The sequence below is a fragment of the Heterocephalus glaber genome, unplaced genomic scaffold (assembly GCF_053883595.1).
Source record: "Heterocephalus glaber isolate CG9 unplaced genomic scaffold, H.glaber_assembly_v1.0 deba00001504, whole genome shotgun sequence".
Taxonomy (NCBI): Eukaryota; Metazoa; Chordata; class Mammalia; order Rodentia; family Bathyergidae; genus Heterocephalus; species Heterocephalus glaber.
This window is the reverse complement of record NW_028258324.1, coordinates 70684724-70805184: the sequence shown is the minus strand read 5'-3', so window position 1 is coordinate 70805184 and position 120461 is coordinate 70684724. Positions and strand designations below refer to the sequence as shown.

The 120461-nt window shown below is 45.8% G+C and overlaps 1 protein-coding gene and 1 pseudogene across 6 annotated transcripts; one reads left to right on the top strand and one right to left on the bottom strand.

Moving 5' to 3' along the window:
• Positions 1-21384: 21384 nt before the first annotated feature.
• On the bottom strand, positions 21385-108343 carry Abcc5 (ATP binding cassette subfamily C member 5). 6 transcript variants are annotated; one of them, XM_004834907.4, is made up of 30 exons: positions 108156-108343; positions 104355-104537; positions 73026-73183; positions 72685-72840; positions 71971-72118; positions 67097-67330; positions 66784-66957; positions 65948-66095; positions 64505-64653; positions 63998-64105; positions 59466-59822; positions 56167-56238; positions 53834-53958; positions 53644-53716; positions 51954-52157; positions 51308-51451; positions 48826-48928; positions 45759-45943; positions 45157-45303; positions 44792-44921; positions 43489-43642; positions 43272-43400; positions 39750-39936; positions 38017-38106; positions 36733-36922; positions 32580-32739; positions 27180-27258; positions 26186-26299; positions 25310-25474; positions 21385-22807 (listed from the first exon to the last, which is right to left on the bottom strand). In XM_004834907.4, exons 2-30 carry the CDS (start codon positions 104481-104483, stop codon positions 22706-22708), a joined length of 4314 nt encoding a protein of 1437 aa, XP_004834964.2. In that variant the 5' UTR covers positions 104484-104537; positions 108156-108343; the 3' UTR covers positions 21385-22705. The 6 variants fall into 6 exon arrangements, with proteins under 6 accessions (XP_004834964.2, XP_087042935.1, XP_021111974.2 ...); XM_087186809.1 differs by lacking the exon at positions 21385-22807 and adding an exon at positions 22827-23587; XM_021256281.2 differs by lacking the exon at positions 21385-22807 and adding an exon at positions 23603-24818.
• Positions 74865-79361, top strand: LOC147825430 (zinc finger CCHC-type and RNA-binding motif-containing protein 1 pseudogene; annotated as a pseudogene).
• Positions 108344-120461: the final 12118 nt, after the last annotated feature.

Below are 120461 nucleotides of genomic sequence, written 5' to 3'. Positions count from 1 at the left end.
TGAATCAGTGGCGCTTTCTCAAAGGCACCATCCTGCGTTCAAACACCGTTCTCATTACCTGAATCACATTTCCCTTCAGACATTCTCAAGCTACCTAACTTGTCCTTCAGATCAGCCTCAATGTCATCTCTCCAAGAGGCCTAGAAGAGGCCTTTCCCACACCTTCACTCAGATCTCTGTGCTTCCTTTCTATGTGTATACAGTTGTATCATATCTCTGCAATAACGCGGCATTCCAGAAATCCTCATTAAACATCTCCACTATGTCAGGCAGTGTGCTACTGGGAATATAGATGTACTACCTCTGACATCACAAAGTCCCTCGGCATTGGAGGAGAAAGGCGCAAGTGAATAAATAGGACATTGTGGGAAGTACGGTGCAAGAGGCATTAAGACTCTGGGATTTAGAGGAGGGGGATATAACTCAGTCAAGGAACGGGGAATGAGAGGCTGGGAGAGATTTCTAGAGATGGTGAGAGGTCACCAAGAGAAAAGAAGGGCTGAGTTGGGTGTGGTGGTGCACATCTGTAATCCCAGCTACTTGGTAGAGGCAGGAAAATTGAAAGTTTAGGCCCAGGTTGGGGCTGGGGATTTAGCTCAGTGGTTTCGCTGCCTGCCCTGCAAGCGCAAGGACCTGAGTTTGATCCCTGGTACCAAAAAAACAAAACAAAACAAAAGAGTAGGAAATATTGAAAGGGAAAGATTGTACCTCCTGAGAGCAGGAGGGGGCCGAGTGGGTTGCCAAGACTTTTCAGGGGAGGTTTTATAATGCACAGCCATGTGGGTACAACGTGGATTAAAGCTATGATCAACCAATAAGGTTACAAGTATAGCCGCGTAGGTAGCAGGGATCCACTGGGGAACCAAGTCAAGTAGCATGTGTGCATGGAAAGAACAAGGAACTTCTCGGGAAGGGATGGGGCAGAGGACTTGGTCACCACAGAGGTGACTGGTGTCTGTCTAGACCTCACTTGGCCCGGTGTTACCGCTTACTTTGTCCCTCGGGGAAGCTGCAGGCCTGGTCATTCATCTTTGTCTGAAGCCTGGTCTCCAACTGATGCCCCTCCAGCCCCAGCTGTGATGTGTTTTCATCTTTTGCCCTGACTCTTGAGGGCCCAGGCCTGTCTATAATATTTCTGCCCCATTTAGCTGTCTATAATATAACCATCGCCACAATCAAGATATAGAACATTAAGTTAGTTCCCTTGTGTCCCTTTATAGTCACCCTGCTTCCAGACCTTGGGAACCATTTATTCCTACGTTTTGATTTTTGAAGAATATCGTAGAAATAGAATCATATAACATGCCTATGTGCAAACATGTATTTTCATTTCTTTGGGTAACAATGCTCAGGACTGGGACGGCTGTGTTGTGTGGAGCAATGGTTGCTTTTACAAGAAATTCCCCTTGTGGTTGTCCCATTTTGCTTTCCCAAGAGCAGTGGATGGGAGTTTCAGTTTCTCTGCGTCTCTTCCAGCTCTTGGGATTGTCAGGGCTTCAGCAACTTTAACGGAACGTGCTATCTCACTTTCATTTCTTTAACCCAAGTCGTTCCCCTTTAATAAATAAGACTTGTCTGGAAGCGATGTTTCAAAGCTTGAGGGGCCTTCTGGGGACAGTAGAGGAGTACCTAGTGGAAGAATTGCTGCGAACAGAACAGCGTTGCTGATGGATTGGGTCATCTTTCCCTGTCCTGTTTGCACTTCTTCCCTCTTGCCAGAAGAGGGCAGGAGGAGAGAGCAGAAAAATAGGCTACTTTTTTTTTTTTGGAGACAGGCTCTCGCTCGAACTTGGAATCCTCCTGCCTCAGCCTCCCACAGTGCTGAAATGACAAGTCTGTACCACCATGCACGACTGCCCCCCTTTTTTAAGCTCATTAGTCCTCAGCATCCAAAGCGCTAGCATGCATTATTATATTTATAGTTTTGCCTGAAAACCTTTCCGCCTGAACCTGCTTAGCTGCTACCTTGTGAGGCTTCATTCAGCAAATGAACCATGCGAATTGATTTATCGTCGACCCCGATGCACGCTGTAACTCCTTCCCTGCCGAACCACTGCCAATCTAACCTGCGAACTGAGCTACCTTTGTAGAATCCTTGCTAAGTCCTCTCGCAACCGTCCTGCCTGGAGCTTGTGTTAGGGAACCCACGAGCCGGGCTGGGGTGAAGCCCTGTCCGTCCTCTTCTCTGACTCTCCAGGGACCGAGGGAGACGGGGAGGACTCAGCCGGCTACAGGCCCACCCCGCTGAAGCCTGGGCTGGGGCCTGGGCTGGGGCCTGGGCGGCAGGATGCCCGGAAGACACAGTCCAGCCTGAGCGCGGGGCGCCCCCTGGCAGCCGGAACCGGAAGTTCCAAAAGAGCTCCATTCGGGCCAGCTGGTACCCCGCACACCTGAGGTCCTGGAAGCAGAAGGTCGGGGTGGCACCCGTCTATGTCTCCCCCATCACTCTCCCAACTACTACCGAGCACCCAGCACAGTGCCGAGTACCCGCAGAGAATGGCAGGAAGGCCACATTCACCACGAAATTGCCTTCCTTGTCCAGGAAGTGGCCAGGGTTGGACTGGGGAGGGGTCTCCCAGTGCTCGGGGTTGCGAGGCCAGGTTGGGCAGGATGACCGTGCCCTGCAAACAGAAGTCGGTACAGCTCAGAGAGCCTCAGAGACCCAGTCCCCCGCCCTGACCCTGGGCCCAAGTGAGCTTGGGGGCACCCAGTGCGCTGGTGGCAGTGGCCAGGGGCAGGGCCTAGACGTCGTCGGAAGGGGGCTCCTCTGTAAGGGAGGGGACTGCGTGGACAGCAGTGAAGAGCTAGGGTCACGCCCCCTGAGCTGATGGCAAGCCACATGTGACAGCGCCACACAAAGAACTGCGTAGTGAGACCCTGTCTCTGAAGAAGTGAGTGACAAGAAGCAGGATCCCACCGATCAGGGAGGGAGCAGGACGCAGGACGGAGCTGGAGGCTGCAGTCATGGTAACCTCTCCTCCTCCCCCTGTGGCCCTGGGCTCACCGAAACAACACAAGGAGGCCGCCGCTGCAGCAAGGAGGGGGCTGGTTATGGCCCCTGGACCTAGGACACCCGGCACCCGAGTTCTGGGGAAGGCCCCCTACTCCGTGGCTCAATTATCAAGGGCCATAGAATTAAACCACGGGACCCACTACAGGATTCTTGGTTTTGACAAAGATAGTTTGGAATTTAAAACAAAAACAAAAACAAACAAAATCTCAACAGCATTTGAAGCCTGCACCCCAAGCAGAAGCCAAGAATGAATGAAGAAGCTGAGGAGATGTAACTACTTCCAGAAGGACTTTCTGCTGTTACTACGGCAGTGCTGTTGGCTCAAGGAAGGGGCCACTGTGGGTTTCACCAGAGGGGCAGAGGCGGCGTGTTTCATGCACGCTTTCCCGTTATAGTCCGGGAACTCCCCTCCTGTTTTCTCCATGTAGAATTAAGTGGCCTCTGCATTGCAACAATACTTTTAGACCCCGCCTCCTTTTTCTTCTAGTTGTGGTGCTGGATATAGAAACCAAGGCCTTACACATGCTAAGTGCGTGCTGTGCCAGTGCACTACACCCCAGCCTGCTCAACAGTCAGTAACCATCACCTCCAGGTGAAGGGGCCCTTGCTGAGAATGCTCTTTCCCTCCAGAATGATCTCCATCCTGCGCTGCCTCCTTGCAAAGTGACTGACTGATCTCACAGAAGGGGTTCAGAACACTGGTTCTCCGCAAAGGAAGGGCAGCTCCCTGTCCCCAGCTAGCAAAGCCAGCTGTCTGTTGGATGCCTCCTGGAGCCTGTGTGCCAGCTTCTCCTCGGTAAATGGAGCTTTGAATTTCACAATCAAATAGACTGAGCAGAGCTGGGCTTCACATGCAGCCACTGTAGCAGGGACCATTGCTGTCGTCGCTGATGAAATGGTTGGGGAGAGTTTAGGGATATCTGTAACATTTAATGATCTACTGTCACACTTTGATTCCTTTCAGCAGATGTCTCTCTCCCAAGATGTAAAAGCTCAGTATTGATTCCAGGTTGTTAATGGACCCCTGGAGTCTTTTGTCACAGAGCAATTCCTAGAATCTAATTGGCAGGAGCAGGGTCTGAATAAGGATATTTCTAATTCCCAGTGGCATAAAACAGAGCCGAGCTCTGATCCCCACCTTTTTAACTTGATGCAGTTTGGCACAGTGTTTAGACCACCTGCTGAGCCAGCAGCACGACAGGCTGATGCCACCCTGGTCATGTTCTCACTTCCTGGGAGACGCATCACACACCTATGAACTTGGTGGCCAATCGCTGTCCAGGACAGTTTGGTGTCCTGGGCTCAGGCCCGCCAACGAACAACACAGACATCCCCACCTGATTCGTTGGCTCATTGGCCTTCCTAGAGAGGCATGTATGGAGCAATCAGTGGTGGAAAGAGCAAGACCTTTGGAGTCACAGAGACATGAATTTGGAACTGAGTTAAGCCACTTATTAGCTGTGTGTTTGGGGCAGTTGCATGAGCTCTCTAGGCTGAAGTCTCCCTGCCTCTACAAAAGCAATCACAGTAACGACTGTCCCATCTAAAGGCTAAGGTTGCCATGAAGGAGAAATAAGGGGAGGCAGGAATCAACAATTTGATCGATTAATGATAAATTAAAGATGGCATCCTGGGAGGCTCCTGGAGCTGAGTCTGCCTTGGACCCCAGTTGTGAGCACTGATGAAGACTGTCATGGTGGTGAAGACTCTTCCCATCGCTTCCCTCATGTGCCATGTTCACCACCACAGCCCTTACCAAGGACAGACAGGCTAGCACATCAGGCCAGAGCTGACCCCCTTTCCAAGGAGAACCTTGGGGCTCCAGCCCCACCTCTGCATACCTGTGCCAGAGGGCCGGATGGATGCGTGTGTGTTTCGTTCTCCTTAAAATGGCAATCTTGCCTCCTACAGCCCACGACAAGTGCCCTATTAAATGCTCCCCAAAGATCCCTGACTCCTCCTGTTCCCAGCCCTGTGGGATCCCCTGCTCTGAGGCCGGGCGGGATCTAGTTACCCACCTCTAGCAGATGGAGCAGGTCTGAGATCAGCTTTCAAAAGCTTCTGCTTGCGGTGCTCGCTCGCTTGCTCTCCCTGACAGAGGTCAGTTGCTGTTTTGAGCTGCCCTATGCCAGAGACCCCTGTGCCAGGGAACTGAGCGTGGCCTCCAACGGACAGCCCAGGAGAAGTGAATCCTGAGAATCTATGCGAGAGAGCCGGAAGCAGAGCCTCCTGGTGGAGCCTGCAGGTGAGGCTGCAGCCTTGCCCGCACTAGAGGGAGCCCTCGTCCAGCTAACCTGCGCCCAGCTTCCTGAGCCTCAGAAGCCGCGAAGTCAAGCGCTGTTTCAGCTTCGCCCTTTAGGGAGAAGAGTAGTCCCGCATCTTTTGTCCAGGCTCTGCCAATGGCACCGAACGCCGTGTAGCTCGTGGTGCTGGAGCGAGGCCTGAAAGGCCCGCCGGGCACAGAGCCTCAGGACACGGCCAGCCTTGGCGAAGGGCAGGAAGTCCAGCGCTGTCCTCATGGGGTTGTGTCAAAACCCTTGATGGAAACCGACCTGGAGAAGGCTCGCTCCAGATCTGCAAGCCTCAAATCTGTTATTTTGGCTTCACACAGAAATGCGCTCAACTTTGTTAAACTTTTATGCAAGAAAATAAACGTCAACTCCAGTGTTCACTGGGACGGTGGAAGATGTCTCGTCTATGTGGAAGGCAGAGAGCAGGCATCCACACAAAATACGGAGCCCTAAAACAAGGAAAGAACCATAATCCTTCATAAGCAGCATCTAATACCCTAGAGGAGCACCGGCTGAGAAGTAAATTTTTTGGTACCGGAGACCCAACCCAGGATCTTGCGCTTGCAAGTCAGGCGAGGTGCCACTGAGCTAAATCCCTGGCCCTGAGAAGTAAATTTTTAAACATTTATATTCTGTTTGCCTTGTAAGTTAACTATTTCTGTGTGTAAGGATATTTTCTTGTGTGAGAGATTTGATCTTGCTGTTGAGTTGGAATTATGCTAAGAAGGGTTTCTCTGTGAAGATATGACCACAGTTAAATTTAAGAGAAGCTCTTTAGAAGTGGGAACATCAAATAGAAAGGCTCTACATGTACAATGTTATTATCTGATAATATTATCTAATAATAATAGCTATCTAATTTTTAAGTCTGTGCATACATCTAGGTGATAGCTAAAAATTTGTAAGACTCAGCTCCAAATATATAACATTACCATATTAATGCTGGACTTCACTGTGTTGATGGACATGAAATGATATAAAATGTTTTTAAAGGAAAAATATTTTTGTAACTGACAGCTGACGCATGTCTATCCCACGACTAGCAGAGACTGTCTTACTTGGCTTTGTGAGAATCATAGCTACTCATACAAACAAAAGCTTGTTGGAAGATCGTTTTGTATGATTTTCTTTATCATTGAAGACTAAAACACTTCCATTTATACTTACAATTTCTTTTTCTGGTACTGGGGATCGAACTCAGGACCTTGCACTTGCAAGGCAGGCGCAGCACCACTGAGCTAAATCCCTGACCCCTAAAGTTATAATTGTTTTTAAAAAAGAATATGCAATATGTTCTGTGTCCCTTCTCAGGAAATTGATGTTTCAGTCAATAAAAATATTTTGAATAATCAAGGTTGAGATTAGAAGCAGCTGCCATTTTTAGGAACATTTCTGCATCTTTAAAAAACATTCTACCGGGGATTTTAGCTCAGTGGTTCCACCGCCTGCCTGGCAAGCTCAAGGTCCTGAGTCCGATCCCCAGTACCAAAACAACAACAAAAACTACAAAAAAGTTTTCTGTGTAAGTCAGTGTACAATATAGTATGTGCTGGGCTTTGCAAGGCTTTTATGAAAGATGATTCTCATAGTAACTTTTCAGAATGTGATAAATCCAAGCTCTCTTAATGTACCCATGCTTCCTTTTGTTATATAAGGAGAAGCATAGCCAACTGGGATTCATTTTGTGCCTGTCTCTAAGGAAGTTCAACCCAAGTTTTATGCAGTTGCTTTTAACCTAAATAATTTGTTTGTGACAGGGTCTCACTATATAGTTCAGGCTGGCCTCGAACTTGGTGGCAATCCTCCTGCCTCAGCCTCCCAAGACCTGGAGTTACAAGCATGCACACTCACATCTGGCTTAAGAGGCTGCTTTTAACCTAAATTTTGTGAGGGATTTGGTACTGGTTATCGAACTTGGGACCTTGAGCTTGTGAGGCAGGCAGCAGAACCACTGAGCTAAATCCCCAGCCCTAACCTAAATATTTTTATGTAACTCTCTTCCTGTATCTCTCATTTGGTAGCTTTTCTTTTACCCTTGTTATAAAATATAATAAGAATTGGGCACCATTGTGGGCACCTCTAATCCCAGCACTCAGGAGGCTGAGGCAAGAGGATCACTGTGAGTTCGAGGCCAGCCTGGACTACACAGTGAGTTCAAGGTCATCCCAAACTACAAAGTGAGACCCTGTCTCAAACAAACAAATCACACCTATGGAAGACAAAAATATACGTGAACAACAAAGACTGGGAAAGGAAACATTAAAGTGTCTGTGAGGGTTTTCTGTGAACAGTAGGAAACTGAAAATATCCACCAGTGAGTGCATCTTGTATAACCCATCGCAGATGCCATAGACAGACAGATGATGCGCAGATGACAGCTGGACAGACAGAGGATGATAGAGAGCTGGCAGGCTGGCAGAAGCTTTAGCGGCGAAGGAGTGTCTCCGACAGGTGCTGGGTCGGGGAGGGCCCCTGGGTGAGGCCCCGCCAGGCCTGGCCTGCCTCACTTCCCTGCTGGTTGTGCCTCCTGGGGCTTGGGGTGCAGGCACCGCCCCAGCACACCCATCACTCTGCTGTGGGTCCTGATCCCATCCTGGGATGCAGGGAGTGCGGATAGCATTGGATCCCACAGAAGGGGCTCCTCTCAGCCAGCTGCTTGCAGTGTGACCTGCAGCACGTCCTTCACCTTCAGCCCCAGTGTGTGGAGCACTGGGCACATATGGGGCTCAAGCATGGGTCCTTCCCCTTCCCATAAAGGTCCCATGCAGGAATAAACCCTCGGAACTCCTGCTTGACCTTGAGTGCAAGTGGCAGGGCAGGGTGTGACTCGAGGTCAGGAGCCTGAGCAGCCACGGGGGACAGGGAGGGTGCAGAGGGGAGGGAGGGAGCCTCCGGGACCCACACCAGTCTCCCGCAGAGGGTGCAGCAGGAGCTGGACGCGGTGCTGGGCACTGCCCGACCGTCTGCTACGAGGATGGCGACGAGCAGCATAGTGAGTTCAAGGCCAGCCTGAACTATGTAGCGAGACCTTGTCTCAAAAAACAAACAAATAAATAAAAAGAAAGAAACCCAGAATTGGGCCTCACAGCCTCTATCTTTCACCCACTCTGCGCCCTCCTTGCCAGGCCCTGGCTGAGGTCCCTGCCTCTGGGCCCTAGCATCCTATGGCCTGCACCGCTGCCTCCCAAATTACCCAGTACCACATAGTGCTGGTGAAGGCCAGGCCCGCGTCGATGGCATGAGTCAGTTCCCGGAAGATGGTGAGGAACGGTGGCCCCGATGACTCTGGCCATGGACTCAACAATGAGGACCTGAGGGTCGAAGGCTCTACCTGAGGACAGAGGGCAGGGCGCAGGGACGGGAGGCACAAGAGCCCTGGCCCAGCCCTCGCCCTCTCCTGAATGTGACTCCCCGTGTGTGTATTCAGCGCTTCCTTCTCGTTCCTCATTTATGCACCCACCAAGTGCTTACTGAGCACCTTCTAGGTGCTGGGTTGTCAGAGAGGTGGCAGGCAGGTCACAGCTGGGAAGAAAGGGGACAGGCGGCCGCAGTGCCTGGGGTCCTGGGCCTCCGTCCACCCACCTTGGAGAAACTCCCAGGCCCCGGACATGGCTTAAATGTTCCCAGCATCACAGACACAGGCTGTCACACGCTGTAGGCTCAGCCTGCTCCACAGGCAGGTGCGTGCCCGTGGGTGCCTGACCAGCCCCTCCTCACCCTGCTCCTGGCGGAAGATTTCAGCCAGGTCTGTCGCCTCGTCCTGCAGCTGCAGCTCCAGCGCCAGCCTGCCCAGGCCCAGCCCGAGGAGTGTCATCAGGCAGAAGCGCCTCTGTTGCCGCCACGTGTGCCCGTTGCTGCAGATGACCCCTGGGCCTTGGGCGGGCAGGGCAGGGATGACAGTCACCAGCCCACCTCCACCTCCCAAGCCCTGGCTCTCTCCAACCTACCCAACCAGTTCTGGGCCGGTGCCCTGAGCACAGAGTGAGGGGCTCTGTGGGGTGCGGGTTGGTGACCCCGTGATCAGCCTGATGTCGGTGTTCGGAGTTCTCACAGGAAACGGAGGGGAGTGTGATGAGGGATGTGGCTCAGTGGCAGAGTGCTTGCGAACCATGCGCAAGGCCCAGTTCATCCCCAACGCTGCAAAATTAATGAATTAAAGATAAAAATTACTTGTGGGCTTGAAAGAAAGCGAATAGGGACACAATAGGGCATTTCACGGTGCTGCAATCACACTACAACCAAATGCTTCACTTTGAAAAAAGAGGAAAAGAAATGGAGGCAGAGGTGGAGAAGGGAAGGGAGGAAGGGCCCTTCCGAGGGGAGAAGGAGGGCCAGGGTGTTTGCCGAGCCCGGTATTGTCTAATCTCCCCGCATCCTGGGGACCTACGGGCACTGAATGGGGAGCACAGAGGGCAGGGGTGAGGCGCGGCTCATTCTCCAAACAGGGCCTGGAAGAGGGGCCTGAGGGGCCTGCCAAGAACTGCTCCAAGTTGCAGACCAGCGATTCCTTCATGGCCCGGGAGCCGCTCAGCACCACCACGGGCGTGGGGCCGACCCATGCTGTGAGCACGCTGGCCACTCCCCAGGACCCTCCTCTGGACATGAGCTCCCCACTTTCTTGCACCCAACACACTTCGGGGACGCCTTCTCGGAGCACCTCCACCCGTCCCAGGCCAGCCAAACCCCAGTCACAGGCTCCCTGGGCACCAGGAGGAGCCCCGGCCCGCCTGTCCTGCAGTGGTTATGTCTGTCCCTTTGCAGACGCAAGCTACAAGCAGCCACCGCTCTGGAGGGCTCAGTGTCTTGGGTGGGCTTCCCGCGTGTCACCTGAGTCCACCCTCAGCCTAAGTGTGCGAGGTGGGCGTCTTCATCTCCACACGGTGGGTTAGGCACCAGAGGCCAAAAGACAGACCCTGGCTCTCCAGACAGTGCTCTTTCCACTGCAGGTGGGGCCTGGGGATCCATGATCGGGACCCTTAATCAGGTATTAAGAAATTACGAAACACCCACAAGTGTCGAACCTCACCTCCTTCCACTGTCCCTGGGCTGAGAGGAGGGGACCCTGTCTGCCTCTACTCGAGGACAGACCCCCTTACCTGGAGCAGCATCTCTGGGTGCAGCCGGAGGTTGAGTTGCCACAGGTTACCAAGGACGGGGAAGGAGAAGCGGCCGGGGGAAGGGGGCGCCCTTCCCAGTAGAAGGTGCCAAGTGTCAGGAGCAGGAAGGAGCCAGCCAGAAAGGCCAGCCCTCAGGCAGAGCGAACATCTCCACGGCCCTCTGCTTCCAGCACGGCCTGCCCTGCCTTTATGCCCTGCTTCCGGGTGGTGCCATGGAGAGATTCAAAGCCCAGGAGTCTCTTCCCAGGAGGGTAACTCCATTTGGTCACATCAGCCACGCCAGGGCCACGCTGCTCGGTAGGGCTGCAGGCTCTGGCAGGGGACATGCTGGGACACCCTCAGTGCCACATCAGCCTCTGGCCTTCGGAGCCCTGCCCTGGGGCAGCTCCTTTCACCCCCACTTGGGTCAGGGGCTCTCAGCAGACTCCCGGGGCAGTTGAGGGGGCTCAGGGCATCATTGGCCATGGCATTGGCTCCTGGGGACACACTGCTCCATCTGGACACAACCACGGCTGCTCTGGTGCCTGCTTCCTCTGCGCATGTGTGCAGCACATCCTAAGGGCTCGTCAGCCTCCGCATCAACGCCGCTCCAGCCTGGTCTGCTCAGGCTCCTCAGCTGCTCCGGAGCCCCATGTTTCCAGTTCTGGAGCCTCTCATGTGTCAGCTCTCTTGGGAGCAGACTGCTGGGGTCTAAATCCCAGCGTCACCCCTTACTAGTTGATCTTGGGCAAGATCTCCCTCTGCCTCAGTTCCTCATTTGTGTGATGAAGACAGGAGAGAGCGTTTTTAGCGACTGTCTTATGCAGCTATGAGGCCAGTGCCCAGCAGCTGAGAGGCCACCCTGAAGTTGGGTAAACGGAGGAGAGTTTAATCCAGAGGTTGGCAGAGGCATGTGAGCAGGGTTCAGGGAACCCACAGGGAGAATATCAGCCACAGTGGGGAGCCCCTTGCACTCAGGCTTACAGAGCGGGAGACCCCGTGTTGAAGGGTACAAAGCGCAGCTGGGGAAGACTACAGACGGGGCTGGCAATGGTGGTTGCACAAGGCGGTTACAATGGTGAGCGGCATGTATGTGGACAGGACCTTACTACTGGGCGGAGAGGGTCTCTCTGCCTCGTGCTCTGCTACGACTCCTCCAGGGGTGCCGGGGATGTCACAGGCTGACAGACCAAGGGATGTGGACATGGTAGGTGCTTGGACTACGCTCGTACAAACAGTGCTGCTGTGCAACTTCCAGGAAACCGCTGCCTTCTGGTTCTATAGGCTGCCTCTCCAACAAGTCATGTTCCTCCCTCCTCAAAACACTGCTTAGGAGCCTAGTGTGGTGGTGCACGTCTGTAATCCCAGCACTCTGGGAGGCTGAGTCAGGGTTGCAAGTTGGAGCCCAGTGTGGGTGATTTAGCAATTTAGAAAGACCCTGTCTCAAAATTAAAACAATAAACATAAACATAATGGTCTGGAACCTTCTGCAGCCAACTCCACCAATCGCTAACCACCCCCAAACACACCCGCTTTCCCACAGTGCTCTCTGATCCGTTTCCTAGCTCTTAACTACTGGGGTTTCCACCCCATCTTTTTCACAGCACAACCAGCTCCATGGTGGGCTCCACACCTCCCTCTCTCTGAGATTCTCTGACAGTATCATTGATAGCTCAGCCCCTAGCTGCCCCTGAAAGCGGTGACTCACTGAGGGAGTCAGTGGCCCCGAGGCCCTGCCTCCCAGCACGCAGCATCCCGTGTGAGCACTGGGTCCCTTGATGTCAGAGCTCCTTCTGAGCCCGGCAGCCTCTGACCTCCTGTCTCCACTGCACTAAGAGCTACTCAAGGCCCTGGACTGTTTGCAGCTGATATGTCTTGCACATCAGTAGGTGTAAGCGACCCCGGGTCCCTGGCTCCACGCTGGGGCGTCATCTGTAGCTGGCTCACCTGGCCAGCCTTGCTCCCAGACCCAGAGCTACTTTGTTCCTCCCTGACCCTGGGCAAACAAGGATGAATAATAAAGAGACACAGAGTCAGCTCAACACACGTGCAGCCCGAGCTCCTACCTCCAGCAGGCAGAGGGGCCTGAGGCTTTGGCTCACCTCACTTCTATTCACCCAAACACAGGCACAAGCAATGAAAGTAACACAAGATCCATCTGGTCTCCAATATCACTAGTGCGGGTATTCTCTGGTAAACAGCCTCAGCGGTCTTAACTTTCCCTAGTATGCACTCGCCCCTGATGAGGCCTTTCTCCCATGCGCTCACAGAGGAGGCCAATTAGGCCTCAATTCTCCACTCATCCTCAACAACTAGGTACGTGGTTCCTCCATTCAATCAGACTCAGGCGGCTCGCACACCCAAAGCTGCCGTTTGTGGGGTGCAGTGAAGGGTGGTGCTGGTGGACGTGGGGGACTCAGTGGAGGCTGAAGCGCGGATGAAGGCAGCGGCAGGGCCAAGATGCCGACCAGGATCTGAGACAGACTCGTCATCTGCCTGTGACGCCCTCCACACTCCGCTTCGGTCCATCTGGCTTCTTAGAGCCTCCCCCAAGTCAGACACAGCTTCTGAAGCTTTTCTCTAAGATGGAGAAATCTGTCACCCTAGTGGAAAACTCGCCCACTCAACATTTCCAAGAGCATCGACCTCTGACAGACTTCCTCCCTCCCCTGCCCCAGGCTCACAGCGTTCTGCCTGTTCTGGGACACACCAACACCTGGGCCAGAGGCAGCTAGATTCTAGGGTGCCAGGGGACAGGGACATGGAGGCCTTTGCTGTTCACCCCGATGTCTGACGAGAGGCCTCCTCAGCGAGATGGCAGAGCCACCAGGTCGCCTGTGGGAGGGAGTCCCCATGCAGCGTGTGGCTGGTCTGGAGCAGCTGCCTAAGAGTCACACCTGCCCAGGCCACAGTCACCTTGTGACTTCATTCACTGCCACTACCTGGGCCAAGGGCTGCAGATGTCCTATTTAGAAATGGGGGCCAAGGATGGGCACAACTCAGACCCCTCTCCTGCGTTCCTCTCAGAATAACTCAATTCCACTCAGGTGTCTTGCCCAAACCCCTTCCCTGTATGCATTACTACCACATCACATTGTAAACTACTTCTCTCCAAAGTACTGTGAAGGAAGGTCATTTGCTTGACCAAATGGGAAGGCTATGGTTCAAAGCCAGGCCTTCTGTCTCTAAGTTTTTTCTCTTCCACAGCTGCCTTCCAGCCGGGACGGGCCAGCACACCCAATGAAAGGCTACTAAGGGCGGAGAGAACACATGTGAGGAACCGAACTCAGCATGTCCCGGAAGTTCTGATCCAGCTGCAGGGACCCCCAGGGACCCCCCCCCCCTTTCGGGGCTTAGACTGCTCCTCCTCTTCCTTCTGTGCTCGAGGTCCCTGGGGAGAGGCCTTTCCATGGCCCCTGGAGAAACTGGTAAAGGCCATACGTCACAGCCTCAGCCTAGGCAGGGGCCATTTCTCTTCACAATGTCCCCTCACAGTAGGGACCATCAGGCCCACCATGGAGGAGAGAAGAGATGGCACGGAGATAGAGACCACTAGAAATGGGAGAGACGAGGAGAGGTGAGGACAGAGAGATTCCCAAACTTATCTCCATGCACCTGAACCAAGAGGAGGTTTTGTTTCTTATGATCATGTTCATTTGCATAATATGCCCAGAGCCTCATGGGAGAGATGGGAACAAATATAAGCAGTCTGGCTGCCTGGAGATTATGTGGTCTCCAAAGGACAGCAGCTCTTTCTGGGGAAGGTTGGGAGACCCAGGGATCCCTCACAGAAGGGGCCTCCTCAGAGCCAAATCCAGGTGGCCAGGGCAGGGGCCAGGCTGGAGGACTTGGCCCTGGTTTGAGTATTTTATTAATAGTGACTTCTTTCACTCCCCAAAGTGACCAGCTTCACTGTGCCTCACGAGCATTCCACACAAACTCTGTGAGCCTCCCGGCTGTGTAGACGGAGAAGCGGTGTGGGTCATGAACTGGCCATCTAGAGTTCTGCTGAGTGTCCTGGTGGAATCTCAACCTCAGCTCTGACGAAGGCGGGCATGGCAGCAGAAGACACCCCTGTACCCTGCTGTGCTCCAAAGAGTACAATCTTGGGGCTCAGGCGGGACTCAGTGTCTGATGCATGTGCCAAAGGGCAGCAATCACCCCCTGCCCCGTCTCAGGGGCACCCGTGCCCAGTGGATTCTGCTTGCGAAGTTAGCCATCAACCAGAATGATGTCTTTATTATACTCAGCATATTCATCCAACCAAAAAATCAATTTATGGCAGCTATTATTAAAGATACTGTATTAAATATACTCAAGATAGGGCTGGGGATTTAGCTCAGTGGTTTCGCCGCCTGCTGTGCAAGCACAAGGACCCGAGTTCGATCCCTAGTACCAAAAAAAATATACTCAAGATAGTCAAAAGAAAAGATCCAAATCTTACAAAGAAAAAAATCTTTACAAAGAATAAGGGAAACACAGAGATAAACACACTTGCAGTGCCTGAGATTCCAACCAGCAGAAGAAGAGGAGAGAGACAGTGTGGTCCAGGATGCTTGAAAGGCAGAGAACTTTCCTGATACTAAATTCCGACAGAGATTTATTTTCAGACTATTATGCAGCAGGCAACGTGGGCAGCACGTATTTGGTGGAAGATGGAGCGGCAGCTTTCCCCAAGTGCCTGGGACTGGACAAGGGCAAAGTACTGAAACTGAAGGAGTAGGGGTCTTCCTGCAAGCACAGCAAGGGTCAGCTGTAGTGGGGTGACTCAAAGGCACAGTGCAATCATACCTAGGGTTCCCCACGCTATCCCTGCTCTTAGCCAAACATTGTTTCTTTCTAAATGTGAATGCCAGTGGTTGCATCACACGGCAGTGGCCCTGCGGTCTTGACCACCTGAGCCACCCCCAGAGGACATGTCCACGGGGGCTGCAGATCACTGAGGCAGCAGGTGGGCTAGACAGGGCAGCCTGGTGCCTGGGGACCCTTGAGGCTGGTCTGCAAGAGGCCTCTGAGCCCCCATCCTTGTTTTAGACCTTCTGATCTTACCACCCCTGGGCTGGAAAACCCTAAGATCAAGAAGGAAGAGTAGGATGAGGGGCAGAGCTGGTCCAGGCGTCACCCTAGCAGGGAGAACCCCCGGTGTTCTCGGTCTGCTGCTAGCACAGAACAGAGGTGCTGGGAGGAGGGAGGGCAAGAAAAGGAGATAGAGACAAATGATCTAAAGTCTCCTTTGGGATGTCAGCTCCATGTGCCTGTTTTTGGTCTTCAGTACCTACCACAGTGGCTGGTACATAATAGATGCTTAGTAAATATTTGAGGGGAAAAGAAAATAATACTGAGGGGGCTAGAGTTCAGGTGTTGGGAAGCTGTGAGGGAAGAGAGTGAACTCCTCAGACTGGAGGGAGAAGGGGATAGCCCCAGTTCCTGGAGGGTTGGAGTGAGGCCCACAGGGACAAGGTGGAGGGAAGACTCAGCTGTTTGGAGGTGACTGCTGTGATTCACTACCTACTGGAAGTGTGGCCTCAGATGGCAGACTTCATGCAATTCCTCATTTGCAAAATGTATTAAATAATTCCTGCCTGTAAAATGCTTGAGAACCCTGGATAAGGTCCAACTGAAAGTGTCAAGGACAGGGCACCTGAGTTCTAGCAAGTGGAGGCTAAGGGAGGTGACGGCATACGTGGCTTCTTCAGGGCTGGCCCGTGACAAGCATTCTGTGCATGGCATTCCATGCTCTCTTCCCTGCAAGTGGGTCCAGCTGAGAACTCAAATCCACGGCTGAGAGAGTGGTCAGAGGAAGGGCTGGGTTTGTGAATGGTGGCATGAGTTGAACCCTTGCTCCACCCTCCCTGGACCACGGGAAACTGCTGGAGCGTGGTCCATTGTTGTGCTGCCAGTCTGCTCTAGCTGCTCAGAAGCAGTTATGAGCTAGGAGAGTATGAAATGGTGACATGGAAATTGCCTTAAAAATCACACTCAAAGGCAATGTGCCAAAATGAAAAGTGAAACAAACTTGACAACCCTTGGAAATGGACTGGTCGTCTAAGTAGTGCATGAACAGCCAGCCATCTTCTCAGCGAGACATGCTCTGCCCAGCCTCTGCAGTTTCACTCTCCATAAAACACGCCTATAATACCAGCACTCTGGGAGGCTGAGGCAGGACAATTCCAAGTTTGAGTTCAACCAGGGCAATTTAGTGACTCAGGAAGATCCTGCTACAAAAAAATAAAAGGGCTCAGGATGTAGTTCTGTGTGAAAGCCCTGGATTCAGTCCCTACTGTGGCCAAAACGTAAAAAATTACCCTCCAGTCCTGACATTCCATATATATATTTTTTGAGACAAGGTCTTGCTGTGTAGTCCAGGTTGGTCTGGAACTTGCGGTGGTCCTTCTGCCTCAGTCTCCCGAGTGCTAGGATTACAGATGTGCACCACCATGCCCAGCTCTTTCATTTTTCATATCCCTTTCCCTACGTTTTTCTTCTTCTTGGCTCTTATCGTTATCTAATGTATTATATACTGTATCTTGCTTCTTGCCTGTTTTCCCAATAGAATGTAAACTCCATGGGGCAGGATAACTGTGTTTGTTTGTTTGTTTTGGGTATCAGGGATAGAACTCGGGTCCTTGAGCTTGCGCAGCAGGTGGTGAAACCACTGAGCTAAATCCCCGGCCCATAACTGTGTTTTATTCATGACTCTACTATCAATTCCTAGAATAATGCCTACCATTATCTGTGTGCTCAATAAATACTGCTGAATACACAGATGTCTACAGAAAATATAAAATCATTAAAATGTTTCCGACAAATATTTAATGGCCCGAGAAAATGCTTTTATCTTGAGATCATATGAACTGGATATGTAAGTTATCCTAGTTTTGTTTTGAAAGAGTTGGTACAGGAGGGGCCAGGGATTTAGCTCAGGTGTTCCACCGCCTGCCTCGCAAGCGCAAGGTCCCAAGTTTGATCCCTGGTACCAAAAAAAAAAGTTGGTATAGGAGTAATACTGTTATGTGTTTTTTAAAAACCTGGAAAATGTATAGACCAAATCATCAATAGAGCTTGGCTTTATTTTTTCTTTTTAAGCTTGTCTTTTTGCAGGGTATAATTAAGATGTATTTCTATAGTTTCTACATTTATGGAATAATGGATTTCTAACAAAAACCATGCATATTATATTTGATAATTTAAAAAGTAAAATGTGTATGCTTAGAAAAAACTAAAAATGGGTGATGAGAACTTCAATAATGCAATGTAGCCAAATGAAGTGGCTTTATCTTTTTTGGGGGTGCAGGTGGTTTTTTGAGACAGGGTCTCACTATGTAGTCCATGCTGGCTGTGAACTCACCATGTAGCCCAGGCTGGCTGTAAACTCATGGTGATCCTCCTGCCTTAGCTTCCTGAATGGTGGGATTATAAGGATGCATCACTGTGCCTAGCCCAACTATAGTGGTTTTAAAGAACATTTTAAACTGGAACACGCATGGAATTCCAGTCCTCAGAAGGCTGAAGCAAGAGGATCACTGTGAGTTTGAAGCCCGCCTGGGCTACATAGTGAGTTCAAGGCCAGTCTGAACTGCATAGTGAGACCCTTTCTCAAAAAAGCAGAACAAACAAATGAACAAAAAAGAACATTTTAGTTTTGGAAGGCCTCAGCTAGCTGGTTCATCTGTGATCTCTGTGTCATCAGCTGGGAGGTTCCACTTCCAAAATGGCTTCTTCATTCATAGGTCTGATGCCTCAGTATTTCATGGCTTCATTCTCTCCACATGGACTCAGCCCCCAGGGACATCCTTTGTGGCTTGTGCTTCTTACAGTATGTGGTCCCAGGATAGCTGCACTTACATAGCAGCTGGCTTCTAACAAAGTATGAGCTACTAGGCCACACAAGGGCTTTGCACAAACTAGCACACTATCATTTCTACCATATTCTGTTGGTCCAGGTGGTCTCAGGACCTGGCCAGATCCAAAAGAGGGGAGAAATAGAATCCCAGCTTTTTTTTTTTCCCCCAGTACTGGAGACTGAACCCAGAGCTTTTGCCCTGAGCTTTCTTCCTAGCCCTTTCAGTTTTTTGAGGTAGGGTATTGCTAAATTGCCCAGGCTGCGATCCTTCTGCCTCACCCTCTCAGAATGCTGAGATCACATTCTCAGAATGCCTGTGCCACCATGCCTGGCTCCCAGTTCTTGATGAGGACAGTGACAAGGTTATACTGCATAACAGCATGTGAGATGAGAGACATGTGTGAGATGGGAGACACTGTAGCAGATATCTTTGGAAAATAATATCCCACCACAATAGTGCTATAGGAAATTATTTGATTTCTTCACTACACCTTTTTGCATTCTTCCAATAAGCACAATAAGGATTCATCAGTTTTATAATCAGAAAAAATGCTATTCAATGAAACGTGAATCCAAAGAATGCAGCCAACCACCAGAGCAGCTGTTCCGTGGTTCATTACTTTCAATGCTACGCCCTGTTTCTAGGCAATCAATTCAAATGGGGTAGGAAAGGGGCTATCTCATCACCATCAAGCCATCCCTTGAATGCTGAGTACCCTAATGTTTTGGATTTCCTGACTCATTCCATATGAAGGACTCTCTCCTTCAATGCTTTTTCTTTTCTTTTCTTTTTTTCTCTTTGAAACAACTTAATTCCTTTTGGCCATGACCACAATGAAAGAACGTCTACAACTCTGATTTATATTAACAAGTATTCATTGACCACCCAGCACGGAGCTGACCCAAGTCAGTGGAAGTGTGGTAAGACTAAACATGTTGATGTGTAAAACATAATACTGAAGCCAGGGATTACAAGGTATAAAAAACAACAATTTATTGCCTCGGAGGTTATGTTCAAGGGTAGAAACATAAGAAAATCATCAAACATAATATGTAAAATAAAAGGAAATAATCCTGAAAATCAATGTGTCAATGAAATGTAGAAACTCAGAGAAACTGGTTGGAGGAGAAAAGGCTTTGTGGGAGAGAGAGAGCAGAACTGAGTGACAGAGTTCTCTGCTAGATAAACTGGCCCCAACAACTCTGCAACCTAAAACGGCCCCTGCCTACAGGAAGTGAGTCACTCCAGGGAGAACAAAGTCCTGCTTTTCCCCACCTTGCCCTCAGTCATAGCCCATCATCTGCCTCCACCACACTCCCCCGCCCTTATAAACCTCACCTGGCCAGCCCCTGGTTGCTGCTCTCGCCATTGTTCGAGACAGCCCAGCAGCTCTGTCCTTTAATAAAAGCCCTGCTTTGGGTGTTCATGTTTCGGCTTATTTCTCTCATTATGTTATTAAAAAAAAAAAAAAAAGAAAAAATCATGGCTCTGATTGACAAGAGAGTCAAGAAATTTCAGGCTGAGAAAATAATAAGACTTAAAGGTATGAGAATATATGGCCTATTTTTAGGGATATTGAGTAGAAAAGGATAGTTGGAGGCAGATAATGCGCACCCTAACTTATCAAGATCAGGAATATGGGCCATTCTCTAGGCAGCTATCCCTGAAGATTTTGGAGGGTGAAATATTTAACCAACTTGGATTTCTGGTAGTTTGACAATAGCAGGTGCCATTGTAGGTTCCCAGAGAGGGACACTGAGGCAGGGAGGCCAGTTAATAGGCAGTAACTACAGTAGAAAAGGCAGGCAGGTGGGCCTTAAATAGGGTGGTGGGAGAAGGGGTGTGATAGTGATCTACAGGACCTGGAAGTGACTGTACCTGGAGAGAAGGGGACTGAGGCATAGCTCAGGGGCAGAGTATTTGCCTAGCATGTGTGAAGCCCTGGGCTCAATCTCCAGCACTGGAAAAACAACAAACCACAAATGTTTGAGGGGCCAGAGAGTTAAAGATGAACTTAAAGCTGCCTGCCCTGAAGGCCAGGAATTCAGTGGCAGCCATCAAGACAGAGTGCTTTGTTGCCTGGGGGATGCCCCACTGAAGCTGGCCCCACAGAGAGGCCAGGCTCACAGCAGAAGGTGTCACTGCACCCAGGGAGTGAGACTCCTCACAGGGAGAGAAAAGGCTGTGGGCAGAGTCAGGGAAGTACTTTCTTTCAAGGGGCAAAGCAGGTTGAGAAAGGCAGAACCAAGTGATGTAGGAACAGAATGGAGAAAAGAGTCAGTGTCAGGTGTAACAGTGAGCTGGAGTAGGAAGACCACAAAAGCTCCCCACTGACCTTGGCACCCTCCTGGAAAGACAAATCCAGTGCGTCAAGAACAGCACTTCCGGCCTACAGTGGAGCCTGCTGCAATGGAGATGTTCTCTATTTGCACACGTGGCCACTGAGCACTGGCAATGTGACAACTGAGGAATGGATTTATTTGTTGAGGAACTGAATTCTTAACTTTAGAGCCAAGTCTCCAAATTTAAGACAGCAGGTGACAAGGAAGGCTAGACTTCCACTGATGGGCAGCAGAACTAATGCCTACCAGTTTCAGAGTTTTGTCTGCAGTCAACACAAAGCAGAAGCTTTAGAACGAGCACCCTTCAAAATGGGCACTAATGTTCACTGGGTTCATATGAATGAATTGGGCAAAAGGGAAATTAGATTGGTTTGCTAAGAACCCTCAACAAACTTTTTTTTTTTGGTACTGGGGATCGAACTCAGGACCTTGCACTTGAGAGGCAGGCAGTAGAACCACTGAGCTAAATCCCTGGCCCTAAACTCTTCATTTTGAATATATTTCACCACGACCACCCAACTCACTGCAACCATTTAAGCTTTCCAATCCTCCCTAACCCTCTTGTTGGCAGAATGGGAGCTTCATGTGGGGACTGAGCCCCAGAACGCAGGAGGCAGGGACTCAGGACCACCAGAGAGGATTCTGGGCATTTGCATCCCATGGTCCCCGTAATCAACCTGCTCTGCCCTTCCCAGATGTGGCACCATGGCTGGAGATTCAGGTCCAAGGCTCTGGCGCTCCAAAGCCATTCAAAGACATCTCAATCCCTTCCCAGAAAACTATTCAACATACCAAGAGTTTTACAAAATCCAAAATAATTTTATTCAGATTTTCAGAGTTTTGCTTCCACAAGGTGTTCGGCAAACATGCTGAGGCGACAGAAGGTCTAGTTGGTCGCGACATGCAACGCTAACCATTCGACGGATGACAGCAGCAACCACGCCCACCTGAGCTATGGGCCCCAGAGCACGAAGGGGGTCTGCAGGAACACACCGAACCACACGGCAATCAGCAACCTGAGGTAGGTCTCTTTACAGTACAAAAAACTTCTACGCCAGTGTGAGACACTGATTAGCAAGAGCTGCTGAAAGTTGCAGACTTTGGAGAAGGGGAGACTGTGCAACAGCTGCAGTGAGAGAGGAGAACAGGCCCACATGACCCTGAACCCTGTCACTGAACTGTGGAGGTGTGGGAACAGGCAAATGAAAGTACCACCTGAAGAAGCAGCAGCCGGCCCCTGGCTGGGCACTGACGGGTCTCGGAGCTGGAGAGCTCTGCGCAGTGGCCAGCTTTAGGAACCTGAGGCAGTGGGACACTCTGTGCAGACTGGTTCTGGTTTAGAAACAACAGCAAGAGAAGGAAACACAGGAGAGAAACTCCCCGCTCTGAGGAATGTGCCTGTGACGGAGGGAGGGAGAGGGTCTGGGGCTTCGCCCGCTGCTCTCCTGACAGGACAGGAAGTGACACCAGGACACGAAGCAGGAGCCCTGAGAATTCACGGAGCTCTGCAAGGCCTCCTGAGGCCTGCTCGGCCTGCCTTGCCCCTCATCCCTGGAGTGGTAAGGGGAAGGGCGCGGAGGGCCTCAGAGGGCCCACTATTGCCACCTGTCTTCCTTCCTCTGGACACCCAGAAGCCCAGCACTGCGAAACCAGCTAGAGAACAAAACGCTACCCTTCCTACCACCTAACAGCAAAACCAGATCTCTAGTGCAGCAAACTGTACAAAAATGATAAGAATATGCACTGTTATTAGCACAGTGCTTATTTTAATATAAACAGCTTACATTTTCACTGTAAATATAGGTTATGTACAGAATTATATATAGATATAGCTACACGTATAAAGCTTCATTATAGGCCTCTGATACATTTATAGTAACGGTTCCCTGAACCTTTTAGAGTGCAATTAAGAACAAAAACTAAATTTTGTTTACATGAATATGGAATAAATACAATAATCAAAATAGGACTCTCCCTAAAAGTGAAACACACAAGCCAATCCTGGACTGCTGTGCGAAAGGCAAGGTCGGCTGGACAACAGGATGAGGGGCCGGCCCCGCCCCAGGCAGGGAATGGCGGGACGCTCCGAGGGAGGAGACTGCGTCCGTCGCGGGAGGAGTTAGCCCTTGACAGCCACCTTGTTTTCTGCAGCGGCGAACATGGCGTAGAACCGGGAACTGTCATTGGACAGGAGGACGGATGGGGTGTCAAACTCCACCACCTGCAAGAGGAGGAGCCAGCGTCAGCGTGTGGCCACGGACGGCTGGGGTGGTTCAGAGGACTCACCCTGGAGGCGGCAATGCCGGCCAAGCCCAGAGCCCCAGGACGGCGCCAGGGACCAGTCTCGCTGCGCCCATTTTAAAAATAACTGCGGTGAAAGGGAAAGGTCAGGAAGAAAGACCGCCCCGACCTCCTTTGCACAAATCCCAACTCTTTCAGCCTTGGGAGTGAAGAAACTGATCAAGAGGTCTATAAACTACAGGGATGGGGTGGGCATCAAGGCTCGCGACAAAGCAAAAGACACACGTCGTTTTGTTGTGCAAGCTGACCTAATCCTACAGACAAAGAAGGAAGAGCTCAGAAGGCTCGTTGGTAGGGAAAAAGTAGTCAGGGACAGACTTCGTCATTTGTCGACTCCTCTGACGGACTTGTGTGCAGCCGCAGAGATCAGACTGCAGGAGGAGCGATCCGCAGGCAGCATCTCCCTCGTGTCCTGTCAGAGGCGGCAAAGGCACAGGACAGAACCGCGCAGGCGCACGCCAGGGGTCTCCTCGGGCTTCCGGGGAGTCGGGCAGGAGAGCGGGAAGGGCAGGCACCCGTTGAGGTACGGCGGCGGCAGCACCCTCTACCTCCCACTCCGCGTGCCGCTCATCCGGTGCCGTGACCTGGCGTGGAGCGCCCCGTCTGTGGACACTGCGTGCTGCAGTGCTTATCTCTGGAGGCAAATGACTTGCGATCTTGTTTTTGCCTTTATACTTTGTTTTGTGTTGTTTTGGTTTTCCTAAAAATAATGATTTGGCTGAAATAAGCCATGTATCACGGGTACCTTGTCTTCCGTCATTAATAATCATGGTGCTGCAAAACCTACTTTTATTGAGTGTGTTACATGTCAGGGACTGTGCTTAGCGCTGGCAGCAAGTACACAATCCTCTCAGCAACCCGGAGACTGGAAACTCTATGCTTTAGAGGGAGGAGCTGATCCTACCTCAGGGCAACAGGAAGTAGAAGAGTTAATTAACAGGAAAAGAACCTCAATCACTCCCTAACTCCAAAACAGGGAGCCACGCCTAGAAATGGTGGGCCGGGTTTGTGTCTTTAAAAAAGAATTTCAGAAGATGTTCTTGGCCCCATCTACCTTAGTATTATGATAAGCTCAAGGTCTTCAGTTTGATCCCCGGTACCAAAAAAAAGAGTAAGATTGAGGAGAAAAATCTTTATCCCTCTATTTTCTCAACTCAGCCTTCAAGGACAGGCTGAGCCACCCTGTTCAGTGCTTTTCTCAGTGTTTCCAGAGATGGGGTGTAGTGGGTAAAGCACTGGCTTTGGAGTCACCGGTCTGCCACAGTCCAGACCCAACCCTTCCACCTCCTGCCGCCTGAGGTAGGTCAAGTCCTGAGCCCTCCATCTCTGCCTCTGTAAAGCAGAACTCTGTCTCCTTCCCAACTACACGTTGAGAGATGCAGCATGAAGCAGCAAGTACACTGCAGAATACACAGACAATAATGTAGCTACTATGGTGCTATTACTGTTATTATCTGCAGTACTGGGACCTGAACTCAGGGCCTTCGCACTCCTGGCCCTTTGTATTTTTTGAGACAGGGTCATGCTAAGTTGCTAAGTTACCCAGACTGGGCTTAGACTTGATTGTCCTGGCTCAGTCTCCCAGAGTGCTGGGATTACAGGTGTGCACCACCACAGCTGGCTTATGGTGCCACTGTTATTAGTAACAGAAAAAGGCATGATACACGGCTTGTCATTAATTTAATGACAAGTCATTAATTTATTTCCATCCCTAGACACACAAAGGAGTTGTCTGTTCAACATAAGTTTACTTAACAACTACTTGTAGTTCTGAGCATGGTCCCCCTTGTTGCAGGGTGCTCTCTAGGGACACAGGGCATTGCAGTCACTACAGATGAGGCAGAGGAGCTACCAGGGAGGGACAGGTATAGCTGCTGGTGGTCGAGGCAACCTGGGAGCTTCACGAAGCTTCTTCCCATTGATGGGTACATCTGAGTACAGAGAAGGACTGAGCTCAGGGGACCCGAGACTGCCTGTCACCAAGGTCACCGGCAAGGGGAGAATGGGAATGGAGGAGGTCAGGCCAGGGCCCGGCTGTGGGAAGGGAAAGTCCGCTGTAACAGAAGTCGTCAGGCACCACTACGTGACTGTCAAAGGCAGGCACGGGCTGGCTGGTTGCAGTAAACCTTGGCCAAGCCTTGAGAATGAATCACTAGGTGCGTGCACTCGTCGACCTACGTCAAAGTGTCACTGCTTCCAAGCAACAAAGGAACAAGTGGTAAACAAGAGCGTGGTGCAAGGCTGCCCGAGTCGACCTCTCAACCGTATCCTCCCAACAGCACCCAGGGGCGAGTTGCCCTGGCTGCTTATCTGATGCCCGAACCATGTAAAGAAGGCCACCAGCAACTAGCAACCAGCCCACCCTGGGACAGGCTGGTCTTCCTCCCAGAAAACGCCATGTGCCAGGCCGAGGGCTCCGTACCTGCCCCTGCGCCAGCACCATGATCCTGTCAGAGCCTAGAACCGTGTGCAGGCGATGGGCGATCGTCAGCATAGTGCAGTCTGCGAACGCTTCTCGGATGGTCTCCTGGATCAGCAAGTCTGTCTCTGTGTCCATGGCGGCCGTGGCCTCATCTAAAATCAGAATCTAACCAGCAAAACCAGAGAGGAAGAGGGATCCGATTAATTCCTTAAGCGTTCTGGTTTATTTTAGTCACGTTAAAATGGTTCATTAAGTTTTATAGCATATACTGTTCCTTTTCAGTACACACATATGTAAAAATACCGTCTTGCTTAGAACTGATCTAACCCATATTTGCCTTGATTTCGACAAACGGAAGACAGAGTGCTGGCTCTGTGACATGTACAGGAGCCTTTCCGGACCTCCCCTTTTTTTGTTTCTATGAAACATCTGGCAGATGACCTAGAGGTCATTGGCTTTTGTTTTTGGCGGTACAGGGGATTGAACTGAGACCCTCTGCCCTGAGCTACAACTCCAGCCCTTTTCTCAGACAGGCTCTTGCCCAGTGACCCAGGCTGGCCTTGAACTTGCAATCGTCCCACTTCAGCCTCCCAAGCCTCTAGGATTACAGGAAGCGCCACTGTGCCTGGCGGCTATCTTGCAGCCTTTAAATAAAACCCGTCTGTGGCCTGCAGTACCACAAGTACCTACTGAAACAAAGTTGTCCCTGTATTCTGAAGGGACGAAAAGATCCCCAGGAACCCAGCCCGAGAGCTGGTCAATTCAGAAACAAGGCCAGCCGTGCTCTGGGCAAGTCTACCGGGCTCGGAGGCCAAGGACCCGGGCCTCTGGGCTAGGCGCCCACCTGACCCCGCGCCTCCCTCCCGGCGTCCTCACCTTACAGTGGCGCAGCAGGGCCCTGGCGATGCACAGCAGCTGGCGCTCCCCCACCGAGAAGTTGTCTCCATTCTCCATCACTTCCGATTCAAGTTTCAGAGGTAGCTGAGTGACCTAGGGAGGAGGAAGTAGAGAAATGGAGGGTAAAGAGCCAAACTAAGCTGCTCAGAAATCCAAGGGCAAAAGGAAATTATTCTGAAGCAGATGACAGAATGATGAACGGGACCAGGCTCATCTGGAAGAAGGTGCATGTGAGCAGCACCCACTGTCTGGGACAGTCCGGTCTCAAACCCGCCGTGCTTCTAGCTTCACGCCACTGGAACAGCCTAGAAATTCCAACATGCATGCATCCCCAGTCCTGTCAGACAGCCCGCACTTCTGGATCTTGGAAATATGGTCATGCAAGGGGAGAAGGTACACAAACTCCCACTCCGTCAGCCCAGATACTGCAGGCCCACGACTGCCCGCTTCTCTTCATGTGAGCCGTAGAGCCTCTCATTCTTGCCATGAAATTGTCTGAGGAAGCCCCGAGGAAGAGAGAAGCAAGCAGGGCCAAGTCAGTGGAATCAGGGGAGGACTCGACCCAGGGCAGCAGAGCCATCTGCAGGCCGGTGGCTGGTGAGGTCTGTGATCCTCATGCACACGGTGCATTTCCGGCATACTCAGTAAATTACACATCTTTCCCAAAGTTAGACTGTTAGTGATGAACAGAAATTAAAAGCATCACTGAGCTTTAAATAGTTGTCGTTAATATCTCCCAGTGAAGAGTATAAAGCCAACATGACCATGGGCAGGCGGTGTGGGAGGTGCAGCAAGGACAGCAAATTTTAGTTGGTGTCTGAAATGCCTGGGAAGCCCTATTGGGAAGCACTCTTCCACAGACATCCTGGAGGTACAGGGGACAGTGACTGTGGGCCACAGGAAGCCAGATCAGGCTGAGGAGTGAGAGCAGCTCCTTATGTCATTCCCCCTCTTCCCCCTGCACTTCACTTACACATTCTTTCATGTGCGTCCTTTCTAGGGCATCCCAGATCTGGTCTTCGGTGTACTGGTTGAAGGGGTCCAAATTTGATCTAGCAAAAAGCATAAGAGGAATTTCTCAGAGGCCAGTGTTTAAGCAACCAATGTGCAGTGGTTATCTGTGGTCAAAGCTGAACCCGTGCACACGGGAAGGAGGACAGAGGACTCCAGCCGGGCGGTCACAGGTGGCTCACTGCCCAGCCAGCCACAGGAGGAAGTCTGAGAGCTGACCGGGCTTTCTGTTCTTCTCTATAAAACCTGACTTAACTTTTATTGTTTTTATTACATAAATAAGTTAATCACGGAAAAATTTTAAAAACAGTTACACAAGACAGAAAACAAAATGATACCCTAGAAACAAACACTGTTAGCGTTTTGGCACACAGGCTTGTTCTCTGCCCACATGTTAAAACACATCTGTCTCTAAGCACAAACTCAGCAATCCGCCCACTGAACCAGAGAGCCACAGAAGCTGCCCGACCAGCAGAAGGCGCTCACGCGGCAGAGAAGAAAGGACACAGGGAGAAGGGCAACTGGGGAGAGAGGGACTTTACTGGTGCAGAGAATGGCTGGGACAACCTTTGCTTACTGTAACACTACGTCCGCCTCATGGCAATCAAGGATGGCACCAAAGGAACGGGACTGGACAGCACCGGACATCACGTACAAGGATGTAGAAACAGAGCGATGCATCTACGGGCTAAGGGACTGCAGATGGCTGCCAACTACCAGTCAGAAGCCAGAAGAGGAGAGGAAGTTCCCTCCCCTACGAGGTTCAGAGGGACCACGACCCTTGGGCCATCCTGCTTTCAGACTTCCGGCCTCTAGAACTGTGAGGCCATATGCGTCTGTTGGTTTAAACCACCTGGCCTGTTGGTACAGTTGTCCCTCGGTGTCCCCAGGGGCCTGGTTCCAGGGCCCCCTGAGGATACCGCACTCCATGTTGCTCAAGTGCCCGACAGAAAACGGCACAGCATTTTCATATAATCCATGCACATCTCCCATATACTTCAGACCAACTTTAGACTACTCACAGTGCCTAATACAACACAAATGCTATAAAAATCGTTGGTATATTCTATTGCTTAAGGAATGACAAGGAAAGAAGTGCGCACGCTCAGTACAGATCCAATTTTCGGGGAACATTTTAAATTCAAGGTTAGCTGAATCTGCAGGCACAGAAGCCGAGGACACAGAGGACTGATATACTTGGTCATACACCAGCAAACTTCTCATCAAGCAGATGGCACGTACACCAGAGGGCAGCTGCCTGCCCCACATGACTTCCTAAGGCGAGAGCTCCACAGTCACTGACAGGCTCAAACCTGGGGCCATGGCTCCAGCTGGTGGGGGGTGGCTGGAAGCCTGAGTGAGTTCTAGTGTGTAAGGGACCCTTGCACACAGCAGGGCAGACCAGTCTACTCTACCAGGTGCTCATCGGGAGAGAAGAAACAGCCTCACTGGAGAAGCCAGGTGTCCTGGGCCCGCAGAGCCAAGCAAAAGCCAAGCCGGCACCCAGCACATCGACAGTGCTCAGCTGGGCAGATGGGGCAGGAGGGCACTGCCTGTATTCATCAGGACTCCTGAGATCCTGATGCTGCCAAAGGTACACTTCCATTTTTGTTTTTGTGTATTTTATTTTTAGCAATACTGTAGGCTGCCCTGTTGGTTAAGGACTGCTAAACGAAGCCAAGAACACCTCCCAAAGTGCGAGGCGACAGCAATTCTCCAGGTGTGGGAGAAGGCATGGGGCTGGGCTCGCTGTCCGCTGTCCTCTGTCCTCCTACGTTGCCTCGGTCCTCAGAGACTCTGGGGCTCACCGGCCTTCTCCACAGAGCTCATGCAGCATTTCAGGGCTGACTGCAACTGTCAGTTGTTAAGCGTAAAATCAGGTGACCAAATGACAAAGATTAAAGAGCAGCAGACTGTTTGAAAATTTTTCTCAAGATTGGAGAGGTAGATCTGGAAAATTTAAGATGCTGGAAAAAGTTCACTGAAGGTCAAGAACCTGGGGAAGCAGGTCTAACTCTGTTTTCTGGAGAGCTAGGAAACTTATCCCAGGCTTTTCTAACTAAGAAAAAAGCAAGAGAGCCAGGTGTGATAGTGCATGCCTTTAATCCCAGCACTCCAGCACCCGGGAGGCTGAGGCAGGAGGATCACCAGGAGTTTGAGGCCAGCCTGGGGTACACAGTAAGTTCAAGACCAGCCTGCACTTATAAAGCAAGACTCTGTCTCAAAAAACAAACAAGAAAAGTAAAAGAAGATAAAATGCTGCATGTTCTTTTGAGATCTGTAAGAAAGCAGGACGGACATTCTGAGATCCAATTCTCCTTAGTGTCTACTCCTGACTGAAAAGCCAAAATCAGAGCCAGCAGAAAAGTAAACGTGCGGTTTTCTAGTTTAGACAGCTGACAGCCGGAACAGCACTCGGCATGGGAACCACAGGCCCAGGGCGGCAGCACTCCAGCTCCCTCTGGGCTCGTGCAGGGCCAGTGACCTCTCTCTGGCTGCCACAAGCGGCCCCAATCCCATGGAAGCTGCACCTTCCACAGCAGCCCCAACACAGGACACGTGCCATGCTCACTTCCTAGCCCCTGATTCACTCTAAAATCTTTTTCTTTTGTTTTTTTGGTATCGGGGATCAAACTCAGGTCCTTGCGCTTGCAAGGCAGGCGGCAGAACCACTGAGCTAAATCCCCGGCCCTCACTCAAAATCTTAAAATTAAAAATGAGGCCTTTTGTTGGCAGCATTTTCAATGGAAGGCTAAAGTTTAACATTCCCTTTGTGTTTGTTTCTTTACCATGTAAAACTACATTTTTATGGGAAGGTGAATGTGATAAAACTTTGTAATTCCTTAAGTTCAGACTTGAGCCTTCAATATATTCTCATCTCTCCTGACACTGCCTGCATGACCTTGTTAGTCAGTGACTGGAAAGACTCCTTATCATCAGAGGATCCAGAGCACAATGCCCATGTTCAGCTCTAGAAACAAACACGCCCAGGGGATTCTTCTTGGATTTAAGTCATACATCCTCATTATGTATCTTTCTACTGAAAATAATTTTTTTTTAGTGTTAGGAATCAACGTGAGGTCCTCATGCATGTTAGGCAAGTATTCTACCACTGAACCACATCCCCAGTCCTATATTTCTATTTCTTCCTCCCTCTCCATCCCTTCTCTCCACCTTCTCTTTCTCCCCCCACCCGCCCTGGGTTGAATCCAGGGCCTTTGCAGTGAGCTACAGCCCTGCGTACAGCCCCCAAACCTCCCCCAAGCCCTTTGTTGTTTTTTTTTGGTACCGGGATGGAACTTGGGTCCTTCCACTTGTGCAGCAGGCAGAAAAACCACTGAGCTAAATCCCCGGCCCTGCCGAAGCCCTTTTGAGACAAGGTCTTGCTAAGTTCTCTAGGCAGGACTTGAACTTGTGATCCTACTGCCTGAGTTTCCCAAGTGCTGGGATAGTGGGTGTGGTATTTCTACTTCTTAATTCAGAGGAGGGGGGGGAGGGGGAGGGAGAGGGAGAGAGAGAGGAAGGGGGGGGGAGAGAGAGAGATTATTCAGTTTATCTGTCCCTGCCAGGATACACTATAGGTTTTTGGCCAGTCAGTGGATTAGCTGCCCTTAGTCAAGAGTTTACTTGAGGTCTGATGAGTAGTGGCAAAATGCCCAGAGTCAAGTGGTAAGAAAAAAGTAGCTGGGCCAGGGATGTAGCTCAGTGGTGCCGTCGCCTGCCTCGGAAGCGCAAGGTCCTGAGTTCGATCCCCGGTACCAAAAAAAACCCCCCAAAAAACAAAACACCACGCCCAGGAGAGCTGGCCCTGGGAAAGTGGGTAGGAGCTCAGTTTGATTACTGCTCTGGAAGAAACTGTGTGCACTTCAGGCTGGAGCTCTGGTGTGAAGCCATTGCCTCCCCAGTGGGGCGGTCGGGAGCTGAGGACTTGGGAGACGATTAGGTTAGACAAGGTTATGAGGAAGGGGTCTGGTGAGATCTGTGCCCTTGGAAGAAGAGAATGAGGAAGAGGAAACACCAAGGCTTGCTGGCTCTCTGGACACGCACTGAAGAAAGGCCATCGTCACCAACCACAAAGGGCCCTTCTCCAGGGGCCTTGGGAACTGCAAGCAGCAAGTTTCTGTTGTTTATGTCAGCCAGCCTACAGCATTTTATTATAGCACCTGAGGAGCCGAAGTGTCTACTAAGCCTCCCCGGATATAAACGAGTTCAAACACCATTTCCAAAGAAGAGGAGGCACTTAACTTCAACCACTTACCAGTCCAATTATTTAAATACAGGATGATCAAAAACTGCTTTTGTTAATTTTATAGTATAACAGGAAATATAAAAGGGACAATTTTATCAAATTTATCCAATATAAGAATCAACCCGTTGAAGTGACACCTGCCGGAGTGACACGCAGGATAAACTGTTAAGTCTGAACACTGCCAATGGTCATCGAAAATTTAGTTGGTACCTATTTTTCTTTTTTGGCAACTACTAAAGATTAAAGAGGAAATGGCAATATTACTTTTAGAATGATTTTAAAGAAGTCCAATCTATGTCAATTATACAGTTAAAGCATTTTTATTTCCAAAGAGTGGTAGCTTGAATGGAAATGGACTTAATTATGAGAACCTAAAGTTTTAGGAGGCAGAACTTAAGGGTAGGATAACATAGGAAAGGTGACTTCCTTCTTGGTTACTATGTTAACAAGCCAGGAAGGGGAATGTTTTCGGTGTAGACACTAGCAGATTTCAGAGAGAAATCATCCCAGAGAAAGTATCAAACAAAGAATGGGGAAGAAGACTGGAGTGCACAGGGGCGTGACACTTGCCTGGCCTGCATGAGGCCCTGGGTTCTATTCTCTGCACACAGACAAAGAGAGAGGTGGATACTACAAAATGAAAAGTGAACGTGAGTGGCCATAACGCTTGAAAGCCTTCCTTAGAATTGCAGCTTTCGGCAAGCCCAGGAAAGCTGGCAGAACATAGCGGGCAAAGGCGCAGTATGAGGGTGAGGAAGATGATGCCATCAGCTACCATTCATTGAAGGTTTGCACAGGGCAGGCTCTATGTTGATGTTATTTGTATGAATTTACTTAATCTGCACAACGAATCTTTAAAACCTTCCCATTTCTAGGTGAGAACCAGGCGTAGGAGTAATGTCTCCATTCAAGGGGCAGAGCTCTGAGGCCAAATCTCTCCACCTCTATACAACCTGCTGCACAGCCGGCCACCTCTCACTTCCACAACACAAAGCACACAGTGTAGGGAAGTCAGGGGACCCAAAGTCCTAGGGTCTCGGTCCCAGGCAGAGGCCGTGGGACGGTGCCCACCCGGTCTCCCGAGGCACAAAGTACCCAGGGCCCAGGCCTCACCTGACGGTGCCACTGAACAGCACCGGCTCTTGAGGAATGATGGAGAGCTTGCTCCGCAGGTCGGCGAGGCCAATGTCACTGATTCTCACTCCGTCGATCTTGATGCAGCCTCCGGACAACTCCACTAGCCGGAAGAGGGCCATCCCCAGGGAGGACTTCCCTGGTGACCAGAAGACAGGTGGGAAAGTGGCTCTGTTAGTGATTTCAGGGAGACAAAACTGGTTCAGCCTCAGGGAAAAATCGTTTTTTTGGTCTAGTCGATCACTACTTTGATGGAGACATGCATGAAACCACAGGAAAAGAGGAAAATGTAGCCACATAGCAGATGTTTAAATGCTGCAGCTGCAGCCTGAGGGGTGAGCATAGACCAGAAGCACCTGTTTCACCTCAGGGTCCCCTGACCACAGGTGCATAGGTGCAGTGCTTCCCAGGCAGGGTCAGGGTTAGGGCTGGGGGCAAACCAGAAGCCAAGAGGCCTTCTGCCCTGTCCCTCGACTGTGGCTGAGGGAGGGGCTGGGGCAAGGCCTGTTGCTCCACCGCAGCAGGGGAGGAGGTTCTGGGGAACACGAAGGGTGGGGGTTTGGCTTGAGCGAGTGAGTGGCGGTGACGCCACCTGAATGACGGAGAACTGTGGCAGAGAAGCAGGTCTGGTGGCCAAATTAATGAGTTCCATTGCAGGGATGGGGGACGTTTAATTGGACCTGCATTTGAAAAGTTACATAAATTAAGATGTGTAAAGTACATGTACAAACTCCTCCAAAATCAATGTAATCATTATGTGCTGCAAGCGTGGTCTAACAGAAAAAGGAAGGAAAAAAAAAAGAGATACCAAGGCAAGTTCAAGCAATTTTTACAAAGAGAAGAGAAGCTATGTAATGCAGGAAGACTGTGTCCATCTCTCAAACTCCCTACCCTAATTTTTACTTAGCAGCCTACTCCTCCGGCACTGGTGTCTGCTTGACGTGAAACTTACAATAATAATGTGGTACAGATCTCAGGGCTCAGTTTACCTACAGCTCAGACGATTTCCTTGGGGTAAATTCTCAGAACTAAAATGACTATGCAAAAGGATATAAACATTTAAAAGGTGCTCTCTATGCAAACACAAAAATCCCCCAAATAAACAAACAAAACCACTTTCTGCAACCCAGACCCACAGTGTAGTTTTACAGCACTTCCCCCTTGCTCCACTTCTCCTTGGCCAGGCCCTGGCTGCTGACCCTTGGACACTTCTCCTGCCTTCATGTGCTCAGACTCCTCATGAGGGCTTCGAGGAGTTCAGCAGGACCCTCTCTGCGTGCAGCAGCTACCATGGGTGCAGGTGGCCCGCCCAGTCCCTGGTGTCGGCAGCCACACTCCTGCTGCCAGGGTTTGTCTGCTGGGTAGGATCCGGTCAAACCACTGCTGCACTATGGTTCAGGCTGGGGGCAGGTGATCTCCAATGCACACTGAGTCCACGTCAGGGAGATTTCAACACAGGTGCACGTTGTCGGTCTCAGCGTAAATAACTGACACGGCCTTGGTCATTACTGGCACATGGCTACTATGCGCATTCTGGTATAAATGTAGACTGCCACGAGGGCTGGCAGAAGGCTGAGCTGAGCAGCTGAGGGTGAAGGCACGTTCAGACAATTTCATGACTGTGTCTCCTCTTCAGGCTGCCTGAGTCTCAAGTGAAACTCCCTGGTCTGAACTGGCGACAAGACAACCACCCAGCGGGAATCCCAGCCAACACCCATCTTCCTAATGCAGCACCCTCGCAGGCACCTACCAGAGCTAAGTGGGGAAACCTGGTCCATACCAGGATGGTTCTAGAAATGAGTGACTCTATTCCGAACTGGGGGACTTGGTAATCACACCCTACTGATGCAAGGAAGGAAGGGAGCAGGTGCCTCAGGACCGAGGCACTTTACGATGTAAGTGTGGGCTAGGTGTGGCGGCACATCTGTAATCCTGGCACTCCGGAAGGCCGAGGCAGGAGGATTGCAAAGTCAAGGCCAGTCTAGGCAACTTAGCAAAATTAACAAGATCAAATAGAAAAGGGCCGGGGATGTAGTGCAGTGTGAAAGCCCTGGGTTCAATCTCTAGTACTGCAATAAATAAATAGATAAGGCGTGGGCAGGAATGGTGCTCAAATAAACAGGTCAGTTTTCTTCCTTGCACAAAAGGTGCTGGGTTTGAAACACCGGACTGGAGTTTAGACTCTGCAAGTCAGATTACCTATTGTTTTGTTTTTGTTTTTGTTTTTTTCTTTTTTTGAGACAGAGTCTCGCTCTGTAGTTCAGGTTGGCCCTGAAGTCACTAGGCAGCCCAGGCTGGCCTCGAACTTGTGGCGATTCTCCTGCCTCTGCCTGGAGAGTGCTGGGAGTACAGGCCTGTGCCACCATGCCTGGCACCTGTCATTTTCATTATTTCTCTTCTGTCAGTACCTACTGTTTTTTGGCTTTTTTTGGTACCAGGGATTGAACTCGGGTCCTTGCGCTTGTGAGGCAGGTGGCAGAACCACTGAGTTAAATCCCTGGCCCAGTACCTACTGTTTAATAAGGTACTGGTGAGCATTTGATCTCTCTTACTTGCGTTGAAAGGAAACCACAGGAAAGGACATCAGTGGGCTTTCAGGAGGAGAGCAGTGCACCCTGGGGCCACAGCAGCAGGCGGTCTGAGGGAGAGGGCAAAGCAAGGGCTTCTGGGACATTGCCCTCATTGGCTGAAGATCATCTTCCTGTCTAATACACCCAGAGAGGAAATGTGTTGTTTTGACGTGAGGTAATTCCCTCAAACAGAGAGCAGGCAAGGATTTTTTTTTTTCTCTTAAGAATATTTTTGTTTGTTTGTTTGTTTTAGACAGTCTCACCGTGTAGTTCAGGCTGGTCTTTAACTCACTATGTAGCTCAGGCTGCCCTTAAACGTACCCCACACCAATTCTCCTGCCTCAGCCTCCCAAGTGCTGGGATTATAGGTATAAACCACTACACCTAAGGCCTAAGATTTTTAAAAGTAAACTGACCAAAGATAAAGTCCCTTTAAAAAAATGTTTTTCCCTCATGGCAAGAAAAAAAGCTAGAAGAGTTTTGAACCCAACAAACCATGGAGCCCAGAAAGAAAGCTAATGATAACTGCACCAGAGAAATCTCTTCCAGCATAAACAGGTTACGTAAAGAAGGGGCGATCTTTGAAATGTCATTGAAGGAGAGGGAAAGAAAGGACTTAACGTCTTGATTCTAGAAATCGAAAGAATATATATAAACCTGTATCTAAGAATCAAATAAAATGTCTAAAACAAAGGTTAATTCTCTATTTGTGGGTATTTTTTTTAAGACAGTGTCTCACAGTCCAGGCTGGCTTTGAACTCACTATGTAGCCCCCACAGGCTTGGAAACTGTGGTCCTTCTGCCTCAGCTTCCCGAGTGCTGGGATTACAGGTGTGTACCACCATGCTTGGTCTAATTCTCTATTTCTTTAAAAGTGACAACAGATTAGGAAAATGATTTCTATCTTCAAAGGACTATAGGTACCTTAGAGTTGCACAAGTTTCTGGCAAAAATAAGGCTATACTAGTAATAGATCACAAAGTCGTTCAACTTCTTCTCATATTTTAACTTCATAGAAAAAGAGATGTTCACTGCAGTGCAAACTGACAGCCTCAATTCTTCATCACCTGGGGGCCAGTCCCTGAAATGTAGGTCATGGCACATCCATGACACAGAACTGTATTATGCTGCACAGCACTCCCTAAGTGACATGGGGAAATACTGACTGTTTTAAAAGCAGGCCACAAAGCAGAGTGTGTGAAATGACCACATCTCCGTTAAGATGTGTGTTAGCAGGAGAGACCGAACAAGGTACCCACCTAGCTGTCACCAGTGCTCACTGTGGGTAATGGAGCAGGCTGCTTTCCTTCCATGGTACTTTGCCACATGTTCCAAGTACTCTGTTCTGACAGTGCAGGCCTTTACGGTGAGAAGAATCACTCACTACATGTCTCAACAAGCAGGGTTAAAAACCAACCTGGAAGAGCTCCTTTCAGAGAAGCCTGAGACACTCTAGTCACTCGTCTAATGGAGCTGGCTTGTGAGGAAGAAGGTGATATTCGATAAGCTGATGGATGTGACCGAAAACTACACTCCAGTCGGTCCCTGCAAACGCTGCTCACCTGACCCCGTCCGCCCCACGATGCCGATCTTTTCCTTGGGTTTGATAGTGAAGGACACTTTCTTCAGGACCAGAGGGAGGTTTTCCCGGTACCGCATCTCTGCATTTTCAAAGGTTACCTCTCCTTCCTGGGGCCAGTCAGGGGGAGGAGCTTTGTTCTTGATTCTCGCAGGTGCTTCCAAGGAGAGAGTCTGGGGAGAAAAGCGGCTGGTTCAGACAGACCACAGGCTCTCGGGAGCAGCCGGGCCGAGTCACAGAGAAGTGAATGCAGGGCACCATGGCAGTGACACAGAGGCAGCTCCCACCCTGACCCCGGCTATGGAAGATCCCTTGGCAGTACATGGTCAGCACCACTAAGCACGACAGACACAGTGCCGGCTCCCAGGTTTCCAAACTGCATTCTCTCTGAGGGAACCCTTCCCTGGCACCGCTGGTGCACAGAGGGAGAAACCAAGTGGCAGGGCATGAGACTTTCTACCCCTCTTCAACCAGTTTTTACTGAAGTGCTTTGAAACCACTTATCCCTTCTGAAATCAGCCCCTACCACTGGAATACCTCTGGCCCAAGTTAAACCCAAAGTAAAGAAATCACCATGAGCTGAACATCGAATCAGATCACAGCATTTTGACATAAAGTATCTCCTTTAACCCAGGAGACACAATTGCCCATTTCAACTCTGGCACTAATAACTGTGACCTGGACACGCCACTTCTCTTTGGGTCTTAGTTTCTCATCTGGAAGTTGTAGGGACTAAATTAAATGACCTGGGGGATCCACTCCAGCTTTGGAAGGCTGTATTACAACTGCCTAGGTCATTCTACCACCAACAGTCACACCTCACAATGTCTTAGAACCTCTGGTGTTAGCCACGGAGCTCACAGGCTTATAGAGGAGAAAAGCCAAAAACTGCAGGGTTCTACGCAAGTGGACCAAAGCCCTAGGCTGGAGAGACTGAGCTGGGACCCTCCTTTCCCAAGAGATCAGACTAGACTAAGAATTAAACAACACAGGGTTTTATACAGCGTATGGAAAATGTTACATTAGTCAGCTAAACTGAAGTAACAAGATTCTAAACATTTTGGAGGACAGAACAGTAAGTTCTCAACTGGGGTTAGTTTATAAACATATCTGGAAACTCTGCGGTACTCTCTCTGGAGAGACTGCTAGTCATCCTGTGGGCCACGACAGGCAGGAAAGCAAGCCTCCTCCTCCAGCACTGTCCGCAGCGGTCAGGCTGGAACACCAGAGGGGCCAGATCCCAGCAAGGGGACTCTAACAGGCTGACCTTAATGTAGTGATTGATCCTCTCCACTGAGGTGAATCGAGCTTCTGTCTCAGATGCCAGTCTCACTGTAAACTGGAACAGTCCTGTTAACTGATAACAGAAAGCAAAGTCCAGGAGAACTCATTATCACATGTGCCAGGCACTGCACGAGAACTTCCTCCATCTAGAGCAGGTTCAGTTACAAGGGGCACCTGAGCACAGGCAGCAACATGTCAGGGACCTGTCCTCCTCCTACATTTAGGGCCCACTGTCCCTCATCAACTGCAGTGCTTGGGGAAGGCGGGTGGCACTATGCTGCATTCTTGTACTCAAGTGCTTCTAGTCATGTTTGTATTTACAGTAAAACACATCTGCAGCTGCAGAACTTCTGGGCCCCCTACTAGGACCTCGGCCTGTTTGTGGGAGTCACAGTAAAGATTTCAATCTGTGAGCAACAAGTAAAAACACTTCCAGGAAAGTAAGACAAGAGATAAGGCTGAGAAAAAAAATAAACCCAGAGTTTTGCACCACAGCCTGGGATTTTGAACAGAGTGCACGTAACACTGTCTTCCCCCACCAATCACACAGGAAGTCTGGTATCTGCAAAGACAGCACTCTGGAGTTGCTCTGGTTACTTATTTTTATCTTTCCAATATGGGAAAATGTCATATACATGTATATACAAGAGTAAAGAATAGTATTACAAACTCCTATGGACCGAAACTTCACCTGAAAAAAATTCATTTAGAATCACTATTGTTTCATCTATGCTTCCACCCACTCCTGCTCCCTCGCCCCATATTATCTGGGACCGAATCTCAGCTAGCCTGTCATTTTATACATCAGTATTTTGGCTTTTGTCTCTTTAGAAGAAAAACAACTCTGAGGCTGGGGATTTAGCTCAGTGGTGCTGGTGCCTGCCTCGCAAGCGCAAGGTCCTGAGTTCAATCCCTGGTACCAAAACCAAAACCAAACCAAGAACAACTCTGGTACCATTATTTAAACATTTTTAGTAATTACTTAACATCTTCAAATATCTAGTCACTTTTCAAGTTCTCAACTGCTCTTTGAGCTATGTGAAGCCCTTTGATCATCCTTAAGGAACAGAAGGATTTTTCAGATAGATAGACAGACAGACAGACAGATGAATGCTGGGAGAATCAGTGGCCCAGGGAAAAATGCATAAAGCAGCATACTGAGGATGTATTTCTCAGAGGATTGGAAAGACACCACAACAGTAGTGAACATAGAAACTTGTGATTATGAAACTATCCTTAAAATTATTCTAAAAATCAAGTTTCTGTATGAATAGCACCTATTTCTTTTTTTTTTTTTTTTTTTGGTACCGGGGATCAAACTCGGGTCCTTGCCCTTGTGCAGCAGGCGGCTAAACCACTAAGCTAAATCCCTGGGCCCCCTAGCACCTATTTCTTAAACGCACACAGCAGTTACATCCTTTCATTCCTGGATTCCACCCCCGCCCCTCTCCCCTGTACCCCCCTCAAAGTGGGTAAATCGAGACTCACTGTCAGAGCGGACCAGGAGACACTCTAGGGCAGTGATGTTGAACCTTTTAGAGCTTTCAATGATAACAAACAGTGGGCTGTGGCTCGCATGCCATAGGTTTGCCACCAGTGCTCTAGGGTAAAACACTGTCTTAGGGTGCAGTTCCTGTCCCCGATGTATGCCTCTGCTACATCAGCACAGTAAGGTCTCAAACAAGCAACAGTGCTGTCCCCTCCCCAGATACCGACCTGGACGGCATAGGAGATGGCGAGACCTGCATAGGCCGGGGGAATCTGCCCGTGCATGAGAACAATCATCAGCCCGGTGGTGGTGATCAGGGCGATGCTGATGAGGTCCAGCCGCACAGCCAGCCACCGCATCGCACAGGTGAACAAGAACAAGGGAGCCTGGTTGTCATCCAACAGCTCCTGGTACCTGCAGGGATGACAGAACGCCTCATGGGCAAATCAATCCCACAGAACCCTGTTCATGGGTGATGTCAAAGCATCGGTGGACTACAGAACCAAGGCAAATTCTTCAATACTTCCTGCTTCTAACTAAGCGTGTGACACAGAACTCCAGGAGCACAGGTAGGAGGAAATAGTGTTTTCTTAGGTTAGTTATCCTTTAAAAAAATATTAAAGAGGGCCGGGGCTTTAGCTCAGTGGTTCCACCACCTGCCTTGCAAGCACAAGGTCCCGAGTTCGATCCCTGGTACCAAAAATAAATAAATAAGTAAATAAATACTAAAGATATTAGAGAGAAATACCTGCTGTAGCAGTACAGCGAAAGCATAAGAAAAGGAGACCAAATAGAGAGGCTTATGCTATGCTTTAGAAAAGTATCACATTGAAAAAAAGAAGAAGGAAGAAACAGTATCACAGGCCAGGGGTCCTTCTCTATTAAGAGGTTAAAATGGCAAACAGCACAGATAGTCCAAGGCCAAGGAAAAGAAACTCTCAGAGCGAACACAGGCAGCTGCTGGAGTGCACCACCAGCCCACCCGAGGCCACTGAGCTCAGAAGCAGGAAAAGTGAGCTCAACCACCGCAAGCGGGACTTAGCCTTTGCCATGGAGGGCATGCGGCACACGCGAGGAGTCCTAGAGAGGTCAGACCCGGGGAGGGTTCGGGTCACCTGTACAACCAGAACTTCAAAGCAGGAGGCTTTGCCGGGCCCATGTGCTTTAATTTTTAAAACCTTCATTTTATTAATACATGTTCGCAGTACACGGAGCTTACATTCATCTTAGGGAGTGGGGACATGTACGTAATACAACTCGATCCCTTTTTAATCCCTTCCCCCCATCCACCTCCCTCCCTCCCTCTCCAGATCCCCTTTCCCCATTTTCATTATTGTTGTTGTTATTTTAGTTCATGTTAATGATGTACAATGTTTACATTCACTGTATTTGGTACATGTAAGTGACACATCTGATATCTTTTTACTTCCACTTCCCCTTCCCCTTGCACTAGGTCTCCTGGACCTGTCCCATTTGCAAAAGATCTATCTGCCTGTTTCCTTTTATCAATCCTTTATTTTGTTCTTTATTTGTACTTTGCCTTACTCACATGAGATACTGTATGGTATTTCAGCTTGTGTGTCTGATTTCACTTAACATTATATTTTGCAGGTGTAACCATTTTCCTACAAATGTCTTGAGTTTATCCTTTATAACTGAACACTATTCCATTATGTATAAATAGCACATTTTCTTTATCCATTCATCTGTTGCTAGGTATACAGGCTGCTTCCACAATTTAGCTGTTATGAATTGTGCTGCTATAAACATGGGTAGGCATGTATCACTCTAATATGATGTCTTTAACTCTTTTGGAAAGAAATGTAGAAGAGAAATAGCTGGGTCAAATGGAATTTCTATTAGTTCTTTGAGAAGTCTCCATACTGATTTCCGTAATAGTTGTACTAATTTACATTCCCACTAACAATACAGAAGGGTCTCTTTTCCACCACAGCCACACCAACACTTGTCATTATTTAATTTCTTGATGATTGCCATTCTTCCTTCCAAATCTTACTGTTGTTTTAATTTGTTTTTCTCTATTGGCAAGAGATTTTGAACATTTTTTTTTAACATGTCTGTTGGCCATTTGTACTTCTTCTGAGAAGTGTCTATTAGTTTCATTTGCTCATTTCCTGACTGGATCTTTTATTTTGAGGGGGTCTAATGTTTTTGAGTTCTTTATATACATTAGACATTAGTCCTCTGTCAGGAATAGCTGGCAAAAATTTCTTCCCATTCTACAGGTAGTCTTCTCACCCTGATTGCTTCCTTTGAGCTTTAGTTTTAAAAAATCATGTTTCCTACCTATAATATGTGCTCTTTAGGTAAAATTTAGAAGATCCAATACAAAGAGGAAAATGTAAAATTCTAGTAATCTTAAACTCATGGGTATGCATGTACCACTGTAATACGATGTCTAACTCTTGGGAAGATATATATACATGAGGGGAATAGCTGGGTCAGATGGAATTTCCACTGCATTTCCTCCAATCCATTTACATTTACTGTGTGTATGCATACACATGTATTCAATCTATTGCATTTATTTTTATTTTTAATTTTTTTTTGTGGTACTGAAGTTTGAAGCCAGGGGCCACTCTACCACTGAGCTACATCCACAGCCCTTTTTATTTTTTGAGACAGTGTGTCTCACCATGTTGCTCAGCATGGCCTTAAACCACAATCCTGCTGCCTCAGCTTCCTGAGTATTACAGGTGTATGCTACTGCACATGGTTCTACTCTTTTTGAAATTAGGAAATATTTTTCTAAGTCATTAAACATTTTGAAGATAATTTTTCTACCTTCCTATTCTATATTTTTTTTTAAAAGACAATTACTTAATTTTTGGGATAGGCAATGTACACACGAAATAGGAAAATTTTAAAGTTATAAAAGGTTTACCATGAAGTCAGCCTTTCTCCTGCCCATCCTGAAGCTACTCAGTTCCCCCTCCAAGGGACAAGTGATGGTTTCTCCTGTACCCTTTCAGAAATATTCTAGATGTTATATACACAAACACATCCTCAAAAGGTAACATATTATACCCTTACATCTGCACCCCGCTCTTTCACTAGTATCACACTACAGAGCTGCCTCATTCTTTAATATGGACACACCACAGATTATCTCACCAGTCCTATACTGAAGGACAATTAGGTTAACTCCAATCGCTCTCTTTTGGGGGGGGGGGCAGTACCAGGGATCGAACTCAGGACCTCGCACTTACCAGGCAGGTGTGGCGCCACTGAGCTAAAGCCCTGGCCCCCTCTAATCTCTTGTTAATACAAACCTCCAGAATGGCTATGCACATAAAATTCCATAAATGAGAAATATTCAATGGCTAAATAAAATGGTAGTCTAATGTCAGTAACTTCCTTTTATTACCTCCCCCCCAAAAGCAAAATATCATCAAAAACAACATTTCAGGACCAAATGTCAACAGACTCCAGATCTGTTTTTGCCTTCTCATTTGCACAAGACAGTTCCACCAAACAACTGAATTTTAATCGGACACTGCTCCTTTAAACCACTAATAATGGGCTGGGGATTTAGCTCAGTGGTTCCGCCACCTGCCTCACAAGCACAAGGACCCAAGTTCGATCCCCAGTACCTAAATAAATAAATAAATAAATAAACCACTAATAACCTTAGCAATGTGCTTTAATAATTAATCCCAGTAACAGAGACTCGTTAAAGCCTGGGGTGCTGGCTCCCTTGGCAGCCCCTGGCCTCCAGCAGCACCCACCTATGCAGAAACTCCTGCCCTTTACTGTAGGCGTGGATGGTGGCGAGGCCTTGTATGCTGGACGTGATGTGGGAGAGGAACGGCGACTGCGTGATGTTGTCCAGACGCTTCAGCTCCCGAATCAGGACCCTTCAAGAGAACGCGCTGTGTCACAGGGGGCAGACAGCAGCTCTGGCTCCCTCCTCAGCCCTGGCGGACACAAACACCTCCTGCTTACCTGGAGACGATGTGCAGAACTGAGAAGAGGATGATGAGGGGCCCCACAGCCACAAGGAACCACGGGAAAACGCTGGCTATCATCCCAACGCAGAAGAACACCAGGATGACGTTCTGGATGAACATCTCGGCCTGGAAGGGCAGGCGCACGTCGACTGGGGAAACCGCAAAGGAACAAGTGTCAGGGCCTCAAGCAAAATGGAGCCAAACATTACAGGGAAAAGCGAACTCGAGGCTCCACAAAACCCTATCAGAAGATGGTGATGCTGTCTTTAAACTGTCCACTGAAAGAAAGTTTAGAAACCTGGTTGCTTTCATTCTTCTTGGAACAGGAAATTTAATCTTCCTACTCCACCCCTTCTCATAGGTTCACTAGCCTGCCTAACCCTTTAAAACATTTTTTTCCCTTTACAAAGTACTGTATGTTTATTGTACAATATTTGGAAAGTAAATAGTAAAACAAAGATAAGTTATATTCTTAGCAATATCAATAAATTACTGCTAACATTTAAGAAATTCTTCATCAGGGAAATTTAAACATGCACACAAGTTAAAATAAGGACACAGAACCTTCAATGGTTACCAGTATTTTCTTCATCTCTCTTCAGCTATCTCCTTACCCCACCCCTTTTTTCTTTTGGCTGAAGTACTTTTGTAAATCCCAGGTATGCTGATAGCACTGATTTTTCCTGTCTTTTTTCTGTGTGTGTTTAACAGAAATGGAAACATGTTATGCACCAGTTCAGGTGCCAGGGGTGGTTCTGATTCCTTGTTACCTTTGGCTATGGCTATGCTGTTCTGTCAACACCTGACCAAATTCCTGCTGTGGAGGCAGCCACGGTACAGTAGTTAGAAACAAAAGTCTAGCTTTGGAGTCAAAAAGATCTGCAGTCAATTAATTCCCACCTTGTTCATCCAATAGTTGTATGACCTTGGGCAAGTTACTTGAGCTTTCTAGACATCAGCTGTCCCATGTATTCTGTGGCTGAATTAGAATAAGGTGCAGGAAACCCTCCCTGGGGAGGAGGCAGTGCTATTACGCCTGGCTATGGGCAATGGAGTTACCATAAGTGAAGAGGTGCTCTGGAAGCTCAGACATCGCTGTCCAAAGCCTCCCTGCTAACTCAAGCCTCTGAAGTCAGATAAGGCACAATAAGAACTGGGATTAAAGGCTCCTGGTAAAAATGCCAGCCATCATGTGTCAGCATCCCAGGCCAGCGCGAGCTGCACACCTGGGGGACATCTAGAAGGTGGAAGGAGCAGAGAGCACAGTGCTCCAGAGCATAAAAGACAGCAAGAAATACCTTCATCCAGGTCTTTGGAAAACCGGTTGAGAATCCTCCCTGTGGGGGTGGTGTCAAAGAACTTCATAGGGCTCCGAAGGATCCTTCGGAAAAGCTCGTCATGGAGTCGGGAGGAGGCTCGAAGTGTTCCCTGTGGAGCAGAGACAACGGCATCAGGACTGAGACCCAAGCCCGAGGCAGGGCCCAGGACACTGCTCCGCAAGACTCCCAAAGCTGGAAAGCACACACCATCCCTGGCAGGAAGGTCTTTCCAGCTGAGGCTGGCTGCCGAGGGGCCCTGCTCAGAAGAACCCCCAGAGATGCCTCGCCGAAGCTGACCATGTGGTCACAGGGAGCAGAGCGCAGCAGCGCCCACCACCGTGTACCTTGACGAAGACAACTCCGCGAATGGCCTTCAGGAGTAGCATGACTGCCATGGAGAGGGTGTAGATGCTGGCGTAGTACTGCATGAGGGGATTGTCCTTCATGCTGTCGCTCACAGAGGTCCTGTTACCTCGGGTCACCGTGGTGTTCTGTTGGAGGCAGGGCTCTATGAGGCCAGCTCCCAGAGACAGCCAGGAGCCCCTGCCCAGGGGAGGCTGCAGGAAGTGACTCTGGGCGCTGGCTTGGTGAACACAAGGCAGGCTCTGCCAACCCTTTCTTTGTTCTTCTCTTAGTGCTGGGGTGAATCGTAGGCCTCATAAGGACCATGCATGTGCTCTCCTCCGAGTACACCCAGCCTCCGCCCCTGCCTGTGAGGGATGAGAGCAGGAGGCCTGCAGACTCCCTACCGACCCATGGGCTGGCCAGGGCTTGGTTTTATTTTTCCTGTCTTGTGAGACTACATGAGGGACTCATCTTTTTATCCTGGAAAACCTCATTCCTTGCTCCTTTTAAGTGAAAACTAGATGAATTTCTAAGAATAGGCAAGGACCACAGAGAGACAGCCACATTCACCGACACACCTCTCTTCGTTGAGTAACCTTACCCCGCTTCCCTGCTTGATCCAGTAGCTCAACCACCAGGTGCTGAAGGCAGTGCTACCCACATTCAGCATGAAAAGAGCCATGATGACCAGGAATGCCAACGGGCCCCCCGCAGCCCGGATGTAGACACCATACACCGACCAGGGCACTGAGCCCTGCCCCTTCTCTTCCAGCTGTACGAGCTGTCCTGGGTAAGGGGGAAAAAAACATGACCTTAGCAGGGAAGAGTGCGAACTAAATTTTGTAGGAGGCCATGGGTTTGGACTGGGGACCTGCAAGGGCCCCAAAAACCAAGCAATATACAGCAACCACAATAACTGCGCTCTGGTAGGATGCAGGAGCCAACTAACTAAGCTGTAAATAATTAGCCAGATAAGCTGCCACCAGCTAACTGGCTGACTGAGCTGTAGCAATTAAGTTGTTTTCTAACCCCAACGTCTTTCCCTATACAGTAAGCTGTCAGATCACATCGTCGGTGGCAGTTTTCAGAACCTGCTCTGGTTCTGAGAGCTGCCTGATTGGCAAATCATTTTTGTTTTGTCTAAATAGATTCTACTCAATTTAACTGATTTAATAAGTTTTCCTTCTAATAAGAGCTAATCAGACAGCCTATAGTTTCACAGGGCTCTGGATTAGAATGACTTCCTCCTCCTCAGAGTATTCATTCTTTCATGCATTTAACATTTACTACACAGCAGCCCAGAACAAGGCCCTGGAGCAGGAAGGAGGCTTGAGACCAGGCCCTGCCTCTCAGGACCTTGCTGAGGATCGTAGCACAATCCTGAGGCCAGGCAGGTAAACATGACAGGATAAAATGTGCACAGGGCCACGTGTGGGGGCAGGGAACATCCCAGGGACATGCGTGCCCAACCCCTCAGGGAGGCGTGGGAGGGGGCAGGCAGGTCTCAGGGAGGACTCTCGGGGTAGCCTGTGCTGCCTCTCAGCAAGCCGGTCACCCAGGCACAGAGGCAACAGGCAGAGAAAACAGCATGACCACAGGTGCAGAGGGAGACACTGCCACATGGTACAGGGGGTGGGGGAGACCTGGTTGGGGAGGCAGGGTGGCCAGGGACAAAGGCATCTGAGCTTCCTCCCATAGGCATCGTCTGGAGAGACTGGGTCACACGTGTGTGGAGACTGGACGCCTCACCCTGCTGGGCCAGGTGGACGCAGGATGGCCACACTACAAGACCAGCTGTCTTTGCTCTGAGTGGCCTCTTTGCGCCTCCCTGCATTCCCTACAAAAACGAGCATTTTGTCTGCATGCTACACCAAGACAGAGATAGAAAACACTGCTGTGAAAATGGGAGGCTACTGAAGGGCTTCCTGCGGGAGAGTAAGGGGCTGGTCTCCCATTTTTAAGTAGGTCTCTCGGGGGTCCGTGTGGAGCACAGATTTAAAACGAGGCAGCTAAACACTGGGTAAGGATCACTAAGGGCCTGCAAACCCGGTAGGGACAACGGCGATGGAGTTTCAGGAAGCAAATTCAATAGGGCCAGTGACTGGTTGGCTTCTGGAGGACAGAAAAGGCTCAGTGACATCTCTTAGGGTCTTCCTGGCATGGCCAGATGACTGCTGCTGACTTGAGAATACACAGAAACAACCACTCAGGAAGCCACTGCCTCATCACAGGTAACGTTTAATAACCTTGGAACAAGTCATGCGTGCCTTGAGCACTCGGGAGACTGAGGAGGACCTAGGTTGGTAACTACATAAAAAACCAAATGTTCCCTAGTGATATGCTGACTTATGCTGCTTATGGCAGGAACTAGCAGATGTCTCAGCTTTCTGTGCTATTTACTTTTTGGGTGAGTCAATAAAGTATCTTAAACCACGCCTCAATTAAAAAATTCATACTTGTTCTCTTGAAAGAAAGGCAGAGTGTGATAAATCAGCTTGTCATCTCTTAACACCAAACGTCTGCTGCACTTTTTTTTTCTTTTTTTTGGTACCAGGGATAGAACTCAGGTCCTTGCGCTTGCAAAGGAGGCGGTGGAACCACTGGGGTAAATCCCCAGCCTCCGTCTGCTGCACTTTTAAGGACAAGAGTGTGAAAAGAGGCCCAGCCCGAAAGCAGTGGTAAACCCAGCAGTCCCAGGATTCAACAGGTTCAGGGGAGGAGGTGACCCAAGAACAACAGAGCTTTAAGACAAGCTGCAATTTTTAAAAAAAATTTACAAGCCAGCATGCAGCTTACAATTCACAAAGATGAAACCACCCACATTACTGCAGACAGATAAAGGGTTTAAGGAATAAGACTGCTGAGCACAGTGGCGCTCACCTGTGATCTCAGCCGCCTGGGACGCCAAGGCAAGAGGATCACAAGTTTGAGCTAGTGCCTGGGCACTTTAGCAAGGCCCTGTCTCAAAATAAAAACTTTAAAAGTGTTGACAAACAAATATACAAAAAGTTCCTCTCCCTTTCTTTCCCTCACCTCAAAAGAAAGAAAAGAAGAAAGAAAAACAACAAAAGCAAGGGCTCTGGGTAGGGAAAGCCAACTTGGAAAAATCACTAGCTTTAACTCTTCTTGGAAGTTCCGCTACGCTATCGCTATCACTAGGACCAGGGGATGCGCCCTCTGCCATAACACTGAGCTTCTTTTTTTGTACCAGGGATCGAACTTGGGACCTTGCGCTTGCAAGGCAGGTGGCGGAACCACTGAGCTAAATCCCTGGCAGCACTGAGCTTCTGAGGACGTGGCCCACTCAGAGCTGGTCAGCACGGCACTGGCTGGGGCTGAGTCCATGCAGAGGTGAAAGGCAGGAGGCGCGTAATGTACCTCTCTCCAGCACTCCATTTCCCCCTGCCCAGGATGACCCGGCCATTCCCTATACCTGGCTATGCTGAGCCAACCCTGCACAGGAAGAGAAGGTGTAGGATCAAAGGTCATTCTCACTTCTTCCCAGTTTCAGCAAACAGGGCCTCACTGTCTCCCAGTACCACCTGGGAATTCTGTTATTTGACAAATATAGGACCAGGTGCTCTATAACACACAATGCTGTCACGTATCATAAATTGCCCTACGCAGCATTATTCGTGACAAATCTAAAAGTCTCTAAAAGTCATTACCTTCCTCTGGCTTCACTGCTTTCTCCTTCTTTACTGATCCTGTTTTTGGACCCTTGTCTTGTGATTTCTTCTGTGAACCACTGGTTTCCTTTTTTGAGTTGATCTAACGATGGTTAAAAAAAACAGTGTCTCCAGTCACGATATAGTCATCCAGATGAATGTTCACAGCATACACGACAGAATCACCTATGGACCTGTTATTATTATTATTTATTTATTTTTTGGTACCGGGGATTGAACTCGGGGCCTTGAGCTTGTGAGGCAGGCGGCAGAACCACTGAGCTAAATCCCCGGCTGAGCTACTATTGTTGAAAAGAGGTACATCCAACTTCTCAAAAGAGCCACCTATACTCATTTTTTCTACTTCCTCAACTCTTTCAATCTTTGAGGTCTTGGTTCCTATCCTGTTGGTCAACTGACCTTTGCTGTCCCTGAAGTCATTTGAGACCTAAACGACAAACACTGAAGACTTTATTTTCTTCTCATCCTCTCCAAAGGGTGACAGCTGGAGTCTTCCATTCCTCCTGTCTCTATCCCCACGTTGCTAATTCAAATCCATACATCCGATCGTTTTCTGCTGCCACACAGGATAAAGCCAAACTCTTCTCAGCTTGGCTCTGCCCTAGCCTAGTTCCGCAAGTTCCTCTCCACTTCACTGCTTCCCATGGCTCCTACCCTACAGTCACCCTAGTGAGGACACCACTCCTTACACCGGTCTCCCTTTGTGCACACCTGTCCATGCTTGCTTCTCCACTTGGAGCACCCCTCCTCTCATCCCAAGCTCACTCACAGGGGTCCCTGTCGGATGGCTTCAAACTTTACATCTTTCATGGGGCAACGCAGACTGCTGTAGCATAAGGAGCTACCCTGGGCGCTCTGTTAGCATGTTGCTGCGTGCTGTGTCTATCTGGTGTTAGTTACCTGGGAAAGCATCAAAGCAAGGTCTTCTCCAGAACACTGCCAGTCCCTCAAGGACAGAGATGATGGTTTCCAGGGTTATCTCCACACAGGGCCTACCATGCAGAGCTGCCCATAACAGGGCACTCACACCATGATGAACCTGAGACAACTGAAACTATTTAATGCTTTCTTTGCCAGCTTCCTTTTTCATCTTTACATAGGAAATTCCCTTCATGTAGTTCACTACATTCAATTCTGCCATATTTTCAGCCTCATGCCCCCGGTAGATTTTAAATTGACATTGAAAATTTAAAAGTATAAAACTTAGAGCCACATCTGAAACACAAGAGGGCTCTGAATTGTGTATTTATCACAGTGCATGAACAAATGCACCATCTAAAAGGAGATTACTATCTACTGACCACTTGCTAGGAGAAGAATACTACATATTATTTAATGTGGTCAATGCAACAACTGCAAGAGGCAGATACCACCCTGTTTTTAAGATGAGGAAATTGAAAGTTAAGAGAGTACCAAAAGCATGCCTCATCTACCACAACACACTGACTCAATGTTCTTTTGCTCCTTGGGCCTTCCCATATTTAGCTTCCTGCTTTCTCATCTTCCCTCCACCTCTACAGAGATGAGGCAAGAAGCTGAGGAATCAAAAGTGCCCTGGCAGCCACAGAAGAGTGGATCAGGGTGTCTCTGGAAGTTTCTGATGATCCCAGGAAGGTTTGAGTTATGTACGGAAGTCTAAAAAACACTAGGCACAGCTAGTTTGTGCTGCACCTGGGATGAAACCCCCAACACGGAGATAAGACTCCCCAAAAAGGGTCCCCAAAACTTCTTGCCTTCATCTCACTCTGATATCAAAAGGACCAGGTAGCCAAAAAGGTAGTGTTTAGGGTTAGCCTAAGTCACCTCAGGACCCCAAGTGAGAGGGCAGCTGACGAGGAGGAAGGACAGCGTCTCTGGCCGGCTCTAAGTAGGTACGCCCTTGACTGCACCTCACTTGGAACCCTAGAGAAGCTGCCATCTCCGGGGTTGCACTGAACGTGGGGCCCAGAGCTCCTCGGAGTCAAATCACGCTCATCAGCAAGCTGCTCAACTTTTCTGAGCTTCAGTTCCCTCCTCTGTACAAATGGAAGACAATGGTGTTTGACCACACAGCTTCGACAAAATGACTAAGTAGGGTGGTGTCTCTACAGCGCCTAGTCTGGTACCTGGAACACCCTAGGTATTAATGGTCGCTGAGACAGCAACCAAATGTACGCAGTGTTTAACTGCCCTGCCCTGGCACCTTATTCACTTATTCATCTTCAATCAAGGTTGATGGAGTTTAGGAAACTGAGCTATGACACAGAATGGTACATATCTTCCTATTAGTAAGTTCTCAGCAGCAGAAGAATCTGGCTCACTATCCCTCATCCCGCTCTCCTAGGAGAATCGCCACAGCGTATGATCACCAGAAAACAGGGCCCCTGTCCATCCTGTAGCCAGCTGAGCTCTCCATCACTCACTGCAGTCACACCTTCCCTGCATGGGAAGGGGGACACACCACAGACCCAGCAAATCTTACCTCAACTGGGGGTGTCTCTCCCAGCAACAGGTTATTAAAAATGGTGGCGTAATCCCCATTTAAACTCATCAGCTCCTCGTGGGTACCTCTTTCCGTGACACAGCCCTCTTTCATGAAGATCACTTCATCACAGTCAACAAGGTACTGGAGACAAAGGCAGGGTCAGCAGAGTATTGCCGTTACCAGTGCAAATACACTCAAAATCCCAGCCCTCGGTTCAGTGGGTCTCAAGTGCAGAGGACTTGTGGACCCCAGGGACTTACGGCAACACTCGAACAGTTTTGGCTATCAAAATTAGGGGCAGAGGCACTCCTGGCATCTAGAGCAGCACCCCACCCTACCCCCACCCCAGAACCATCAGCCCAAAGCGCTCTGCCTTAGTTTATTGTGCCTTGTGTTACAGCTCAAAGAGCATCTCGTCTGTTTCCAACATGAACCTGCAGGGGGAACTACACAAGCTTTGCATTACATTGCACATCCCCTCAACTGCACTCAGAAGTACACAGAGTTCAGTGGCTCTCTAAAGTGGCCGCCTGTAAACTGAAAACCTGATTTCCAGAATCACGGTTGCCCCACAAAACCCCCGCACCACACTCATCCCCCGCCATTGGGTGCAACAGCCTCGCTAGGGAAGGGCGCACCATACCTGTAACTGGTGGGTGACAAACAGAACCGTCTTGGACCTGAGGTGCTTCCGGATAGCACTGTTGAAGATGTGGTTGCCCACATGGGCATCTAAGGCACTGAGGGGGTCGTCCAGGATGTAGATGCTCCTGTCACTGTACAAGGCCCGGGCAAGGCTGATCCGCTGGCGCTGTCCACCGCTCAGGTTGGCTCCTCGCTCACCAATCTAAGGACCCAAGAAGTACAGCAAAGCCTCTAGCTCAAGTCCACAGTGGTGCTCTGTGGACACCTTCATCACTTCCCTCCTCCTCTACCTAAACTGGCTCCTTCTCTTGAACTCCCACCGGGATGAACTGCCAGGCACTGTGACCCTTCCAGGAACTGGAGCCAGCCCGAAGCGAGAACTAATCGCTCCTACATCCGGCCGTGCCGCTGCCCCCAGGCACCCCCTCCAATCCACTCTCCACAGGGAAGGAAGAGCTTTCCCAAACACAAAGCTCAGCGTGCCTCACCCTGCTTAACACTCGAGAGCCCTGACAGACTCTAAACACCCCAACATCACATACAGCACACACCCTTCACCCCGACTCCCCAGTAGCTCTTGGGATCACTGCACAATACTTCTTCCACACCCTGGAATCAGAGCCATTTATAATTATGTGTACATTATGAACACATGACAGATGTCACTCCTGCTCGGTTCTGTACCCTCTCCACCTCTTCTCCACTCACAGCCCAAAAAGGGGGGCTCTTTTCCATCACATTACTCTGTGCCCTTAGCTGTGAGCTTTGTGAGGGTACAGACTGCTGTCCTCTACTTTACCAGTGCCAAGCAGCTGCTGCCCTGTTGCCAGCACATAACAAGCACCTGAGAAATGTTCCTACGTGGACAGATGAATAAGTCAATGGTCAAATGGTAACTGGCTCTGTGTCTGTTTTTAAAAAAATCTTGTCCTTACACAACATTCGACTAATCCAGAGGTTTCCGGGCTCGGTGTGCATTGCAACTACCAGTGAGCCTGTGAGAACAGCCTGCTGGGCCCGAGCCCAGAGCCTCTGAGCTCCAGGTCTGGGCACAGCCTCACGAGCTGCCTTTCAAACAAGTTTCACGTGGGCCAGACGCTGCTAATCTGGGGACCTGGGAACTAACTAAGCCATTTGCCAAGTCTGGTTTGAGGGATTTAGCTGAAATCAGGTGAATAGAACTGCCAGTCCCAGAGACCTCCAGGGCACCTCTCAGAGATGAGCTTTAACACCAGCGAGCACAGACCAGTTCCCGAGCGCCGATGGCCTCGGGAAAGCACTGCAGGCAGAGGAGCAAAGAAAGGATCTTCGCTAAGGGCTCTTTCTGAGAGGCAGGCTCTCTGCAGGCTACATAAGGAGCCAGCATGGCAGAGGCTAGGGGAGAAGCTTGACACACCATGCCACACAAACTGTTGTTTTTAAAATACAGTATTCTAAGGAGAGTAAAAAACATTCACTCCAAATCCACAATGGGATTTTGTTTAAAATTCACACAACATACGAACTACTTGGGTACTTAAAACAGGCAGAGTTAATGTCCCTGCGCTAAAGAACAAACGCCTTCCTAACACAGGTCCCAGCACGGAGCATGTGTCCTAGCAGGGGCTGAGTACAGCAATGCCCCCCCTCCAGCCCTCCCTGCTAAACATGCAGCCAGTCATGAAGGCATGGGGCCGGAAGGCCGGTACCTCAGTCAGGTCGCTGTTGGGGAGGATGGCCAGGTCAGGCCTCAGGCAGCAGCTGTTCAGCACCAAGTTGTATCTGAAGGACACAAAGTGACAGGGTCAGGGACAATGCTGGAGTGAAGCTTCCTGACGGGCTGCCTTGCTTCTCACGTGGCCAAGATGGGAAGCATGATGAAAACCAAACATTCCTTGCCTTTCTTCATCAAATTCCTTCCCAAAGAGGATGTTGTCTCTCAGAGTGGCATTGAGGATCCAGGCCTGCTGGGCCACATAAGCAAAGGTTCCACTGATTGCAATGCTGCCCTCCAGAAGTGTCATCTGGGGAGACAGACACCATGCGATAGTATTACCACTCACAACCATCGGCCTCAGACAACAGAGCCCCACACTCCACAAGGGAGTCTCAAGTTTTAGCAATTTCCTCAGAACCTTTTCAGACTCAAGTCCAGATCCCACCTTTGTTCCAAAGGGGTTACAGCAGCAAAGAAAATCAAAGTTCTCCTTGCTTGTATGTGATGGGAGCCCAGCATAAGCCACAACTTGGATGAACAAACGCTTCACTCAGGCACCCACTGGCCTATTTTCCACTCTTTCTTCCCAACTGCAAAGTGTTCAGCTATGTGAAGCGTATGTGCAAGGGCCTTTAGGAATCCCGTGGAGAGGACACTCTAAGGGTTTACAGCAAGAGCCTCCTTAAGGAGAGGGCAGCCACCTCTACAGAATTCAGCCAGGTTGCTGCCACACCGGCTGCTTCTGTACAATGAGGGCCAAGGGGGGAAATTCCAGGTTACCCACTCGTACTACACAGTAACCATATGAAGACACCTTCCCCCCAACTCGAAGGGTCTGCGTGAGGAGCCATGCACTCTGGAGTGTCTGCAGTCACAACTTCTTCTCACAGTTCCTTTCCAGATGACCACAAACATCTGTCCTGGGCTAGGGATGCCACGGCTCTGAAGCTCTGTTCACGGCCCATGTAGTACTTGCAGGAATGAGCCTGTCCTCTCAAACACCATCACACACAGGGTACCCACTGGGGTTCCTGCCACGTGCCAAGACGCAGCAGCACCTAATCACCCAGGATGGGGAGCACTCCAGAAACCTGCAGGGCAGCCCTCTACCAAGGAGTTAAAACCCTGGGGAAGCAGGGCTGGACCAGTCCTACTGTCTCCCTGCCAGAGAGAGGGCTGCCAGGATATGATCCTGGTTTTCAACCTACCACTGCCCAGTCAACCCCTGCAGAAGCAGTGTCCTGCTGGACTCCTGAGTACCACTTAGAAACCGACCTTTTCCTAACCCCTGCCCATGGGCTGTCTTCTCATTGGCCAGCAAATCTGCCTATTATCAGAAATCACCTAGGAAGCTGTTTTTGTACAAAGACCATGGCTGGGCCCACGGACTGGGAGTGCCGTGGGCTGGAATACCACCTCCTTGGCCCGCTTAGGCACCACTGCCCTCCAAGACCACAGCTCACCAACCATGTGGCTGACACCAAACAGGGCAGGGAAATGTTCGCTGACAGAAACGCCACCTCCCCAATCTGTTTCATGCCCTCAATATGGATAAGCAATTCGGGGGACCTCAGTGTTGGGAGCTAGTGATAACTCCACACCTGTCCTCATCTCAACCAGCTAAGGTGAGCTAGTTTAGTTCAGTTTAAAAGCATGCGGGGGGGTGGGGGTGCAGGGATTTAGCTAAGTGGTTCTGGCTCCTGCCTTGTAAGTGCAAGGTCCCGAGTTCGATCCCCAGTACCACAAAAACAAATTTAAGTTAAAAGCATGCAGAACCTTGTTCTTTCATGATCACCTGTCTCAGTGCTGGTCCTCACCCCGTCCCCTCACTCTCAGTGCTGCCATCATTGGCTGGCCTCTCGGTAGCACACCCTCACTGCCTTGCACAGCTAGAGGGCCCACCCTCTGGACACGAACTCCTCGAGGGTGCAACACTGGCGGTTCGGCTGAAAGCCAAGTGCAGTTGTGCTCACCCACCAAAGCCTCCTAGTCCACCTCAACCCTTTGCCGTAGCGTGGGGCGTTTGTCCATTTATCTCTGCCACTTTCCTACACTGTCTGGCATACTGAGGGCGGGCATCAGTAAATACAAGGAAGCTGGGCATAGTGGTGTGTGCCTTTAATCCTAGCATGTGGGAGGCTGAGGCAGCAGAACCACAAGTTTGAGCCCGATCTTAGCAAAATTCTGTCCCCAAATACTTAAAAACAAAAAAGTGGGGGGCGTAGCTCAGGGCACAGACCCTGGACGCAATGCCTAATGCAGAGGTGTGGTGAGAGTGGAAAGGAACAGAAGGGGCCGGTGACACCAGCTGGGCACCAGTCAGTCAGTCGCTTGCTGCACCCTTCCAGACAAGACTGCCAAGGGCGGAAATGGGGGCCCAGCACAGAGCAAGGCTCCTCTGGCTCCACCTCTCATGATTCTCTGCAACAAATGAGCTCGTTTTTCCTGAGAAGTTGGTTATACAGGGTCCTGACAGAAAAGCAGAAAATGCCAAGGTCTGTAACAAAAATCTTACCTGGCCTAAAATGGCTGAAACGAGTGAGGTTTTTCCACTTCCCACACTGCCACAGATTCCGACCAGTTTGCCCTAGACAGAACACACAGACAGGAAGGTCATGAAGAGACTACCGATGGCTCACCTTAAGCACCAACAATTTCTTTGGGGAAAGATGCATTAACTTTACTGCATCAATATGGTAACTGTCTGCCTCAAGACTCGACGATCCACTTACCTTTATTTCCTCACTTCTCAGCTGCCTTTTTTGTATGGTTTCTGTGAGGATACACTGAGGTAACAGAAATGGAAGTCCTTTAGAAAAATCAGATGTGCCACATATACTACAGTATCCTACAAGGGCTTTTAGAAAGTCTTTGCCTCTTTCCAACATTGCTGGTAATCACTTTTATTGCTCTTTCTTTGTTTTGTTTTGTTTTTTTGAGCCAGGGTCTCACTATGTAGGTCAGGCTGGCCTTGAACTCGCAGCAATCCTCTTGCCTCAGCCTCCAGAGTGCTGGGATTATAGGTGTGTGCCACCACACCTGGCAATGGTAATCATATTTTTTATTCATTTGTCTTTATTGCTACTATTGGAACAGATGGCTTCCTGAAAACTATTTTATTGTGATGTTTATCCAGGGTTTATAAATTATTTTGAACAAAAACTATATGCATTGTTACACATATATTTTGCTAAAATATTTCAAAAAATCTGAGGAACATTTTTGCTACCCATTCCAAATAGAAATGGAAAACAAAGCCTGTGATTAACTGAATACAGTCATCCCTCAATATCCATGGGAGACTGGTTCCTGGACCTGAAAGACAACAAAATTTGTGGATGCTCAAATCCCTTACATAAAAGAGCACAGTATTTGTATATAAGCTACCTATCTCCTCCAGTACAATGTACGTCAGCTCTAGATTGCTTATAATACCTAGTACAACGTAAGTGCTATATAAAGCGCTGTTGGATGCATTGTTTAGGGAATAGCAGCAAGAAAAAAGTCTGTACACATTCAGTACAGATTTAATTTTCCCCTAAACATTTTCTATGTGCAATTGATTGGAACATGGGAATGCAGACAGCATGTGGTATGGAGGGCTGACTGTATCGTCAAGTAAGATAACGACTCTCAGGAGGTGGTGCTGAAAACCCACACGGAAAGACAGATGAGTTTAAAAGGGTACTGTGGGCCCAAGGCCCCAGGGACAGAAGGAAGCAGCGTGGACTCTGGAGGCAGACAGCAGTGACTGGACTCCAATCCCACCAGCATGCACAGGTTGTATTGCATCTGCCTTCCTCGCTGGGCTCTGGGGACCTTCGGGGAGGAGTTACAAAGAACTGGGAACTAAAGTACGCTGCCCAAACAGTGGGTCTGACATGGTCCAGGCATCTGGAAGATTAGCGCCTGGTGGTAACGAGAGCTCAGGCAACAATGAAGGAGTGCCTGGTGCACAGAAGAGGTGCCCCAAATATGTCCACCCCTTCCTCTGCCTGAGAGCCCGGGGAGAGCTGCAGAGCTTCTTTTCCAATGGCTAAAGGTGTGTCATATGTCTGTGGGTTCTGAAGTGCAGAGTGAAGATCAAGATTCAAGATGCAATGGAAGTTTCAGCTGAGTATGGAAGTAATTCTCTACACAGCTTATTAGCTCTGTAACAGCTGCCCCAGTCACCAACATGGTTATTAAATGAGAAGGCCATTGGTAAGAGTGAAGTAAAAAAGGACTTGAGCGCTCTTGAACACTGAACTACGCCAACAGTTTCAGGCCATCTCACTTCTCGCTTATGGCCATCGAGAATGGGAAGCTCGGGCTGGGGATTTAGCTCAGTGGTTCCGCGGCCTGCCTTGCAAGCACAAGGTCTCGAGTTCAATTCCCAGTACAAAAAAAAAAAAGGATGTGAAGCTCTCTGCTCCTCCTCACCAGGCCCTGGATTTGCCCCCCCAACAGCTCCAGTGCGTTGCTGATTTTGCTAACCACTGTGTAAGAATCTACAATAGTTGTGTGGATGAAACTTCTTACCCCTCCTTCACTGCCACCACCCTTGGTCTAAGGCATCCTCCTCTTCCTTCTGCACTACAGTGGAGAACCTTAACTGTGCTTCTTTTGTGGTACCAGGGATCGAACTCAGGACCTTGTGCTTGTGAGGCAGGCAGCAGCACCACTGAGCTAAATCCTCACCCTTAACTATGTTTCCTGCTCTCTTCTTTTCTCCCTACATGGTCTTCTGAACCCACTAGCGAGGACAATTGGACAATTCTCCTCATAATGAGCCAGAACTTGTGCTCCAAATCCTCCATGCCTTCTCTTCCCACTCTGGGAGAAGCCATCCCATGGGAGGCTCTGGGCCCTGCTCTCCAGCCTCAGCACCCACTGCTCTCTGCCATGCTCACCAGATGCAGGGCCTCTGTGCTCCTGTTCCTTCAGCCAGCAGTGCTCCTCTTCTCCCAAAGGCACTCGGCTCACTCCCTCACCTCCCTTGGTCTGTGCAAGACAGTCCCTTGTAAAGGAGGCCTTCCCTCAGGCGGCCTGCTGAGACCACGGCCCTGTCCCGGCACTCGGCCCCTTTCTCGAGCCCCTAGCACAATCTGACAAACAGCACAGATTACTTGTTTATACTCTGTCTGTGACATTCAGAAGGGAAGCTCTAAGAGGCAGGGATTTTTGTCTGGATGGTTTTCTGTCTCTATATCCCAGCCCTACAACAGTACCTGGCACAGAGTTGGCACACAAAAAATGGCTGAAGAGTGAGCAAACATACACACATCTGGAGTCTCCAGGACATTTCCCGGGAAAAGGCTGCTGGCTGCCAGTCAGTCTGAAGCTTAAAAGTGTCTGTTCTAGCCACTCCAAGAGCCCAGTCTTGAGCTACCTGTGCTGCGACACCACATACCAAGCCAATCCTTCACTTATATTAAAATGCTACAGTATGACTGTGGAGAAGAGCAACACTGAGGATATCTGTTAGGGGCCAGGGTTGCATGGCCTTGAGGAGCCAGTGACTACAGAATTATAATATCAGAAATAATCACTGCAACTCACATAATAGCCAGAGACTGAATCAGGGCAAAAGCCTGGAAAATCCACTTGAATGCTTCATTTCCTTGTTTGTGAAATGAGCATCTCATGAGATCAGTTGTTATGAATTCTGTCATTAAATGCTTAAATATTCCTTTTGGAATTAGAGCTGGCCCAATCTGCTCCTTGGTTCCATGTCACTCACATCAGAACACTTTGCTAAGAGGTGCAGCAGCTGCCTGCTCTTGCCCAATCTGAGCGGCGGTGGGTGGAGGAGGGCAGAAGTGCACGGCTCACCTCTTGTACTTCCAAGTCGATGTTGTACAGTGTCCTCTGCAGGCGCAGGCTCCCCAGGTGGATGTGCTTGCTGTCTTCCTCCTCGGGACTGGGCCGCTCATCACTGTCCAGGAGGAGGTGGCCCTTCTGCTCTGCCAGCACCGCCTGATGCTCAGGGCGCTGCAGCTGCCTCACCTTCTCTTTCTTGCCCCTGGCAGCCCTCTTGTCTTTTTTCATTTTGGGGGTCAGCTTGGGCGAGTTCTGGATACTGGAGTGGGAGGAGTCCCATGCCAAGGTGGCATTTTTCATCTCTATCTTGATGTGAGGACTGGCTGGTTTGTTCTTTATCATGTGAACCTCTTCCATTAGAAACAAACTCTGATAGGAGTTGTGAGAGAGGTGCAAAGATGAGACACTGGATCAAGACCAGGGAGACAAGCCTAGGGCGTACACTCACGTAGCAAAACACATCAGCTATACAGTGGAAGGAAGCTGAAGGGCAAAAGGTAGCTCATTAGTGTAGCCTCGCCTTGGGCCCATCAAGGGGTCTCGGGAACACAGGGCAACCTGAGGAGGTATGGGGGCCTTGACCACTGACCCACCCTCTCCCCTAAATTACAGGCTAAGCTACCCTCTCCCTTTCTGCCAGCCTAATGTGGACAGAAGGACACTAAACCAACTGGTATTCCACTCCTTGCTTTTGCTCATGAGTTCCCGAGTAGCACGTTGATCCCTATGCAAACCATCTCCACCCTGTTTTCCCTCCAGACCATTCCCACAGAATCCCAAACCTGCCTGTCCTCCCTCCCCCATGGCTTGGTACCTTTTGTAGAGGCTGAACTGAGTCTGTTCACAGGCTTACATAGCTAAGGTTAGAAAAAGGGTCTCAGGGTCTATCGACAGTAGCATGCATCTTCTGGCCCTGAACTCATACTTGGGACTTGGGATAATTCAAACAGAGGAATGGGCCGAGTGGAGCGAAAGGGTATCTTCCCTGAGAAACATTGCTTGTGGGGAGAACAAGGCTCTTCCTGCTCATTCCTAGAGCTCCCCTGAGTTAAGCTAAAGGAAAGGAAAACGGACTGTTTTAAAGAGGGAAGTACCTCTGAAATTAGATCTGAAACACTAATATTAAATCATAACCCCAGGCTTTCCTGTAAGACTTGGATCCCTTCTGACCATCACCTTTTGTACCAGTAATCTCTACAGATCACTATGCTACTGAGATTCCCAGAATGATTTTTTAAAAAATGTTTTAAATATGGGGATTTAGCTCAGTGGTGCTGTTGCCTGCCTTGTAAGCGCAAGGTCCTGAGTTCGATCCCTGGTACCAAAAAAATATTGTACAATGTTAGAAAACCTTTACTGAAAAAGTGACTTTCAGGGCCTGGACCCCTTGCTTAGTTACTGAGAACCCCTAACTAGCTTGAACTTGGCAGATGGTATTAAATGTAACGTATAATCCCTTTCCCATTCTCTTGGATCCTACACTTCTATGCTTGCTCTTTTCTTCCCCGAAGCGACCACATGTTTTCTTCACTCCTAACCTCCAATGTTCCCAGAAGTACCATCTTTCTAAATTTCCTAGATAATCTTTACTCTTGATCAACTGTAGGTTTAGCCTTTGCTTTCTGAAAACAGCTGTTGGTCTCATCTGTTCAGAGCCTTCCTGAAAGACTAAGCTAAGAATAAGATAAATATTTTACCCCTTCACAGAGCAAAACCACAAGCTGACAATTTCCATAATTTCTCTGGCCTTGAGTTTTTAAGAGGATGGAGCTCATTTAGGTCTAAGTGAACTACTAAGAAAATGTTGGAGCCAACTGGTATCCACAGCCCCTTCCGGTTTCCTTCCCACTCACTGGGAGATCTCAGCCTCAGGTCGCCCTGCCCTGACACACTGAGGCAGAAAAGGGCCTCATGAGACCTGATTTATTACCACTTTGATTTGCACCTGCCAGGATAACAAAATCTTAAGACGTACACAAACCATAAACCTCAACTTTCCCATGGGACACTGATCATCAAAACACTACTTTTGTTCACTGAAAGAATCAAATCAGAATGTATCTCTTGAACAGCAGAGGGAATACTCACAGGGCTGCCACCTACAATACAAGATAACCAGTTAAATCTGGATTCCAGATAAATAAGAAGTAATTTTTCAGTCTAAGAATGTTCCATGCAGTATTTAATTGGGAATCCTGTGTTTGTTTTTTTGGTACCGGGGATTGAACACTGGTCCTTGCACTTTCGAGGCAGGTGGTGGAGCCACTGAGCTAGATCCCCAGCCCCATCCTGGGTTTTTATTTTACAAAAGTTAGCCACTTTACACTGGTAACAATCTGCCCAGAAAAGCCAAAAAGTAGCTTTTCATTGCCTTTCTACAAGTTATCACTCTCCTAGAAATTTGCTATCTCTCTGTCTTTTGTTCTACAAGATGCACTTCCAGGGCAGCTCAGAGAAAAGACTATAATCCCGCTTGATGATCAGATCCCCAACTCCAATTGAAAAAAGAAAGGTTATAATACAAAATAAAAAGAGACAGAATGGGCCGGGGATTTAGCTCAGTGGTTTCGCCGTCTGCTGTGCAAGCGCAAGGACTCGAGTTCAATCCCCGGTAACAAAAAATAAAATAAAAAAAACAAGACACAAGGTTAAAAAGTAGGGTTCTGGGGCCAGGGATTTAGCTCAGTGGTGCTGCCGCCTGCCTCACAAGTGGTGCAAGGTCCTGAGTTTGATCCCCAGTACCAAAAACAAACATAAAAAGTAAGGTTTTGCAGCATCTGTACTGAATTTCAACTTGTGCAAAATAAATCAAAGAGGCAAGTCCTGCCCTTGTTCTCTTATCCATCTCAAACAAAATGATGGGAGAACAGACGCTTTTGGGGAACGATAAAATCTCAGAAAGTTTTGTTGTTGTTTTCAAAAGGCCACCTGAGATGATCCTTCAGGATTGAGGCAGATTTCCACCAAAGAACTCAAAACATTTATGAGAAACATCTGCTTTATACCTAAAAAATAGCTCCTTCCCCCAAAAGCCTAATGATGTCAGTGTCATTCTAATTAGTAAGTCCTAAGATAATAAGAAAGAAACAGCTGAGAGTTGGGGAAGGATTAGATAATAAACACTTGTTATCTTGGGCAAAGCATCTTTAAAACAAAGGAAGGAAAAATATAAAACCTGCCAAGAGGCATAAGACAAAATGGGGCACAAAATGAAAGTTGTGGGTGATTTTGCTTCTATTATTAACTCTGAATGCTTCCTGGACAGAGAAAGGAACTATGATATGAAATCCACCTGCTAACTCAAGTCCTCACTAATAAGTAAGGAGCAGAAAGCTCTCAAGGGAAAAAAAAAAAAAAAAGGAGAACCAAGCTACACTGTATACTCCTTTCTTCAACTAATACCCAACCAAATGCACTCTAATAAGGCTACAGAAACAGATGGGAGAGAACTTCCTACTTGAAACATTTCCTTTCTCCCATGACTGGATATTGTGGATTAAGCAAAATGAAGCTCCAACTGCCACCGGCACATTCCTGTTCATATGACTCTGCTTTCTGTCTCTGTAGCAGCTGGGCTGGGGAGGGCAAGGATATGGAGGTGAAGGTACATTCTGGAGGACTTGCTGTCTTGACCCAACCAAAGTCATTTGATTGAGTAGATATAAATAAATCACAGGAGGCTACTCTGCTCTCCTTACACAGGAAACCTAAGTTGTTTCCTCCTGAGCCTCGAAGGTAGCGATGTCCATCCCTCAAACATGTGAGGTTCAGAACTTTATGTCACATAATCACTTCTCTGTTGCTCTCACTGGGAAGAACAGCAGGGGCTTGGGAGTGCCACTGTCAAGCAGGTCCAGCTCAAATAGTGCTGCTCCTTTTTTTTTTTTTTAAGTAAGTGTTAATCACTTTCAAATACCTGTCTCTCACCACGGCCAAAATAAATCTCCCTCTTGAATCATGTATTTATTTTATCCTGAGGGCACAAAGGACAGAGCCCAGGTATGATCAACTAACCACTCACAAGGGAAAAAAATCTGATATTTACTTAACTGCACTTCTCAATGTGACCTAGTTTTATGACTATTCCATGTCACTGCAGTCCCCATATCATGAGTGGCAACCACAGGTCAGGAAAAAAAAAGTATCAAAAAGGACTTAGCATATCAACCAATCAAAATGACAGTAGCAATGATTCAGGGGAGGAAAACCTGACAGTTCTGGTCTCAAGTGCAAGTTTAAATCACTTAGTCCCCAGGGAGCTAAGCATACATCCACATCAGGCCTGGGTGGAAGGGGTGCCCTCTGTGAGGGAACACTGAGCCCAGAATCAGGCTGGCCAGAAAAGGTAAAAACTCACATCAATGAAAAAGGGTAACTAGCCTTTTCTTAATCAGTTTCCTCCACTGCTCCTTTCTTATCAACTTGCCAAAGGCTCACAGCAAGCCAAAATCAAGTGTGGCCAGTCTGTGTGGGCCCTGGGAGAAGAGGCAGCAGTTGTGCCAGGGACAGATCCTGACACAAGCTGAGGGGCAGGAGCCACTTACCTTAAATCTGTCAACAGCCACTGATGCCTCTGAGAGGGACTTCACTGAGAAGGGTGTTACTTTCAAAGCAAAAGTCATGGAATTGAAGACAGTCACCACTGTGAAAGCCTTAAAAACCAGGAAAAGAGGAGAAACTGAGCTTGGTTAATCTGGCTATGCAACTAAAATAGGAAGACACTGCCAATTTCCTTTTAGGTGGTAGAAAGGTTACAACTTGGCTATCAAATGTTACTACAAGTCAGATGTATTTTTTCATTTAGGGTTTTTCTGAGACCATCAATTAAAATTCTCAGTAAATCTGAGCCACAGGTTGATCTGTCTTTTCAGAATTAAAGCCATACACTGTCTTGTGTAAGGGCTGGTTCCCTATTCGTGCACTTCTCAGCTTAGGCACATAAATGAAAAACTGCCTAATTCTTACAGGAACCTCCAAATGCACTAGCAAGAGGACCAGAGCATCCTGCATACTGTATTTCTAAAACACCCCTACCCCTGAGGTCCCCTGACCTGTGCTGCTGTCAGATCGAAGCCAAGGGTCATGTGAACAGAAAAGGTCACCACACTGGCGATCACCACCACTATGGGAGCCACACCAACAGTGATGCTCTGGAAGTAGCCAGCTTTTTCCAATATCCGACGCTCCTCCTCTCGGATTTCTATGAATAAAAAGCAGGAAACCTTGGGATATTGTTTTCCAGCACTAAACAAGACTTGGTCTTCAGACACAAGTAAGTTTTAAAACGACCCTTGAACCCCAATGTGCAAATGCTGGTTTAATGTAACTATCAATGCTACCATTAAAGGTGAGGTCTGAAATGGATCAAGTTATAGGAAAAAACTAACAGAAAGCAATCATTAGTACACCAATCACCTGCCTTTCTCCAACTCTTTCGCTTGGATTTAGAAGAAATGAACAGGTTAATTGTATCTACAACGGACAGTTTTGTTGGTTTACCTGCTTTGTTTATTTTTGGCTCAGGAATCACAGGGAGGACTACACAACAGCACTGGAGAATTTAAAAAGAACTCAGATTTCTTAAAATGCCTGCTGTAAGTTGGCACTAGGATAGGAAATTCCACACGAAAAGCAGTAAAGAGGACTGGAAGAAGACAGATAAGATACAATTTCTACCCCCAGAATGACTTTTCTTAAGTATTTAAAAGCTGACGCCCTTATTAACAGAGCAACCACAGAGTACGAGAGACCACAGAGTAGGAAGTATCCTGTGGTAATTAGTCCTCCCAGCTTTGTGGCACCTACATATCTGCTATGTTTATGCCTACACTGAGGACTGGGTCAGGCACTGAGAACCCTGTGACCCAACATAAACCAATTATTTAAAAACATAAACCATGGGCCAGGGATTTAGCTCAGTGGTTCTGCTACCTGCCTCATAAGCCCAAGCTTCCAAGTTTGATCCCTGGTACCAAAAAAATAAAAAATTAAAAACATAAACCAGATTCTAGTGAGTGGCAGAGCTAGGACCAGAGTCCAGGCATGCTGACGTCCAAGCTCACCTGTAGGGTCACACAACCACCTTTGGCACATCTGCAACCACAGAGTAGAGGGGGGCAAGTGGAACTCTCAGCAGCATTTGATATTGTTATCTGCGACATCCTTCCTCATGGCCAGGTTGGAAAACCTTGGCAGGGTAAGAGTATAATTTGGGGTCTTTGTAATGGAATTAGAAAATTCTAACTAGCTGTGTTATCCCAGGTGTTGGGGGATATCACAATTTTCCCAGGGGTCAATATCCTCATTTGTGGGATGAAGTTATAGGTTCACATCTCTACGATTCCTTTTGAACATAAAGATTCTATAATATTATGATCCTAGACATTAGAAATCGTAGTATATCTAATATGCTCAGGAAGCAAAGTGTGTGAATGAACAGACCCAAGAATCCAAAATCCTTTCCACATCTACACACAGGAAATCTTTACACTCACTTTGAACACTCTGAGAAAACGCTTTGACCCAGGCATACATTTTGATAAATTTAATGTAGGTGAGAACTTCGTTCATCTTCTGGACACGCTCATCTGTGGCGGCCACACACTTTCCCCTGAAATACGCAGTAAGCCGTGATACAAACATCTGAAAGGAAAAGCAATGCCATATCAAATCAGTCATTCAAACTGAAGAACTGCCTGAGCTGCTTAAGTTCATTCAAAGAAAAACACATATATTATCCTGTTTTTCTGGGACAGGCCAGGTTTCATGTAGTCATGTTATTTTTAATAAAAGTGACCAGCTGAGCCATAAACAAATATTATTTAGTTATCTCACTGTCTGGCAGTGAAGACAAATAACTTCAGGGTGCTCACAGATACGAGTGCTCCCACTGTGGAAGGAAACAGGAGCACCACATTAGTCAGTAGGAACTGAAGACCAGGAACACAAACATTCCCATGCTACCTGGGAGGGGGCCCTGCCGGCCTCCCTCACTCAGACTCTGTTTTTTGCTGGGTTTTTTTTTTTGGTACTGGGGATCGAACTCGGGTCCTTTCACTTGCGCAGCAGGCGGCAAAACCACTGAGCTAAATGTCCAGCCCTACACTCTGTTTTTCATTGGGAACCACTGCCTTTATACAAGTGACACCTTACTTCTTCTTGAGCAAAGATTCTATCCATATGGACCAAGAACCCTCTCACTTCAGACTTTCCCAAACCAGGCAGCCACCCTAAGGACATTTCCAGCCAGGGAATGAGCCTACTGCAGCCCAATGAAATAATGCAACTCCCAGGGAGAAGCTGCCAAGATATAGCTACGAGACTTACTCACCATCGCTGGATAGAAGAGGATAAAAACAGCTGAGCCCAGGAAGGCTGTGGGTCCCAGGATAATTCCATTATAGATCATGCCTAAGATGGCAACAACAGGTCCTCCGGCCAATAAACTGCCAACAGCAGCTGCCTCAAACATCCTCTGTCCGTCATTGGAGCAAAGATTGATAAGCTACAAGATACAAAGAGCAGTGAGAGGCCCTTGCAAGGACACAGGTCATTTGTCTCCAGAGGAAGATGAAGGACCAGCAGACCCCCGGGAAAGACGTGGCTCAAGCTGGGAACCACTCTCTGCCCTAGAGCACACTCACCTCGCCCACGGACTTCTCTTTAATGTTCTTCAGCTTAAGGATCTTCTTGAATGCCATGGTCAGGATGGCCCCCCGCAAGCGGATGCCAGTTCGGTAATTCAATGCCCAAGTCAGTGCAAGCGACCAGGACCGCACAACTTCCGTCAGGAGGAGGCCCAGGACCAACAGCAGGCTGTACTGCAGGTTAGACTCTGTTGCCTGGGTGTACTCCAAGAGGTGTTTCACTACGAAGGCCTACAGGGAGAAACACATATCACTGTTAACATCCCCACGGTACCCACACACAGGGCCACAGTGCTATGTTAAGTTAGAAAGAGTAGGCTGCTCCACGGTTCAGTGGTCAGTGTACAAGCAAAGAAAAACCTCCAGGGCATCTGAGAAGCTGCCCAAAATAATTTACACAGGGTGTTTGGCGGAACTCAGTCCAATTTGAAACTCTTTTCCTTAGGGACATCATCTAAACCATTACTCTTTCTAATGTAACGTAAGCCTGTCCATGAGCTGAAATTAGTTCTAAACACATGGTCATTCAAAAGTATGTATTTGACCTTATTCCAGTATCTCCACACATGGATACATTTCTTTAAATGAAATTAAGACCTGTCTTTGTACTGTTTCAAACGTGCTTATTTGATAAAAAGGAACAGTGTACCTACAGTTGTACTGGGGAAGAGTGAGAAGTGCATTTGCAAAACATTCCTGAAAATAAACATCAGCAGTTTAATAGTACAGCAGAGAGCAAACAAAGCAGACTACCAAGAATCCAGAGCCCCCCACGGGCCCTCCCCACACCCCCACTCCCTCCCCAAAACGAAAACGGATTACCTCAGGTAGCGTATGTCTAACACCACCTGCAGGAAGGGAGCCGGCCAGCCCCCAAGCCCGAGCGCCACCTCCAGCTCTGCGGTCCTGCGAACACCCCAGCGCACTCACACAGGCACATTCAGCAACAGTATCAAATACCAGAAGTCGGAAGTAATGTACTTTTATTGAAAATGAAAAAAATATAAAGGCACCATCTTCAAAGAGCATCTCACAAACACTGTACAACAGCAGGAGCATTGCAGTAACATACAGTGGAACATACAGAGTCAGTTATACAGGGCGGGCCATCCAACAGGTCAGCTGGCCTCCAACTGTTTTAGCTACACACAGTGGAAATACAAAACAGAACCAGTATTGATTTCCAGAGTCCGAAGCAGTACATCAGGCTGATGGCACTTAACCAGTTAGGGCTCCTCAAGTTGCAGTGATTCTGCAATGGAGTGGGTTCTTTAGGAATAAAGACCTTGCTGCTAAGGAAAAAAAAATTTAAAATAAAGCAAAACGAAAAATGCTCTGAAAAAGTACTCTGCTTAAAACTGCTGGTGCTGCTGGCGCCCTAAGCTCGAAAAATTATCTCTGCTCAGGACAGAATAAAAAAGTCTAGGCCTCAAGGAAAAACTGCTGGGATCCTTTAGAGTCTTTTCAAGTCCTTGTAGTTAAAACTGATCTTGGCAAAAATAAAACTAACCACAACAAAAGAAACCCAAACCTAACCCCCCACCACTAAAGGAAGAAAAAACTTAACTCGAAACCTAGCTACCCATCTGCCCTGGCTCCTAGCAAAGCTTACTCCAGCTGTAAGCCAGCAATGAATGACGGACAAGGGTGGAGGCGGGACACAACCATCCTGAGGTGGCTAATGCTGACTTCCAGAGCCCACACTGTCTCCAAGCTCTTCTGTTCTCACTTTTCCTGAGGGCTACTCAACACTAGGTGTTCACTGGGCCCTGAGATCCCACCCATCAGGATTATGTCAAGGCCCAGTAAATGAACTGAATAAATAGGAAGTCTCAGATCCTAAGCACTACTGTATCCACTCCTCTCCTCCCTCAGATTTTTTTGGCTTATAGGCAGTATGTGGGTTCCCTCTGCATACAGCTGGGCTGCTGGTTTACTACCAAGAAGATTGGCTTCTTCTCCAGTATGCATCCAAAATGTGGAACTGAGTCGCGGGGTCAGACCCCTTCTCCTCCCGTGAAGCAACTCAGTAGGATGGTGTGCGGTGAAGCACGTTCTCACACCGCGGCACTGATGGAGAGTCTCCAAAGGCAGGCGTGCAAGGACAGCAGGTGGTGGTTGGGGGCTCCTTCCTTCCCATACCTTAGAGTGCCGGCTGTCAGCACCGGGTAAGGGCACAGGCCCTCCCAGGGGGAGGAGGGGAGGTAAAAGACATAACCAATGTTTACACCTCGCAAAACTTTCAAAGGGGAGAAGAGGAAACAGCAGATTAAAGAACTTCCAACACATAGTGTTTTTAAAAAGCAATGACATTTCAAACAATTTTGTATGGGGCAAAGTAAAAAAGACTTTCATGAAAAATCCAAACAAAATTCAGTTTTTAAAAAAGTTACAAATTTATCATTTAAATCTAAACAAACTGGGAGAAAACTCGAGACTGTCAGCATAGCTGTCTGGCTGTGGAAGGCATTCCCAGTGAATAAACATTACCTTACCTGAACTCTTGGCGAGAGATTCTGCCCAGCTTGACTCTCTCATTCTGACCGAAGAACACAGCCATCCTGAAAATTCTAAAGAACAGCTTCTGTCACTGGTTCCACTACAGAGAGACTCCCCCCAAGTCCAGATCCTGACAGCACCAAGCGAGCTGCAGCTGGAGAGAGGTTGGAGGGGCGGGAACTTACCTCTCTAAGACTGCACTGTCCTCCCCGGGCCCCGGGGCAGAGCTAGCATTCTGAAAGAGATGGCAACACTGAGGGAGCCTCTCTCATAGGTCTAGGGCAGATGCTAACTCTTCACACATGGATCTCAGGGCTGGCCTGGTCTTTTAAAAAACTTAAGTCTAAGAAGGGCCCAGAGTGCCTCTAAGGTTATCAAAGATTGGGTTCTCGTCTGAGTCAAGATCACGCCCTTATTTGGTCCTCGGTTTAATACTCCTGGGTCCTGCGCCCTGCACTGCACTGTCCACTGGCATCACCAGAACCTGGGAGCACCCTGAGGCATGAATGCCCAGTGCTGGCTGTCCAGCAATTTCAAAAAGCACACATGAGATGCAACGACTTGAAAAGTGTCTCATCGGTTCTGTGTATGAGTGAGTACCAAAGTCTGATGAGACCTGAGGTGGGAGGACAACAAATAATAATGCTATATTGGGTAGCCAAGAACTTGAGGTATCTCTTATGTAGGTTTCTATAGAAGACATTAAATCAGTTTGAAGACTATGCCAGATTAGAAAATGTGCAAAAATAAAAATGGACATTTCCCAACAGGACTAAAGTCCACACACAGGAGGTTTGCTTGCTGCTAGTACTACTCTCAAAACCAGCCTGGTGTTTCCACTTCCAATTAAAAAGAAATAAATCAGAACTGGAGTTCTGAAAAAGAAGTCTGCATTGCTTACACTTTTAAATCTTTTTCTCAATCAAAGAGATGATGGGTGGGCCCACTGCCTTCTCAGGTGTCTCCGGAGGGAACCTGGGAGGTGACACTGGCTCGAGTGCTCTTTCCGAGAGGGCAGAGAGAAGTGTGCTGCATTTTCCTGTTAAAGGAAGGCACCCAGCTCTCCCGGGCATCTGGAAGGGTTATCTAGTGTACTGCATTATAAATGAGAACTTGGGATACACAGATGCTTAAGGCAGTGACCTTAAAGTCACAAGCGGAACATGCACAAGTAACTTTTTTCCCCAAGTAAAAAATTAAAATCCCAACAATCCATGGATTTTTTTTTTTTTTAAGAGGAGAGAGGAATTAAGAAAACCCATTATCATTCTATCTTGGAAGCCTACACTGTGCTATAGAGGTCAAAGTGTTCTATGAAGACACAGAGCAGCCACCGGCCCTGGAGGGAAACAATGACAGAAGCTCTTCTTGGGGGACGCTGGCTCTATGGAAATGTTTGCCACTTTGGTCAATAACATAACATAACCTAACGTTCCAGTTACATGGTCCCTTTTATTTAAAGCTATATAAAAGTGTGTTAGTTGGTCAATTAACATAGAAACCCAATGCCACAAAAGTAGTATTCTCTGCTTCAGAAAAGAGATCAAAGCTTTAAAAAAAGGCATCAAACATGTAAAAAGAAAAAGAAAAAGAGAAACAAAACTGTCATTTAGTTTAACCTAATCACCATGCATCTGTGGCACATACTTACCAAAACCATGAACCTCCAGCTTACCTACACACGGAAAACGCACAGCATAAGCAATACTACTGCTCCGATGCCTCAAGGCAAATATGTAGAAAATAAATTTAATCAAAATCTCAAGTGTAAGGCACCATAGCAGGCGTAAGAAACTGTGAATATCAAAGGCTCCCTTACCCACTCTGGTTTCACACGGACTAGACCACAGCTGCCACCCCAAGGCTCACGCAGTTCACACTGTTCACCAAAGCTCGGACTGGCCTGCAGCTCAGACCCTGAAAACCTCCACAGTCCTCTAGCTTCTTCATGTGCCACAGGACTGCCCAACATGGAAGCTGCCTCCAGGCATCTGAAGGCACCGCGCTGGCTTGCCAGCCCACGTCACACAAGCTGCACTTGCCCACTCACAGCTGCCCAGACCACGACTGTCACCTCGTGCCAACACGCAACCAAGAGCAAGGTCCTGGGCAGAACAGGATCAGTTCGGCTTCACCCCACCCAGCAAAGCAAGCCAGCTGCTGCTTCTCTTGAAGCGCTCCCCTCACCCTTCTGACTGCCGGCGAGCCATCTTTCACCCTCAGTCGCTGCACCCTTCCGGCAGCCCTGAAGGCACCATCGCTAGGGCTGCTAACTAGCCCAAAGGTGAGCACAACCCCTGCAACAGAACCAGAGGGTTAGAGCCGGCCATGCTGGGCCCCTGCGGACGTCAGAGAGGATGGTGAGAACTTACTGGTCCACTGAAGCCAGCCAGCTGCGTGATCATCAGGCACACGATGGACAGGATGAGCCGGGTGCGGCAGAAGGTCCATACAACCCTTCGCAGGGAGGCAGCGCCGGGCCCCACTTCATTCAGCTCTTCTTGCCACAGTCTCTCTAGTCTTAACAAGGGCACATGTCCTCAGTTACACACCTCCTCAGGACACGTGTCCCAGCTCCCCCAGCTCTGCCTCCAGGCTGTCTCCACACGAGCCTGTCCTTTAGAGTCATGCACAGTCTTCATCTTCTGGAGAAAACTTCCCTTCCTGGACAGGTAAGTGTTTGCCCTGCTAGAGAGCTGCTGGGGTACTGAAAGTGCTGAGAGCAAGAGCCCCTCCTTCCACCCCCAGAAGTCTATTCCTGAACTTTGTGGTAAGAACTTCCTTCCTTGAGGGACCCCAACCCTTAATCAGCTACCACAAAAATGTATTCTGTCACAGGACAGCGACATGATCTCCCTGCAGATTCAGGAAGACAAGCGGGACTGAGAGAAAGAGAGAGAGAGCCTGTGGTTAAACAGGATTACAGGGAAAGAGAAGACAAAGCACAAGCGCACAGGGAAAGCCTTCCCCGGGCTGCCCGGCTCCTCAAGGGACACAGCTGCGGCAGCGCACCGCTCAGCCCACCCTCCTAGCTCAGGCCCTGGCTTCCAGCATGTGAGAGGCCGGAGTGGACCAGAGACGCCTACCTTCTGCAGTTCACATCGGAAGACTCGTACTTGGACAAAGACCACACGTCCTCCATCAAGAGCTCCCCCTTCTTGTGGGCCACGCGGGCCAGAGGAGAAAGCCATGAAAAAGTCATACAGGAGAAGAGCCCAGCATTGTCCACTGGGTGCTGGTGTCTGAGGAGAAAAACCCAGATCAGGAGGCTGTCACCAGACACTGAGAAGCTGGTCGGTATTTAAGCACATTGTTTAGTGAACAGAGCTCTTCACAAAAAAGAGGTCTCAACTGCCTTATCTTAGCTCAAAGTTTCCAAAATGCTTTGGTGCTTTCCAGACAAGTCATTCACCAGCGAGCCCCTTACTTGGAAGTAGTCCGGATGGGCTTCAGCGCACTCAAGCCATGGTGATACTTTCCCTTGGGATGCTCCTCGTCCAGGATTCGGAGCTGGGAATGCATAGAGACATCCAGGGAAAGGCCCTCGGCTCTGGCTGCTGTTTCCAAGGCATCTTGGCATTCCAACTGTCCCGCACGCAGGAAGAGAGAGGAGGCCAGTCAGTGAACATAGAGCTCAAACTGCACATACCACTTCACCAAACTGAGAAACCCCCAGGGTCAGCAGGGTACACACCAGCTGTATGACAGGAACCGCTAAGGGATGTTAAACCAGTTACAAATTTTTAATGAACAGTTGGTTTTTTTGGAGGGGGGTTAGGTTTATAGAACTTAACAGAAAGCAGTCCTCATATACTCCCTCATCTGGTTCCTCCCATCTCTTCCTATTACTAACATCTTCCATTTGGTGGTACAGCTGAGAAGCCAACACTGACAAATTACTCTTATTTAACTGTTTATCATTATATGTCTGCAACACATCGTGATTCGTGTTTACATTCATTTGGGGGCTGATACACACACCTACCACATCGTGATCATTTTTATTCCCCTTGACCTCCCACCTTTCCCTCTGCTTCCTTTCCCAGAGTTCTTTCCCATCTCAGAGCCTAACTCCCTGTTCTTAAAATGTTTCATTTATTTTGCTCTTTAAATTATATTTGGTTCTCAGAGAAACCATGTGATACTTAACCATCTGTAATTGACTTATTTCACTTGGTGACATGGTTTCAAGACCCATCTGTTTTCCCACAAATGACTCAAATGTCTCCTCTTTTAGGACTGAGTAGCAGTGCATAAACACCACATTTTCTTAATCCATTCATCTGTTGATGGACATAGACCAGTTCCATGGTTTAGCTCTTGTGAGTTGTGCTACATGGGTATGCACGGATTACTGTAATACTATAACATCAATTCTTTCAGGGAGACACCCAGAAGAGGTACAGCTGGGTCAAACGGAATTTCTAGTTTTATTATTATTATCTTTTTTTGGGGGGGGTACAGGGGATTGAACTAGGGACCTCGTGCTTGCAAGGCAGGCGGTGGAACCACTGAGCTAAATCCCCAGCCCCTTCTAGTTTTATTTTTTTGAGGGAATCTCCACATTGATTTCCATAGTGGTTATATTAGTTTACATTTCCACCAACAATGCTGACACATTATTATTTACTAAAGCCCACAGGTCACATGAGGTTCGATCTTCATGCTGTACATCCTAAAATTTCTACTTTGATCACCAAAATCTTTTATCTTCTGTTTCCCAATATGTACTGAGAATCAATCACTTCACTACTGACTGCAAATTCTACTGCTCATTTTCTATGACAAAAATTCCACATCAGCCCCAAATTAAACACAGAGAAACAGGATGTACACACACCTCCCGCCTCATCAGCAACAGGGTGAGGCTTGCAGGGCACAGGCTATCAGATGGCACCCAGCTCAGGGGCTGTAATACCAGGCCTGTGGCTGCTGCAAGGTCTCATAAGATCAAATACAAAGTCACATGCAGTATATGCTTATAAATGCTAATAATCAGATTGGTGAATGTGTACTGAAAAGGCCTGACTGGCAGAAAAGGACGGATGAAGGAATCTGTACACGTCTACCCCATTCACACTGAAGGTCAAAGTTAATGTTTTTCTGCTGCAGAAGCAGAAGCTTCCACTTTTGTCAATTTCTTATTTTTCTTTTCTCTCTGAGAAGGGAAACAATGTCACAATATTTCCAGCAATTACTGCAAGACAGCAACAAACAACAGATCCTCCATCAAGGAAAAGCTAAGCACTATAGTACCGAAGATACCATGCCTTACAAAAAGCAAGTCTGTTTTTACACATTTCTTTTCCACAAAAATGAGAGGTAACCCAAATACTAGCAGCACTGAAAGGGTAGCACTGAAAGACCGGTTGTCCACAGGGGTCACTTCCACACCTGCACAGATCAGATACAGCAGCTCTGCTGAGGGTAGCATTAGATATCTCTAGATAAGCACACAGTCCTGGGAAGCACACTCATTTCCTTTTGTCAAAGGGGAGAAAACTGGTTTCCAAGAGAAAAATAGCACACAATATAGCAAATGAGTCTTAGTCGGGGGTGGTGGCACACATCCATAATCCCAGAGCTCAGGCTGAAGCAAAGGATCACTGAATTCAAGGCTAGCCTGGGCTTCACAGTGAATTCAAGGCCAGCCTGCACTACACAGTGAGACCCTTTCTCTCAAAAATAAATAAATAAATAAACAAACAAACAAATAAAAAGAGTTCACTCTTAAATGAAGTCCTTATGTGTAAGTGAACATTTAATTTAGTGGTTAGGGACTATGGCATAGAACATTGTACTGAGGGCTGCTGAGATTCAGGTTAAAAGTTAAGTACCTGAAAAAAGCTTTAAATTTGTATGTGCCTACAGGGGAAGGGGAAGGGGAAAAACAACCAGATTGAGAAAGGAAAAAACTACCCTAAAAGTACAAGCACAGCTCCTATATATGAGTAGACAGTGGAACTCTGGACTGACCTGGAGAGCCACAACTTCAGAAAAAGACAAAGCTGAAAAGAATTCCACCTCAGGGCACTCTGGGTTATCTGCCCAAATAGACAAAAGCTGCCACAAAGCAAGCCGCAACAAATGTCAAAAGCTGGACATCGTGCAGTGCATGCACCCTGACTACTCTGGAACTCAGAAGTCAGAAGAAAGAACACAAGAAAATTTCTACATGTTCAGAAGTTATACAATACACTTCTGAATAACAGAAGCTAAAGACATCAACCGAGGTATGATGATGCACACTGGTAAAATTCCAGCTATTTGGGAGGCTGAGGCAGGAGGATCACGGTTTGAGCCCAGGCCGGGCAACTTAGCAAGACCCTGTCTCAAAATAAAAAAGACCTGGGGATCTAGCTCAGTGGCGATAAACCCCTGTGCTTGATCTCCAGCACAGAGAAAGAAAGAAAAAAGGTATCAAATGGAAACTAGGAAATATAAATACTTGGAGCTATATGGCAAGAAATTGTAATATGTCAAAATTTATGAAACATAACTAAATAAAGTGGGGCATACAGTGAGACCCTGATTGCTTTAGAATCAATGCTTTAAGCAAGGGGGTCAACATTTTCTGTAAAGGGCCAGAAAATAAATATTTCAGACATGTAACAAAATGAAGAACATTAGTAGATACTGTATTACAAGAGAAAACAAATTTCCATAAAATGTTTTTTGACAGAAAGTATAATTGCTCATTTTTTGTGTAATAAAAGTCTACTAATGCAAGTAATGGAATTTTCTTACGGAGAAATAACATTCCACTTAACTGGGTTTTGAAACAGTTTTCCTTTTCATTAAAATCAATTGCAAATCTATATCTGAGCAGGCATGGTGGCACAAGCCTGTAATCCTGGCATTCCGGGAGGCTGAGGCAGGAGGATCCAAAGTTCAAGCCCAGCCTGGGCAATTTTGTGACTTAAGGAAACACTGTCTCAGACTAAAAAATAAAAAAAAAGGCTGGGGAGTTCAGCACAAAGACTCTGAAAAAAAAATCTGTATCTGTTAATGCTGACTTAGAATGAGATTTTTACAATTTCAGTTTTGAAAATGTGTTCACAAAGACAGATACTGCCAAACACTGAAATCAATCCACGAGTATATGATTTTAATTAATCATATTCATCTCTCAGAAGGTATTAGAGAATTTTATTAAATTTCTCTCTTGACATTTGCCTTTGTCATGTCATTATACTGCACATTAATCACTGTCAGTTGAAAGCTAGGTGAAAACTATTATACGGCAGTCAAGTAGATTATTTTATTATAGCAAACTACATTTAACATAAAATTTGCCATTTACAGTTCAGGGAGATTAATTACATTTACAGTGTTATAAAACCGTTGCTATGTCCTACACTTCAACCTCTTGAGTGACAGGGATTACAGGAGTGGACCACCACCCTGGCATCTATGATTCATTCATTTAGGGTTAATTTTTGTATAAGGAGTAAGGTTTAGGTAAACGTTTTATTTCTTTGCCTATGGATGTCCACTTGTACCAATACCACTGGTAGAAACTGCCTGTCCACCTACCTCATGAAGCTGGCTTCGCCTGAGCACATCTACTTCTGGACTCTATGCCACTGATCTAGTCCTCCCTTTCCCCGCTGACAGCACTGCCTTGATTACTGTAGTTCTAAAGTGAGTCTTCCAATATGGTAGTGTGATATCTTTAAGCTTTGTGCTTCCTTTTCCAAACTGCTTTAGCTATTCTAGTTCTTTTGCCTTTCCAGGTGAGGCAAGTTTAAGAATTAGCAAAGTTTTATAAATATCTTTTGACATTACAACAGCAGAAAGGAAAAGTTGGTATATCATCCATTATTGAGCTTATTACATGAGATGGCTCATTAACATTAAGAAGAAACTAGAGCCAGGCACAGTGGCAAACACCTGTGGTCCCAACTACTTGGGAGGCTGAGGCAGGACAAATCACTTGAACCGAGGAGTCTGAGACCAGCCCAGGCAACACAGCAAGACCTCATCAAAAAGGAAGGAGAAGGAGAAAGGGAGGGAGGGAGAGGAGAAGGAAGTGAAGGAGGAGGAAGAGCTGGAGAAGGAGGGAAAGGAAAAGTGAAGGAGGAAGAAGGGGAGGAGGAGGAGAGAGGTGTAAGAGGAGGAGAAGGGGAGGAGAAAGAGAAGGAAGAGCTAAAAACTTCACGGTTTTCCCTCATCCTTACTAGTGACAGTTTTTGTCAAAACCTGTTAATAGAAAAGTGAATGAACCTAATGACAAAAACTTCCTCTGACTGCATGGGTTTTGTTCCTTTAACCACTTAACAGTTCACCCCAAGGGCAGATGACTTACGAACTATCATTTCAACCAGTTGATTCTTCGTTTGTTTTTGGGGTGTTTTTTTGGTACCGGGGATTGAACTCAGGACCTTGAGATTGTGAGGCAGGCGGTGGCACCACTGAGCTAAATCCCTGGCCCTGGTTGATTCTTGGTACATTTTAGGTATACAATACAGTTACATTCATCACTGGGATCTTGTACCACTACATGAGTATCTTGGTTCTTATTTTTTTCCCCTTCCCCTGCCCTCCCTTCACCCCCTCCACCCTTCCCTATTTGCAAAGACTTTGTTTCCATTTTTTTCCTTTTCTCATATTTTTTTCTTTTCCCTTTTTTCCTTTCCCCTGCCCTTCCCACTTCCCCTGCTCCTTTAGACCTTTTCTTCCTATTACACAATATCAATTATGTATTTTTTAAAGTACAATATCAATATCTAGGAGACATTACCACAGATTTTAAAGAATTTAAAAGGATATAGAAAGCATATTACAAAAATCTGTTTTGAAATAAATTTGACAACTTCTAAGAAGTACCTTGGAAGACAAATTAATGAAACTAACTCTCGAGGAAATATAAAATTTGAGTAGCACCTGTTAAAGAAAGTATATTCCTGGCTTGAAAAACTACCTATATGCGCCCGCCAGTGCGGCCCGACCAAAGGGAACCACGCAGGGCCCCTCCGCTGCCGCGACCCCAGGGCTCTGCGCCGACCCCGCCCGGGCGCGGGATGCCCAGGCCGCTGCGAGGGGCGAGGAAAAGTCAGGGTTGAAGCCCCGCTGCGCAGGGGCCGCCATCCCTGAAGAAGTGAGTGGTGGCTTGGCTCCAAGTAAGAGCACAGTGTATATGTCCAACTTGCCCTTCTCCCTGACAAATAACGACTTATACCGGATATTTTCCAAGTATGGCAAAGTTGTAAAGGTTACTATAATGAAAGACAAAGATACGAGGAAGAGTAAAGGGGTTGCATTTATATTCTTTTTGGATAAAGACTCTGCACAAAACTGCACCAGAGCCATAAACAACAAACAGTTGTTTGGTAGAGTGATAAAGGCAAGCATTGCTATTGACAATGGGAGAGCAGCTGAATTCATCCGAAGGCGAAACTACTTTGATAAATCAAAGTGTTATGAATGTGGGGAAAGTGGACACTTAAGTTATGCCTGTCCAAAAAACATGCTCGGAGAACGCGAGCCTCCAAAGAAGAAAGAAAAAAAGAAGGAAAAGAAAACTGCCAAACCGGAAGAAATTGAGGACGCAGCAGAAAGTGAAGACGAAGGGGAAGAGCCCGCTCTCGACAGTCTCAGCCAAGCCATCGCCTCCCAGGAAGCCAAGACTGAAGAACAGAACCAATGGAAACCCAGTGCAGCAGGCCCCTCGACATCAGAGGATTCGCGGCGCCCAAGGATAAAGAAGAGCTCATACTTCAGTGATGAGGAAGAATTTAGTGATTAAAGTTGTATAATGTAGATGTCAGGAAAATAAAAAACATCTGCAGTACAAATTATTTGCCTATAGGAACATTTAATATCAGATTTTTTTTACCATAAAATAGTGTGTAGAAAATAAAAAATAATTTTTAAAAGTATTATGTTTTGAGCTGGGTTTGGTGACACACTTTCATAATCCCAGTGTTTTGGGATGTTGAGGCATGAGGACTGCAAGTTGAAGCCCAGCCTGGGGAATTTAGCAATTTAGCCAGACCCTGTCTCAAAATAAAAATTAAAAAGTTACACCAAGAATGTAGCTCAGTGTGAAGGCCCTGGATTCAATTCCCAGTACAAAAAAAAAAAATCCTGTTTCTACCTTGCCTTGGTATAGTACAGACTTAATATCTCTAATTCTTTTTTTCCTTTTCTTTTTTTAAAGACAGGGTCTCACATTGTAGGCTGGCCTTGAACTTGCACTATGTAGCTATATAGCTCACTGTGTAGCTCAGACTGGCCTCAAACTTCCAGAAAGCCTCCTACCTTAGCCTCCCGAGTGCTGGGACCACACCCTGCATAACATCTCTAATTCAAAAACCTAAAATGCTCTAAAATCCAAAACTTTGAGTACCAATGTGATTACTCAAGTGGAAAATTATACACCATGCAACTATAATTCATGCACAACATCATGAAAAATATTGTATTTTTGCCTTCGGGTTATGTACATAAGGTATTTATGAAACATAAATGAATATCATGCTTAGACTGAGGTTCCATCCAAAAAATAACACATTCTGTATATGTACACATTCCAAAATACTTCTGGTTCCAATTTTTTGTTGTTGGTTTGGTTTGGTTTGGTTTGGTTTTTTGAGACAGGGTCTTGTGTGCTTCAGGATGGCCTTGAACTCCATAGTAGATCACTGGCCTCAATCTCGCAGCAATCCTCCTGCCTCAGCCTGCCAAGTACTGGGATCAGAAGGTGAGCACCACCAAGTACTTCGGATAAAGGATACTCTACTTGTGCTAAAACTCATTATTTGTTAGTAATAATCAATCTTGAAAATAACTAATATTAATCAAAACAAAACAAATACTACCATAGTAATGCTATTGTTATCCTATAAAGAGGTAGGATTAAAATGATTTATTTGAAAAATTCACTGTAAATGCTTAGTCATGTCTCACTCATTTATAAGTACTTTTGAAATAAATTTAATCCTTAAAAAAACTTCATAAATAGTGAAAAATTAAGTGGCTTATTAATAGTATTCTCTATAAACTTTTCAAAGGGATGTTGTTTTTAAATATGGGTGCCTCATCATCTTACTTTTAGCTTTATCCCAGTCTGGATGTATAGAAGTTGTAAAGATCCATAAAATACCTGAGTATAGTGGCACACGCCTGTCATCCCAGCACTTGGGAGGCTGAGGCAGGAGGATGCTATGAATGCCATGCCAGTCTAGACTATATAGTGAGTTCAAGGCCAGCCTGAACTACAGAGAAAATCCCTGCCCCCCCCTAAAATCCATAAACTATAAGGTAGATCTAACAGGTTTATAACCTAACACAGCATGTACCTATCTACTTTGCCTGTAGTAACAAATTCTGTTCCCAGAAACAACTACTTTGCGTTGCTTTACACACACACACACACACACACGCACACACACATATATAGTCTACAATAAAATGCATATATTTCTGTCAATTCACAAAAGGATAGAGAAGGATTTTCAAACCCATAATACTGCCCTTCTGCCTTCCTCCATCTCCCCAATGTGGCCATGTTAAAATTTCCATGGGATCCATATTAATGTTTCAGTTTTTGTAAAAGATTTTGTGGGTATAGTAGTTTTAATTTCATGTATTTATTACATTTCTTTGTGTTTATGAGTAAATCTTCCTGTAATTCTGTAATTGGTTATATAAGAGGGATTATGGAGTCTTTAATTTTCTACTTTGTATATTTCTGTACAGTTTAATGCTTTGTAAGAACAACTACATTTACCTTTTTATTACTAAAAGCAATAAAATATTTCCACTTTGAAAAAAAAAAAAACTACCTATATGACAACAGCAGGCTCAAATACATTTTAAATGATAAATTATACCAAACAATTAAAGCAGAAAAAAGAAGGAACACTTCTCCCCTCATTTTAGGAAATCAGCATTGTGCTAATCCTAAAACCGGATAAAGATAATAGAAGAAAAAATGTATGAACACAGATAGAAATTTGTTTAACAAAACTAGAAGTCAGATCTGGCAGGATGTAGAAAGTGGTTTTGTTATAGGGATGGCAGTGTTGGCTCAGCATTGGAAGATTCACCCCCAAAAGTCATCATTTTAACAGAGGAAAGGAAAAAGCTATATGATCCTGTCACTAGTTGGCGAAAAAGTATTGGACTAAATTCCACAGCTGTTCATGGTAAAAGCTATCAGGAGACTAGAAGTAGGGCAGAACCTTCTCAACAGATTAAAGACATGTACTCCATACTTCCAACGAGAACGCCTTATATGAACGGAGAAGATACAATGCTTTCTCCTTAAGGTGGGGAACAAGGGCAGATATGCTTACTCTTTATCTGTCCATTAATCTTTGAAACCCAGGCCCTACCAAAATAGTCTGGCAATAAAACGACACAATTAGGATAGGATTGGCAAGGTAGAAGCAAAATCTTTATATGTAGATGAAATGATCGTCTACAGAGAAAATACTAAGAAATCTCTAGAAGCCCCTAGAACTTGTATTTGAATTTAGCAGGATTAGAAAACACAAGGTATATATAAAAATTCAGGTCTATGTATACTTGCTATAAATGAAGAATTGGATATTGAAATTTAAAAGTTATGTAGGAGTACAAAGGACCTAGAAAAGTTAAAAAACAAAAACAAACAAAAAACAAACACAAAAAACAGTGTTGGAAGATGTTTAGTACCTAATTTTAAGACTTCTTCTAAAGCTACAGTAATCAAGGCAGTGTTGGTGTAAGGAAAGACCTATAGATCATTTGAATAAAACAGAGAATCTAGAAATAGAACCACACATATATGGTCCACTGAATTTTGAAAGATTATTTAACATTAGCATTTTATAGAATATAAACTCAATTTAAGAGCCGAGGAAGAGACAGTGTTTTCAGCAAACGGCACTAGAACACCTGGTATCCATAGATAAAAAATTAACCTCAACCCTTTATTTCCATACATGAAAATAACTTGAAAGATCTATGAACCTAAATAAGAAAGCCTAAAAGTATAAAACTTTAAGAAGAAATTATAAGGGAAAATGTTTATGAATTTAGGGTAGGCAAGAACTACCTAGGATACAAAAAAAATGTATAAAAGAGAAAAACTGATAAATGAGATTCCATCAAAATTTATAACTTTAAATGACACCATTAAAATGAAAAATAGTCCTTAAACAGACCATATTTATAATGCATATAACCTATGACCAGAATATATAAAGAATTCTTAGACCCCACTAATAGGCAACCCAATTAAAATGTAGACATAAGATGATGATAAATAGCCAGTATAGCACAAGGAAAGGTGTGCAACTCTAGAATCAGAAAAATACTAATCAGTACAATAACAAGATTGAATTATACACTCATTAGAGAGATGAAGTTAAAAGTTTTAAAAGTCTTGTCATGACTTTTTCTTTTTGTTGGATTCTCCCCCTTTGCGTTTAATTTGTCACGCCCAGTGGATTCATTCTGCTGGGTTTCCTGGGGTTGTGATCCTCATTGTCTTTTCCTAGGGTATTGACTAAAAGTTTTGGAGTGCCGGCTTGGTATTCATGAAGTTCCTGAGGTGCTCTTTATCATGAAAGTATCTTATTTCTCCATCGATTTTGAAAGATAGTTTTGCAGGGTACATCAATCTGGGTTGGAGGCTGTTTTAGGGCTTGGAATACATCACTCCAAGCTCTTCTTGCCTTGAGGGTTTGCATTGAGAAGTCTGCTGTGATTCTGATGGGCTTTCCTTTGTATGTGATTTTTCTCTCACTGCTTGTAGAATTTTGTTCTTCTGTTGGATTTCTGGAATCCTAACTACTATATGCCTATTTGTAGATTTTTTTTGATCAAGGCTAGCTGGAGTCCTATGTGCCTCACTTATCTGTATTTCAAGTTCTTTTGCCCTCCTTGGGAAGTTTTCTGCCATCACTCCTGTGAACAGTTTTTTTTATGTCATCTGCACTCTCTCCTCTTTCTTCATTGACTCCAATCAGTCTTATGCTATTCTTCTTTGCATCATCTAGCAGCTGCTGGATTGATTTCTTGTGTTCCCTTACAATTTTAAAGCAATTTTTCTTTTCCTGGTCACTAATTGCAATCTTATCTTCTACATCTGAAATTCTATCCTCACACTGGTTCATTCTGCTCCACAGACTCTTTTTCCACAGAGTTTTTAATCTACTGGAAATCTGTTTGCATCTGTTTTATGGATTCCATTTGTTTCCTATGCTGGGATTCCATCATGTTCCTCAGATCCTCTATTTTTTTATCTGTGTCCTCTCTAGATTTATTAATCACGTCTTGCACCATGAGCACAATCTTTGTTGTTATCTGAGTAGTTATTTCTGATTTCATTTTTCCCAGATTCTCTTTTGTTGCCGGTTCAGAGAGTCCAGGTGGTTGAGTATCAGATTGTTCCATCTCGTTTCCCTTTGGCGTTGCTGTAGGTGATCCGGAAGTCTGTTTTTGAGGCTTGTTTACGTGTCTTCTCATTTCCACGGGGGGTGGGGGTGGAGGTGGGGGTGGGTGTGCTTCTGGCACCCACGTGGCTCAGCTTCTCTGCCCTAGGAGCCTGGGGTGGTGGCAGGGGAGCTTCCTTCCAGGTGCTGGGACCGGCTCACCTTCTCTCCCCTGGATGATTCTTGTTTGGAGGAGATACACTCTAGATCTGTTTTATAGCGATTATTATTTGCATACATTTTTATTTAGAACGGTATATTCACCTTTGATGTTCGTTTCTAATGAAATCTAATAATAAGTTCTGGTTATTTTCTTTTACTAATTTGTGTTTATTTTATTTGTGAAAAATAACCTACAGTTTTGTGCTACAATCTATAAAAACTCTTATCATAAGTACATTAGATATAATTTTCATACTTCTCCAGAACTCAGTGATATTCTTACACAATACAAAATAGACATATTTGGGACACAGACTGAATAGGAAGGAAGTGCCAAAAGATCTGCAAAAGAAAAACTGAAAAAGAATTGTTAGCATATCGGAGAGGAAAAGTCTGTGTTATGAAATGGAAAGATGAAAAAGACGTCTCCTTATTGTCAACTATTCATAATACAGAAATGGTTTGCTGATGATATGATACTCTACATAGAAGACCCAAAAACTCCACCAAAAGACTTCCAAACTTAATTGACAGATTCAGTAAAGTAGCTGGATACATGGTAAACATTCAAAACTCAATAGCCTTCTTGTACATAATACAGAAATGATAGAACTTGAAAGAAGAAACAAAACAAAAAATTCCAACAGTGGTCAGTGATTATAATGATTCTATGGGTGGCATTAACAAGAGTTGACCAACATCTCTAACAAGCTATCCTGTAATCAAAAAGCAAGGAAAAATATTATTATAAAATATTTATCCACCTTCTAAACCAAACAATATGGAACTCATTTGTTATTTATTCAAAACAAATGGGTTCAAAAAGCCATTTACAATTTAGATTAGGTCTACTAGGCCAAATAATTGAAAAATACAGGATAGTGAAATGCCAACCAGGACATCCATCACTGATGTCTTCATAAACATGTTTAGTGGGCAGACATTTTATTGAAATTATAAAATCACTCACAGAAAAAAAGGAAAGGCCAACATGACAGTATAAAGTGTATTGTTTGAAGAAAGACAACAATAATGCAAAAAGAATTCAGAAGGAGACTAGATACTACTGTCCAGATTACAACACTGTATTGTGTACTGAATCTTTTAAGATATACCATACACAGAAAAATTATTGAATGAATTTGATAAAATTGTCATTTTTTAAATTTCGTTATAAAAATTAACAACTTCCATTGGCAGAATTTTCCCACAGTTGGAGGCCACAATGAAGGGCAGAGATTTTGAACACAGATTTTAGAGACAGACCTAGGTTCAAATGCTGATTCTGCCAGCCTTCAGCTCAGTATCAGGCCACATTACTCACTTATACCATGGTACATGCACCTTGCACATGAAATGTGAGGAATTAACAGGATGGATAATGAAAAGTACTTAGCAAGCTTTTAATACAGATCAACTATATTACCACAATTTATCCACTAGATAAACTCGAGGCCCCATCTCAACCACTTCCTTTCCTTAGCTTCCCCCACCCCACCCCCTTTCAAGGTCAGGGGATTTAGAGCCATTAGCACCCCGCCACCCCAACTGTTCTTCCTGGGACCTATACCACGCAATAGCATGTGGGGAGAGTAAATCTTACCCTTGTTTGCATCATTGGCCCCAAGCATAGCAGAGTTTGGCATCTATTACTCAGGTGTCAACTAAACACCTTTAGGCTGCCTCACAATCTGCATAATTAGTTGCTGCATGATACACTATTTTTTTTTTTTTTGTACCCGAGATAGAACTCAGGAACTTGCGCTTGTACGGCAGGCGCCGGAAACACTGAGCTAAATCCCTGGCCCTGCATGATACACTATTGAGACCTTAACCATTCCACTTTTGTTTAGATTCTCCATTTGCTTATTATCAACAGTGTAATAAAACAAAGCAGTTTACTTTTTTTTCTGGATTATGTAGGATACATTCCATTAATGGAATTACAAAGTTAGAAGAGTATAGCTCTGAGCAATTAGGCATCTACCCAGTTAGCACTAATTAACTTTATTACAGAGTATGTGAATATGTACTCTAGCATTACTGTGAAGAAGTGGGATCATTGTAGTAATTTCAGTCCTATTTTGTTGACCTGAGGCTGTCTCTATGTCACCTACCCTGGGACACTGGCTGGAAATAGAGGTCAGTAAGGGGCTGGGGATTTAGCTCAGTGGTGGCGCTGCCTGCCTCGAAAGCGCAAGATCCTGAGTTTGATCCCCAGCACACACACACACACAAAAAAGAGGACGCTAAGGCGATTTTATAGCCAAATCTCATGACTAGCATGTGTCTACAAGGGCAAACTGCTTACATGAAGGTGACCAATAAAATCTATACAAATTTAAAACAAATTAACACAGCAGATACTACGTGCCAGGCACTATTTTGAATACTTCACTAATCGTTATAAAATCCTTATAAGATAGGTACCACTGCCTTCATTTTACAGCTGAGGAAACTAAGGTGCACAGATGCTAAATGGAAGCAGGAAGGAATTTGAATCCAGGCTCAAGTTTCTCTGAATCGCTATGCATGTCCTTTCAAAGAAAAAACAAGCAAAAAAATTATAACTGTACAAGACGATCTCAGCATAAAAGGCTGCCCTTTCTTGCCCAGAGTGAGGACCAGATTAAAATAAGCTGTGACTCTATCTGACTCTCCTAACTAATCCCTTATATGCAATAATAGTAGTTGCCAAAGTCAGTCACAATTAGAATACTAGAATGTATAACTGTTTCACTTAATCGTGAAAATGTACAATCCTAATTGTCTTTAAACCACAGATGAGCAGATGCTAGGAAATAGCTACATTGCAGACTTGTTTAAACATAAAACACCTTTGTACCACCAAGCCAGTAACTCACAGATGTCTCATATTTATAACTACAGACATCTAACTCCTCTTCCATTCTAGGTTCCCTAAAAAGCTTACATACTGCGCAAGCTCAAGGACCCCAGTTCGATCCCCGGTACCAAAAAAAAAAAAAAGAAAATTTACATGGTTGAGCATGCCGGGAGAAAAAAAGTGCCGGCTCAAAGGTAAAAATAAATATACCAACACTCTACACGGTGAGTTATCAACATTCTAAGGTTGAACGGATTGAGATGCAAATGAACTGAGAGAAAAAAAAAAAAACCTAATACATTCAAGCTGTAAGAACATACTGTTATGGCAGGATAAGGAATCATGAGTGAATGTCACCAGGACAGACAGTACCAGGCTGCAGATGAATGAAGAGATCCAGGTTTCATATTAATCCATCTGGAATTAACCCTAAAAAATTATATTAATATGAGGAAATAAATAGAAAAATCAAACAGCATATCTAGCCCAGCTATGGAAGGGAGATCCCCTCTATTTCTCCTCAAAAGTCAAAAGTTTGTCAAAGGTAAGATGGATGAGTTTAAATATTAAAAAGGAAAACTTTTTGTATAATGAAATTAGCATTAAAGAAAGGGAATAAAGCTAAAGTAGTGCCTAGGTTAGTAGCTGATTTTTAACTGAAACATATTTCCATTCCTTCAGCAGTTCTTATTGAGGACCTACTATGCATATGCAGTGCTCTAGGTGCTGGGATACAGGGCAGAACAAAAACCCCCAATGTCACCAACCAAGAAACATAAATTCGATTTTAAGATATAAGTATATACCTTACAAAAATAGAGACAAAACCCAACATAGAAAAGAAGGAAACAGACAAACATGCACTACCCAAACACTGAATCAACTTTTAAAATGCCATCAGCCAGGTACACAGGAGAAAAAACTGGCAATAGGTGCCACATTACATATGTTATATCTCCATAGTTTTCATGTAAAAGGAAATTTTTCTAAAGAAAAACATCATTCAAGAGCACTTGCTTAGCATGCAAAAAGCCCTTGGTTCAATTCCTAGTACAGGACAGAGAGGGTGAGGGTGAGAGAATTTCAATAATGGCTTTAGGGGGATCTAAACAGTTCATATAAAATGGCAAAACTATAGCATGGCAACACTGTAGCTCAGTACTATGCAATAGAAATATGCAAGTCACCAATGTAAGCCACATAATGTAACTTAAATTTTTCTAGTAGCCATATTTTAAAAGTAAAAGGTAAATAAGGCATAGTGGCACATGCCTGTAATCCCAGCACCTGGGAGGCTGAGGCAGGAGGAATGCCATGAGTTCAAGACCAGCCTGGACTACACAGCAATACCCTATCTCAAAAACAACAGCAACAAAAAAAGTAAAAGGTAAAATTAATTTTAATAATATATTTTATTCACCACTATCCAAAAAGCATTATCTTTTAAGCATACAATGAATATAAAAACTATTAATGAGACACTTCAGAAATGAAATATTTACTTTTGTACTAACTCTTTAAAATCTGGTGTGCACTCTCTACTAACAGAACCCTTTCAATTCAAACTGGCCATGTTTCAAATGCTCAACAGCCACATGTGGTACTGTGCCAGGCAATACAACCCAGTAGGGCTCAAGGGAAGGTGCTTCTGCTTGCCAGGGACATTTAGAGACGTGTGGTTGTCACCACTGGGGAGTGCTACTAGCTCTAGTGGACAGAGGCCATGCTAAACATCCTACAATGCTCAAGGCAGCCCTGCAACAAAGAATTATCTGGCCCAAAATCTCAGGAGCACTAAGGCAGCCCTAGACACCTAAAGGGCTAACACAGTACAGTACCTGATATATGAGATGTGAGCGAAGGTATTTTATGAAGTTGTTTTGTTTTGTGTACTGAGGACCAAACCCAGAGCCTCACATGTGCTGGCCAAGTGCTCTGCCACCGAGCTGCATCCCCAGCCCAAGCCATTTGCTTTTTACATTACAATGCTTTAAAACCCTTTTCAGAAGTAATTTTTTAAAGCTTTTCCTGGGATGAGGCTTGAGCGCCTATTCTCTTTATCTCTCTTAAGCACACAGCACACAAGGCTCTCACTGGCCAGATGGTCCGACCTTACAAGAGGCATCACAGCAACTGCTTTGCTCCAAAGGCAAAAATGCTGTGAGACAGAGATGGTCAGCAGAGTGAAAGACATGATTAGAGACTCTAGAACAGAAACAGATAAAAAATGGATGAGCGCGGGACCATGATGGAAACCATGAATGCCCAGCAAAGGAAAGAAATGGAAACCATGATCACCCAACACAGGAAAGAAATAGAATCCATGAAACAGATTCAAACAGACATCCAGGAGATTAAAAACTCTACTGAAAGCATTTGCAGCAGAATGAGTGAATGTGAAGACAGAATATCAGATATAGAAGACAGGATTGTGGTCAGTGACCATGAAAAGAGAGCTCTCTTAAAAATAGTAAGAGACCATGAGAAATCAATCCAGCAGCTCCTAGATGACGCAAAGAATAATAATACAAGACTGATAGGAATCCATGAAAAATCAGGAGAAGGTACAAATGACATTAAAAAACTGTTAACAGAATTAATGACAGAAAGCTTTCCAAACAGAGTAAAAGAATTTGACATACAGATGAGTGAGGCACACGGGACTCCAACTGGCCATAATCAAAAAAAATCTACACCTAGACATATAATAATCAAGATCCCTGAAACCCAAACAGAAGAACAAAATACTACAAGCAGTTAAAGAAAAGAAACAAACGACATACAAAGGGAAGCCCATCAGAATCACAGCAGACTTTTCAACACAAACCCTCAAGTCCAGGAGAGCCTGGAGTGAGGTATTTCAAGCCCTAAAAGATGACAACCTCCAACCTAGACTGATGTATCCTGCAAAATTACCTTTCAAAATTGATGGGGAAATAAGATACTTCCATGACAAAGAACACCTGAGAATTTTCATGAATACCAAACCAGCACTCCAAACAATTCTAAACAAAATCCTCGAAAAAGAAAATGAAGGTCACAACTTCATGAGGCCCAAGAGAGCAAATCCACCAGGCAAGGCAAGAAATCAAAGGGAGATGGGGGAAAATACAAAAAAAAAAAAGAGCCAACAACAAGAAAATAACATGACAAGGATAAGCCAATACATATCAGTTATAACCATCAATGTAAATGGCCTCAACTCACCAATCAAAAGAAATAGATTGGCAGAATGGATTAAGAAGCAAAATCCAACAATATGCTGTATGTATACAAGAAACCAACTTAGTTCACAAAGAAATTCATAGACTGAAAGTAAAAGGATGGAAAACAGTTCTGTACAAGACAGGAGCCCAGAAAAAAGCAGGAGTAGCTATCTTATTTGCACACAAAATAGATTTCAAACCAAAACTAAGAGAGATAAAGAAGGCCACTACATCCTTATAAAGGGAACAATCCAAGAGGAAGAGGTGACAATCATAAATATACATGCACCAAATACTAATGTCCCCAACTATACAAAACAAATATTAATGGACATGAAAAACCAAATAAGCACTAATACAATTGTACGGGGAGACCTCAACACCCCACTGTCACAAACAGACAGATCATCTAGACAAAAAAATCAAAAACGAAATAATAGAACTAAACCAAGCTTTTGAAGAAATGGACTTAATAGATGTCTAGAGAGAGTTTCACCCCACAAAATCAGAATATACATTCTTTTCGGCTGCACATGGGTGATTCTACAAAATAGACCACATGCTAGCTCATAGAACATGTTTAAGTAAATGCAAAGGAACTGAAGTTATCCCCTGTACATTATCAGATCATGCACAATTAAACTGGAGATCAACAGCATAAGAAACCACAAGAACTATAAAAACACATGGAAATTAAATAACACCCTCCTGAACAACCAATGGGTCACAGAGGAAATTAAAGAAATTAGACAGTTTCTACAATTAAATGATAATACCAACACAATATACAGGAATCTATGGGACACAATGAAAGCAGTTCTACAAGGGAAATTCAGAGCAGTAAATGCCCATATTAGGAAAACAGAGCCAGCTCAAATAAACAACCTAATGTTGAACCTTAAGCTCCTAGAAAAAGAAGAGCAAGACAAACCCAAAGTTCGTACAAGGAAGGAAATTCTAAAGATCAGAGCAGAAATCATTGCAATGGAGACTAAAAGAATGATAGAAAAAGAAAAAAAAAAAATCAACGAATTGAAGAGTTGTTTTTTTAAAAGAATAAATAAAATCAATACACCCTTAGCCAACCTTATCAAAAAAAAAAGGAAAGAAAAGGCTCAAATTCATGCAATTAGGAATGAAAAAGGTGAAGTCACAACAGATCCAGCAGAAATCCAGAGGATCATCAATACCTACTTCAAGAACCTGTACTCTAATAAAATGGAAAACACAGAAGAAATGGACAGATTCCTAGATACATATGAATTACCAAAGTTGAACAGAAGATATAAAAAGTCTAAACACCCCAATTACAATCAGTGAAATTGAAAATGTAATTAAAACTTTATGAACAAAGAAAAGCCCAGGTCCTGATGGCTTCACTGCTGAATTCTACAAGACATTTAGAGAAGATCTATTGCCACTACTCTTTAAACTCTTCAATGAAATTGAAAGGGAAGCAATACTTCCAAATTCATTCTGGAAGCAACTGTTATTTTGATTCCAAAACCAGGAGAAGACCCAACCAAAAAAGAGAACTACAGGCCAATCTCCCTAATGAACACAGATGCAAACATTTTCAGTAAGATACTGACAAACAGAATACAGAGGGTCATCAAGATCATACATCCTGACCAAGTTGGATTTATCCCAGGGATGCAAGGATGGTTAAACATACATAAATCAATAAATGTAATACACTATATTAACAGAGTCAAGGACAAAAACCATATGATCATCTCAATAGATGCAGAAAAAACGTGCCACAAAATCCAAAACCCATTCATGATAAAAACCCTACAGAAAATTGGAATAGATGGTCTTTATCTCAACCTGATAAAGGCTACCTATGAAAAACCAGCAGCCAACATCATACTGAATGGTCAAAAACTGAAAACTTTCATGTTAAAATCAGGAACAAGACAAGGATGCCCACTATCACCACTCCTGTTCAATATTGTTCTGGAAACATTAGCCACAGCTATTAGACAAGAGAAATAAATGAAAGGATTAAAAATATAGGAAGAAGTTAAACTGTCATTATTTGCTGACAATATGATATTTTACATAGAAGACCCAAAAAATTCTGCCAAAATACTTCTAGACTTAATTGACAGATTCAGTAGAGTATCTGGATACAAGGTAAACACTCAAAAATCAGTAGCCTTCTTGCACATAAATAACAGACTCACTGAGAGAGAAATTAAGGAAACAATTCCTTTCACAACAGCATCCAAAAAAATAAAATATCTAGGAATCAATCTAACAAAGGAGACAAGAGACCTCTACACTGAAAACTACAGCACTTTGAAAAAAGAAGAGGATATAAGAAAATGGAAAGATATCCCTTGTTCCTGGGTAGGAAGAACCAATATAGTGAAAATGGCCATACTTCCAAAGCTGCTATACAGAATCAATGCAATCCCGATTGAAAGCCCAACAGTATATTTCACAGAACTACAGAAAACAATCCAAAAAATTCATTTAGAACCAGAAGAGACCTAGAATAGCAAAAGCAATTCTAGACAACAGAGACATGACAGGGGGTATCACAATCCCCAACATGAAACTATACTACAAAGCCACTGTGACAAAAACAGCATGGTACTGGCAAAGAAACAGACCCGAGGATCAGTGGAATAGATTAGAAGATACAAAAACAACTCCAGACATACTCAGCTACCTCATCTTTGACAAAGGAGCCAACCATCCTCACTGGAGGAAAGATACCCTCTTTAATAAATGGTGTTGGAAAAACTGGACTTCAACCTGCCAAAGATTAAAACTAGTCCCCTATCTTTCACCAAGCACTAAACTAAAATCGAAGTAGATTAAAGATCTAAATATTAAAACAGAAACACTAAACTTACTGGAAGGTAAGTTAGGTAGAACTCTCGAAGACACTGACATAGGAAAAGATTTTATGAACAAAACCTCAGTGGCACGGGAACTAGCACAAAGAATCAACAACTGGGATCTCATCTTATTAAAAAGCTTCTGCACTGCAAGAGAAACCACCAACAGAGCTAAGAGACAACCTACAATGTGGGAAAAAATTTTTACCAGCTGTTCCTCCGACAAAAGTCTACTATCTAGAATATATAAAGAACTGAAAAAAATCAGACCCCCAAATATAAAAACCCTATTCAAAAATGGGCATCTGAAATGAACAGACATTTCTCAGACAAACAAGTAAAAAGCAACAAATATATGAAAAAATGTTCAGTATCACTGGTCATTAGAGAGATGCAGATGAAAACAACACTGAGATTCCACTTCACTCCAGAAAGAATGGCTGCTATCAAGAAATCAACGAATAACAAATGTTGTTGGCGGGGGTGTGGGGAGAAAGGAACCCTTCTCCATTGTTAGTGGGAGTGCAGACTGGTGCAACAACTGTGGAAATCAATATGGAGATACCTCAAAGAACTAGCATTAGAGGTTCCATTTCATCCAGCTATCCCTCTGCTGGGTGTCTTTCCAAAAGAATTAAAAGAATCATACAGCGATATATGTGCCCCATGTTTATAGAGGCACAGTTTGTAACAGCTAAAACTTGGAAACAGCCCCAATGCCCATCAACTGGAAACTGGATAAAGATGTGGTTTTTCTATAAAATGGAGTACTATTCAGCATAAAGAACGAGAAACTAGAGACATTTATAGCTAAACGGATCCACATTGAGGCCATACTCTTAAGTGAAATAAATAGGAACACGTGTAAATACCAAACAGTTTCTCTGGTGTGAAAAACTAAAAGTGTAAATAAGGTTCAAATGATATAATCGATAATGTGAACTAGGAAGAAAAGTTCTAAAGGAGTTGGGGAAGTGGGAAGGGCAGGGGAAAAGAAAAAACATGAGAAAAGGAAAAAAAGGAAACAAAGTCTCTGAAAACAGGGAAGGGTGGAGGGGGTGAAGGGAGGGCAGGGAAATAGGGTAAAAATAAGAACTACGATTCATCATGTAAAAGTACAAGATCCCAATGATGAATATAACTGTATTTTATACCTAAAATGTACCAATAAACTTAATGAAAAAAAAAATGCTGTAAGATCCAAGAGGTGAAAGAAACACCGAACAAGGACACTGCGGCCATTTGTATCTTCCCCAAGCTTATGTGGCTGGGGAACACTGAGCTTTTTTTCCTCCCCCGGTGATGCAATGGGGAAAGAGTGGGGACACTATAGAGCTAAAAAGGGACAGTGAAGTTCAGATTCTAGGCGGAGTAGGGGAAAGGAAAGAAGGGAATGGAATTAATGTGAGAAAATGGAAACAAAGTCTTTGTAAATTGGGAGGGATGGAGGGGTTGAAGGGAGGGCAGGGGAATGGCACGAAAATAAGAACCAAGAAAGATTACGTAAAGGAGCAAATTTCCAACAATGAATGTCATTATATTGTATACCTAAAATGTACCAATAAAATTTTTAAAAATAAAAAGTAAAACCTAAATATATATAAAAAAGTTCAGGGCCAGGGATTTAGCTCAGTGGTTCCACCGCCTGCCTCATAAGCACAAGGTTCTGAGTTCGATCCCCCGCACCTAAAAAAAAAAAAAAGTTCAGATTCTGCTGAGGCTCAGCAGCCAGATGGGACAAGGAACCTTCAAACCAAGAGCAAACAGAGCTGCCTGCACAAGAGACTTTCCTAATGCCATCTTTGTGTGTGTAATAATTAATACACCCATACACCGCACAACCACCACTTATCCAGGCTGCTCATCTCATTTTAGGTGGGCAGAGTGGATGTCTGCTGACAGAACAGCCATGGCCTTTCCTCTTGGAGGCCCTGGGACATGATTACCTGGGCTAAAGAGTGCACTAGCACAACAGCAGCAGAGCCTTCCTCAGCCTCAGGGCTGGGGGTTCATCCAGGCTGTTCCTGGATACAAAGATGGCAGCATCTACATGCTACATGGATGCACCGCTCAGCTTCTGGGTGGATTAGAGGCTATGGTGCTCCTGTCCACACATCTCTCCAAGACAGCAGCTCTGGGACATGATCGGAATCGACCGGCCACAGCTCTTGCAGCACAGTCTCCCTCTCCTCTCCATAACTCATAAGATCTTAACACAAACACAGGACAGTGGCCTCTTCTTACACAGCCTCCTGACCCAAGGGAAGCTTTTCTGCAGAGGTCCCAGTCCCAAGGCTGCCTTTACAACAAACAGCTAGAAAGATAAACTTTTAACGAAACTGTTGTACCACCAGATATAGTTCTCAAGAGATTCCACATATTAAAAATTCAATTAAAAAGAAGAAATTAAAATTTGCTTTTAAATTAAAAAGCTGATATCCTCCCAAGACCAGCTAACTTCATGGTTTGCTGCCCTCGCTATCTCTGAGTTAAACCTACCAAGGACAGCATCCTTTCTTCCCAGCAGCTTGATTACATGACCCTGATCATCTCAAGCTCTTCCCTTAAGAACTTCCAAATAGCATCCACTTCAGTCAAGTGGGCCAAGAACATTCTAGAACCAACTTTCACAAGGGTGAGAAAATAGAGTAGGAAAAGCGTACTATTCACCTACTATTCAAATGCAGGTGACTTGCTAATCTCAGCCCTACCACCTGGCAGCTATCCAACTCTGGGAAGAGGAGTTAGCTGGAACGTCAGCTCATTTACCGCTGTGCTGTTACTCTCATGCCAATGTCAGCTGTTAATATGATTCACAAGGGTAAACACATAAACTATGCTATAAATTACACAGCGCCATGGTAAAACAGGTGTTTTTTCTGCAGATCAGAATCTAGCATTACCCCATAAATGATGGGGATTTGAGGGAGTTCAGTTGTTTCATAAGCTTAATTCCAAGCACCTTACTCAAAGTTCCTATTAGACTGGGGGTCCAAGATTCAGTTAATACCATGATATGGTTTCAAAGGATTAAAATGAAAATGAATCACAGGGCAGGGAAACACTTGGAGCCCACTGGCTGAAGGGACAGAACAACCTTTATTCCATGAGCTACAGAGCAGAGGTTCCCAGCCCTGGCTACAGGTTAGAGTCACCAGGGATCTTGAAAACAACACCAATGCCTGCTTTCTACCCCAGAGACTGAACTAACTGCTCTGAGATAATGCTCCATAGATTTTTTTTTTTAATGTTCTTCAAGGGACTTTAATATGCAGCCTGGCTTGAAAATCACTGTTTTAGAAATAGTGGAACTTCTGAATCTGGTCTGTTGCACTTGACAAAAATACTTTCAACAAGATTTTCAGGCTTTAGCTTACAAAAAAAAAAAAAAGCTAAAATACAATCTGCAAATAGAACTTCGTTCAGTGCTTAACACACTGCGTTTAGCATCAAATGCTTAGTGTAGGCATCAAAGGTTCTGTTTGTGACCACTGAATTGCAGAGCTGGCTAAAACTGCCCACCATGGCAAGCCAAAACACAAAGATTCCTCTTAGGGGAAAACTAAGCTGTTTTTCTACCATGAGACGCAACACTGACAAAAATTAAGTGACTGCTCAATACCATAGCTACACCACATCGACTAGAAGTAAACACAAGGTTGTAAAGTTCTCGGGATTCTTAAAAAGCCAAATGACTACATTTATTGCAACCATTCTGTATAACTTATCTCTAAGCAGCCTGAATATGTGTCTATTTCTATGGCACAGAACAACATGCAAATCCCTTTGGGCAATATTTGCTTTTGAAAACAAACACACCCTGAACTCTAAGATCGAGGAGAGCTGTCAGTACTGCTGGCATTGGTGGACTGTTCCACGCTCCTGTCAACAGCCCCGCACACTGGCCAGGACGCCGGGCAGCCAGGACAGATGTTCTGAAGGGAAGCCAAGAGCTGCGCTCCGTCACCTCATACTGGAAACGGCCTCACTCAGGGCGTACAGACCCGGCCCGCTCTCCAGGGTCTCACCACCTCCAGGGAGCTGAGGCCACAGGAACTGGGCAGAATGGCCAGAAAGGTCCCACCTGTCTCTTAAAGTACACACATTTATTTATAGACTTGCTTTCTCCCTCATGAGCAGGCTTTGTCAAACAGAAGCCTTCACTGAGTACCTACTAAGAGAATTAAGTTGAGTCTTTGAATAGCTAACTCAGAAAACAATCTTAAATAATTAAATCATTTATGAACATCTAAACAGCTTATTCCCTAAAAGGAGGGCAGGTGGGGAAGGGCTAGATGAGTTTAATTCTGCTAATGAGTGGGCTTCAGGGCACCAAATGAATATCACTTAGTCTTTTAAGTTCGAAACTGCCAGGAACAACCAATACAAAGACTTCTAGAGACACCATTTCTTCTCCTTGGCAGTGACCTTTTCGTTTTTTATTAAGACAGAGGGAAAATGGTCAAGACATTAAAGAAAGTATTATTAGCAGAAGGTTACCTAAAATAGAACCAAGGTTTCTCTGGAAGTTTTCACTGGCCGTTTGTAACCTTGAAATTACTTTTTCTCATTCTGCAGTGTCAGAGGCACTGCACCTGCCAGGTAAGTGCTCCACCACTGAGCTGCGTTCCTGGCTCCTCAGTTATGTCACAACACACAGACTGAGTTAGTTAAAACTGCTTTGAAAGCAGGAGGCTAGTTCCGATAGTATCCTTCCCTTTTGACAGAAAGGTCTTTTAACCCATGCCAACAAGTTGTATTTATTTCCCTTTAGCAGCACCTCCTCAGGAGGCAGTGCAGTCTTGCTGCAGTCAGCAGGTAGCAAGACAGCTCACTGTGGAGGCAGCAGACCAAGCTCAGGAGCCCCATCAGGGTGGAGCTGGCGGTGAGATCCCCAAGCAGCAGAGCTGCCTGGGCTGCCATCTCCACCCAGGGTTCTGGGCTGCTGCTGGCGACCAACAGCTGGCATGAGGCCAGAGCCTGTGTCACATCCAGCAGGGCCTGTGCCCTGCCAAGCTGGATGGGTGCTTATAGGGAGTAGGAAAAAAAAAAAGGAGCAGGTGTTCTTACTTATCTTAACACTGTCCGGAAAATCTGCTAAGTCATTGAACACCAATTCAAAGAAAAATAATGCATAGCCACAAAATACTAATCTCCCTCATCCTACTCTCCTTCCTAACAGCAAGCAAACTCACAAGTAATGTTCTTGACTCTGAAAACACAAATGTATAAACAAACTTGCATGAGGTGGGTCTGTAAGAACAGCTTTTGGGGTCAATTGCTCTCTAGGTGTAATGTTACTGCACGGACTACTTTAGGAAAAGCAGTGTTGGCGCTGGGTAGAAAGGTCAAGACTGATTTATTTTTTTCTGCTATAATCTTATATACTTTGCACATTTTCTGTAATGAGCTTTATCTCTTTCCTAATAATATGTCTTAGAATCGTTCCTGGTAAGAGATTAGACCTACATCCTTAATTAACTTCACCTCACCAAAATATTTCAAGAAGCTAATTATGAAAACTGCAGCCAAGGCTAAAGAGTCAGCCTGGCAAAGAACTTAAAAAATGCTAAGTGGAAGGTCCCTAGGTTTTTTATGAATATTTGCTTTGTCACCTTTTCTAGATGAAGAATATCCTAACTTGGAGGAAAATTCCACCAATGGTACTTTTGAGAGAAGGGAAAAATAATACCATAATAATGGCATGTGAACTTTTGCTGACTTCTGCTTATTTCCCATTCTTCCTCCTTTCTCTGATTAGACATGCTAATGAAAAACAAATCACCCTCAGCACTGGACAGGGAGCACCAAGAAAAACCATCAGCACAATAAAGCAAAGCTTCATAAAAAATATATGACAGCACTGTCTTGTTTTTGCCTAAATATTAAATTAAAACAATGAAATCCTGGGCTGGGGATTTAGCTCAGTGGTTTCACCGCCTGGTGTGCAAGCACAAGGACCCGAGTTCAATCCCTGGTACCAAAAAAAAAACCCAATGAAATCCCAAACTCCTTGGCTTATTAATCAAGAACCCTCATAATCTGAAACTCACTAACTTAGCCCTCTGTTTTTATTTTTTCTTTTCTTTTTTGTTTGGTTTTTTTTTTTTTTTGGTACTGGGGATCAAACTCGGGACCTTGTGCTTGCGAGGCAGGCGGCAAAACCACTAAGCTAAATCCCCGGCACTTTTTCTTTTCTTTTTGACTTAGCCCTCTTTACATGACTTCACACATTTATGTTTAAAGCCAACAGCGCTCAGCTGTCTCTCTGCCTGCAACTCTTTTTTCCACCTAGCATGTTCTTCATTTCTCCTAATTATACCTACTCCTCCACCTCTAGTCAAATGCTCCCTCAAGTCCTCCCTGAGGGACACGCACTTCCTTGTTAATTTCCACAGCACTTGAATTACAGTCATCTATGTAATGTTTGTGAACTCATGAATCTACTGGAGGACAGGCAGGCCCCGCATCCATGAAGCTTTACCTGCACCAGACCTCTGGGTCCAGCACTATGCTTGTATCTTGGAGAGTGCTCAAATGTTTGCTGAATAAAAAATGAGTAAATCTTGCATTTTAAGATAGCAAATCTGGTTTGGGGTGGAGCTCAGTGACAGAGTGTGTGCCTGGCACGCAAGAGGCCCTAGATTCGAACCCCAGGACCACCAAAAAGCACAACAAGAACAAAACAATCAGGGTTTGTGGAGTCGTATGATCTTCATGTGCATAATGAGCACAATTATAAGAAGAGGAGCTGAGTCCAAAGAATCAGCCTCAGGCACTGTAACAGTGTTCAGTAGTGGGCCGGATACAAATCTTCAAACAAGATGAAACAGTTCCAGCCTGAAGTCAGCCAGTTAGCTCTTAGGCTCCAAGAACTAACAGCAACTGACGCCACCACTCTTTAACACTCAGGACTGAAGGGTGTCTGCTCAGCATCAGACTGCGCATGGTCACAGGCACCGACTTTAGTCCTGGAGAAGGGGTAGATGTGCAAAGGCATTATTTTTACCCAATTATCTCTAAGCACATGTAGGAACTACAAGAAACATGACTGATTAGAACAATCTTCTCAGAGTATTCCAAAAGAAGGATTTGGTCTTAACACTAAGAAATAGCCAAACAGTGTCTCTAAATCTTGTTTACAGTGTTGGCCTGTTTAAAATCAGAACATGTTCATTGGTCCTTCACTGCTGACACCTGTTTGACATAGTTTCATGTCTCCATGTTAACTGGACCTATCAAAGGCTAACAGTGTGAATGTAACTTTATTTTCCAATTAAGAAAACAAGATATATCCTTATCTTTTGTTACTTTGAGGTACTGTCTTTGCTTTCTGATGAGCAGCAGGCATATGTGGCATCTAGGAAGTCCTGTCCCAGATCTCCTCTCTAACAGACACAAATGACAGTTATGATGATGTGACATGAAGATGCAAAGTCCTCCCAATTAGCTGTTTACTAAACAAAACAAAACAAAAAAACCTGTATGCTTACACAGGCATTCTGCTTCCTAAAAACTTAAATTATCCACTTTTATACCACCTCAGGCCACAAAATTTTTGTCATCTTGCTGGCTCCCTTCTGTGAGCAAACATAACATATGAGCCAAGCCCAAGATAAATAACAGGTGGTATTCAAGAAGGTTCCAGACGATAAGTGAACTTCTAAAAGTAACAGCTATGCATACATATTAATGTGTACACAAAAACAGGTTGAATAAATCTGTAATTTTATTGCTTAGGTCAAGGCTAAGCAAAGGAGAGAGAATGTAGACTAAAAAGTACTTTAGGTAAAAAATGTTCAGAGGGTACAAGAATATGGTAAAAATCAGGAAACAGCACTGAACTTGAAGTTCAGAAAGCAGGAAAGTGATGAAAATAAGCTTCATACGGGCTCCTGAAATTGTGTGGATGTGGTGGCCTTCCTGTTGTTCCAGATGAGGACTCAGGCACTCAGGGAGGCCCGCTATCACCAGGGCTGACTCGGTCCATGGTGACCCAGTTCACAGTCCTCCACCTAGAGGAGATGCTTCCTGCTGCCCTGCACTCTCTGTCCAACAAAGTGACAGGACCCTGCACCGGGCACTTCACAGGGCCACACACTGCTCCGCAGCCTCCACCAGCCACCCACAGGCAAAGCCTCCTCTCTCCCGTGGCTTCATCTACGTGGATGCACTAACAGCTCCCAGGTTTTTTCCTTACTCTACTTTGTGTCTATGCTCTACCCACTGATAATTCTACCTGGACGCACCTCAATCCCACATGTTCAAAAGCACTCACTCCTCACACTCAATCTTAACCAGGAGGCTGAGAAGCGATCAGTCACTCACTCTTTTCTCCCAAATCTTCTCCATCTTTTCCCACATGTCCACTAATAGTTTTAAGTCCTCACCACCAACCCCAGAGGCCCCATGCCTTCCTCCCCTTCCAGAGATGCCCCTCCACCTCCTGGCTCCCCCACCTTCAGTTCTACACTCTGAAGCAGATCCCTGACCTCTCTCATTTGGACTGGCATAGCGGCCTCCTGACTGCTCCGTGTATTTTGTCTTTTTCCTGCACAAGACTTTTCTGCATTTTCTTTCTAAGATAAAAATCTAGTTTTGGAAATACCTTCTCAAAAGCCACCTGTGGTGGCCCATGCCTGTAATCCCAGCACTTAGAGGAGGCTGAGGGAGGAAAATTTCTGTGCGTTTAAGGTCAGCCTGGGCTACATAGTGAGTTCAAGGCCAGTTTGAATTATATAATGAGACTCTGTCTCAAACAAACAAACAAACAAACACCTCCGTTCAGTGTCAGTAGCCATTAGAGAAAGGTAAAGTAAAACTGCAGTGAGATATTGGACATACCTATCAGAATGGTTCAAATAAAAATGATACTACCAAATACTGGCAAGAATGCAGAAAAACTCGATCATTGTTGCCAGGAATGTAACATGATACAAGCACTCTGGGAAAGAGTATTGCCGTTTCTCATAAAACTAAGTATGCACTTATCCATATGACCCAGCAATTCGAGTCCTAGACTTCTATCCAAAGAGATGAAGCTTGTTTACACAAAACCCCATACAGAAATGTTAAAAGCACCATTATTTGTTAACTGTTACAAACCAAAAGTGACCCAAATGTCCTTCCATGGATAAATGATTAAACAGACTGTGGTGTAACAGAGTTTTCAGCAACAAAAAAGAAGGAATTATTGAAGCACCTAACAAATTAGGTGGCTATCAGGGGAATTAGGCTAAGTGAAAAAAAAATCAATCTCAAAAGATTACATATGATTCCATTTATACAGTTGCATTCTTAAAATGACAAAATTGCAGACATAAGGCAAAGGCTAGAGGTTGGCAGAGAGGCAAGGGAAGGCAGCAGTGGCTGTAAAGTGTGGGGTGTGAAACCCTAGTGATGGGACTTCAGTGTCTCGACTGTGGCAGTCATCAAGCAGATGTAAACGTGTGAGAAAACTGCATAGGATGCACATCCTCGCACTCCCATTGATACACGTAAAATACTCGGTGAAATCCTTATGAAGTCAATGGATCCTATCAGTGTGAAGCAACATCCTGTTGTGATCATACAGGATAGTTATTCAAGATGTTATAACGAGGAGGAAATTGGAACAAGTACACAAAGGAACTTTCTGCATAATTTTCTCTAACTGCATATAAACCTACAGTTATCTCAAAATAAAGGGTTAAAAAATTCTCATCAATTTCCAACAGCTCCCCAATGCCCATAGCCAAAGGTTCCTTGGCACAGCACCTAGAATCTTCCTTCTCCTTTACAGATCCTATACGCTAGACAACTAGTTCTAAGAGCTAACATTGGGCCGGGGACTTAGCTCAGTGGTTCCGCCACCTGCCTGGAAAGCACAAGGTCCTGAGTTCGATCGTACCAAAAAAAAAAACAAAAACCACAAGATAAGAGCTAACATTTACGGGGCACCAAGCATACCAGGTAATGCTGTGCTTTATATGGATTATCTAATCTCACTTAACTCTCAATGGTCCTATGAGTTTAGTATCAATGTTGATTGTGTTAAACATAAACCACTAAGACAGCACCCATACTCTGACAGGCCATGTACTTTTTCTCTTCCTGAGGTCATTCCTTCTATGGCCTAAAACACCTCCCCAGCTAACCACCCCTGAAAGCCCCACTCCAATGTCACCTTTGTGAATATTCCACAATGGTGTCATGTCTAGCACTCAGCTATATTCAATAATGTTTAATTAACATAAGGCCTAGACAAAAGGACACAAAGAAGTTGCAAAACTGACACTGATTATACTGAATCTATGTTTACCGAAAGGTAAGCCTGAATAGTAAGGCATTCTAAATACAGTACACTAAATACACATTCTAAAGATCCATCAGAGAAAATATTCATTAATAAGCAAGAGTTCTAATGCACCAAAGCGGGACAGGTTGGTCAGGCTAAGAAAGCCCACGGTCAACTGAAAAGTCCCTATCTTTCTTAAGTTTTCACATTTCGAAAACATAAACATAAACCTCAATTTCCTAAGCCCAGACACCCCTATTCTGTCCATAGCTACCTTTGCAATTCAAGAAAATGTGGGGCTGGGGATTTAGCTCAGTGGCACCATGCCTGCCTTGCAAGCACAAGGTCCTGAGTTCAATCCCCGGTACCAAAAAAAAGAAGAAAGAAAGAAAAGAAAATGCATAACGCTTTTTCCTCAAAGGGGGAAAAAAAACATCTAGTTTACAGTATATCTTCACCATTTCTATTGGAGGAAAAGATTTTAAAGACTGGTTTACACTCATGAATTCACCTAAAAAACTTAACTGCAGATCACTGCTTGAAATCTGAGCATGTCTCTCCAAAGGATTCATATTTTAAACACAGACAACAGGGAGAAGGAATAAAACCAATCTTGTCTGAGCACATAAATGAAACTTAATAGTTCATATTCCTCTCTACCCAGACTGCTCCCTTGTAAGTTGTCTTCTAGATGAAGCCTTTTCAGAAGGCTTCAAAATGGAGTCACTAAAAAATAGCTGAGAGATTTTGATACACCCTCTCCTTCCATTTATTGAGTGCTTACTATGAGCCAAGGACTCTTCCCTAATTAACCATAAATTCCTTTCTTGGTGCTAAGCACATGCTGCACCACTGAGCTATTCTTAACAGTAACATAAAGCTAATAAAGAAAAATAAATATTTAAATTAGACTGTACAAAAAAAGGAGGGGCGGTGTGGCCCAGTGCAACAGGCAGAGCAGGGAAGGGACTCGAGACAGAGGGGCAGACCTGTCGAGTTCTCTTGAACCTGGACTCCTCCCGCTCTCGGTGCGGCCCGGAGGCCCCGCTCCTCTCCCTGACACTTCTGTAGCCAGGGCTAGGGATGATGTACTCTTTTCCTATGTCGATGTCCTTCATCTTTGCTGCCTGGAGCTGCCAGGGCTCACAGACTCCCGGTTTTCGTCACGGTTTCTGAAAGTAAAAATTTATCAAGAACATGAATTTCCTAAACTGTGCTTAATTAATGATAAAGTGCCTTAAAATGAGGAGGGGCGTGCAAAGGTACTAAAGCTTTCTACCATTACAGTTATACAAATAGTTTTCCCCCAAAATTTCAAGAACATTCCATTTTTTAAAAAGAAAAAATACAGTATAATAGAATCAAGAAAAATTACCCTCTCTTATCTCCAAGGGGAAAAAAAAAAACAGAAAAACAATACTCTCCTCAACTAAACTCAAATCCAAAGTACAAAGTATTTAGGTTAAAAAAAAAATTTAACTCTCTAGAGGCAATTTCAGCTTATTCCAAACATTACAAAGTCCACAATTTTAAAATGGACATCAGGACCAGGGATTTAGCTCAGTGGTTCCGCGGACCTGAGTTCAATCCCTGGTACCGAAAAAAATAAAATAAAATAAAATGGACATCATTACTCCTACCAAATTTTATTAAATGAAAACTTATGAAACACCTATCCTACATTTTTATAATTAGCTAGTGGATTAGCCAGTATTACGTTAAAGCTCCACGAAGTTACACATTAAAATATGAAACAATAGGGTAATTTAACTTTAAACACAAACTCCCCATGGGATACTAAAATATCTCTAAATTAAATAGTAGTGATGGCTACACAATTCCATAAATGTACTAAAAGAACCAACAATGCTGAATTATATACTTTAAAAGAGTGGTTGGTTTTCTGTATTGGGTATTGAACTAATGACTTCACACATGCTAAGTAAGCATTCTTACTGCTGAGCTACTACCCACCCCTTTTGATTTTGAGACAGGGCCTCAAAGTTGCCCAGGCTGGCCCCAAATTTGCACACTTCCTGTTTCAGCCTCCCAAGTCACTGAGATTACAGGTGTGCACCTGGCCAAAAAAGAAAACGGGAACTTTTTGTAAGTTCTACCTCAGTAAAGTGGTTGTTAAATAATAATAAAAACTAAATTCCCACCCTTTACTGCTAAATCTTACCTAGTCTCTACCTGAAACTGTTCTAAACCCTTTTTGCCTAACTAATCAATATCCTGTATCAACTCTGGCCACTTTTAAAAAACTAAGGCCAGGTGTGGTAGCACATAGTCTGTGATCTCAGCCCTTGGGAGGCTGAGGCAGGAGGATCACAAATTCGAAGTCAGTCTGGTCAATATAGTGAGTTCAAGCTACACAGTGAACCCATCTCAAAAAAATAAAATAAAAAATACCAGCCACATACCACTCTAAAACATTTCTTCCACTTTCAGAAAGTTCGCAGCTTTCCAGACACAAGCTGAGAAAAACACCTTGCATAGCAACCTCACTAGAAATGAAAAAAGTGTAGCTGGGTTCCCTTTTGGAGTCCGTAAATTCCCACTATCACTGTGACTAAAAACAACTCCTGCGTCACAAAATTCTGACAACTACAATTCATTTTTAAAGTATCAAAAAGGAATACTTGCTAATCCTTTAAATATGAGGGACTAAACGTCCTTCATAGAGACAAGTCAGCAGTACAAAGGTAGCTCAACTTCCTCCCTGTCTTAATTCTGGTTCTAAGTTGATAGAGCTACGACTTTATCTTTAAAAAAATCACCTTGCCCAATGACAAAGTGCACCGTAAAGAACATGGGCTTACTAAGCAAGAGCACAGTGACCAGGCCACTGAGCCCTCATTACAGCTAAACTATAAACAGACCTGGCATCGGCCAGTGTCTCCACTGTCGCCTGCAGATAAGGGAGCCTTTCTTTTTTTTAGGGAATCTTTCTTGTTACAGGGTTCACCGAAATCCAATCTTCCCCTCCAAAGATTCCCTCACCTGGCTGAGTATATGGAAGAGGAAAATTAGTCCTACTGTAAAAATAGGCAGAAGGGCGAGGGAGGAGGAGGACAAGGTAATTTGTTCATTATACTAAGTGCCACATCAAAAAGAACCTCAATTATCTATCCAGATTCTTTCAATCATTTTATTTTAAAGGATGAAGCAGAATCAGTGGAATGTATGAGCACAGAGTGGCAGGGATGAAATGACTTCCATTACAATAAAAATAAGTATTTTGTGCTTATTTTGACTGGTATAAGGCAGGGACTTCAGCAACCTACCCTAGGGGACCTATCCTAAACTATCCTTAGGGACCAGGTTATGTCACCTGAGAGGGGTATGGGTACAGCTTTCCATTATGTTGACCACCCCCACCTCTAATTTTCTGGAAAAACAAGCAGAGTCATGAGAGTGGGCAAGCTCTGAACAGGCACAAAGTTACTGTCTCTTGGCCTTGAAGAGCAGAGGACACTGTCCTCTGTGTCTCAGGGAAATGTCAGGCAGGAAGCCAGTTAGGTTTAGAAAAAAGCAGCAGACCCCATCCCCCAATATAAAGCAAGCAACTAAGGACCAGGACGCCAGACCTCTTCTCTTTTTTTATATACTAGTGTAGTATACCGTTTTCTGGTGTTACCTCTTGAAGTTAACAGAGAGTCTTCCAAATGCTAAGTTGCCAAGCTAGCGAGAGGGGCAAGAAAAGATTTTTGTTGAAGGTTCTCGACAGAGCTGTACAAGGAAAGCACCATAGTAAATCAAAATAAGGGAACCCCCAAATAAGTGACCACACTCAAATTCGACAGGGTTGAGGTTCCCTAGTCAGCTGCCTTTTGCATCAGGACTCTCCTGCCCTCGCTAAAAGGGTAGGCTTTCTCCCGGCACAGCGCCACGGACTAGTGGCATGGGGGAGGGGAGCGGCGCAGAATCCTGACAACTGTAACCAGCCAGACTGGTGTCTCCCAGTTGCCTCCACACTGCATTCCTGAGTAGGGTTCCAGCAACTCAGGAACTCTGCTTCTGGGCTACAACTGCACAAGGAAGCTTCAAAGCTAAAAGGTCACGTATTTACCGCGCCCCCGTTATCCACTATAACCTATCCATCTCCTTCAAAACCTGAAAGTTTCCCGATCGTTCCTGCGTGCATCTGCCTCTAGCCTCCCTATGTCAGTGCGGAAACCCAACGACCCCGGTGTGATTGGTACATGCAAAGCAACGCCCAAGCCCTAGGTTGTACAAGTGAAAAGGGCATTGGATGACAGTCAAGAGATCTGGGCTCCATTCCCGGCTCTGCCACCGGGCTGCGGTGCGTGCCTATGCCGCGTACCTCCATTTACTCGTTTACTAAACCAGAGCGCTCTCGGGGTGCTCCCGGCCTCCCACCCACAAGCTCAGGATAGGAGTCTCTCCCAGGCCAGCCTCGCTGGGTGGCCCCGGCGCTAGGGCGTTCCCACCGCCCGCTCCGGCCTGGCCCAGGGATTGCAACCCACACCCGCGCGGCCGCGGACGTAGCACCCCCTGGTGGCGGCATCCGGGGATGAAGCCGGCACCCGACCACTCATTCCAAGCCCACCAGTGCCCCTTCCAACGCAGGACCCCACCACGAGCCCCCAGGCGTCGTAACCCGAGGAGGGGGCGGCGGGACACTACAGCGAGGCCAGGCCCCGCTTCTCGGACTCGGCTTCCCCCAAACTGCTCGACGTCGGAACACAGCCCGCCGAGGAAAAACGCAAAGGAGACCAATGACAACCGGGCGATACGGTAGAGGTAAGGTCGGAGCCGTCACCTACCTGTGCCCCAGATCCCAGACAGGAGAGCCGACCACTCAACCACGCTACCGAGCATCAGGATCCGAGCAAAACAAGCCTTTATAGCGGCATCGGCCGCCGCACGGCGCAGGCGTGCTGTGCTCAGCTCGCGCCAGGCCGAAGGGAGTCGTAGTCCTGCGCGCAGCGTTCCTGGGCCCCGAGCGCAGCCCAGGACTACATTTCCCAGAAGCCCCGGCGGCTCCCGGGAGGGGGTTCGGGCTTCCCGGTTGCTCACCGTGCTCCCGGCTCTGTCGCGTCCTTCTAGTGTCTCTGCTATCGGGTCTGGAGTCTTCTCTGCGGTCGTGTGCCCCAGTGGGCAGCCGGGAGGGTGGCAGGTGGCCATGCGGTTACAGGCGGCTCGTTGTTCGTAGGCAGGGCCTCGCAACCCTTGAGGCAGTTCACGTGCCAGAAAATATCGTGAAGGTCATCCCAGCCTGCTTCTGTCCGCGGAAGAGTCGAAAGCACAGCCATCCAGCCCCAAACCTTGTCTGTGTGGCCCCTGGCATTTTACATTCGCTTGCTCTTGCGTTCTGCATAGATAACCACCTTTCTCATGTTTATCCCAACTGCCCAGCATATAATGAGCTGCCTGATTTCTAGATAATGAAATGCCAGGAACGCAGTTTTAAAAGTGCCAGGAGTCTTAGAAATCTATGCTAACTCATCGTTTCCTTTTTAAAAGTGGAATTGGGTTCCCAGGAGGATCAGTCGCTTTATTTTGCGGTTTTATCTGTTCCTTCAACGTCATTAGAAGGGTTACTCTTATTCTCTATTTGGGGCTGTATGTTTGTTTGCTTGTTTGAGACAAGGTCTCACTGTATAGTTCAGGCTGGCCTTGAGCTCACTACTATGTATAGCCCAGGGTGGCCTGAAACTCAGGGTGATCTTCCTGCCTCAGCTCCCGGAGTGTTGAGATAGTCAGGCGCACGTGCGCCACCCTGACCGGCTTCTGTCTGGGGCTTTACATACCAGGCTTGTTTCCTTTAAACAACCTTGTATGTGGATATTATGATTATGCATTTGAGAGATTAAAAAAGAGGGCAAAAGTGACTTGTCTATCTTCAGACAAGCTAGTTAGCTAGTGTGAAGACAGTAACATCATAAAGCTGAAGTAGCAGACACAGTAATCTCCATCGATAGACATGGAAATAGACTCGTGCATATATGTAAATTTGATCTGTAACCAAGAAAACCTTACAAATCTGTGGGGAAATGAGATTCAGCAAATAATACATGATAACAAAATAGGACCTTCTTGAAATGTGTCTGTGTTGTGCAGTGTTGGGGGTGGGGGTGGTAATGTGTAGTCCCCACCTCCAGGCAAAGAGCTAGAGAATCTGTGTTGCAGTACAAACTTGTATGTATTTTAAAATACAGTAATGTACTAAAGATACTCATTCATTTAATCTTTGATGGAGATTCAATGCAGCCAAAACAGACATTTCCTGCCCTTATGGAACTGAGAGTCCCAAATAAACATTAATTAAATTTAAGTGATAATGATGGTTATAGAAAAGAAAGGAATGTGCTCCATCTGAAGGATAGTAGGAGTTAGCAAAGTGAAGAGTGCAGGTGGGCAGAGGAGAGGCCAGGTGGTGGTAGGAGGAGGGGGCGTTTCCCAAGACACTGTAGACCCCATGACAGCCCTGTTGAAGTAAAAGCAAAAGCAGCCACTTAAAAGGTGACTAGAGAGGGCTGGGGATTTAGCTCAGTGGTTCCATCACCTGCCTTGTAGGCACAAGGTCCTGAGTTTGATCCCTGGTACAAAAAAAAAAAGGGGACTAGGGAAAGGACTGGGCAGTGAAACTTACATTTTGAAAACTGTACCGAGGCTTGGCAGACTGGAGAAGAAAGGAGAAATGGCTAGTAAGGGAGAGAAGAGTTCAGCTAGGAGTAACTATTGTCTTTCAAGAAAGAGACGATGGAGGCATAGACTAGGACAGTGGTGGAAAAGAAGTAGATGGACTTAAGAGAAATTGAAGAGTAAAATCAAAACTTGTTGATGGATTAGAGTCAAGGTAACACTTAGGTTCCCGAATGTAGAACCACATGGGTGATGGTCCACACGTGACAGAAGAGCGCTATACTGCGCAGCCTCCTACACCTTCCTCTACCCAGCTCGTTAGGACCTGATGTCAAATGGTAGCAACCTCTGCACATCTGCTGTGGCACTCGTGTCAGGCGCTTCTGCCAGTTAGAAGTACAAAGGTCCACTTGCAGATCAACTTTGCGATGAAAGGCATTTTCATTGTCTTCTGTGAGTTAATAAATTGAGTCTTTTTTTTGACATCATGGAAATGATATACTGTGAAAGAATAATGTGCTGCTTTAATAGCCACAGGCAGATTAAGAAAGAAAAATTTTTAACATAGACCATGCTAAATGAGAACCAAATGACAGCATGTTATACAGCCAAGGGCGCACAGTATTTTCAATAGAAAAGATGCCTTTTAAGCAAGTACACAGTTGTATAGTCATGTTGTGAGTCATACCATGTATTTATATTATAAAGGGAAGTACTACATACTTCCCATCATTGTAGCAACGATTTCCCCTGTTGCTTCATTGTTACCATAATACATGAGCAGGAAGGATAGGTAGTCAGTATGAAATAAAAAACTTTAAAAAAAATTTTTTTTTTAGCTTTTTGAGACAGCATCTCCATAGTCTGGGCTGGTGTTAAACTCACTATGTAGTCCAGGCTGGCCTTGAACTTACAGTGATCCTCCTTCCTCTCTCAGCCTCCTGAGATTACAGGCCTGGACCACCTCACCCAGCACTTTTGTTTTTGGTACCAGGGCTCGAACTCAGGACCTAGTGCTTTCGAGGAAGACGGTACCACTGAGCTAAATCCCTGGCCCACACTTTAAAAAATTTTTAAGTACTATTACATTAACATGCACTATCAGATTGGCTAAAACAAAAACTAGGTGTTCAAAAACTAGCTGCTTGTTACGGAAGAAAGAGAAGATTGACAGCAATTGTCTCATTTTAGTAAAAAAAAAAAAATTCACAATAAATTACTGTTATGTTGATTTTATAGTCTTTCTGTGTGTGTGTTTTTTGGTACTGGGGATCGAACTCAGGACCTTGTGCTTGTGAGACAGGTGGCAGAACCACTGAGCTAAATCCCTGGCTCTGATTTTATAGTCTTGAATGCATATAATCTGTAAATTTATTTTATAGTGCTATAAGCATAAAGACTTTGTACATTGTTTTATGAATGTGCATATGTAATTAATATTATATGTAAATAAGTCAACATCAGGGATTTGAGAGAATTTTCCTTAAAAGAGGTCTGAACTTTATTCCAGTTTGGGAAACACTGAATAATAAAATAAAACCAAACCTTAGCTTGATGTGCAGGACCCCAAATAATACTGTTTCTGTTTGTGCCAAGCTCCTGGTCTCACATCGAGGGATGAAGTCTCAAACCAAAGGAGGCGGTTTGAAGTCTTAAGTGGAAATAGGAAGAGTTAAGAACAGCTCCTGGATTTCCAAGAGTGGTCCTGAGTGGGTGGCCGCACAGCCCCTCAATCCAGAGCTAATTATAGATAAGGAGAGTGCAGGAATTGCTCATTTGTTTAGTGGCAGCCTGTCACAGGTGGCTTTGTGGATTTAAAATGACCAGTTGGAACTTGCACTCTCTAACCCAGTTCTTCAATGTGTAGGGTATAAAGAAAACTGGGATTTTAGTGAAAAAAAATTATTGTTTTACCTTTTAATTCCTCAAAACTGAGGAACTTAGTAGGGAGTGACTGCACCTCTCTTTAGTAAGGAGGGGGTGCAGTCCATGTTGCCTGAGGAAGTTTATCCTTAGTCCAAAGTCCTAGTTCATTTTCTGTTCTTATTTCAGTTCCCATCGATACAGCTCATCAGTCAACTCTGTCTTAGGCCTTTCCCCTAGCTGCCTCACTCATAAGCTAAGATTTGTTTTGTTTTGTTTTTTTGAGATAGGTTCTTGCTATGCAGTTCAGGTTGGTCTTGAACTCACAGCGATCCTCCTGCCTCAGCTTCCTGAGTGCTGGGATTACAGGCATGTGCCACCATGCCTGGCACCTCATAAGGTAGATGAACCATTCATTACAATGCCACAGCTTCATCCAGTCACTCTCCCACTCAAATCTGAGGTCCTGCCAGCATTGTAATTTTTGTTTTTACTCTGACAGTTTTCCTCCCTAGAAGAATCTTCTAACTCTGCTGAACTAAGATGGCCACACTCCCTCAGCCCCCTGCCTCAGCCTCCCAAGTGGTGTAATTACAGGCATGCACCACCACACCTGTCTCAGGATTTGAGATTTTACTCCTCCTAGAGCAGTGAGGAGTTAGTTATGGAACTGAAGGAAATGGTACAGTATTTCTGACGTCTCTGACGAGAAGATGTGTGTAGAGAGTTCTCCCACATCGTCGTGAATTATGGACCTGACATCTGTCAACCATACTGTGGGAAACATCGGGTCCCTCTAAGCTAGGGAAGGCAAGTCCAATGGTCCAGCCTGGGCAGAGTCTTCTCAGTAAGACAGGCCAGCACAGATTAGAGAAATGGTCACTTCCAGTTATTCCCCAAAACTCTCAAGAGCTTCCATTTATTAATGTAGGTTTTTGTTCAGAAGAAGAGATAGACATTAGCAATAATAACCTCTTTGACCTGAATGTAAGCTAAGGAAAATTAAAAATGCATGCAGCCAGCATTTATTTTTCAAAGTAATTCAAGTATTGAGTCCCATAAAGGAACAAAATATACTTTTAAAATACAAACTATATATTTTATTGATTATAAGAAACCACCAATTAGGAATTAGCATTGCTTTTCAGCTACTAATGTTATTCTGTGGACATATTTGAGAAGTAGTAATACTAAAGCATCTTTATAAGCCCTCCTCCTAAAATTAAGCCAAGTGGACACATATGGCCCATAGCCAGGTCCTTGGCCTAAAGGAAAAGAAAAAAAAAATTTAAATATTCTTTCTTGAACCAGTCTAAGTTTTTATTGCTCAGAAATTGAGAGGCAACTTGAAATTTCTATCTATTTATGTTCTACTGGCTCTTAGCATTTTTCAGTTCTAATAAAATTTTGGGTTTTAAATTACTTACCTAGTTTTGGGGCCGGGGATTTAGCTCAGTGGTTCTGGCACCTGCCTCACAAGCGCAAGGTCCCGAGTTCGATCCTCAGTACCTAAAAAAAAAACAAACAAACAAACAAAACAAAAACAAATTACTTATCCAGTTTGTATTTTTGATTTTATTTATTTATACTATACCATTTGAATTCTATATTCTAAGACAGTTTTTTCAAGGTTTTTCTTCTTGATTTACTCTACTACCTAAAGGAGTGTTTCCCCAAACAATCCATGGAATACTAGTCCTTCAAGATGTTCCGAGAAAAAAGAATTTCCAAAGTCAGCTATGTTTTTGGAAATTATGCATATGATATTTGAAAGTCACATTAACATTTTAGCTAAATAGTCTGAGAAATCCCACAATAATGAGACCTGCTTAGCCTTGTTTAATTCAGCATTTCTCAGACTTATTTGAACATGAAAGAAAACTTTACTTTTAGAAATAGTATTTAACTTCCTGTTGAATCAATGTTATTACCTCTGCCACCTCCCCTGAGCACCACTAATCACTCCTTTGATTTGATAGACTTGAGTCCAAATTGCTTCTGTAGTCTAAAAATCAAAAGTTCAGATCACCAGTACTGAAGTCATGTTTAAAACCTCAGAGTCTGGAGCCGGGGAATTTAGCTCAGCAGCACTGCGCCTGCCTTGCAAGCATAAGGTCCTGAGTTTGATCCCTGACACCAAAAAACAAAAAACACCTCGGAGTCTGGGGTTGATTATACAAAGGAAAGCGTACACACACACACACACACACACACACACACTTCTTTTTTAATGGCAACAGGGTTAATAAGTACCTGTGCCCTTTGGAAGCATTGGTAGCCATTACACGCCTTTTCAACCACCCATTACATCCCAGAGTGACTTAAAAATATGAGAGGACCATTAGCACTGCTCCAGTGACCAAACATTTTTGTCTTCTCTCCAAATTGATTTGCTAGTTACATTTGGAAACTATATTCAGACTGTTACAGTTGAGTGAGCCAAAAATAGTCTAGGTTCTTGAGTATGACAAGGCATAAATGTCTCCAGGCAGGTGCTCCTTTATTCACCAAGGGAAGTCTTGTCCAGCAGTTTTCTCAAGCCCAAAAGGTCCGCATTTAGTTATCTTAACAGAATATTTTTCTTTTAGATGACCTATGCAAAATGGATCATAACAATTAACACATTATTTTAGACCAATGAAAGACTCCCAAGTTACTGTACACAGACAATAGGCATTGCATTCATAAAACCAGTCTTAACATCATTTTGATTGGCTGGCAACCTGGGTAGAAGAGTGTCCTTGGGCCGGGGATTTAGCTCAGTGGTTCTGGCACCTGCCTCGAAAGCTGAGGACCTGAATTTGATCCCCGGTACCAAAAAAAAAAAAAAAGAAGAATGTCCTTAACTTTAATGACACTTATTTTACCCATAAGCCGACTTAAGTTGTAGATATAAATATTTTAACCTATATAAACTGTTTTCTATGGAAATCTCAAAAATAAAAGGCAAAAAGAAGAAAACGAAATTGTTGAGCTCACACAAAACAGCTGTAGGTGTTGCAACCAGTCATTGGCACAAATTGGACGAACAGATTGATGAGCACACATAAGACAATTGTTTATAAACCAGAGTTCACTCAGATGTATTTGGCCATGGCCTTTTATGAGTCAGTTACAACTATCTAGTAAGTGTATTTATTTTAGTAAGTGTACTTATTTTAGTAAGTGTAGTAAATAGTAGTAGTGAGATTATTCACACAATTTACTTAAAATTGGACAAACGATTTTATCCATATGTTTTGCCAGAGTAGTTGGTATTTTCTCTGCTGTAAAGAAACTTAAGGTTGTCTATTAGTTCGCAGGTATATGAAGCCCGTGGTCCTTCTGTCTTCTAATGTCTCAGGTGGTTTGACTTTTACCCTGGAGAGGAGAATCCAACTATCTATTTAATGTGTCTTTATGATAAAAGAAGTGGTTAATAGGGTTGTGAGATTTTGCATTAGGTAGTATTTTCTTGATGGCTCTTTCATGGACTGGGTCTGAGAGTCCTCCTGGATCTGAGAGTCCCCAAGGCTGAAATAAGGAACTTAACGAATCCCTTTAAAACAGGTATGCAGGTTCACTGACTCCTGTCATGGAAAAGAAATTTTCAGGATGAGTCAGTAAAAGAGGTATGGGCAAGATTCGTCAGAGGTAGATACAGGACACACTTAGGACCAGAATGTGGGTGCGCAAAGAAACGAAGCACAATACAGTTGGGAACTGGGGGTCTTTTACATGTTGTGGGAAGTAGACATCCGTGGAATTTCATAATCTATAGTTTTGGTTTTAGTCTTGGTCTTAGTGAGTGGGAGACTAAGGCCCTATGGTCGTAGGCCCAGACCTACTACGGGGAGGACTCAGGAGATGACCTTTGTCTCCTGAGGGTACTAAGTGAGCAGGTTGCTGAGGAGGTTGTCTGTGGGGTGGAGGAGCTTCCAGGAGGGAGTCTTCAACATCAGCTCCTGAGAGAGGATGACTTCCAGGGCACAGGTCAGGCCTCTGGTAGAAGGCCATAAAGGCTTGAATATAAGGCACCTCTGACCATTTGTCTTGCTCCTTACAGTAGAGATATAATTGAGATATGACATTATATTTCAGAGTGCTAAGAGGCGGCCATGTCTCATTTTCCCCAAGTGGATATATATGCCATCTGTTACTACACAGGAATATAAGACGATCTCTTTGAAGGGTCTTGGTGTGGGACTCGTCCCACTGGTTAAGACATCTGAGTGGGTCTCAAGAAATAGATGAGGTTAATCCCATCTGTAGATAGGAGGAGAAAAAATTAGGATCTAGGTTTAGCCTCCCAAGGGTTTAACCCAGGCATTTCCTTCCAAGGGTTGAAGCTGGTAATGTTGAATTTCCTTTTTTTTGTTTTTGGTACTGGGGATCGAACTCGGAACCTTGCGCTTATGATGCAGGCGGTGGAACCACTGTGCTAAATCCCTGGCCCTTGAATTTCCCTTTAAACCTCCACCCAGGGGTTTATTATCTGTCTAGGCTGAATTGCTTTAAAGTCATCAGGAATTTAACCTGACGAGGCTGAATTCCTTGGGACTAGATATCCCTCCACACCCAAGTACTAATGCTACTTCCTTGGAGCCATTGGATTTCCCCTATAAAACACATCTCATCTTCTGGTTGAAGAGCCCATAAGTAGGATACCTTACTAGCTGAATGTCCCTTAGTCAATTAAAGGAGAACAAGGCCCATCCCTAGAGAACACTATTCAGTAGGTTAAGCCATAAAACATATACATGTGGTGACAGTGTATTATTTTCTATCCAAATAAAAGTCAGGCACTATGCCCTTTTAGACAGAAGTATAAACTTAAAGCCACAGTTACTGCAACGAAAGCAAAACTGAGTAAGAGAGAGAATCAGCATCAGCAAGCTACCCCAGGAAGCGACAGCTCTGGGCGGGATTCTAGGACGCAGGTTAGAGGAGTCAGCTAGAGCTGGCTCTGCTGCTCAGTGGCTCACACAGAAGCAGTGGTGGAAGGTTTAAACGGAACAGTTCCTGTCTTCCCTTCCGGGAAGACATTGTATCTCTTAACCTTGTCTTTGAGCCTCCAGAACCAACAACTAAACAAATGGAACACTCTGATACCTGAAAGTCTGAGGGGGAGAGGGAAAATCAGGAGAAGGAAAATTACTAAAACCTATGGAAAGGAAGTGCCCCATGTGAGCGCAAGATCCACAGGGAATCACAGGCACCGTTGGCGCTAAACAAAAACAAAACATTCAGGGCAAGGTACCAAGTCCTCCACAGAGAAAAGCAACAGTTCGGGCAGGCAAGGTTCGTCTCTCCAGTCCCCTGCTGCAGGCAGCTACACCAAAACATGTCTCCCCTGGCAGCCTTCTCCCGTGCCCCAGTGGCCTTTTCTCTTGCTCCCCTCAGCTGACACCCATCCCGGATGGGGCATGAGCCACAGCCCCCAAGGTAGCCTTTCTACAACAACAGAATATAAGCCTAGGGTTCAGCAGGGACCCTCCTGTCCCCCATAAGGACCAGAGCCTTTTGTCCCACAATCTAGTCTTCACATGGCGATTGGCCTGCCTCTCCTACTAGGAATCCATTTTTATTTTTTTGCCCGGAAAGAAGAGAGAGTAGGGGTTACCTTCCTTGCTGGCTGCATTGTCTGGTTGCCTGCTTCTGCCGAGGCCTCCGAAGGTCTCTGGGTTGCTGACACCTCTGGTGTCTGGTGAGGTCTCCCAAGATTTGTAGAGTCCTCCTGGCTCGCTCGCCAGATGTTACAGTTGAGCAGGCTAAAAATAGTCCAGGTTCTTGTGTACGACAAGGAAAGACTGGCCAAGGGTGCACCTTAGAGTAGGTAATGAGTAGCTGTGTTTATTGAAGATCACGGGATGGCAGCAGGAACAGGGAGAAGGGTGAGGGGAAAAGGGACTCAACTTCGAAGGCCAAAGAAAAGGGTTCAAGTGTGACAGGAAAAAGAAGGGCTTTGATAACTCAGGCCTCGGTATTCATAGGGTCAGACACCACTGATCCACGGGGCCTCCACTGTCTCTCTCTCTGATGTCAGCCCTGTGTGCGACCTCTTAAGCTTAACCCCAGATAATCATGAGACTGGTGTGGAGTTTACAGTTGAACAAAGGGAAGGACGTGACTCAGCGGCTTTGTTTCTAACTGTACTAAAAGTAGTCAGACCACAGGACAGGATATTCCCCTGAAACATTCCTTCATCCCAGTAATGCTTGTTAGAGGAGGAGGCTAATGCTACCAGACATTAGCATGCAAAATTAGGGCTCAAGGTGTGGCCTGTGATCTTTAAAAGCTATCCAGGGTGGCCCGGGATTTAGCTCAGTGGTTCCGTCCCCTGCCTCACAAGCACAAGGACCCGAGTTCGGTCCCCGGTACCAAAAAGAAGTTATCCTGGGGAGGAAGAGGGAAAGAGCCTGGCTCCCCAAGAAGGAATCTGCTGCGTTCCCCTCCAGCTGTGCAGTAGCTGAGATGGGCAAGGGAAGCAGAAATAGAGCTCCTGGGAAACAGGACGTTAGCCAGGCTTTTTGTTATTTCTAAGTGTTCTTTTGGCATATCTCTTCCTAGGACCCTAGCGGTTCTCGGGAGCCCCTTCTCTTAAGCTACCTACCCCCCGCTTCTACCCCTTCCCCACATCTCTCTCTTTCCAGGAATATAATCTGTCCCTATGGTTTCTGATTATCAATTGATGTTGAGGGGAAAAAAAGGAAGAAAAGCAAAGTCTTAATTCTCTTGAAACCAAATAAAATGGGCCAGAGAAGGAGAAGGTGGGGAAGAAGGTGGATAAAAAGATCTGTCATGCAAAAGGGACACTTTTTTAGTATAATTTTCCCAGTCGAGAGTTTTATATAATCTTACACATGATGGAAAATGAGCACTGGGGCATCAACATCCAGAGATAGATAAAAATAGACTAGCCGAAGAGCTGGTGCAATGGTACACATCTGTAATCCCAGCACTCAGGAGGCCGAGGCAGGAGGATCTTCATGAGGTGGAGGCCAGCCTGGGCTACATCATGAATTCAAGGCCAGCTTGAGCTGCATGGTGAGAACTTGTCTCAAAAAACAGCAACAGGGGCCGGGAATTTAGCTCAGTGGCGCTGCTCTTGCCTAGCAAATGCAAGGTCCTGAGTTCGCTCCCCAGTACCAGAAGGGGAAAAAATAATAACAACAAAATGTTGCCACATAATTGTCTGTTTATGTATTCAAAGTACTAGAAAAAGGTAAAGATAAGCTGGGTATCAAGGAATACGCTAAGATCATGTCAGTGAGGCAGACTACTGAGTGCTGGCAGGCAAGAATGGCACATAGCTGTAAAGAAGGACAAACTTGTGTCATCTGTAGGAAACGGGTGCACTTTGAGACCATAATGTTAAGTGAAATCAATCAGCCACACAAGTGTAAATAACACATAACTCTTATGTGAGAATCCCAAAGTATAAATAAAGAGCTAAAGAAAAGATAGATGATGGGGACTGAGAGACAGAGCTTTGATACATGAGAAGGGGATCTTGTGAAGGAGGAAGGGCAAGGGGAAGGAAGGGGAACCAGAATTAAGCCGTGTTATATACGTGTACCAGCTCCCCACACTGGGTGTAATCAGTATGTACTACAAACATGTACTAATACATTTTTTTAATTAATCATGATATATAGTAAGAGACACAGTAAATATTCAAACTGGAAAAGCTGAGCTGCTTCTTTAAGGTTGCATATCATTCCCAGTACCTACTTGGTTACTTATGATTAATTCATGACCATCTGTGCTTGCTTGCTTTCTTTCTTTCTTTCTTTCTTTCTTTCTTTCTTTCTTCCTTTATTTGTACCGGCGATCGAACTCAGGTCCTTGAGCTTACGCAGCAGGCAGCGAAACCACTGAGCTAAATCCCCAGCCCCATCTGTGCTTTGTTAATAAGGTGAAGAGGAGAAATGTGACTGCAAAATTTGTCTCTGACATCACCAGATAAGTTAAGGACAGAGGTGAGCGACAGAAGGACATTCGGTGCAGGTGGAGAGGTTTGTAGTGATATTAAGAAGACACCAGAACCCTGTAAAGTGGTGGACAGGGCTGAGTTTGCATGCACATTTGAGCAAATTTTCATGGGGACAGAAACTGGAATTTTTTGGTGGGGGGACAGGGTCTTGATAGGCTGGCCTCAAACTCACAGTGATCCTCCTGCCTCAGCCTCCCGAGTCCTGGGATTATAGGCATGCACCACCACTCCTGGCCAGAAACAAGCATTGAGGTCAGACCCTTGACTTGGTTCACATCATCAACTTCTACCATTTTCCGCCCAGCCAGGCTCACTTCCACTCGTCCAGGAACATGGAGCTCATATGTCCCCCAGAGCCACTTGTTTCCTCTCTGCGAAGGACACTTCCCCGGCCCAGCCCTGGCATTCCCCTCAGGGTCCCTGTGCTGGGACAGGTGACACTTTCACCATCAATTGCTCGGGCTTTGGCTAGCATGGGGTGTGTTCTGTTGCCTTCCAAATAGCCATTGATAGAAAGGCCTTTGGTCTGGCCCGAAAAGATGGCATCCCCATTCACGCCAACATCTTCATCCCATCTACTATCCTGGAAGTGGGAAATCCTGACCCAACATCTCGATGGAGCTGTGGTGAGCATTGCGTCAGTCCT

Coding starts and splice junctions, on each gene's coding strand:
- Abcc5 (XM_021256281.2), bottom strand. CDS start 104,483: ATGAAGGACATCGACATAGGAAAAGAGTACATCATCCCTAGCCCTGGC. Junction 66,096..66,783: donor TCCTCTTCTATCCAGCGATG/GTGAGTAAGTCT, acceptor TTTTCCTTTCAG/ATGTTTGTATCACGGCTTAC. Junction 53,717..53,833: donor AAGGAATTTGATGAAGAAAG/GCAAGGAATGTT, acceptor TGTGTCCTTCAG/ATACAACTTGGTGCTGAACA.